The sequence below is a fragment of the Sarcophilus harrisii genome, chromosome 6 (genome assembly GCF_902635505.1).
Source record: "Sarcophilus harrisii chromosome 6, mSarHar1.11, whole genome shotgun sequence".
Lineage (NCBI taxonomy): Eukaryota > Metazoa > Chordata > Mammalia > Dasyuromorphia > Dasyuridae > Sarcophilus > Sarcophilus harrisii.
Window position 1 is genome coordinate 109,107,925 of NC_045431.1, and position 144,179 is coordinate 109,252,103.

General features: G+C 33.3%; 1 pseudogene; it reads right to left on the reverse strand.

The window, feature by feature from the left end:
- Nucleotides 1-18,981: 18,981 nt before the first annotated feature.
- LOC111721321 lies at nucleotides 18,982-99,300 on the reverse strand (annotated as a pseudogene).
- Between the last annotated feature and the right edge of the window lie 44,879 nt (nucleotides 99,301-144,179).

Consider the following 144,179-nt stretch of genomic DNA (forward strand, 5'->3'; position numbering starts at 1 on the left):
CTATCTACTGTGTAAGCTTATATTATGTATGGGCATTTTCATGGTCAATGACCTGCCACTTCATTGGGCCATATATCTTGGTCTTCAAGACCCTTGCACCAATATTTCCAACTTTTTTTGTTGTTTTTTTTTCAATTAAAGCTTTTTATTTTCAAAACATATTCATTGATAATTTTTCAACATTGACCCTTGCAAAACCTTGTGTTCCAAATTTCCCCCTTCTCCCCACCCCCTCCCCTAGATGGCAAAAAATCCAATATATATTAAACATGTGCAATTATTCTATACATATTTCCACAATTCTCATGCTGCACAAGAAAAATCAGATCAAAAAGGAAAAAAATGAGAAGGAAAACAAAATTCAAGCAATTAACAAAAAGAAAATGCTATGTTGTAATCCACACTCAGTTTCCCACAGTGCTCTCTTTGGATATAGATGGCTCTCTTTATCACAAGATCATTGGAACTGGCCTCAATCATCTCATTTTTGAAAAGAGTCAAGTCCATCAGAATTAATCGTTGTATAATCTTGTTATTGAGGTGTACAATGATCTCCTGGTTCTGCTCATTTCACTCAGCATCAGTTCATTTGAGTCTCTCCAGGCCTCTCTTAAATCATCCTGATGATCATTTTTTATGGAACAATAATATTCCATAACATTCATATACTACAATTTATTTAGCCATTGGATGCTCCGCTGATGGGCATCCACTCAGTTTCCAGTTTCTTGCTCTTACCATAAGGGCTGCCACAAACATTTTTGCACACATGGGTCCCTTTACCTTCTTTAATATCTCTTTGGGACATAAGCCTAGTAGAAATACTTCTGGATCAAAAGGTATGCACTGTTTGATAGCCTTTTGGACATGGTTTCAAATTGCTCTTCAAAATGGTTGAATCAGTTTACAAGTCCACCAATAATATATTAGTGTCCCAATTTTCCCACATCCCCTCCAACAGTCATCATTATCTTTTCCTGTCATTTTAGCCAATCTGAGAGGTGTGTAGTGGTACTTCAGAATTGTCTTAATTTGCATTTCTCTGATCAATAATGATTTAGAACATCTTTTCATATGACTAGATATTGCTTCAATTTCTTCATGTGAAAATTGTCTGTTCATATCCTTTGACCATTTATCCTTTGGAGAATGTCTTGAATTCTTAGAAATTTGAGTCAATTCTCTGTATATTTTAGAAATGAGGCCTTTATCAGAACTCTTGAATACAATTTTTTTCTCACTTTATTGCTTCCCTTCTAATTTTGTCTATATTTCTACCTTTATTTCAAACTATTTTCTTTCATACTCTTATTTCTGAGGAAAATGAATTATTGTCTGTTCTTTATTCAGATACTATACTTTGTTATCTATGTGTCTTAAACAATGTCTTGTGATTGGAATGTCTTTAACTCATCCCAATCCCTATATCCATCTTTTGAAAATATTGTCATCTATTTTAAAGCCCAAATGAATTATAGTTTCTTTCATGAATCTTAGTTTTACAAATCAGAAATTCTATTTTCTTCCTGGAATCTCAAATAACACTTGGCTTTTACCCATCTTATTCACTTATCTAACATTTTGCATTATGATCATATGTGTATGTATCATAATCTCTGTTGGACTAGTGATATCTGTGAGGGAGAAATAGTTGTTTCTTCAACCATAAAATCCTGTCTTAGGGTGAGTTTGTGCATTAAGTTCTGCAACAGTTCAAAGTGTCCTGGATGAAACCAATTCAGTCAAACTTTCAGGCTAATTAGCCACTTATCATGTAAATGAAGAATCCCTACTATTTAGATTCAGATATGCACTTGGACTGGCAACCTACAAATGTAGACAAAAAATAAGATAGACAATAGACAAGGCCCAGAAATGAATTGGACAGGGAAAAAAAATGGAAGAAAATGAGTTACTTGGTTAAGAGTTCCAAGCTTCTCTCTGATAGAAAGCCTAATTTTTAAACAGAAACAATATTTCAGTGATGTTACATAGCATAAAGTCATGGTATAAATCAGTCTTCAAGGAACTAAGTTTTCAGGTCACCTAAAGGACAATGGAATAGTATCTTCCCATGATTACCCATCAATATCAATCAGTAAAGCTTTATCAGTTTTTAAAAGAAGGAGTATTTGAGCATAAACAATTCCTCCTAAAGTCTGTGCTATACTCACTAACCAGTTCATAAAGAATGCAGGGGAAAGTGTACTCAATTTTTTTAGCAAACATGGCAAAAGATATAACTCACAGATACCAGATGCCATTGGCTTGAAGCTTAGAGATGTGCTCCTAGGGTATAACTATAGTTTGCTGATACTGCCTTCCCCAATCGCCTAATATGTCCTTTACTCTTGATGTAGACATTGCCATGAGGTATTCTGGAGATGCCAGAATTTCTTCAAATTTCTTCAAAATAGCAATGTTATTGTATAAAGTATTCTTTTGTTAATGTTTGGTTAATTCTTTTTCAGGTGAGTTTCAAAGGTTAAAATAATCTATTTTATAATTTCTGATGGTAAATAACATTCACATAAACTATCTAATTTGTTTAATAATTCCCCAGGAGACAGACATTCTTTTGATTTCTAATTATTTGCTAATATAAAAAAGCTGCTAGAAATCTTTTTTTGCATACATGTCATTTCCTTCTTTTCTTTGGTCTTTTTAGCACATAGAAAAATATGTTTATGGAGTTGGATTAAAGAATATGTATATTTGAGGTATGTTATAAAATGCTTTCTAGAATCATTGTGTAAATCAAAGCTCCAAGAGAATGCATAAATATACCTTTTTCTCCCACAAACCTTCCAGCAATTTCTATTTATCATTTTTAGCATCTTTGCCAATCTGATGGGTGTGGAAACTCAGAATTTTGATTTTCTCTAATTATTAATGATTTAGAACGTTTTAAACTACATTTGTTGATACCTCTCCCTGGGTAAAAAAAATCTGTTCAAGTTTTTTTATCCATTTATCATTAATCTTGATTTTTATAAATTAAAATGAATTCCTTACATATTTTTGATATGAGATTTTTATCAAAGCAACTTGATCCAAAGATCTTTTCACAGGTATTTGCTTTCCTTCTAAATTTAACTATACTGATTTTGTTTGTGTGAATTGTTTTGAAAATTATATAATCAACATTGTCTATTCTCTGTTCATGATCTCTTCTCCCCTTCATATATCTGAAAGGTACTTTTTTTCATGCTCCTCTGATTTGTTTATGATGGCACACTTTGTTTACATTATGTAACTATTTAGTATACCATTTAAGATATTGGTCTCTAGTTAACTTCTGCCAGACTGCTTTCTAGTTTTTGAATCAGCTCTATTGAATCCTTAATCCCAATAGAAAGGTGCTTGGGGTTTATTGGACACTAGGATACACTTTGTTTCTGTACTTGGTTTATTTAATCTAGTCCACAGATCGATCCTTCCTTCCTTCCTTCCTTTCTTCCTTCCTTCCTTCCTTCCTTCCTTCTTTTCTTTTCTTCCTTATATAATTAGATAATTTCTGGTAGTAGCCTTTTTTATTTCTGGTTTTAGCATGTTGATTGTATGTCCAAAAATCTCTGGACTCTGAATTTCAGAGATATTTTTCCCAAAAGAAGAGTGGTAGTTGGGAAACAGCAGCTTGTGGTGCATTCTAAAACCAGCACTCTCCTTCTCACTTCTTCCCATTCAATTCTTTATCAAGAGTTTGATTATATATTTCTACTACTAAGCTAAATTTCCTTGGCTTCCAATCTGACTTGATATTTTTTTTCTCTTTAATCAATCATTTTACTTCAGCCAAGAATGTACAAGGACCTTTTAATTAATCAAAGACTTTTCAAACTTAATCTAAAGCCGGGGTGGGGAACCTTGGATGTTTTTAACATCATTCACAGACTAAACAAAATTATAAGCTTGTAGAACTCAAGCTTTCAGCTGTAGTTGTCTTAGTCAATCCAATGATTTTGGATATATCTCAACCCTGATCTAAAGCCTAAAATGACCTTGTTCATATCTACCTTTGATTGATAAATTATTCACTCTTAAAAAAGGTATAAGAATCTTCACACTTTAATTGTTGTACAATAATTGATTGACAGACTCAATACACCCCCAGTCTTAAAAAATCTGTTTCACCCCTGCCTTCTCCAGAATTGTAATTCAGGATAGACACATTAAAAATATGTTTTTGCTGGGCATAGCTAAAGAGGTATATTGCAGCAATACATGAATATTCAGAATTTAAATGATATAATAATTAAGGAAAAGGACTACAGCTAGGTGACACAGAACTGGAATCAGGAAGACAAGTTCAAATTTGGCCTCAAACTTATTAGCTGTGTGACCTTGCTAGAAACTCAATCCTATTTACCTCAATTTCCTCATTTGTAAAAATAGGTGAAAAAAGAAATGACAAACAATTCCATTATCTTTGCTAAAAAGAAGGGTCACAGAATCAGACATAACTAAAATGACTGAACAATAATAAAGAAAAAGAATTTATAATGCAGTGCATATAATTGTGATGGGACTTTGAGAAGACAGCAGTGGTCATTCCAGGTCTACATACTGTAGATTAATGGCATGAGACAAAAGAAAGCATTAAAACAAATAAGTTTTGGGGTTTGGGTTTTTGTTTATTTGTTTGTTCCCTCCTCTCTCCACCCTGAATCATTCCGGAAGATCCCATGGCAAAAGCAGAATTTCAGGAACAATAATTATCTTGTTGAATAGTGATTCCAGTTCTTCACTTTTCTTTCTTCTATTTTTATATGGCATCTAAATGTTAATTTATTGGCAAGTCACCAACCAGTAGATGGAGGTCAAAGAATACAAGGCATGTGTTTTACAGACAGAATGGATCACCTATTACGATTCTGTCTTAGAGATGAGGTGGTTCATAGATCAGTTGTTGAGTCATGATCTTAACCAAAAAGATTCCATCATTAGAAAGGATTTTAGCCCAGGATCCTTGATGATGCATAAATCCTAATACTGTGACAAATGTTTATCCAGGCTTGATGTTAACATTTCTAATTGTGGGAATTTCACTTATTCATGAGCAACTCTTTTCACTTTCAGGTAGTTATAAGAGTTAAAAAGTTCTTTCTTATATTGATTCAAGTTCCGCCTTTCTATGGCTTCATTCTTTTCATTTAAATTCTGACCTCTGGAACTAAATATGATAGCTCTTTAAATATCTGAAGATCACTATCAAGGTATGTTTTTCTCCTATAATATAATGGGTTCCATTAAAACATATGCTAAATTAGAAAGTAATAAATGAATATTTTATATTATTATTATCAATGTTATTGTTATTTTTATTCTTTTCATTTCTTTTGGAATTTATGTAAAAATAATTCTGGGACAAAGAGCTGTCCTATTGGTGTTTTTTAATTTTTTACCTTTAATGTTAATTAAATAGTAATTATAAATTATCATTAATTGTATATTTATTTATATTTTTACATAAATATATAATCACATTACTAAATAATTTAATTAAATAATGTTAAATAAAATAGAGCAACTATAAAATAGTTGCTCCTGGCAACTAAGAAAAAGCATTGTGATATAAATTCATCTTGTACAGGTCCACTGACATTATTTTCAGAATAACTTTAAATAGTAAAAGTATGAAAGGGACAATATTCCATATTATCTGGTGATATATAGTACATTTTGTCATTGCCTTGAATAATACACATTGATCATTAACTTCAGTGTCCTTAAGAATAGCCTTCTTGCAATCTCTGGTGACAAAGATGTGGTTCTGAATTACCATCATAAACCTTTCCATATGGGCAATCCCATCCACAAAATGCAGTCATTTGCCCTACACACTTTTCTGATATATTTTGGATTTTTTTCAAGTGATTTTCATTAATGGAATAATGATTCTATTAATAATTTTTAGCCATTTCATAGCCATACAATAGTCAAGCCTAGATATAGCAAATGCAACAATGAATATTTGTTGTCAAACAGTAGTTACATATGGGTAGAGTACATTTTCATTGAGTTAACCACTAAGGGATCAGAGACATAAAGAGAGCTAACATAGATGGACAGATAAAGTGAGTTTTCAATATAGATGAATTTTTTGATGAAAATAGGAATGATTTATTGGCACTCCATTTTAAAATTTATAATGGGAAATAGACACAGTAATATTCACCATCAATTTGGAAAGAAGAGATTACATGGGTTTAAGAGGAAAAGAGAGTATTTAAGAACCTAACATATTGAGGAGATTAACCCAGGAAGGATGGGAAATTCTTAAGCCTGAAATTTTTAAGACAAAAAAAAGGTTTTAACAATCTTATGAGAAATAAAAAGTTATTTTGATTAATGAGCATATTATTATACATATGTGCATTTACATATAAATGTACACAAACACAATGTGCATCAGAGTGACAAAACTAACTTTTTCAATAGTTAAATATTACCCTGCAACCCTTCTCTTTAAGTTGTGTGCATATCCTCCCATTCAGTCATTTCAATTATGTCTGACTCTCTGTGACCACATTTTGGGATTTGTGTGTGTGCATATATATTGTAGGAGAGGGAAGGGTATGTTTGATAAAGACACTGGAGTGGTTTGCCATTTTCTTCTCCAGTTCATCTTACAGATTAAGAAACTGAGGTAAACAGGGTTAAGAAACTTCCCCACGGTCACACAAGCTAAAAGTGTCTCAGTTATTTGAACTCAGGAAGACGAGTCTCCCTGATTTCAAGTCCAATTATTTATTTACTGTGCCACCTAATTTTCCTCAGGAAATCCTGATCACAAACAAATGTTTACTATTATTTACCCTCATTTCACATTTCACTATTTTATCTCCTTCTTCACATTGCCAGATTATGATAGAAAATGTATCTTTTATTTATTTGTTTTTGTTGTTGTTTATCCCTCATAAGGCCTAGTTCAATGCTACAAAAGAGATTCAACAATGCTTCATTCACAAAAGAGGAAGTTAATCTCCATGTTTTATCTCCCACCTCTTCTATTTTTCTTCATAGCATCAAATAAGAGTTGAAACTTATTTGAGGTTCAACATGTCACATTGTAGCTCCCAGCTTCTTAAACTGTGAGTTGCAGCTCTATATGGGGTCTTGTAAATAAATGTGAGAGTTGTGAAATTAATTTACTATTTTATTATCAGTAAATATTTGATTTGTATGCATACACACATACACACAAACACACACACACACAAACACACACATACACTAGGGGCCATGTAAAAATTTCTTGGGCAAAAAGGAGTTGCAAGTGGAAAAGGTTTAAGAAGCCGTGTTGTAGCTAACCATGTTTAAGAAACACAACGAAAGCTATTATGATTATTACATCATAGACAAAAAACTGCCAAAGACTGCAAACAACTTGCCAGGTAAATTCTTCTTACAAATAACACATAAACATAAATATAAACAAAAACACATAAAGTATAGCAGCATTTCATTTTCATAATAGTACCACCAACTGTTTATTTGCAAGTCTGATTTACCACTTAAGAGGTTGATATAATGTAGATATTATCTATATATCTGCTCTCCCACAAACCTTTAATAAAATTGCCATCAAACACTGAGGTTAATTTCCTTCATATTAGAGCCTTCATAGGCTACTATGAAGATTCATAAGGATTTTCATTACTATTCTAAATAATGAAAATATTAATAGTGATAAAAATGCTATTTTGGAAGGCATCCAATTTTTACTTAATTATGCAGGAATTTTTAGCAATAAAACTCAAAATTATATTTTTAACAACAGCCACTTATGTCAACAACCATGCCATTTTGGTGTCTAACCTCTTAATATAGTCTAACAATTTTAATAATTCTCCAATGTCCCTTGCAATTATTAGAACATAATATCTTAAAATTATAAATTATAGTAGAAACACTTACTGTGAGTTATGTAGACAGCAGCATGGTCCACGATTTGCACCCAAGAAAAGTCAACATCAATAACAAAAGAAAGAAAGGACTTACAACTTAAGGAAGAGTCCTAAGAAATCATTTAGCACAACTCATTTGTTGTAGCAATAATAAAACAGGCTTAGTAGAGGTCAAGTAAGTTGCCCTAAAGTAACTGGAATTTACAAGGCACTTTACACTTGGAAGAATGCTATAAATATAATATATATTATTTGGTACACAGCCCTGTGAGAAAGGTCACGATAAGTTTGATTATTCTCTTTTTAGGGATGAATAGATGGAAGTTTTGACAAAAGAAATGACTTGTCTATAATTATAAAATTAGAAAGTTTGAAATCCATGATTTGAACCCATCTATTAATTACGTATTGTGCTCTTTATCTTATACCCTATTGACATTTAGAGGAAATGATAGCAGATGAGGCAACTTGAGTACTGTGATTGTATCTATGAAACATTTAAGGCATCTTGAAGAAATTTTTCCAGGATAATATATAGAAGGATATGCATAAGAATTACGGGGAGAAAGGATAGAAAGGAAAGCATTTGTATTCATGATGTGAGGACATATATCAATGAGAACACAGAAGAACTATCAAAACATAATGAACAATTGAAAGATAATAAAAAGGCAGGTATGACACAAAATAATGTTTTTTCTCTACAATAACATGAAGTCAAATGTCCTTATCATCATCTTATTTTTTCTTTTTAAAAACGTCTCTTTCTATGTATTTATCTTAACCTAAATCTATTAATTATCTATATGTACGTGTTTGTATATGATCATTTATAATACAAATTTATGCACTTAAGCATGTTTTTACAAACAGAGACTGGGCAAATAAACAATGTTGACAAATAGAAATAATAGCTCATATTTATATAGTATATTAAAGTTTACAACATATGAACATGTATGTATGCATATATATATGCATAGGTAACAGCTCATTTGACTTGGAACAACTATCTGTAACAGGGGCTATTATTAACTTTGTTTAGAGATCAACCTAGGCTTGGAGAAGTTGTGTCATTTGACATTTGACTGTTAAATGTCTTTTGAATGCCCTGTATCATTTTAGTTTAATAAAAATGGTTTTTCTGACTGTAACTCTAGGACTCTTTCTATTACACCATTATCTTGCTAGCAAATAAAAACTCCCGTAACAATGAAGAAACATTTTCAGGCAAGAAAATTCCTGAAGAATATCCTAGAAGAAAGAGAACAATTATATAACAACTACAGCCAGTACTTCAAAAAACAATAAAATCCCAAAAGAATGTTCAGTGTATAAAAAATGCCTAAGAAAATTGCAGAAGAAAAAAGATTAAAAGTGAAATTAGATCCCTTGATAAAAATCTAAATAGAAGAATCAATGTTTTAGAAAAAAATTGCTAAGTTTTAGGAAAAACAAGACTATCTCAAAAAAGTGGAGCAGATGGAACTAAATATTTCAACAATGAAATAAAAAATATCAGAACAAAGTCAAAATATGTCACCAACCAAGCAGCTATCAGAGAGAACAAGGCATAAGATGAAAATCCAAAAATAATCAGCCTCCTGGGAAAAGAAATATAGTCAAAAATCTGCTAATCACATTGGAAAGAAAAATAAATAGTAAAAACTATAAAAGGTGGGAACTATAATGTATACTTTCTGACTGGCAAATCTACTCAAAAAACAAATAAGAATATGTGAGTGTATTTGTACATATATATGACATAAATATAAAGGTAACAATAAAACATTCAATGAAGGGTTTTTAAAAGAAATAATTTAGAAATAGTGTAATGCTAAAGAACTAATGGCTCAAATAACAAAAAGTTTTAATTTTCACTAAAATGTTATTAATGAAACATTAACATTTATTGGATCCAGCCAAAACAGTTTGGAGGTAAAAATTTACATCACAACAAGTTCATTGAGAAAATAGAGAAAAATATCAAAAATCTGAATATATATACATCATATATGTCATATATGTATGTATATATAGAAGAAAATTGACCATCTAATGAAAAAAACCACTATTACCAAATTATTAAGTAGAAAGACTTAAAATTAAAGAAATGATTAATGAAATATAATAAAATGTTCAATTGGTTAATAAAACTAAGAAATTTATTAGGGGAAAATTAATAAAATAAGTAAACAACATTTTTAAAGAAAGGAAAATTAGGTTGTATAAGAAGGGAAAAAAAGGAAAACACACCAATTTAAGAAAAAATATAAAGAATTATTAGAAACAATTTACTCAACTATATGCTAACAAATCTAACTGAATTAGTAGAAATATAGGAATTCTTACAAAATAATAAATACCAGGGTTAACAACAAAGAAAATAATTTACTCAATATAAAAAAAAAGAAATTAAACAAGTTGTAAGTGCATTCCTAAAGAGAAAGGGGAAACCCCAGTACCAGCTAGGTTCATGAGTGAATTATATCAAGAATACAAAGAACAATTAATTTCAATACTATAGAAACTATTTACAATAAAAGGAAATGAAAGCACACTTCTAATGTCTTTCCAGGATATAAATTTGGTCATGATACATTAAGTAAGAAAAGACAAAGGAAAAGGAAAATTGCAGACCAATCATCCTCATGAACATTGATGCAAAACTTTTAAATAAAATATAAAATAATAGGCTAAAATAACATATTAGGGATATTACACACTACACTAAGATTGGTTTTGTTCCAGAAAAGTAGAGTTGACTCAAAATAAGAAACACTACAAATATCCTAAACCATTTCATAAAAAGAAATAATAAATGATATATTGTATTATATGTGTAATATGTATATAATATTTGCAAAATATAATATTATATTATGTTAATAGCAGTCAAAATAATTTTGAGAAAATTCAGCTTACTTTTCTTCTAGTAACCCTAGAAATAATAGGAATAAATAAGCATTACTTAAATGATAAATTGTAAGAGAAAACTTTTTATGTCTGAGAGATCTTCCAATAAGATCAAGGGTAAAGCAACATTATTCAAAATCATGATCACTATTTAGTATGTTTCTAGATATGATAGATATGGGATTTACAAAAAATTAAATTAAGGGAATAATCATAGGGAAAGAGAAACACAATTTTAAGTTTTTGCAGATAGCCTTATGATATCCTTAGGGAATCCTAGAGAGCCAACTGAAAATTAATTGAAAAAAAAAAAAAACTTACACAAAGTAGTGGGCTACAAGATAAATCATATAAATTATCTGCTTTCTAATATGTAACCAAAAAAAGCCAAAAAAGCTATAAAGAGAAATTCCATTTAAAATAAATAAGCATATGTTTCTTTTCTTCTATATGTTGTCTACATAATCCATTCCACTGATTGTCTTCTCCATTTCTTAATCAGTATTGAATTGTTTCATTGATCACTGCTTTCTAATGTGATTTAAAGATGGACTTGTTTCCAATCTTTTAGATTATTTATCTTTCATTTCTTTAGATAATTTAATTATTAATTTCTAGCTCTGTTGAAGTAATCCTTTGCTAGTTTGATTGGTGTGGCACAAATGAACTTATCCAAACATTCCAGAGAACAGTTTGGAACTATGACCAAAGGGCTATAAAATTAAGCATATCTTTTGAGCCAGTAATACCACATGTAGGTCTGTATCTCAAAGATATCAAAGAAAAAGGTAAATGACTTTTATGTTAAAAAAAAAATTGATAGTAGCTCTTTTTATGGCTTCAAAGAATCAGAAATAGAAACAGTGCCCATCAATTAGGGATATGTTAGGACAAATGATAAACAGGATGATTTCACAAAAACCTGGGAAGACTTATATGAATAAATAGGAAGTGAAGGGAGAAAAACCAAGAGAACTTTATTCACAGTAGTAGCAATGTTGTAATGATGCTCAATTCTGAAGGACTTAGCTACTCTAGTAAAATAATAATGCAAGTCAATTCTAAAAAATCCATAATGAAAAATGATATCTATCTATATCAAGATTGATATACTCTGAGGAGAAATTAACACATAATTTTTCACTTATTTTGCTTTTTATGGTGGTTTTAAAAATATGATTAATATAAAAATGTATTTTCCATAATTTCACATGTATAATTGATGGAATAATGCTTAACTTCCCAATGAGTGGGGAGGGATTAGAGAGAAGGATAGAATCACATTTTTTCAATGAATGTTAAATAAAAGAAAGAAAAAAAATAAAATTAGAAAAAAGTTCAGAACAACAAATAACTTAGTCATGAATAGTTGCTTAATAAACAAACTAGAGAAGTAATGAAAACATCATATTTCAGATCTATGGAGATAATAAGAAAACTGATAAAGAAGATCATGCAAAAAAGGGATTCTTAACCATATAAAATTTTTACATTTTTTGGTACAATTCTAGTAAAAATTAGAAAAGAAATAATAGATAACTGGGAATACCACTCACAATAAATTTCTCTAAGATGTCTCTCTTACAAGATATATGAAGGATTGATGAAAATGTATAAATCTAGGATTCATTCAATAGATAGAGTCATGGAACCAAAATAGCGAAGTTACAGGAGGCATTATAGCACTCTTCTCTACTAAATACCAATTAACAGACCTGTTATTAATTTCATTTTGCAGATTAGGAAACTGAGGTAGAGAGTGGTTAGGTGAATTTTCCAGGAACACAGAACTAGTGGCCAAGACTGAATTTGAACTCTAGTTTTTTCACTCAAAGTCCATTACCACTACTTAACTCCATATCTTTCATATTGCTCCAAATCTCTCTTGTTGGAGAAGATAAAGTAAATCAGTATACATTTTTTAGTTCAAGAAGAAGACTGAAAAGAAGCAATGATATAGTAATATTTAGGTAAGATAAAAAAAAAAAAAAGCTAATGATAGAATGACAGATAAAGTGATATTTAAATGAGACAATGAGAATTATTAGTTAGGAGTGTTCATGTTGCATCATTTAGTTAACTATACTTCTGCATTCACTCAGAGCTATAGAAATTGCTTGAAATCTGGCATCTGCTCTCAAAGCATGAAGAGGCTACCAAAATATCAGCTTCTATAGCATACCTTGACTTTTATAAATCCTGGGGATACAGATCTTGCATATGAAAGATAGTGCTGTTTTTAAATCTCCACCCAGGGTGACCTTGATGCACAAAGTCATTGTCATTGTAGTATCCTAGGGTCTTTAAACTTCTTAGATATTTACACATATCTCTATCAATCTATTGAATGGATTACCATTCAGAGTCCAAGAGAAGATTACCATCTCAGCAAAAACCAAAGTCCATTTGAAAATCATGTAAATGACTATAATGACTTGAATAAGGACACAGAAAAGAGATAATGTTGAAGGTCAGAGATTTGGAGGTAGATAATTTTTCAACATGGTTTAGGGCCAGAACTGTGTCTCCCACCATGGCAAAGGAACCAGGTGGTCATTTTAAGATGCTGGAAGAAGCCAATTGCTAAAAATTACAAGATCATTTAAATGTATAGTCTTGTTCCTGAACACTTCTGTTGATTAGGAAATTCTTTGTATCTGCACTTCACAGTGTTCTAGACATTTAAAATATTCTAAACATTAAAAAACCCACAATTGTATCCTGTGATATTTTTCTAATATGTGTATTTATGGATCCAGCTGCATGAACTGTTCTGCTTTAAGCATTTTTAAGAACACTAACCTGTGACATTTTGCTAATGTGTGTATTTATGTACGTTACAAAGAGCTATTAGCATTAGAAACATTTTTAAAGGAATCTATCCAGAGGTATTTTTAAGTAGTATTTGTAATTACAAATGCTTCATAGGGGTTGGGATCTTTTTGTCTCCTTAATGGTTTGAAACTACCTATTTTTCATTGGCATGTAACACCCTTACTTTTTGTCTATCTGCCATTCTCCCTCCCTTCCTGGAATATATCTCTTTGCCTCTGGGTACACCTGGGTTATGTAGTCATCAAAAACAGTCTTATCATGACACATGACTGAGGACTGATGTTTGACACTGAATAGTTCAGAATATTTTTATATATGATTATTAATGAACATTTTACTAAAGGCCTACAAGCTAATGAACAATTTCCAGCATATTCTTCTTAAGTCAGTTTTATGAAAGGAGTGTACTTATAACTCATTTAAAAATTATTATAAACATTTCATTTAAATTTTCAATTCTTGCATCCACCTTAATTTTGGAGACTGACAATTCCTTTGGGGGAGCAGTAAAATAATAATTACATTGCCAAGGAACCTGAAAGAAAACCAGAGTCAAGGCTGGTCAGTATCATTCTTCTGACTAGTAAGCATCTCCTCATAATAAGACATTTAGGCATACGCAAAACAAGCTCAATTTCTATAAAGCTATGAAGGAGAAAATATACTTACTCATCTTTCATGGGGACTGTAGCCTGGGGATTGAATGAAAAACACTACAAAAAATCTGTGCAAGACAATGCAGCTATACTCTACTGGGTCTCGGCATCAAAAATGATACATGGCAATATGTCTCTTTAAAAAAGCAAGTATTTTATAGATAAACATTTACATTTCTTCATCATTCCTATTTATTATCCCCTAAATTATGAGTCATTTTTGTTTGTATTTTCTTCTGCTCCCCTCCCCCCATTTGTTAAATTCATTTGCGAAAGGATAGACTTCTAAACTTACCCATGAGTGAGGTAGGTAATAACTTAAATTGTGTATTTGGTCATGGTAAAGAAAAGTTTCTCCTTCTTCCTCCTCCAGAAGAAATATTACACTCCCAAAGGTCTGCCATATTGTCTACATTTTTAAATAGCATTTCATCACATATTTAAATCATTTGTGTTTTCTAAATTCAAATACAATGAGAAAAGTAGTCAAGTAGACTGGTCAGTAAACATTTATTAAGAGATTAAAGTCCAGAGAGCACAATGAAAAGGGAGGATAGCTGTATAGTAAAATAAGAGTAGAGAGTGTTAGGGAAAAGGCCCTAAAAGAATGGACAGAGAATAGAGATTATCTGATGACGAATAGAAGAATCAATGGCACTGGGATGAGAAGGGGGAAGTTTATTAATCATCGATGAATGAGTTTAGATAGATTTTCAAAAGTCCACATAGGTCTAGCCTCAAGAAGTTCTCACAGGCTTTTTAAGCAGCTCATGTGAGGAAACAAGTGGGAGGAATGGTGGAATGACATTTTGCTCCTAGTCCTTCAGGCAGGGTAAGCAGACGATAGGGAAAAGGAATAGAAAGGAGGTCACTTCCTGCTCCCTGTAAATGGGAGAAAACCAGTGCAGGAGACCATCTCTATTTTTGTTTGCATCTCTGTGTTTTTGTATTTTTCTTACTCTCTCTCCCCTTTCTCTTTCCTTCTCTCTCTCTTTCTCCCTCTTTTCCTCCCTCTCTCTCAGTCTCTTTGTCTCTGTATTTCTCCCTCTATCTCTTTCTCTTTCTAGTTAAGTTACTTTAATGAGGTTAATAAGGTAATGCATTACACCATTATAACTCATTGACATGATAAAGATATAGCAAAGCATCCAGGCCAGTATAACTGCCATTTTAATTGTTGATTTTACATAATACTTCCAACTACGAACAGGGAGGAGGCCTAGTCATCCTGCATTCTCTGATTCTGGTTGGTAATAAGGCATGTTAAAAGGTCTGAGTTTTTGCTCCTGTCACAATTGAAAGAAACACAGAGGACTCTGACTTCTGAGATGAAGCAATTAATTGATCAAAGGTATAAATCAGGTGCTAAAAAGACCTCATTCATTAAAAAACATTTGAAAGTATAGTCTTCAAGGAGCAAAAATGCTAGAGTAAACAGTGAATTGCTGTAATCCTCCTATGTTCACCTCCTGACAATCATAAAATAGCCCCCCAAGACAGTTCCTTGAGGGGCAGAACCATCAAGGTGACAGATTGAAACAATCTTTTACCCCAGGAAACTTGCGGGATCAGCAGAAAGGGTCCCTCTCACTCCTGTAAGGAAAGGTTGGAGAGGAACAAAATCCAAGGCAGGAAGCTCCCCAGCTGGCCTGCAGGAAGCCCTATCTCAACCAATCAGCAGGAGATTCTGAGTCCTAGAGTGGTGGAACAGACAAATGCCCAAACCAGGGCCCCCATGTTCCTTGGCAAAACCAGGGAAGCCTGGGAATTCCAGTTCTGGGAATCACTAGTGTTCCAGGTATCTCCAGGTAATTAGACATATTTCAGAAGTCAGACTTCCCTCCAACCCCTGGCAATTCAAAATCCTCAGCCAGCCAAACTGGGTCAGTACAGCCCTGGACAACTAGGAATCCTCCAGACCATCCAGACCAATATGTGCTTCAGTGTAGCATGCAGGAAACACAGGAACAATCCACTTGGTCTTAGCACCAGTAAAGTTGCCAGACCCCTCCAGCTCCAGCAGTGGTAGCCACATACCTCACTACCCCTTCAGGCAGCATCAAGTATGAGGATCCCCAGTGGGCCTCAGGGCAACATCATTGCAGAACCCTCTAGTCAAAGAAAACATATTATAAGTGGACAGAAAGAAATAATTTGAATATCAAGGAATCATAATAAGGATTATATAGTACCTGACAGTTACAATATTAAATGGCTATAGGTCATCTGACATGATAATATGTAAGGCAAAGGAGCTAGGACTACAACTAAGGATCATCTACCTGGGAAAATTAACGATAACAAATCAAGGGAAAATGGTTATTCAGTGAAATAGAAGGCCTTCAAGCTTTCATATGGAGATGGCCAGAATTAAATAAAAAATTTGACCTCCAATATCAAGACCCAAGAGCAGCATAAACAGGTAAAAAGGAAAAGGAAAACAAAAGGGATTCAATAGAATTAAACTGTTTACATCCCTATATGGGAAAAAGATATGTGTACTTTTTAGTACTATATCACTAATATCAGTATAGTTAGAATGAATATATATATATATATATATAGAGAGAGAGAGAGAGAGAGATTGAGAGAGAGAGAGAGAGAGACAGAGAGAGAGAGAAAGAGAAAGAGGACATAGATATAAGGTGAATTTGAAACAATGACAAAAATTAAGGAATGAAAAAGAAGAGTACACTGGATGCAGAAAGAAATAAGCAGAATGGTGTAAATAATTTCATATGAAGAAATGTAAAAAATCTATTACAATGGAAGGGAACATAGGAGGATGGGCAGTGAGCATCACTTGAACCTTTCTCTCATCTGTATTGACTCAAAGAGAAAATAATATAAACAGTCAGTTGAAGGAGAATTAAATAAAGTGGGAGTGGGGATAGATAGAAAGGAAATCAGATCAGGCAAGATGGTAGACAGGAACAAAATACTGATGAGAAGGGAAAGAGTGAAAGGAAAAAGAATAAACAAGAGGCAGAATAGGATGGAGGAAAATATACAAGTAATAATTACAATAGTGAATGTGAAAATAGATTCAGAAGGTATATTATCAGAATAATTGAACTACCTGAAAGCCATAATCAAAAAGAGGACCTGGACAATAACTTACAAGATATTATCAAAGAAAACTACCCTGATATTCTGCAACCAGAGGGCAAACTAGGCATTGAAAGAATCTAATGATCACCTCAGAAAAGAGAATCCAAAAGAAAGACTCCACGGAACATAATAGTCATATTTCAATTTTGAAATATGGCTATTATACTCCTAATATAGAATACTTAGGAGTTGATCTGCCCAGATAAACTTAGGAACTCTTTGAACACAACTACAAAACACTTTTCATACAAATAGATGTAAACAACTGGAAAAATATAATATAATAAAAATGACAATTCTGCCTAAATTAATTCACTTATTTAGTGGCACATCAACCATGTTAACAAAAACTATATGATCAGAACTAGGAAGAAAAAAGTGCTAAAATTTTTCTTGTCATGCCTCTGGGGAAAAATAAAACATTAATTTTAAAAATTAACAAAAAGACTTAATTGAGAAGAATGAATTTTTTGATTATTTCATAAAGACAATGCTACTCAGAAAGTAACTAGTTAAAATATTAAGATACACATCTGAGCCTAAATATGTTTTTTGGGGAGTGACTAGCTTTTCATTGAAAGGTAGTGAGATGAAGCTACTTTATGAAAATTACATAGAAGATTAATCCAATGACAAAAACATTTTTGTCATTTCTTTCCTTAAAAAAAAGTTCTCTATTTAGACTATAATTACTGAATATCCTTATTCTCTAACAAAGTTTTTTTAAAGATAAAATGAATAATATGAGTTCATCTAAAAGTACCCACATTACTCATCTGTAGCCTTCATAACTATTTTAATTATTTTTAGTTTAAAATTGTTTTTTCTCTCCTTTTTGCCCTGTCTCGTTTGAAAAAAAAAAAAAGAGAAAATAAGACAAATAACTTAAAATAAAAGTTCATTGTCAAGGAACACAAATTCCCTTATGAACTCTGTACAAGAATATATCTCACTGATAAATATTGGAGGACTTTGGAAAAATTAAAAAAACAAAAACAGGCAAATTGATACAGTTTTGATGACCTGTGACATTGTACAACCATTTTGGAAAGCAATTTGAAATTATCTCCATTTCTTTCCATTGAGACACTAGCAATGCTGCCTAAATCTTTGTGCTTCTTTTTTCTAGTCCTACTTTAGATAGGAGATTCATGTCATGCTTGGTTTACATTTTTTTTTTTGAGTAAAATATGAAGTATCATTGATTACTTTAAACAATCTATATTTCCAAAATTATATTGAAGGAAACAATTTGATAGAATAATATCATATATGGGTATGTCTCTTAAATCATCATGGCACCAAGATAATCCTAGCTTCTTAATGATTATGCCAGCAGTGTGAAAATTCTGACAGATATTTCTTCCTAAAACAAAAAAAAGTCTAACAAAAGTTCAAGTCTAAGTCCAGAAATGGATTGTATACCCTGATCTGGATACTAGCCTCTTGAATTTCATAAAATCTCATTATCAAGTTTACCTAAAAGTGATGAATTTTTCATCTACAGTAACTAAAAAGTCTACCAAGTTACAGGAAAATTGTATATACAAACTTTACTCTGTGGCCTGGTGTGAAGTTAACTCCATGCTGAAGCCCAGGCTAGCCACAAACATTTCTTTATTGGTGGTGATGAGATGGAAGTCAGTATCTTTGAGGTTATCAACTTCTAACTGATCCTCCACCAAATCCTCCTTCTTGAGGGCAGGGGCTAGTACCCCACTTGATCCCTTGCTGCTAAGCTAGCCATGTAGAAAACAAGAAAGGCTCAATGGGAAAGAGGTGGTTGCTCAGGACATTTATACTTCAGAATATATTCTGCATTGATCTTCCACCAAAGATAGTAAATCAAAAATTTACACATTAGATTGAAGCCCTGGCCAGAGAGAACTTCAAATCTTTTAGACAAGTCACTACAGGATATTCTATAAAAAATCATTTTATTTGTTGCTGGAAAGCCATTGTTACCAGGCAAAGTCTTCTCATTTGGAGTTCCAAGGTCCTTAAAAACTTTATTAATCTGGTCAATCTCTGATTTCCCTGGAAATCTGAGTTAGCAGATTTTCAAATATATATTCCAGTGAGCACATCTATTGCAGTGGAGTATTCTTTCACTCCTAGTAACAGCTCTGGATCCTGGTACCACGGGATCACAGAGTTTTTAATTTTTTAGGCAAATGAAGGGCAGTATAGCCTATGTTTATTTAAGAGATCTTTCGAAGATAAAGCCACTGAAAAGGTTTACAAAAATATCAACATCTATTTACAACTTCTGGTGCCGAGTACAGAATCCAGTGGCCCATGGAAATCCTGAGTTAACATGTGAGGGAATAGAATTTCTGGCTACATGATAAATTTCATGTCTTCAGGATACAGGGGAGGTCAGTGACAAGGTGAGGACCAGGAAAGCATTCAGAGCTAGGGCTGGCTGCTGCTCCTGGATCCTGAGAACCATTTTCTCCTTCTCATGCCCAATATCTTGCTGAGCCCTTTGGGCAGATGGAGCAGCAGATGAAGGTCTGTCTATCAAGTACATACTCCAGCTACTCCAGCTGAAAGAAAAGAAAAATTCGCTGAAACAGGATGATTTCAGATTTCTTTGTCAACTGTACATTTCACAGGTATGTCACAAATTTTACCTTCCACATGTTCTAAAGAAAAACAATAAATGGCACTGTGGAAAGTAACCACATTTCACTTCATCGCTCTTGTATCCCATACAACAACACTGACTAAAAGAAGTAAAACTTGTCTTCTAGCTCTGAAGCTTTTGAAAAGGAGCTGTATTCTCTCACCAACTCAAAATCACCAACTTTTAAAATGCTATGGTGATTAAGGGGCTGTTTGAAAATCTTCAGGTCCCATCACTCCATGCCCACCACTTTCTCCCACAGAAACTGGAGCTCTCGTGTCCTCACTTCTCCTGGCAGGAAGGGATACTACATGGTCTTCAGGAGGTTCTTCAGGTCAAGCTCTATATCATTTATTACAGTGTAGATCTTGTTCATGTTGCTGCCCACCACAGATAACTGCACAGTAGTAATGTTTGGGTTCTGAGTTTTCATGAAGACATTGATTTCCTTTTTGATTAATTCGGAAGGTTTCTTTCTCCTTTTCCATTTTCAACCAAATTGGAGCCATACATTCATCAGTCTTTTTGTCCTTTGCTGTGTATCATACCATTTGCATCTTCTTTAATCCTGTTCATTTCCTGGAATCCTTCCATACTCCAGAAACCTTGGAGGACAGGAAGATATTTGAGTAGCTCCAGCTTCAATTCAAAAGGAGATGACTTGAAAATCAGGCAAGTAATCTCCCTCCATTGTGGAGTTGAATTGCAGCTTTCTCCTATTTCCTATTTCACTTCTTCAACTTTGTTCTCTCTCAAACTTCAGTCAAACTTTGCTTCTAACAATTGTTTTCTATTTTTGGCTCTTCCTCTTCAATTATTCATTCACTTTTTCAGCAGTTCAGACACTTCCTACAAATTGTTTCTTGTCTCCTCCTTTTCTTCTTCCTTCTCTTTTAATTCTTCACAATGATTCTTTTCTTCTTCCTCAGAGCCAGATTCTAATTTTGTTTATGAAGACTAAGTCAAACTGTTTTCCACTGTCACTAATATTTTGTAAATCAGAAAAGGTATCTCTCCTTTCCAGTTGCTCTTCTTTGAATGGCTTTCTGAAATCTCCATAAACTTAGAGATATAAAAAGCATCTGAAATTAAGTCCAATGCTTCTGTTTTACACATAAGAAACCCGAGGCCCAACGTCATTAAATGACTTTCTAAGGGACATACTTAATATGAACTAGGTTGTTTTGGATCCAATTCAATCAGTGAATGAGTCAATAAACATTTATTAAGGTCCTTCTATGAGCCAGGCCTTAAGGATAGAAAGAAAGGTAAAAAAGACAATCTCATTTTGAAGGAACTCAGAATCTATGAGGGAGACAAAATAAAAATAACTATGTAAAATTAATTCTATCTTCATCTTTACATTTATCTTAATTTTTATCTAGATCTATTTTTATAGCTACTTAATTCTTACATGGCTGTTTCCTCTATACTTTTAGTTCCCTACTTAAAATGGAGAAATATATTTTTTATTACACGAATGAACAATATTTGACATATGAATGTGTTTTTAGAGTATCTTCCTCTTTATTAAAAATTGAGTGTTTATTTTTAACTTTGTAAAAACATATCCTAAATCATTTGTGTTCAAGATTTGGGGCATAATTAGAAAAAAGTAACCTTAAAATGCTGTGATAAATGTTTTAAAAATCTTTTTTCACATGAGTAAAAGTAACATTTGCAACTCAGTTCACAATCTGAAAATTCCCAAGAAAATCAAATAACATGAGATTTGAGGATAAATTTAAGGACCAAAGATTTTGAATACATTTGTGCAACATTTAGAAAAGCATCAAAATATATTCCAATTGGAATAAGCCACTTAAAGCCTTTAATTTCTTCATCTCTGCTTTTTCTGAAAGTTAGTAATTAGACTTGTTTTGTTGATAATGTATATGTTGCGAAGAAATGACATAATCCCCTTAGAAACATTCCTTAAAGAAACCACACTTATTTAAATCAAGTGGGAAAATGAATTGGTAATAGATTTGTGCTTAACTAATACTTTAATATTTTTTAAAAAGTAGGAAGGAGAGCAATGGGAAGAATATTTTCTTCCTTTAAATAAGATATCATTTCATGAAAAATAAATTATTTCATATAAAAGAAAGTATAAATTAATACATAACAACATATAAAAATATCACACAAAAGTATCAAATACAGTTCTTAGAATCCATAATCCCCTTTATGCTGTAAAATTTTCAACTCCACCATCTTTCTCTAAGCCCATATATATATGTTAGGTAGTATGTGGCATATCCATTGGTAAGTATAACTATTGGAACTACCCTTGAGCCTCAGGGAAAAGGACAATATTCATTCTCTTTAGCCAGTTCAGGTCACTGAAGCATACCAAATCTTGTCTGTTTGTATGCTTATTCCTATTCCATTATGCTAAGATTATTCTGCCTTATTTGTTCCCTTAATCTCAATTGCCATCAGTGTCCAGTACAAAATGATTCCTCTGGAATACTAGGGAACCATTAAAGTAGAGGTAAATCTATTTCCTTCTCATTTATCATTTATAAAATACTCATTTTACATGTATTGAAAGACATGAAGGTTATAGTGAGAATGAATTATAACTAAATGTAGACTATAGGATTGAATATTTTAACCAAGATTTCAAATACCTGTAAGCTACAAAAGCAAATTTTCATCAGTCATTACCTACCTGTCAGGAATGGTCCCAAGATAAAATACTTTGTACAATGTAAAGATTAGGGTGATTCTAATCCTGTTATGCTTGAAATATTATTTTGCAAGGTTCTTAAAATGTTATGAATGCCAATCAGCAATGCTTACCTATTGCTTTAGATAATTTATCATCTTTATTAGCGTATCTGTATTTGATTTATTTCTTATCTAATTCTCTTCACATTATTTTGATACATTAATAAATCTAAGAACTATGGAAGATAGTTAGCTGGGACATAATAATCATCTTTAATATATATATCTGAATCCAATGATTTAATTAAAGCAAAATAAGAGAAAAAAAACATACACCTCTTATGTCTCTCCTTCCTTAAAAAATCAAACAAAAATGGTGTTATATTGGTATTATATTAAAAAAGAATAAGCCAATAGAAAATACAATCATTGAAATAATATTTATTCTTTCTTGTGGTATTTGCTTTTTTTTCCCCAGAAAAATGAGTAGTCTCTTCTATACATATTCTTTCCCAGCCCTGGAGAACACACTTCTGTCTCTGACTGAAGTGACTGATTTTTCCATTTCATTATATTCAAATGATCTCCACCACTTAATCATATTCCTTTATGTCTTAATATGACTCTTACACAATTTTCTGCCTTTTACTCATTCTTAGTTTCATTAAATGTTCAAAAGATTGTTGTAAAAATCCAAATAGTATAGGTGGCCTTTTTTTTTTTTTTTTTTTTTTTTTAAGCTGAAAAGGTCGCAAGACAGATATTAGTTTATGCCTCTTTGGATTACTCACAGTGCCAAGCCAAATGCTTACTAAATAGCTGTTGAATGAATGTTGAATATAACTAGTAAAAATATACTTTTCCCACACATAGTCTAAATAATGGAATATCAATATTTCAAATGATCCATGTTTTCATCAGTGCTGTTACTACTACCCCTAGTACAAATTATAATTTTATCATGTAAATGACAATCTAATCAAGATTCATTTTTGAGAGAAGCATATAAAGCACTCTGCTAGGAACTTAGGATTTAAGGACAAAAACAAAAACTCCCCAGCAATTTCTACCCTCAGGGAGTTTACATGAGTTAAGTTATATTTACAATATATCTACATAAAGAAGTAAATACTACACACATACACACACACACAGAGTTGGGGGAGAAAGTATAATAACTGGATAGTTCAGGAAAAGTCAATTGAAGATGTAGCACTTGAGCTATTCTTTCAAGGAAACTTTGTAAAAGTAGGTGAGATCGAAGTGTATTCCAGACATGGAGTATAAAAAGGCAAGGAAGTGGAAAATTGAAATTTACACATAAAGAACTGTATATAGACACCTTATAACAGAGAGTGTGTGAAAGGAATAGTATGAAGTAATGTTGGGAAAATATGTGGAAGTCAGATTGTGAAGGATCATAGGAAAAGAAATAAAATATTGAGAGCTGAATAGGGACTATTAGTACTTTAAATGACAGGCCAAGGGATTCCAATTTTATTCTGGAAGCATGAGGGAAATGTTGAATACTTTTAAGTAGGGGATATTTTACTGAATTGCCAAAGACAGAATTTGTAAAATCACAAGTAGATTTAAAATAGAAAATCATACTGCTGATGAGTCTCTCTAAGCTTAGCTAGATTAACTATCAAATAACATTCTGTCAACAAATTCTGTCTCCACAGGTTTTTTTTTTTCAATTTTAAAGTAAGAATTCTAAGAGCAGGGTCCTCCAGAATTCAGGGACATTTCTACATCAGGATGAAATATTAGAGCAAAACTGGTGAGAGAAGCATTATATCAGATATGATTGAAAATATTGCCAGAATTACTGATTCATAGATTCATAGTATTTTTGAATAAGAAGGAAACTAATCCAATATTTCATAGAAACAAACCAAGGTACAAAAAGGTACAATGATTTGTACAGGTATAGTGAGTTAGAAATTGGAACACAAAGCCTGCTCTCCTGATAACTCCATATGTTTTTATTTTTCACTTAGAAAACAAGTAGCTTTAAAAGCAGTTTGCATAAAGAAAGAACTTATCCAGAAAAGTCTTTAGTGCTTTAGGTATTATTACACATTGTTTTTTCAGAAACTTTCACATGCCTTCGTTCTCAGACAGATGCTACTTTAGAACTGACACCATCCGAAAAATTCATGAAGCCCCACTGTTGATCATTCATAGCATGGGTCTTCCAAATTGCCTTTGATGATACTCATTTAAAATTTTTCACTCTTCACAGTGAAAATGAAATGCTTACTTTTTAAATAAAATCTTATGAAATATATTTATCTGTCCATTGGGAAATGACCAAAAATGTTATAATTGTTGTTGTTATTGTTGTTGTTGTTATTGTTATTGTTGTTGCTGCTGTTGAGTCATTTAGTCATCTTTAACACATTATGACCCTGTTGAACATAGCACTTCAATACTTTCCATGAGGTTTTCTTGGCAAAGATGTGGGAGAAGTTTGTTTTTTTCTTTCTCCAGTGGCTTAAGGTAAACAGATATTAAATGATTTGCTCATGGTCCATAAGTGCCTTGAGGTTGATTTTGAACTCGGGTCTTCCTAACTGCAGGCTTAGCATTCTATCTAGTGAGTCACCTACCTGCCTCCAAAATAAATTTGTAATGTTTGAATAAAATGGGATACAACTGTGATAATAAATATGAATATGGAGAAGAAAAAGGAAGCACAATCAAAAAGACAGCATACAAAATAAATATAACGTTGTGAAAAGAAAGAACAATGACAATAAAACATTAACCAAGTTGGATGTGAAAAAGAGAGATGAGAAGAAACCTCATTTTCCATTCAGAAGGAGACACTATGAATGGAAAACAATATTGAACTTTTTCAATGCCTTAGTTAGTTTTGCTGATCTAATTTTTCTCCTTTAAAAATATTTTAATAGATTAATAGTATCTGGGAGGGAGAAAAGGTAAAGTTACCTTGGGAAATACAGGTGATACAAAAATAAAAGATTTGAATAACAATTGATTTTAAAATTGATTAAAACTTCTTTTAATGTATTCATGACTTTATTGTTATGGGTACAAATACCAACTCATCTCTAAATGCACTTCAAATTAATTTCTTGTCATTCTTTTCCCCCCTTTATAAGTCCCCCCGCATAGGACCTAAGCCAAATATACTGGAAACTTTCCTCTTGCTCTTTAATATTAATTTATGCCAGTGTAGCATTTAAGCTATCTACCATTTTCCTTTATGTTGTCTACATTGTTTCACTTCCCTTTCTTACTTATACTTAGTGAAGTTTCATGCTACTTTTCTTGCAAAAACACCTTTTAATATGTCTTTGATAATATACCTCAGCCTAATTATTTCATTTTAATACTACTATAACCTTTCTGAATTATAAAGGATTATAGAATTGTGGGTTTAGACCTGAAAAGAACCTCAAAAGTCATCCATTCTAAGATGAAAAACATGAAACTTAAGGAGGTTTGACTGGATCAAGATAGTATATGTAAGGCAGAATTTAAACACAGGTTTTTAACTCCATAGTCATTGTGTTGATATTGTTGTTGTTTTCTGTTGTTTCTTTGTTTCTTTGATTGTTTTTTCCCCTATGTCCCATGCAGACCCCAAAGATCACCTAGGGCATCAATAATCCTTTCTATAATATCCCTAAGAAGTGATTTTCCATTTTCAATTGAAAACATATAGTAAGACATAGTCAACATTTTCTAAGGAAACCCAATGCACATTAGACTAGATGATATGGTAGATAAATTTTCCTTTCCTTTAAAAATGATATTCTTCAACACTATTTCTTTTAATTCTGCCTGCTGAGTTCATGTAGGTAGGACAAGTTGATCCAAGCAGATTAAAAATATATCATCCACATGTCAGCTGTACAAATACTTGAAGATAGCTAAACTATAATAAATGCCTCCCCCAGACTTCTTGTAAAAACAAATCCACATCTCATCTCCTGGTGCATTGCCTTCAACTGATCATTATATTTTCTAAAACATGGCATCCAGATCCTTTCTGATGCATAAAAAAGGAGTTCATTTCCCTTCTTTGTATCCTCTCCCCAATTAAAATATTTAAATGGATTTTTTTGTTGTTATTTTTAAATTTTTTACTTTTCCCAGAATGTACCCATAACATAACATGGTCTAAACAATTCTACCTTGCAAAAGGAATACCCTCTCCTTATTCTAGCACATTATACTTCTCTTTTTTATATTTATATTTTATAATTATAATAACAATCTTTATGTCTAAATCATGAACCCATTTAGATCTTGTCTTGGTATGTGGTATTAGGTGTGGGTCGAGCATTAATTTTTTCTATACTAGTTTCCAATTTTCCCAGCAATTTTTGTCAAATAGTGAATTCTTATTCCCAAAGCTGGGTCTTTTGGTTTGTCAAACACTAGATTGCTATAATTATTATTTTTTCCTGTGATACTAATCTATTCCACTAATTGACTACTCTGTTTCTTAGCCAATACAAAATGGCATTGATGACTGCTACTTTATAATATAGTTTTAGGTCTGGTATAGCTAGACCACTTTCATTAGCATTTTTTTTCATTAATTCCCTTGAAATTCTTGATTTTTTGTTCTTTCAGATGAACTTTTGTTATTATTTTTTCTAGAACTGTAAAATAATTTCTAGGGAGTCTGATTGGCATAACACTAAATAAGTGGTTTAATTTAGGTAGTTTTGTCATTTTTATTATATTTGCTCAGCCTACCTATGAGCACTTGATATTTTTCCAACTGATTAGATCTGACTTTGTGTGGAAAGATTTTGTAGATGTGTTCATATAGTTCCTGACTTTCCCTTGGCAGATAGATTCCCAAATGTTTTATATTATTGACAGTTGTTTTGAATAGGTTGTGAATTGTTTCTAGTAGTTTTTTAGTTGATTCTCTAGGCTTCTGTAAGTATTCCATTATATCATTTGCAAAGAGTGACAATTTTTTTTTCATTACCTATTCTAATTCCTTTCATCTGTTTTTCTTTTCTTATTGCCAAAGCTAACATTTCTAATACAATATTGATTTCATTTCTTCTTGTTCTTGTTCTTGTTGTTGTTCTTCTTCTTTTTCTTCTTCTTCTTCTTCTTCTTCATTGAAGCAATTGGGATTAAGTAACTTGCCCAGGGTGACACAGCTAGTAAGTGTTAAGTGTCTGAGATGAGATTTGAACTCAAATCCTCCTGAATTCAGGGCTGATACTCTATCCACTGTGCCACCTAGCTGCTCCTTTAATACAATATTGAATAGTGATGATGATAGTGGGCAGTCTTGTTTCACTCCTGATTTTACTGGGAATGGTTCTAGCTTGTTCGCATTATGTATGATGCTTGCTGATGGTTTTAAATAGATGCTACTCATTATTTTAAGGAAAAGTCCATTCATTCCTATGCTCTCTAGTATTTTTAATAGGAATGGGTGTTGGATTTTTATCAAATGCTTTTTCTGCATCTATTAAAATAATCATATAATTTTTGTTAGTTTGGTTATTGATAAAATTGATTGTGCTAATAATTTTCCTAATATTGAACCAGCCCTGCATTCCTGGTATAAATCCTACTTGGTCATGCTGTATTATTCTTGGGATGCTTTTTTGTAATCTCTTTGCTAATATTTTATTTAAGATTTTTGCATCAATATTTATTAGGAAGATTGGTCTATAACTTTCTCGGTTTTCGTCCTACCTGATTAGGTATCAGTATCATTTCTGTGTCATAAAAGGATTTTGGTAGGAGTCCTTTATTGCCTTTTTTTTTTCAAATAGTATATATAGCATTGGAATTGTTCTTTAAATGTTTGGTAGAATTCACATGTAAATCCAACTGCCTTGGGTATTTTTTCTTAGAGAGTTGATTAATAGCTTGTTCTATTTCTTTTTCTAAAATAGGACTATTTAATAATTTATTTCCTCTTTTGTTAACCTAGGAAATCTATCTATCTATCTATCTATATATATATTACTCCCTTTCATTTAGATCATCAAATTTATTGACTTATAGTTGGTCAAAATAACTCCTAATTATTGCTCTAATTTCCTCTTCATTGCTGTAAAGTTGTCCATTTTCATTTTTGAGACTAACAATTTGGTTTTCTTATTTCCTTTTTGTAATCAAATTAACTAAAGGTTTTTCTATTTTGTTGTTTTTTCATAAAACCAACTCTTAGTTTTATTTATTAATTCAATAGTTTTCTTATTTTCAATTTCATTGATCTCCCCTTTTATTTTTATAATATCAAATTTGGTATTTAATTGAAGATTTTTAATTTGTTCTTTTTCTAGCTTTTCATTGATCTTCTCTTTCTCTATTTTATGCAGGCAAACATCTAGAGATATAAAATTTCCACTTATAACTGCTTTGGCTGCGTCCCACAAATTTTGTATGTTATCTCATTATTGTCATTCTCTTGGATGAATTTGGTATGATTTGCTGTTTTACCCATTTATTCTTTAGGATTAGATTATATAATTTCCAATTAACTTTTGGTCTATTTTCTTCTGGCCTTATATTGCATTTGATTTTTATTGCATCATGATCTGAAAAAAATGCATTTACTATTCCTGCCTTTCTGCATTTGATTGTGAGGTTTTTATGCCCTAATAGAGAGTCAATTTTTGGATAAGTTCCATTAACTGCTGAGAAAGAAGTAAACTCCTTTCTGTCTCCTTTCAATTTTCTCCAAAAATCTATCATACCTAACTTTTCTAACATTTTGTTTATCTCCTTAAAATCTTTCTTTTTAGTTTGTGGTTTGATCTATCTAGTTCTGAGAGAGGAAGGTATAGTATAGTTTTGCTGTGTATTTCTTCTTGAATCTCTCAGCTTCTCCTCTAGGAATTTGATACCACTTGGTGCATATATGTTTAATATTGATATTGCTTCATTATCTATGGTACCCTTTAGTAAAATATATTTTCCTTCCTTATCTCTTTTAATTAGATCTATCTTTGCTTTTACTTGATCTGAGATCAGGATTGCTACCCCGGATTTTTTTTTTTTTACCTCACCTGAAGCATGTTAGATCCTGCTTTACTCTGAATGTATCACTATGCTTTAAATGTGCTTCTTGTAAACAAGATATTGTAGGATTCTGGCTTTTAATCCAGTCTGCTATCTGCTTTATCCCCATCACATTCACATTCACATTCACATTCACGGTTAAAATAACTAATTCTGTATTCCTGCCATCTTATTTACCCTAAGTTATGCTTTTCTCTTTCCTTTCCCCCCTCTTCTCCTGCTTAGTACTTTGCTTTTGATGACCATCTCCCTCAACCAGCCCTTCCCCTTTAGAGTCTCTATCTTTTTTATACCTTTTCCTTAATACTTCTGTTTTCCTTTCTATTAGTCTTTACCTTTCTTTTCCCCTTTTCCCTCCCACTTCCCTATAAGGTAAAAATAGTTTCTCTGTGAAACCAGATATGTCTAATATTCTCTCTCTGAGTGAAATTTGATGAGAGTATTCACAAAATGCTCATCCTCCCCTCCCTTCTTTCCCTCAATTATAATAGGTATTCTTTGCCTCTTGTAATTTCCCTTATTTTCCCTCATTTTTTCTGTATGATTAAATATGCAAGTTTATTTTCAAAATTCATTTGAAATGCAAATTTTATGAGTAAGTAATCTATGTCTTCATATACATTATTGATAAGTGCTACATATTAAACATCCAAATAGAATCTTGGGGTATTTCACTAGATGTTTTCAAATAAGTTGACATTGATCTCTCTCAGTGATTATTAACATAAGTCATTTAGAATAGTACCAACGCTATGTAATTTTATTACGATCCAACTGTATTCCCTATCAGATTATCAAAACCTTGGCAGAAATTTAGGCAAACTGTTTTTATTTTTCTTGCTATTGTTTAGTCACTTCAATCATTTCCAACTCTTGTTGACCCCATTTGAGGTTTTCTTAGAAGATTCTGTAGCAGCTTGCCATTTCTTTCCCCAGCTCATTTTACAGAGGAGGAAATTGAGACAAATAGGGTTGATTTGCTCAGTGTCACACCGCTATTAAGTGTGTGAGGTCCTTCCTAACTCAAGGAGCAGAACTCTCTGCTCCAATTGTTTTTATAGAAGTCTTCAAATCTATCAATCTAAGAAATTGAAAAAAAAGAAAAAAAAGGAACTAATATGAGTCTGGCATGCTCTATTTCTGATGAAGTTACACAATCTTCTTGTGATCAGACTTTCCTCTTTATCTTGAAACTATTGCTTGATTTCTTAACTGAAGTTCTAGATGATCTCTTCCCCTGATTAAATTTTGAGACCAACGAATTTTCATCTGCAGCACTCTATAGAAAATTATATATTAACAACTCAATGTGCTGATTGTCTAACTGTTCATTGTAATCTTAGAAATAGTTATTTCATCAACAATATATTAAAACTCCATAATAATTCAAGCATAATTCAGTGACTTCCATTTTGAAGAATCACTTTGGTTCTATGAAATTTCATGAAGCAAAGATTAGTCAATCTGTCAACAAGCACTTATTATATATCAATTTGGGGCCAGAGACTATGTTCTCTGATCACAGAACATGAAAAAATAACAATGAAAATTAAACCTTGATCTTGAGAATTTATATTCTATAGAAGGAAATAATATAAGCATAATCAAAATGAAGGCAAAATAAATACATAGCAATTTTCAAAGTGAGGCAATAGTAGATGAGATTAAGAAAGTCCTTATGTATGAAGCAATGCTTATGAGGAGCTTAGATGGCTGCTAAGAATTCTAAAAGTTGAAGTTAAATAGAGAGTAATTTCCATGAATGCATATCTGTACAAAGGTAAAGAGATGGGGGGTGAGTGTCATGTGCAAGGATCAGCAAGTAAATTAGTAAGTTCATAAAGGAAACTAGGATGGCAAGCGAAAAGTCTACATATGATCCAAAAATGTAACAAAAGAGAAGGTTCTCATGGTCAGATTGTGTAGCCATGTGAAGGCTGGATTAGAAGAATCACTTAAAGTTTTTTATTTATTTATTTTTTGAGTAAGTTGTATTGTTCTATTGTTATCATGGACCCTTTTGGCTTCCTAATGAAGTCTATAGAGTCCTTCACAGAAGAATGCTTTTTAATGCATAATATAAAGTATATAAGATTGTTAAGGAAACCAAATTATATTGAAATATTGTTATCAAAATATAGTTTTGAAAAGTTTATAGATCTCAAATTAAGAAGACCTGGATCTAGGAGTAGACATGAGACAATGATCAATTAGTATACTATTGCAATAGAGTATGGGAACTTGTAAAAGAATCAAAATGCCTTTAGCATCTAACACACAATAACTTTTGCCTTTCACAGTCTAGAAATCTAAAGTTATAGAATTTATAAAATGATTAGCAATGAAATACATTTTAAAATATGAACACAGACCTATTACATCACCACTCTTGTAGGTCAGTCTACTTAATAGCTAAAGTGAGAGTTAACCGATTATAATTTGGAGAAGTATTTGCTTGCCCCATTGGCTATTGCTCCAGTGAGGTGGTCATCACTATAATTTATTTTGGTCCACACATGTGATTGTCATATGCATAGGGAGATTCCCAAATGGTATCCTCCCTCCATGAATGAAGATCAGTAACTAAACAACTTAAAGTCTCACTCTCTTAGAACACTGAGAGATGATGAAACAATCACAGACATTATGTCAGAGTAGGTATAGAATAAAATCTTCTTGACTCAAAAATTTCATCATGCTGGATCTGATCTGCATATTTTGTTGGCTGAAAATTTCATTGTATGAAAATTGTTGCTTGACATATTATAAAGTTATGGACATCAGCTTTTGTCTTGTGGTTCTACTTATAGTTTCAAAAAGCCAACTTGTTTGTGAATCAACAACTGAAGAAACATTAATAAACTTAGCATTCACAGCCAAAAAGGATTTTAGAAATTATCTAATCATAATGTGGCAGATGGAAAGTTTTAGTTCTTAAAGGTAAAATAAATTTCAGGCCACCCAATAAGTAAATGGGATAAGCAGGATTTGAATCCATGTTGCATTATTTCATATGCAATGTTTTTTTTTCCACTACACCTCACTCTGGACCAACCAGACCTTATATAAGTCTATTTTTGATGATGATATCAAGCACTTAATGATAGTTTTAATTTCCTCATCTCTAAAATGAGGATAATAATAGTGCCTACCTCACATAGCTGTTGTGAAGATCAAATGGCATAATATATGTAAAGTGCTTCGTTAATCTTTAAGAACTATAAAAAATACCAGCTATCAACATCCTATGATCCCGTGCGTCTGTATCTGATATACAATTTAATTTTAACTCCTCTGATTCTGGAAGTAAATAATGTCTCATTTAACTTTAATATGAGCATAGACAAACTAGGAATCTTTTAATAGTAGAAAAGACTGACTTGAAATCAGACCTATGCATTCTGAAATATGATACTTACTAGCTGTTTAACAAGCAAATTACATAACTACTTTAAGCCTCAGTTTTCCTCATTTGGAGGCTTGGGTTTATAACATTTTTCCCTTCCTAGGATTGTTGTGAATAAAGTATTTCCAAAATACTGGATTGTTAAATAAATATGCACTCTATTATCATAATTAAAATATTATTACATTCAACTTAAAAATGATTCCAAAACTTGAAATTTCAAATCATGTATGAAGGTACTGATGGCCTATTTCTTTTCTGATGAATTCATGGTGATGGCTCAAGTTTTTTTTTTTTAACTTTCCCTGGAGCAATCTCCTTCATGTCCTTTGAAACAGATCAACATTGAATCTAGAGCTAAGGAAAAACTGAGTCTGGAAAAATAATGAAAGGAAATTGATTATACTTGCCTAGAATATATGGGCTCAAAATGTATAATAAGAATAAAAGGAAAAAGTGTTTAGGAAAAAACCCCATGTATTCTAGTTCAACAGTTGGATGGCTTTTCTACTTTTATTGATAAAAGAAGTGAGCATAATAGAAACATGTTTTTGCCTTAATTTTTACATTTTCTTTTATTCCAAACAGGAAATCTTGACTTACTTTTAGGTATCACCAAGTCTTTTAAATTCTAACATTTAATCTTTAATTTTTTTCTTGCTATGAAAAAAATAAAGAAAATAACCAAACACATTGAGGGATATATTTAGTATTTTGTCTTATTCATAAATAGATAAGATATGCATTATAAAATTGTAGAAAGATGTTGTTTCAAATTACGTTTCTGAATTTCAAAAATGCTATAAAATTATCTATAGACATAAAAATTATTTTGTTCTTTTTATCCTAAAATGTTTTCTACTTAAATATAATATTTAGAAAATATTATTCACTTTTATTAATGACAACAAAGACTATTAAAAGAATTGGAATAATTTAAAAATTTGCTTCCTTCTTTCCTGGAAGACAATAAACTATATACTAGATTATTATTAATGTTGTCCTTCATATTCTAATATAATGCTAATAATGGATCCTATATAATAATGACATTAAAAGTACTTTGATCAAAGAATCAAAAAATAAAAATAAGCAACTTTGAATTTAAAAGGCCTGAACTGCCCCACCTTTTATTTTAAAGGAGTATCTAATAACAAGACATCAATGGATGATGTCTTGACTTGGGCATGAATTGATTGGATTTAAGTGAGGCAAAGTTGAATAAAGTCATCAGTCTCATTCTCTCTTTCAGAATTATTGAAGTTTAGTAGCAGGACAAAAGTCAAGATGATTGGTAATGGCCTAAGATTCTATCTGTCTGACCAAGCATAAAGTATTTCTGAGCACCTGCTTCAGCAGCCTTCATAACAGTTGAACCAAATTGCTGTCATTCACCCACTACACCAGGGAAGTCCATATTAATCCTGTTGCAAAGAAGAACACAGACCAACAAACAAAAATTGCCCCTCTACACACAAAAATAATGATGTAAAAATGGTGTGTTTTGATCTGCATTCAGTCTCCATCAGTTCTTTCTCTTGGGGTTTATGGAATTTTTCATCATGAATTCTTTAAAATTATATTTTGATCATTGAATTTCTGAGGATGATAAGTCATTTAAAATTAATTATCCTTGCAATAGTGCTATTACTATGTACAATTTTTTTCGTGTTCTGATCAAGCCACTTTGTATCATATTAGTATTCACATGTTTTTTTTTCCTGAAACCATTCTGCTCATCATTTATTATAACACAATATTATTCCAACCCAATCATATTCAGCCACTCCTCAATTAATGGCCATCCCTCAATTTCCTTTTCTTGCCACCACAAAAAGTATTGCTACAACATTTTTTGTATAAGGAGGAACTTTTCCTTTTTTGTTGATTTATGTGACAACTAGGTTTGCCTAGTTGTCTAGGTTAAAGGGTACGCAGTTTGATTGCCCTTTGGCCATAGTTCCAAATTGTTCTCCATAATGGTTGGGTCAGTTCACAACTCCATCAAGAATGCATTAGTGCCCCAGCTTTTCCACATTCCATCCAACATTTGTCATTTTCATTTTCTGTCATATTAGCTAATCTGGCAAGTATGGTGTGGATGCCTCAGAGTTTTTTAAATTTGCATTTCTCTAATCAACATTGATTTAGAGCATTTTTTATATGACTATAGATAACTTTGATCTCTTCATCTGAAAATGGCTTGTTCATAACCTCTGACTATTTACCACTTGGGGAATTTGTATTCTTATAAATTTGATTTTTTTTCTCTATATACTAGAGATATGTAGACTTTACCAGAGAAATTTGTTTTAAAAATTTTTCCCAGTGTCTTGCTTTCCTTCTCAATTTGATTTATTGGCTTTATTTATACAAAAGCTCATTAACTTCATTCAATAAAAATTATTTATTGTACTTCCCTTATTACCTTCTATCTATTGCTTAGATATAAACTCTTCCCTTTTTTATAGATTTAGAAGGTAAAGTATTATTCCATACTTCTCTAATTTGTGATATGATCCTTCATTTCTGACCTTATCTTGGTGTGCTATTTGAGATACTGACCTGTACTTGGTTTCTGTGAAATTGCATTTGAGTTTTTCCACAAATTTTTGTCAAATAGTGACTTTTTTTTCTCAAAAGCTTGGATCTTTGAGTTTATCAAACACTAGATTACAATGATAATTTATTATTATGTATTGTGTACCCAATTTATTCCACAGATTCCACAGATCCACTACTTTTTCTGTTTTGATTAGATTGGCTTTGTAATACAATTTGAGATCTGGTCCTATTAAACCAGTTTCCTTCACATTTCTTTTTCAATGACTCCCTTGATATTTTTGAGCTTTTATTCTTTCAGAAGAATATTTTTCTATATTTTTAAATATTTTTGTGTTATTGTATTAGTATGCTATTTAATATATAATTTAATTTAGAATAGAATTGTAATTTTTATTATGTTGGCTTGGCCAATCCATGAATAATTTATATTTTCCTAATTGATTATAACTGCCTTTATTTGTGTGAAAAATGTTTTGTAATTGTGTTACTATAATCCCTGAGATTGTATTGGGAGGCATTTTATATTTTCTATAGCTTTATCAAATGGAATTTATCTTTTTATCTCTTTCTGCTTAGTTTTGTGCTGAACAAATACAAATGTTGATGATTTATGTAGTTAATATTTTATACCTTGCAACACTGTTGAATTTGTTAGTTATTTAAATTAGGTTTTAGAGATGATTCTCTAGGATTCTCTAAATATACAGGATAATGTCTTTAATGCCATATCTTACAGGCACATCATCATTGAGATTATGCTATAGCCCATATACATTAAATATAAATTTTGTCATCATATTTTGTGTCATCTCCAAAGCAAATTGTTTCACTGTCATAATGTTTACTAAGTACATATATTAAGAATATCTTTAACTAAGCATGCCACAAATATCTTAATAATTAGGATAATTATGAAAGAGTATTGTTTAATGAAAATGTTCCATTTCTAAAAGGCAACAGGAAGAATAAAAACACATGCATTGGAAATATAAGTAAGCTGTAGCATATTTCCAACAATTACCTCTTACTTGAAAGAAGTGACATAAAATATATAGTTATAGTTGCTGCTTCAAAGTTTATAATTTTTATAATAATCTTGCATGATAGATTATTTCCTTTTTTTCAGATTAAGAATTTGTTCAGTACAGCTGAAGTACTTACAGCTAGTGTCAGTATTTAAACCCCAGTTCTTGTTACTCTAGTTAACAGATATCCAGGGCATAGAAGACTGAAAAAAGAAGTAGGCTGATCACTTAGAGAGAGAGCAAAGAATTATAGATATAATGATATCTACTATAATTGTGGAATAGCTAGGTGGCATAGTGGATAGAGCTCTAGACATGGAGTCAGACACCTGAGTTCAAATGTGGTCTTAGACCCTAGCTGAGTGACCCTGGGCAAGTTATTTAACTCTGCCTTCGTTTTTTATCTGTAAAACAACCTGCAGAAAGAAATGGCAAACCATTTTAATATCTTTGCCAAGAAATATCCAAATGGGATCACAAAGAGTAAGACACAATTGAAAATTGAGTGAATAATAACAATTATAGATATACCTGTTAGATATAGATATCTAATGACTATATATGTGTGTATAATATAATATAATATAATATAATATCCATATAGGGTCCAACCAAAGGAACACGGTGTTAATTAAGTGTTCAAAGGAATAGAGGAAGACATATATTTTGAAAAGTAACCTTCCTAACAGAGGTTACATATAAAAAGACAAACAATGCTAGCTTAGCAAGAGTTGGGTATGCATTTCAATCAACAATAGTGGAGGTTAGCTCCATGGGAGAAGAGTAGTAAATATTTTCATTTTTACCATTTCTATGTTATACATTACCCTGAAGAATAGCTTTTTCATGTAGCATGTCTAGGGATAATAGCAAGTTAGTTAGGGCACATTTGAGTTCCAGTTGGTGTAAGCATTTCATTGAGTGCATATTTCTATTAGCCATTCCAGACAAAAAAAGGGACACATGAGAAACATGTGTTGCCATAAAGTCATTATAGTCTAAAGTTGTGAATGGTTTAGAAGGTGAACTATTGTCCTTGTAGGGATATATTATAAGCCACTTGACCAAAAAAAGAGAGCATCTGGACTATAAAAATGACTGAGTAAATGAAAAAAGTATAAAAAGGCCAGAGTGGAAGTGAGTAATTGGTGATTTTAGTACCAAGACAGAGACTGGAGTACATTAAGAAATTGAAATGAGACTGGTGGTATATTTGTAGAGCTGATACCATAATGTCATTCTAATTTAATTGGGAACTCTATGTGTACAACAGTGGCTAAGCAGAGACCAAGTCTTAAATAGGTTAGAAAGTAGTAAGGCAGAATTATATCTCAGAAACAGAATTCATCTTTAGCAGCTATAAAAAGAAATCAACTATCACTCATCATCTTTTACCTGTGAATTTTCAATGACCAATCTTCAAAGATGTGGATTCACACACTTAATGAAATAAAATGTGTATGCAAAATTAGTTAGTGATAAATAAAAAAGATAATTTTACATGCATAAATGTAAAAACAACACAGAATGTAATTATGGAAAGCATGTACCTTGTTAAACATCGAAGGAACCAGGAAGTAAAGTGAAAAGTGAGGGGACAAAACATAAAAGTTTAAAAAATAATTGTAAAGATTAAAGTGGCTAATAATTCAAAGGCAAAACCATAAGAAAAGAGAGACATTTTAATTACCACCAAACAGCAAAGGGGAAGCAAATCATTCTATTTCAAGGCTCGCTATCAGTCTAGCACTTCATAAATCACCTTGTCTGTTTTGATGCAGTCAAATCTCTGAAAATAAATCAAGCATATTTGCATCTCTCATTCCCTGAGCTGTATGGTAAGAAAAAAATAGAATTGAATTTCAAATTTCAGTCCTTAAATTGTACTTTCATAATTGGCATTGACTTGCTATATGGCTCAGGACAAGATGGTCTCAGCCTCAGTTTCCTCGGATTTAAAATGGAGAAAGTGATGTTTTTAGTATTTAATTTAAAGAACCCTTGAGATACTAATATGTAATGAAGTATATAGTGTGCTTTGCAAAGCTTCAATGCTATATAAATGTGAGTTGTTACTAGCATTAATATTTCCATGAGGAGATAAAGCAGGCCTTTTTAATGCATTTCAAACTGTCAGAGCATAAACTCTAGTGATGCTTAATCTCCCACGAAAGCAAAGTATTAGGATATAGTTATATATAAACGGATGCTATGTGATCTTTAACAAGAGACATGAATTATTGTGTGAGTAACCCTCTAAAATACTTATATACAATGCAAACAGTGAAAAGTATCTAAAGAAGACAGGCAAGTGTACAAAATATTTGTGGCAGCCCTTTTTGTAATGTCAAGGAAATGGAAACTGAGTGGATGCCCATCAATTGGGAATGGTTGAATAAGCTATAGTATATGAATGTTATGGAATATTATTGTTCTGTAAGAAACAACCAACAGGATGATTTCAGAAAGGTCTAGAGAGACTTACATGAACTGATGCTAAGTGAAATGAGCAGAACCAGGAGATCATTATATACTGTAACAAGACTATATGATGATCAATTCTGATGGACTTGGCAACACTGAGTTGATTCAGGATTTAGAAATAAAGAGTGATATTAGAAGCAAATTAGAAGAACATAGGATAGTTTACCTCTCATATCTGTGGAGAAGGAAGGAATTTGTGACCAAAGAAGAACTGGAATTCATTACTGAACACAAAATAGATAATTCTGATTATATTAAATTGAAAATATTTTGCACCACAAAACTAATGCAAAAAAGATTAGAAGGGAAGCAATAAATTGGGAAAACATCTTTATATTTAAGGCTTCTGATAAAAGCCTTATTTTTAAAATATATAGAGAATTGACTCAAATTAATAAGAATTTAAGCCATTCTCCAATTGATAAATGGTCAAAGGATATGAATAGACAATTTTCAGATGAAGAAATTAAAAGCATTTCTAATAATATGAAAAGATGCTCTAAATAACTATTGATCAGAGAAATGCAAATTAAGACATCTCTGAGATACAACTACACACCTCTCAGATTGGCTAAGAAGACAGGAAAAGATAATGATGAATGTTGGAGGGGATGTGGGAAAACTGGGACACTAATACATTGTTGGTGGAATTGTGAACAGATCCAGCCATTCTGGAGAACAATCTGGAATTATGCTCAAAAAGTTATCAAACCATACATACCCTTTGATTCAGCAGTGTTTCTATTAGGCTTGTATCCCAAAGAAATCATAAAGGAAGGAAAGGGACCCACATGTCAAAAATATGTGTGGTAACCCTTTTCATAATGGCAAGAAACAGGACATTGAGCAGATGCCCATCAGTTGGAGAATGACTGAATAAGTTATTATATATGAATGTTATGGAATATTATTGTTGTATAAGAAATGATCATCAGGATGCTTTTAGAGAGACCTGGGGAGACTTATATTAACTGATGCTAAGTGAATGAGCAGAACCAGGAGATCATTGTACATGGCAACAACAAGATTATATGATGATTAATTCTAATAGATGTGGCTCTTTCCAACAATGAGATGATACAGATCAGTATTAATAATATTTTGATGAAGAGAGCCATCTACATCCAGAGAGAGGACTGTGGGAAATGAAGTGTGAACCACAATATAGCATTTTCAATCTTTCTGTTGTTGTTTGCTTCCATTTTTTCTTTCTGTTTCTTTTTTCCTTCTTGATCTGATTTTCTTGTGCTGAAAGATAACTGTATAAATATTTATACAAATATTGGATTTAACATATATTTTTAACATATTTATAATGTATTGGATTACCTACCATCTAATGGAGGGGGTAGGAGAAAGGAGGGGAAAATTCAGAACACAAGGTTTTGCAAGGGTCAATGTTGAGAAATTATCCATGCATACATACATTTTGTAAATAAAAAGCTTTAATAAAAAATAAAGCAAACAAAAAGAAAAATAAATATATAAATAAATAAAAAATACTTAGCACTTGGGAAGGAAAAACAATCTTTTTCCTCAAGGACATCATATTCTAGTGGGGGAGATAGTATGTTCATACAAGATATATATATGGTGTGAATGAGAAGAAAACTCAGAAAGAAGCAAAAACATTGGTTAAGGGTATTGGGAGACCACAAAAGGCCTTTTGAGAAGGTTATATTTGAATTGAGTCTGGAAGGAAGTCAGAAAGGCAAAGAAACTGAGACAAAGAGCAAGAAATGAAGTTACTGGACATCCTGAGACTTTTCTCTAAGCCTTACTTTTCCTTTCTATAAAATGGAAATAATATCCATAGTATTTATCTTATATGGTTAATAGGGAGAATAGTAAGATAATATACATGAGGTGCTTAAAAAATTTTAACAATTTGCAAACTAGGTATACAGAAGATGGAAAAAAACTCATTGTTTGAAGTCCTAAAAGTAAAGAATAGAGAATGAAACAGAAGTCAGAATTAAAACTGAGGATGAGAAACAAAGAATGGGATGACACTGTTTAGAAATGAAGTAAAATAAAATAATAAAACCAGCAAAAAACCCATAGATAAAGCTCGGAATTGGTTTCCCTAAGAGTCTTAACTTACTAATTCATATTAAAATAGCTCTAGCATCTGAGATGTAATCAACATGTGTTCTTTTGTCCTCTTAGCAAGAAAACTCTTTTGGGAGAGGTATGTATAATCAAAGAATTTCAAACAATGCCCATTTCTTGATAAGCTCATCAAACTGATCAGGGCACTCCCTTATTCATCCCTCTCTTACAAACAAATGAATAAATTAACTCACAAGGCTAGCATATACATGTACATATATACCCATACATATGTGTGCACACATACATATGTATACATAGTCACACAGACTTCTTTCAAATCCTTTCCTATTTTGTCTTAATACTAGTGCCTCTCTTCTATTGTTTTTCTTCCGTTTATTACATATATATAGACATTTGCATAATGTCTCCCCATTAAAACATGAGTACCTTGAGAAAAAAAAGTTATTCTTTTATCTTTCTTTCCATTTGCAGTATTAGTATAATGCCTGGCACATAGTTGGAACTTAATAAATATTTATTGACTCATATACACATGAATACATACACACATAAGCATGTGTGTACACACATTTCCCCTTCAGGTAAGGGTCAGAATTTAAATCTACAGCCTTTGGAGTCATACAAGAAGGGAATGTGACCCAACAACTGCAGTAAATAATGAAAATCATAAAAGTTTGCAGTTGGTTGAGTTACTTTCATTGAAATCCTAAATAGGTTTACATCTCTAAATTGAGAAATCTGAAAATGACTAGACCCTAAAATCTCAGCGTCTTCAGGGAATGAAGTGAAAATGTTAAAAGGATTCTTGATTGTGCAGTGAGCAGGCAAATAGGTAATTAGAACTATACAAAGTAGCCAATCACCCCAGGCTCAGTGGAATAACATTTTTGAATTTTAGGAGAAATCACAAAGGAAGCTGGAGGACTCTTGGCAAGAGTGTTCGCAGAGCACTCCAGGCAAAGGGAACAGCAGAGGCCTGGAAGATACTGAGAGCAATATCAATGTTTAAGAATGAAACTAAGTAAGATATAAAACTGTAGACCCACAGGGAACAGAAAGGAGAAATGTAGACATTGCAAAGGGCATAACACCATTATAAAAATGTATAATTTAGGGAGAGAGTGCTTGCTGAGTTCTACACTGTCTAGTGAATTTTGTATCTGAATTCACATGCTGAGAGACTGATTTTAATATATGCATTTCAAGAAAGCATAGTCATAATAATAGCATAATCAAGGAAGAATATAATTATATAATCTACAAAAAAACCTGAATTACTAAGTGAGAAGGGTTGGTTTGGGGAAAGAACTTATGTGGAAACAAAATTGGCATAGGTCCTTAATTAAAGGGGACAGGAGCTAGTGGGGGGAAAATAGGTATAGTAAGTCAGACTTCCTTATTAGAATCATATGGTGTCTGGCCTGAAATCAACCTGAGCTGAGTAAATTGAAATTGTTTGCATTTAAAGGCAACAGAAAATGATGGAAATTAAAAAAAAAAAAAAAACAGAGAAGGACCAATTAATGTGATTATTCATAATGGATTGGCTTTATGAGCTGATAAATTACTCATAGAGTTTAATATGAAGAGTATAAGTAATAAGATTGTGAATAACACTTTTTTGAAAAACTGCTCTGCTAGGATAATTATTATATGGAATTCTGACCAGTTAGAAAATTTAGAGTATTTAATAGCAGAGTTTTGTGGGGGTCTTTTAATCTGTTGATTTTATCAACAGTAAAATATCTGGCTAGGGAAGAGAAATTGTATTATGTTTCATATATGAGCCACTACAATTGTGTAGCTGGATTTTACTAATACTCCCAGAAAAAGACTATAAACTGTTTCTCAGCTATCTGAGTAAGGTAGGTAAAGCAATCAATTGACACAGAGTTTCTATTGTTCATCTGTCACTCTCTCACTTAAGCTGGGATCATGAGTTTGGGGAAGGTAGGAAATGCAATTCTAAGGACTGTGCCTAAAGGAGACAATTCAAAACAAAATCATGAAAATCCCGGTTGTTTGACCACACTCACATGGCCTCCAGGATACCTAAAAGATGGTTTATGAGAGCAGAACCAGCTCTAATAGCTAGCAAATTGTAACTCAGACAAATCTATCTACCATAATAAAAAGAAAAAACCAAAGAAGTGTATAGAAAGTGTCTGCATATGTACGTATACATTAAAATTTCCAAACTTTTAGAGAAACAATTAAAAGGTTTCCAAGGTCTGAATAAAAATTTCATAAAGGGGACATTCCAGTCAAGAGCACTATGAATCAAGGACCATACTCTCTGAGATCCAGATCCAGAATTTCATAGGGTAATAGAAAGAGTTTTGGACTCAGAAGACATGATTGCAAATCCTGACTTTTTAATGTCTAGTGAAATTTAATTTCCCAAATGTTTGTTAAATACTTCTTATATGCTTGTTTGTGCTAGCATTAAATAAATAAAGACGCTAACTATGCCATACATAATCTTTCTGGGTCTCAGTTTCTTCCAATGAATAGTTTATATAACATTATCTCTGGGATCCTTTTCAGATCTGTTATATACTCCTATGATTAGGATAGAAGAGATGTATCTAAGGTTTGTATGGGCCTGAAAGCTAGAAGAAGGATTCTTATAGAGGATCCTGGATTTTTATACTATGGAAAACCAATTTCAGAATAGCTGAAACAACTAACATCCTTGCCAAAACAAAGCTATTATATATTAGGAACTTGTAATTTAATCAAAACTTGAATTGAGATTGAAAATGGTCAGCTTACTCTGAAGACATAGCCCAGAACAAAAAAGGGAACTAAGATAAGCAAAAATATTTAAAAAACAGAATTAAGATTAAGCAAAGCTCAATTCCCTGTAGCTATGTGGACTGCATCAGAGTGAATCCTTAAGACTTCTATAAATTCATAAGTTCATGTTTAGTAATAAAACTCCTTTCAAACACCTAAAAATATGGGTTTGTTTTCAGGCAACAGGATAAGGAAAAAGAGAAAAAACTATTTCTTCCTCTGAAAAACAAAGCTAGGACTGTGGGAAACTGAGATTTAGAACAGAGATATGTTGGCAATATGGAAACAAAAAGGAATAACAGTAATTCAAATTCTAATACTTGATGATGGCACAAAAGTGTATAATTACAGAGTTTAGTAAATTCATAGAATGCCCCCATCATCCATAATTGTTTTTTTATTGGTAATAATGATTGGATGGATGGGTGGATGTTATTTGTTAAGTATTTACTAAAGATCAAGCGTTGCATTAAGCATGATGGATATAAACACAAAAAAATGAGACATTCCCTATCTTCAGGGAACTTATATTTTAATAGGAAGCAAATAGCACTTATAGGGAAATGGTGGCCTATGAAGGCAGTTATGGCCTGGGAAGTCACAAAGATGGTCACAAAGATATTAGCAATATGGCAGCAATTGGAGCCATGGAGCAATATGACAACCAATTAACCTGTCCTTCAAGGGGGTGGTAGTGTTTATTTGATTACACTTCTCAGAGCAAGAGATGGAAAACAAGAGAGAATTGGTGATTGTGAAAGTAAGAAAGAAAATGGCCAGTGAGGAGATGAGGCTGCATAGTTTCAGAGTTCAGTATTTTAGTTCCTACGAGTCTCTGGTTTAGATGATAGAACAATATCAGCTCACCAAGGTAGAAAATGGCTGAGTTGAAGATGAGGCTTCATGGTCACAGAAAATAGAGTCAAATGCCTTAGCTCCTAACATCATCAATCCAATGGGCAACCTTCATGCCTTATTAGTATCTACAACATATGAAATATAATTTAATGTAATATATATGTATGTTCTTTCTCAATGAAAAAAGATTTTTATTGATATCAAATTCCATTAAATTCAATGGGATTCATTACAACATATAATCACTCAAAGCAACCAGACCAAAATTCAATCTAAAAGACTGCCTTTTTATTCAAGCTTCTTGACCCAACAAGTTGGGTGGTTTTCTGATTTGTATTTGGGGGAGGACATTGAGAAGAGTTCCACAGAATAGGCAAATATAGATGTGTTGTGATCTGCATTGCTGGAAAGGATGTCTGCCTTGAGAAGAGCAAAAATCCATTGAAATAATGGGGTATAGATAGATTGGATCTATTCTGACCCATCTTTATGTTCTCTTGAAGGGTTACCATAGTGACTAAGTCATTCATTTAAGAAATCATTGCAGACAAAGATATCTAGCTATAGTACAAAGCCAAGTAAAGGAGGAGTAACAAGGAATATGAACTGTTCATTCAGCACTACACTGAACCTAGTTGACTTAATTAACTGCAGTAGAAGTGTCACAGGGACTTGAAATCTTTGGTTTTAACAATGGATGAATCCCTTGGAAAGCAAGAACAATTACCTGCAAAGAAAGAAGGAAGGAGGAAGGAAAGAAGGAAGGAAGGAAAGAAAGAAGGAAAGAAGGAAGGAAAGAAGAAAGGAAGAAAGGAAGGAAGGAAGGAAAGAAGAAAGGAAGGAAAGAAGGGAGAGAAAGGGAGGAAGGGAGGAAGGAAAAAATAAATGTGACTTGACAGGTCTTATTAATTCACTTCATTCAGTAATTTAGAGGTAGCTTAGTCATATATGAATGAGACTTTCCAAAAGTTTTCCTTTGTGAAAAACAACTTTTAAGACTTTTTCTTTGATGATATACAACTAACTTAGTGGATGGAAAGATCTCTCTAAAGTCACCTATATCTGTAATCTCATCCAATGGCCAGCATTTTATATACATCATGTTTAGATTTCAAATGATTATCATTTTTACACATCTGATTCCCCTACTAAGATGCAAGTTCCTTGTTGCAGATGTTATGTCTAACTTGTCTTTAGGTTCCCCTTCCTCCAGGGTGGGTCACACAGTACTCTGTACGTAGTTGATGGTTGGTGTAGAAAGGAGTCTTTGAATTACTGGCCAATGAATCAGCTCCAAAGGCTAATATATATAATAATATAGCAAATATATATGACAATTTTAATGATAAGCATCCAGGCCTTGAATTTTGTTTTCCTACCATATTTCTGCTTAATAGGAATAAGTTTGTAGCTTTTAGATACTTCTGAACATTCAAAGTTGCCCATAGATGAAGTTCATTACATGTTCAGAATCAGGTGTCTGAATTCCTAGGTCACAAGCAAAATTTTCAGGTCCTGTGCTTTAGCAAAGGATCTAGGAAATCTTACTTTGAAGAAAAGCAATAAAATAAGAATGGAAATAGCAATGGATTTGGAGTCACAGGGCCTGGATTTAAATCCAGTTGAGATTTAAATCTCAACTTTACCATTTTCTACCTCTGTAGAAAATTATACCCCTAAGTGGGTATAATAATGATATAACAATGACAATAATAATGAAACTAATATATATAGTATTTACTTTGTGCCAGCCACTGTGCTTAACACATTGCAATTATTATCCTGATCTTCACCATGACTATGTGAAGCAGGCACTATTATTATTCCCAATTTACAGATGAGGAAACAGGTGAGAGAAGTTAAATGATTTGTCCAGAGTCACAGAGTTATTGAGTGTCTGAAATTTGATTTGAAATTAGATCTTTCTTACTCCACTCTCAGCCCTGAATTTACTCTTCCAGGTAGTTTTGAGCCTCAGTTTCCTCAATGAAAATGAGTTGGATTAGAAGAGCGGTTGTTAACCATGTAGTATTATAAACTACTTTAGCAGTTTACTAAAATCTATGAACCCCTTTTCAAAATAGTGTTTTTGAAATGATAAAATAAAAACACATAGGATTACTAAAGAAACCAATTGTTTAAAAGAGTTTTCAAAAAATATTAAGTTCATGAACTCTAGGTTAATAACCCCTGAACTAGCTCATCTGTTAGGTCCCTGCTAGCTCTGAATCTATGATCTGATGACTTTCTCCTTCATATCCTTGAAATAAATCTCTGTGTAACTGTCTCTCTTCATACTCCTGTTATTTTAATTTGAATTTTCCCATTTGGCTTAAAAAATGCTTGAAATGATTTTTTGGTTGAACTGAATTTCCCCTTCATTAGCAAATGAAGAGGGAATCATATGCAAACTTGTGAGCCCATATTTTCAAAATGCCCTTTACTTTCAAGTCTAAAATGTTTTCTCTAATAATTGTCTTTTATGAAACAGCAAAACCAAGAGTGAAACATTTTAGCCTAAAGAATACAGTGCTGTTCTGAGTGCTCTGGTGAATTACTTTCAAAAAACTATTCCCAGGGCATCCTTGAATAACCTTATAGATTCCCTGTGGACAACATTCCCAAGAGTAATCATGGTTAGAGAAAATGATCTATGGAAAGCCAGCAATTCATTTTCTGATCTACCTAGTAAAAAAACTTTTAAAATCCAGAAAGGCCATTTTTATTTATTTTTAATAATAATAGCTTTTTATTTTTCAAAATACAGGTAAAGATAGTTTTCAACATTCACCCCTGCAAAACCTTGTGTCCCAATTTTTTCTCCCTCTCTCTTTCCCTCCCACCACCCCTAGTCAGCAAACACTCCTTAAACAAATTAAATGTGCAATTCTTCTAAACATATTTCCACATTTATCATGCTGCACAAGGAAAACTATCACAAAAAGAAAAAAATTAGAAAGAAAAAAAATAAGCAAGCAAACAACAACAAAAAAGGTGAAAAAACTATCTTATGATCTACACTTAGTTCTCAGAGCCCTCTTTTTGAATGAAAATGACTCTCTCCATCACAAGTCTATTGAAATTGGCCTGAATCACTTCATTATTGAAAAGAGCCACATCCATCCCAGTTAATCATCCCATAATGTTGTTGTTTCTGTGTACAATGTTCACTTGGTTTAATTCACTTCACTCAGAATCAATTCACATAGGTCTTTCCAAGCTTTCTGAAATCATCTTGATCATTTCTTAAAGAACAGTAATATTCCATTACATTCATATACCATAATTTATTCAGCCATTCCCCAGCTGATGGGCATCCACTCAATTTCCAGTTCCTTGTATCTATAAAAAAGGGCTGCCACAAATATTTTTTGTACATGTGGGTCATTTTCCTTTTTTAATGATCTCTTTGAGGTACAGAAAAGACTGCTAGGTCAAAGGGTACTCAGTTTTATAGCCCTTTGGGGCTATAAAGAACTAAAGGCTATGCCTTTGGGCATAGTTCCAAATTGCTTCCCAAAATGGCTGGATCAGTTCCCAACTCCACCAATAATATCTCCACCAACAATATATTAGTGTCCAAGTTTTACCACATCCCCTCCAATATTTATCATTATCTTTTCCTGTCATCTTAGTCAATCTGGGATGTGTGAAGTAGTAACTTAGAGTTGTATTAATTTGTATTTCTTTAATCAATAATGATTTAGAACATTTTTTCAAATAACTAGAAATGGTTTTAATTTCCTCATCTGAAAGTTGTCTGTTAATATCCAGAAAGACCATTTTAAAGTCCCTTCTTGAAGCATCTATGAACTGAATTACCTCAATAAGGCTGGCTATAGAGAATATTGCGAGGTAGGTAAATTATTTCAGTTTCTTTCTCCTTTCACCTCTTCCTCCCAGGCACTCTTTCTGGGAATGACCTGTATTTGGACAGCATGTCATCTTGACTTGATTAATCCCTTTGGATACCACCTTTTCATGCTCTCTTCTCGTCATGCTATGCTATACTTAAGCCACAGCTCAAGAATGTATTCTAGGTTACTCATCATTTGTATCTTGCATACTTTAACCTTGTGTTGTATGTGATGAGAGGAAAAAGTGAGTGACTTTTAATTCACTCTACAATTGGCTATATCTGATTTTTATCTACAAGTGTGTACATTTATAAGACTCCAAGAATACATAGAAACATTCTACATTATTAAGTAAATGCTTTATTTATATTTTATTATACTTATTTATATTTTCCTATGAATTATTTTTTAAAGTTTTCATGATAAAAAAGATTATGTTACATATAAACTAAGGAGTCCTTTGCAGTTTATGTAAGAGCAGGAAAAAGTGTGCTATAAGTCATAATTTGTAAGACCATCTATGAGCCAGGCTTGCCCTCATTATCACCCTAATAACAAATTTTAAAATAAAGAAAACTGAGTCCTAGAAGAATAAGATGATTTTCTTCAAATCACAAACCAACTAATAAAGGCAGACTTTGAATCCAGTTCCCTTCATTTCCAATCTAGGGCTTCTCCACTACAGTCTTAAATCAGAATTTTTTTCTATTATTCTAATGCTCATATTTCCCATTAAGTGAGGGGAAGGGAGGGAAGGGAATACAGAATGCACCCATAAAATTGGAGACATACTGGAAAGGCCCAAAAAAGAATAGAATAAGAAAAACATGGCCTGGGCCCTCTTCTTAAATAGAGATTTTTGGAATTCATGTCATTACTCTTCATTCTGAGGGATAAAAGGTACTGATGAGGTGTAAGAACTAAGCCTGATTGAATTTATCAGGATGATAATATTTCACAATGACAAAGTTATGTAGCAGTAGACAGAAGGTCCAACATGGCAGATAAGCAAAACTATTTAATGTAGGTGAGTAATGTGCCCATGGAGCAATCTGTCCAGTTCCAGTAGAGATGCTTATTTATGCTCAGGAAGTAGCAGACTTACTGAGTTCTTCCTCCATGCATATACCCCACATGGGAGCCCTTCATATGTAACTTCTATACATGAATACTGTTCCCACTGATGGGATATTTATTGGAGGATATTATACCCACAGATTATGGGGAGTATTCTATGTTATACTATTTCATTATATGTTTTTATTTTGTACTAATTATGTCTCTGGCTCACAAGGAAAAAAGTAAAAACAATAAATGGAGACAAAGAAATTATTGGAAGGGGGGGAGTGGCCGGCAGTATATATTCCCAAAGTAAAGCTTCCTTAGGATCTCTCTATCTTCTAACTTGAATTTATCCAAATCACTTCTTTTGTTATTTGCACTTCATGAAAAACAAAGATGACTTGAAAGTACACTAAAATGATACTTTCCCTGGAAACCAAGAGTGCTGGTTAATGTGTTTTATGGGTGATAGGGTAAGTTTTAAGATAAAACTAAAGGAAATCTTATCAAAGCAATAAATGAATAAATAGTCCATCCTTAGAGCTATTGCCATTCTGTTCATGAGTGGAGGCAGCTTTGGTCTACAATACAAGGGAGCTGCTGAATTACATCTGTGTTTTCTTTATGGTTTCTTTTTCTCCAAAAAGAAACAAAGAAACTAGAATTCTATAGTGCTCTACTCATAGATGGAGGAATGAATAAATATCATTCCTAGCAATATTTGTGAGGATAAATATTAAATCCCTCCCAAATATTGCCAGGACAACTTCTATCCCTCACATATTATAAGGAAAGAGCCCTTACTTAAGAGGCCTCAAAAATGAGTTTCCCCAAAAGTTCTTTCTTTAGATAATTAAGATTGTGTCACTAAGACTTCTTTTTAATGAACAATACTCTAGGTAATATTGATGTTTAATGAACATATATATTATTAATATTTGTGTTAAGCTTGTGTGTGGATAAATGTGCATTATATGCTTATGTGTCTATGTCTAGCAAGGTTATTGCTGAATGATCAATGACTACATTCACAGATGCTGTTAAATTTTATGCTAAAAATATATCTGTACATTAAAGGAGTTATAATATACAATTATCCATCTGCTTAGCTGACATTTTTCAGTCTGACATTTAATATTGTCACAAACAAGCAAACAGTCCTACTGAGCCCTTACCAGGATTACAAAGGAAGAGTCTCCAGGCAGAAACTTTTTAATTAAAGTTTGATTTAATGAAAATTATGAAGCACAGCAACAATGGCTTTGAGCAACATCAGATACACAGGCTAGAGCTCTGTCTGGAAGGGCATCTTTTAAAGACCTTCAATTACCTCCCTGATGTCATGGTCCTCTTGGAGAATGAAGGACAAACTACAACAATTATTTACAAGACTGTGGTTCCAAAGTACCGAGGATTAACATCTCATAGGATTATAAATCTAGAGCTGAAAAAGACTTTAGAAAGGATCCAGCCCAACTGATTTCTTTTTTTCTTTTTACAGATGAATAAGCAAATGGAGCCAGGAGAGATTAAGTGATTTGCTTAGCATTAAACAGGGTATGTATTTAGGATATGCACCCAGTTCCTCTGATTCCAAATCCAGCCCTTTTCTCCCCAAACCACTTCTCTTCCCTTTTGAATTCACTGAAATATTTTTTCTTTATTCAAGCTCATCATTTATAAAACAAAACAAACAAAAACTATAATCTCTTTTATTCATTTCACAATCTTGAGGATTCAAAGTAGATGGAATGCAAATGGGTATAAAAGCCCAGTAACTGAGAAAATGCTGTCCTTGTGGTACAGTTTATTCCCTTTCCTTCAGTCTTGATTCAAAGAAGATTCACAATAGAAATACTGGTAGGCCAACTGAGGAACCACTTGGCAGAAATACATCTCTGGAGAGCAATAGTTCAATGAATTTTAAGAGAAGAAAAGTAAGGATGATATAAAGACATCAGGAAAAGCTCATCCATAAAGAGTCTCTATTTCATCCACATATCCTGACTAAGAGTTCATTAGAAGAATTCTAGATGTTTGGGAATTGGCAGGGAAGAGAAAGAAGAAACTTCTGTATTTTCCCATTTCATTCCATGTATAATCCTGGGTTAGTCCCTTCTTTACCTATAAAGCAAGAATAATAGTCATAAAATAATAGAACTGAAAGGATTATTAGACAACCTTCTGGTCTACCCTTCCTGCTGTCAGAAAAGGAAATAATAAAACTATCTAGAGGAAATTAATTTCTATTCTCTTCTTGAAAATACCACTCAGTATTCGATAGATATTCATTTGCATGTATTTTTTTCTTTTAAATTCCATCTGTATAAGAGAAAAAGGGCAGGGAAAAATGTCCAGAACTGGGAATTAAAAAACAAACAGAGATTCCAGACAAAGGGGTGCTGATAAATATTTAACAACCATATCTCTGAGGGAAAATTTTTTTTTAAGTTTCATCTGCAATATTAACATTTTTTCCATAATTTTTCTTAAGTTTAGAAATCAACAAAACAATAAATAAAATCCTAATTTGCAGTATTTGCCTATTTCTGGGGTATAAATACTCACACTGAAAACTTAAGCAATCAGCTTTCCTGAAAGGAAAACCAGTATATTCCTGGTTCCAGACAAATTTCTTATTAAAGACCTTATGACTTGAGGTAGGTTATATAATATTTCAGAGCATTATTTTCTACACCTATAAAACAAGATGTTTAGACTTGATTCTAAAGTATTTTTGAGTCATAGTTCTGTGATTCTAAGTTCTTCCTTATGTCTAACTGAAATATTCCTTGTTTTTTCTGAAGCTCATTCATTCCCTCTTTTTGTTATGGCTGTTTGTTTAGTTCTCTGTGTAGCATCCCCTCTTCATAAAAAACCTTTCATGTACTTGAAAAAAGCAATTAATTCACCTCTTTTTTTCTCTAGGCAAGGCTACCTCAATTCCATTAACCTTTCCTCATAGGTCTTTTTTTCAATTCACTTAATTATCTCTGTTGCTCTTCTCTGAACCTTTTTTCTATTTCTACATCCTTTTTAAAGGATACAGGTCCAAACTGGATACAATACTCAAATAAGAATTTCAGTTGACTCAAATAATAGGAGAAGAATTACCCTACTTCCCAGCCCTAGCATGCCATAATCCTTTTAATATATTAGTTTTTTCCATGGTGTTACTGTATTACACACTCAATTTTCAGCTTATGATCAATTATATCACTGAGATTTCTTTTCATTTTCCTTGTGCCTATCCAATTTTTCTCTTTCTTTTCTTCTATTTTTTAATCCCTCTCTGTATGAACTTTTCCCCACTGAATTATATCCTATTTCTTTAGTATTATTCTTTGACTTCATTAACTTTGATTTTGATTTTGTTCTATCACCCACAATTTTAGCATTCTCTTTTAAATTCAATACCAACTATATATATATATATATATATATATATATATATATATATATATAAAATGAATACATTCTTGATTTTCATGGCTTTTAAAAAAATATTGACAATAAAAAAATCCACAGAATCAACCTTTAAATCAAGAGTTATTTAACTCTTCAGCTACAACTGGACTACTAGCGACTTCCAGGTATACGATGTTCCAAATACTCCTAAGTGTTGTCTCATATGTGAAATGTATTTTTCATGGAGTTCCTAGATTCCTTAAGAGTAGAGTTCACATATTATCTCCCTTAAAAGTCCTATCTCAATTCCTACTACCACCACCATTCTTTTCACAGTGATTAGTAATCTCTCTCTCTCTCTCTCTCCCTCTCTCTCTCTTTCCCTTTTCAGTACTTTATTTTAGTGAGTACAATTCTGTAAGATTACAGCATAACCATCTACTGGGACATACTAGAATTAATTATTCACCTACGTTGGTCAATACAATATTTTAAAAAATATGTTTTTACTTTCTGTGCCTCAGAGGAAACATAGTAAGAATGGGAGACATTATTTCTTTTTTTGTTGTTGTTTCAAGTTTCTCAGAAGAAAAGTATGTCATATAAACTACAATCAAGTCAATGAATGGGGTAGTTTCCTACATAATTAGTGGAATTATGCTAGTTAAGATTAGACTCCTCTGAAATTGAAACAGACAGATGGAGGTGAAGTAATTCTGTGGAGAGTATAGAAAAAATCACTTAGGAAACTAAGGACCTGATTTATAAGGAAAGACATAAGAAGTTAGATAGCCTGATGTCTGAGGGGAGATAAGATAAAAGTCTTTACTGTTTGAAAGATATAAACACAAGGAAAGTAGAAGAGTTATTTATCATCTTGGATTTTCAGTTTTAACTACAAGTAATGTGATGGCATAGAGCCATGAAATTATTAACTGGCCATTCAAACAACATAGTTGATAGATTAAGGACTGCCAAGTATAGTGAGAGTAAATGTCTAAAATTTGGGAGATTTGTAATGATGCTTGATTAGAATTTTAAACTTTTGATTTTTTTATGATTTAGTTTGTAGTCATTAGTGCCAGTCACTGTGGCCTTGTAATGATTACTTTGCTTCCTCAATCAGAATCTTTTCTCATTGTGGGCTTGGAGTCAGAAAGAACTAAGTTCAAATCGCATCCCTCCCAGGATTATTGTTGTGAGAATCAAGTGAGACATAAATGTAAAGTAATTAGCACAGTAAACAATATATAGATGTGTATATGTGTTTATATGTGTGTGTATGTGTGTTTAGATGTATCAATAGAAAGACTGATGGGATATTGTTAGCTATTATTTTGTGAATGTCAATAGATAATGTATGATAGCTTCCAGTTATCCATTGCTCTCATTACATGGTCAGCTCACTTCCTTTGCTAGTCATATACCTTTCATTACATATTATGCAGCATTTCTTTTGTTTGCTGATTGTAGTTTATTTAGAATGAGCACATCGAATTTAGGAAACATCTTCAGAAATAATTTTGGAGTTCAGATGATCACAACTTCTTCATGCCTGCCTATTCTATGCCACTTTGGTCCATGTCTTCCTATCAGTTCACCTTGAGGTATCAGCCTAGATTGATCTAGATCAGTTAGAGGCTTTCCTTCCTTTTCTCCATTCAGGAGTACCAGTGAAACACCTTAACTAGCACTTTATTACTTGGTGTGTGACCAGCTTTTCTTTTTGTTCCTGCCATTCCATTCCCTGAGAACATCTTGTAACTTTGCTCTGCTTTGGAGCTCCTTATGGATTATCTGTTGAAACCAATTCCAATCAACTATGAATTCTCATTTCTCTGTGTGAGATTCATTTTTAATTTCTCAGAGATAGTTATGTTCCACATCTTGTGGATATTCAGTAGAATGGTAGCATTTTAAAATGGAATATTTTCCTGGGAAGCTTGAGGTAAGTAAAGGCTCTTTATAACATCCCAAAGACACTTTGATGCTTTACACTTCTCAACCTAAATAAACCTAGCCTAAATCCTCAATATAGATTTCCACATATACTATTAGTGCCAGATATAAATGCATGTTGATGCATCCAAATGCCTACTGAATTTTGCGTGGTAGGTCTTCTTCATCTACTTGGTCTTTGCTCATAGATGATTAAGAATTGGGTTCTTTTAAATGATTATAGATTTCTTATAGAGAGCTTTACAATATCACAGGGCTAGCTACAATTAGAAGAGGCATTTGCAAATGACAGGAGTCCCTGTTGTTTGTTCTTTCATTTCAAAGAGAACTGTTGACATTATAAGGTGATATTTTGACTTAAGCAGGAGTCATCAGCCTTGCTTTCTTTTCCGGAGCTATTAAAGTCTGGTGGCAGGGCAAAAGTCAGAAAGGCTAGAAATGACCTACAATGCAGTGGATATCCTTAGAGTCTTTGGTGTCTGACTAAGCAGGTACCCCATAGCACCTGCTTCAATTGCCTTCATGGATACAGGAACAAATTGTTCTCATTCATCCATGAAACATGGATGAAACATATTCACATGTTTCTAGTAGACATTTCCCTAATTTATCAATGGGTTTGTGGCAAGTTAGTTATCTTCAATCTGATTTACTCTGTTTCCTGGGATAATTCACTGGGGGTTGGCCACTGCACATATTACAGCTTCTTGCAACTACAAGTGAGAGTTGAGTGCCGGTAGAAACCAAAGTTGGATAAACAGGTTTGTACAGAGCTCAATAAATGCTTACACCAGAGATTCTGATCTTCCTAGAACACCTATACTCCACTGGAGACACTTATAGTCCACAGGAAATCCCTCTTCAGTCTTGAGTCTACCCTGGATCTTCTCTATCACAATCACTACACAATTGGTGAGCATATATCTTCTTTATATCTTTGCATATATCTATCACCAAAAATATAATAATATTTTAAAAAATACATTAGATTTGTTTAATGGAGAATGTTCAATAAAAAATACTACATAATTTCAAAAGATAGCCTTGCTTTCTTTCCTCCTCCTATTCAGCAATATAGGCCCATATTACTGCTTATCTACCCTATGTGTCCAAAGCATACATATTAATGAACTACTGCATATCATAAAATGTGAAAAAAAAATAATAACTATCCATTCATTTTCCCCTTTGTGGATAGTGAGGCTAAGCTCTTTTGAGTAAATATGCATCTTATTTAGGGTTTTCTGGAATTTAATGCAATTAGAAAAGTACAATTTTCAAATAGGAATATCTGGAGCATATCAGACTGTGCAAGAAATCCCACTTCCATTCCAGTCCTGTTGGGCACCCTCCATGATAATGATAATGACATATTCCTGTTTTGGTCTTTACTTGGTTGAAATAATAAACAAAATCAAAATTTTTCAAAATTTTTGAATGACTAACATTTTATCAGAGATACCTTGTTAAAGAAGGTTCATTAAGTTTATGATTTTGCTTTTTTTAATAAACAATCAGCATTAAACACAGAATCTTATGTCCTTCATATCTTCCACTCATTTGTGTGTTTACAAAGTTGTAGTCTGCTCTAGAATGTTGTTTATAGAAATACTATTTTGTTTTCTTTTTTAAGGATGCCCTTGATGCATGTATAGTAGGTTATTCTCATAAAGATTTTATAGAGCAGGGGAAGTAGGCATTTGGGATAATAATTATTGATATTTTCTTGATTGAGTCTTTGGGAGAAATAATAAAAAGGTGTGCTATTTTTTCAAGTGTTTGGAATACTCTTTGGTTTTGGAAACCTTGAGAACTGATTCTTTCATTTCCTCAAAATTGTGTTGTGTAGAGACTCTAGACTCCTTTTGTGTACATGTAGGCTAAACTACCTGTTCTTGCTCTGTGTTTTTTTTTTTTTGTTGTTGTTGTTTGTTTGTTTGTTTCAACATTTATAATGTGATATATCTTAAGCTCAAAAGTCATTAAAAAAAACAATTAAAAACAATACCTAAAATTTTACATAGGGCAGCTAGGTGGCACAGTACATAGAGTGCTGGGCTTGGAGTGAGGAATCTGATTCTAACTGAACCTGAGTTCAAATCTGACCTCAGATACTTATTAGCTAGGTGACTCCGGACAGATCATTTAACCCCTTTTGCCTCAGCTTTCTCCTCTGTCAAATGAGCTGGAAAATGAAATTTTTGCCAAGAAAATCCCAAATGAGGTCACAAAGAGTCAGAAATAACTGAACAACAACAAAAGGTGGTATAGTAGGTATAGTATTACATTTGGAGGTGAGAAAGATGTGAGTTCAAATTTAACCACAGTTATTTACTGGGCAAATCACTTAATTTCTATCTATTTCAATTTCCTCATCAATAAAATGGGGAGTTTTTTGTAAATATAAAATGAGATCATATTTATAAAGCATTTTGCAAACATTAGAGTACTAGATAAATATGCTTCCATTCTCAACACATCAGCTATAAACTTTTTAACTGTGTAATCTTCCAAGCACTTTTATGTTTTATTTTTAAAAACATGAAAGTATTTTCTAAATCAGGAGTCACTAACAGGCCTGCCAGGCTGCTTGTTTTTCAGATTAGTTTCATTTTAATTTTAAAAAAGAGTGAGAAAGAGAGAGAGCTTCCTATTTGCAACAAACATATCACTGGTAACACACCATTACTCCCAACATATTTTAGATGTCTTTATAAAGTAGAATAGTTCTGATGACAAGGATAGTCAGGTACATTGTTTGAAATTATGACCCAGCAGAGTCACATTGAAGAAAGGTCTCTCAATTATTCAAAACTATTATTTCATCTTGTCACATACATCCTAAACTGTCAAGCCTGATATATGGATAGATCCAATGGGCAGATACTGTTCTTGACATCATCATTATGCTCAGGTTAAGATTTTCAATGAAAATGATACAATCTATAATATGTTTCAGTGTACCAAATCTTTATTTTTCAGCTTTCTTCTCATTCCACATTTTATTTAACCTTACAGATGTAAATGTCAGTTTTCTGGGAGGGAGCTTGTGGCAAGGTCATTAGCTCATTAGACTGTTGCAAGGCACTAATGTGAGCCTCTAGGAAATATGCAAACCTCATATGTATCTAAGCAAGAAAACTTCACCTTGAACAAATTGCTTGCTACATGCAGATCATTCTAAGTCAAATCTCAGGTTGCTAAAGTGTGTATTAGCCTATCCGACTGCTTCATGTGTTATAATTCTCCAAGCTTAATTTTCAGACATTCATTTAAAGTAATTTCAAGCCCTGTTATTTAAATAGATTTTTTTCTAATATGACCTTTGATAAGGTACTTGAGGAATTTTTGCAGAACAGAAAAATTGATGTATTTCAATGGCAAGATTCAAAAGTAAACAATTTTCTTAAAATTAATTATCATTGTAAAACTGTGAGTTCATATAGTACTGATATATAACCAGAAACTTGTTCATTTTATTTTAAAAATGAGCAGAACTAGATTTAGGATAGCTGAATGGACATTGGGTACATGTGTATTACCTAAATAGAGGTATTAATTGAGATTCATTCCCAACACATACATGCAAATGCTTGTCTCAAAAATAATATGTAGCCTCTTCTACCTTGTGTGCTCCAATTATTATATACATCACAGCATAAAAAAGGGGGGAAAAATCTGAAGACAGTTTTATTGGGTCAAATTCTACAAAGCATCTTCTGAATCTCTTCCTATAATTTGCTGTGGGCATTCAATTTTCTGCATGAAAGTTTTTAAGCATCTTAAAAACTTGTATGTAAAAGATTTCAACATTGAAGATGCACCTGCAGACTCACAGGTGCAAATGTAGGGGACAGTTAAGGCTATTTTGAAAATGTCAGCTTTAACTGATGAATCATGCTCATATATGAAGAGCTCTCTCTCTCTCTCTCTCTCTCTCTCTCTCTCTCTCTCTCTTCCTTCCTCCCTCCTTCTCCCTCTCCATCTCCTTCTTCTCTCCCCCTTCCTTTCCCTCTCTCTATCTCTCTGTCTCTCTCGGTCTTTCTGTCTCTCTGTCTCTGTCTATTCTAATCTGAATATACATAAACAAAAGTATATAAATAAGAATCTCAATAGTGGCAATGAATTTCACATGAGTTGTTATGATATAGTAACTTGAGTTTCCTTTGTACATATATGAGTATTGGGGTTCATAAGAGCAATGTTTATCCTTAGATGATCTCCTAAAATTTCATTGTCAAGAAAATTTACAATGAATTACAATGAATGAAACTTTTAGGGGAAGTATTCAATTATTTGGATTAGTTGTCCAAAAGAAATCCAAGGGAACATAGAGGAAGGGAATTCCAAGATCACCTGATCCTAACAACATGCAAAACATTTAATAATATACAAAGGATTAATGCAGTCAGCATTCCCAGAGTAAATTACTTAATTATTTTTCTTTAACTCTATAGTATGACATATCTTTTGGCCCTAAATTGAAAAGCAGCATTACATATTTGAAAAGCTACAATAACTAATTTGAGAAATATTTAGAAAGAATTTGAAATCTTTAAGAAACAACTATTGGAAAGCAGTTGATGCTTTATCTGGTTTTAAATGCCAGATAAATAGACGTTTTAGTGGAAGAGAACATTTTTACTCTTTTGTCTTTGCTTGTTTTTGTATCTATTTTTTAAAGTGGGCATGCTTTCAACTGACCCTGGGACCCTGAACAAGTAACTTAACTCTATTGACTCAATTTCACCATTTGTAAAATAATAGTAATAGACTAAAATTTCTGCTCTCTTCTTAGCAAACAAGGATCTGTTGGGAATCAGATAATATGATATCACTATATAATATCCAAAAGAATAGATTCTTGGAATATAACAATTAAAAAGATAGAAAAACCAATCCAGGAATTAATGATAGTCTCTGTATTTGCTCCTTGAAGGGACTACAAATTACCTTTTGTACAAATTTTCATTTGCATTTTCCCTATTTCTCCAACAAAGTCTATAACCAATCACATGATGGTCAATTTAGGTTCTTGTAGGTTATTCCTTAAGAGATAGCTTCAAGTATAGGCCCAGTAATTATAGGTCAGTTACCTGAAGATGAGTCTATTTAAGATCAGAAAAGTTTAAAACCAGAAGCTTGATAGGTATACATTTTTAGTTACAAGATGTCACAGAGAATTACATGAAGAGTGACAAAATCGTATGAGCAGAACAAGTGTCCAAATAGATATAAAGATATGTATATATGTATGTATGTTTGGATATAAGTATATATGTACTTATGTATGTGTGTGTATATATATATGCATATATATACATATGTGTATATTTACACATACACACACAAATATGTGTACACACACACACACACACACACACACATATATATATATATATATATATATATATATATATAAAATGAATACCCAGACCTAGCAGATGTGCCTGCAGTCCTATTCAACTCTTCTATGTGACTGTCTGGCCTAATAGCCAGGCTATTCCAGTCATCTAGAAATGTTCCTTCATTATAGCATATTCTATTAAATGGGAGGGAGGTTGGGTAAGGGGCAGAGGGAAGGATTGATGAAGCATTTCATCAAGAGAAATAGAAAAAAATGGTAGAGGAGGGCAGAGAATATGGGTTTCACCATTAAAAATATTAACAACCATGTCATTAGGTTTATTCTTTTCTAAAATATGTTCCTGTCATGTGGACAAGGCCATAATTAATGTACATTTCTTACTGAAAGCTCATGATTCTGTTCTCCTTACCTTCAAGGTGACATCTTCCACACCACAGATGGATTTAAGAGGAAGGGTATTTTTAGCTCTCCATCTAGCTGACTTGATTCCATTCTAGCCATTACACAGCACATTAGTTTTTTTGCCAGGGTGTTTTTAGCTATAAAGTAGTCTTGAGGCCTATCACACTCAATGATTTTAATGTTAAATACCTTTGGCTCAATTTTTTTCCCTTTCTGCTTCATTTCTATTTTCTCATCTTCATTTCTTTTTCTTATTTGTCATTGTTCTGTTTCACTTCAATCATTTTTCCATGTTTTCTTTTTCTAGTCTCATCTTGGATTGTAATTATCTTGCCTGACTTTATAAAGCTTATAATGTCCCCTTACACACTTGACTTTTCCTCTGAATTCAATGGAAGTGTTATCTTATTGTAGTAAAGAATTATGTTTTTCTGACTTTACTATTTTCTCTTTATGTAAATCTGTGAATATGGGGAAGAGAATTTTTCTACTAATTCCTTGCCAAGCTGCTTTCTGTGTCTTTTTCTGAGAACAGAGCCTTATTTTTCTTTGAATGCATTTTTTTCTTTTATCTTCCTTTTTAAAGACATGCCTTCCCATTATATCAATCCCATTATTAATAATCACTCAGGCTCATAACCTCAGATCATCCTCAATTTTCCCCCTGTCCTCACCATACTACCCCTCCACCCCCACACAATCAATTAATTGCCCAATTCAATTAAATCTCCCCAGATTCATTTTAATTCGTCCTACTCTTTGCATTTCCATAGCTAACACACTCTCTTTAAGGACTTTTAATTGAACAGTAGAAGCTAGATTTTGCATTAATATAGGATCGGATCTATAACCAGGAAGATGGATTCAAATTCAGCTCAGACACTTCAAGAGAGTGTATCCATAGGTAAGTAACTTAATTTATGTTTGTCTGAATTTCCTCAACTATAAAATGAGGATAATAATACAATCCCTGCAGTACAAATATGAAATGAGGATAATGATACAAACCCAACAAAATTCTCAGTGTTGTTGAGAGTCTCAGTGATTTAATATTTAGATGTTTATAATAATAGATGCTTAATAAAGTTTCCTTCCTTCCTTGATTGTCTTGTATTTGGACAATGGGATTGTCTGCTCAAGAACGTCCTCTCTCCAATCCATCCTCCAATTATCAAACTACATTCTTTGTAAAGCACATTGGAACTTGTTACACATGAAGTTTCAATGGCTTCCTTCTGCCTGCAAAATAAACAAATTCCTCCAGCATTTAAAAACTTCCATGTTCTAGCCAAAATGTACTTTTCTAGATTGCTTTTGCATTACTTGACCTCATACCTTCTATCATCCAGACAAATTGGCCCTATATATGCTCATCTGTGTCCTACCCCTGGGTCTTGGGATGCCTGTCCTCTAACCATGAAATGTTCCTTTCCTTTTGGTTCACTCCTCTTAGAATCTCTTCTAGATTTAGTTCAAGTGTTACTTCTTGCAAGGCTTTTTCTGAGTCTCCTAATTAGTAGTACTCTATTGAAATTATTTGTATTTGATATTGAATTTAACAGATATTTTAACATATTTAACATATATTGGATTGCTTACCATCTAAGGGGGAAAGAAGAGAAAAATCTGAAACAAAAGGCTATGCAAGGGTCATTGTTGTCAAATTATCCATGCATATGTTTTGAAAATAAAAAGCTTAAAAAAAGAAAGAAATTATTTGTATTTATCTCACATTTATATATCTATGTATTTGTTTTTCTGCCACATTAAAAAACAGGCAAACTTCTTGAGGAGATGAATCATTTTTGTCTTCAAAATATAGTAAGAGCTTGATGAATTGCATCTATGCTTATTATTCTTTGTATCTTACATGTAGCATTTAACTGATACATTGGCTCAGAGTCTGGAAAACCTCAGATCAAATCTGCCCTCAGACTCTTGCTAGCTGCATAACCTTAGGCAACTCACTTAACTTGTATAAAATGCATAAAATAGTAACACCTGCATCCCAGGATTGTTGTGAGGTTCAAATAAGAGGATAATTGGAAAGCACTTAACATAGTGTCTGGCACACAGTAAGCACTATAGAAATGGTAACTTATTATTAATTATCTTTTCTAAAAGGATGAGATTTTTTCTTAAGCAATTGCTACAGGGTTATTGATAAAATTTGTACTCAAATAACACATATACAGAACTCTGTACATGGAAAAGTGTCATATACTTATTATATTGTTCATTTCCATTTCTACACTTCGTTGAGGATGTTTAAGGGGAAATGTAAAAATTCTGACAAGTCATGGACAGCATTTGGAAATGGTGGCAGCAAAACTCAGATATGACGTGGCTCAATTAGTCATTTTGATTATAAGAAGAACCTACATGAGCTAACTGGAGGTTACATTATATAACTGAGTTAAAGAAAGGTGACTCTCCAAATTGTTTTTGACATCTGTCTGGCTCAGTTTTTAGCCTTGTTGTGAAAAATCAAAACCACCCATAATTCATTTTGAAATCTATTATGAACTGGAAAAATTATTGCTAACAGACTCTCTGATCTCATGATATGGCTTTGAAACTTGAATCAACTGATAATTGTAGCTTTTCCATTGAAAAGGTCAATTTTGACTAATGGCCTCTTGTACATAGTGAATGTACTCATACACTGTCAGACTGAGTCTTTATTCTGAATTACTGTAGTAAAACAATCAGAAACATTTGCTGAATATCATAGCCTACAGGCAGAGTGCCCTTATTGTCCTCGTCTTTAACTATATTACTTGCTAATGAAGAGAGAGCAAATCCAAATTAATACATTTAAATATTAGTAGCAGAAATATCACATATGTTCACGTATCTACACAATGATATGCATATGAGGCATCTGAGGTTGGTGAGAAGGAGGAGGAACAGAATGAAATAAGTATAAGGTTCACTAAGTTGCTGTAATGTCAGTAGCTTGATGATAATGATTTAGGATCCAGCTTAAATATCCTTTCCTCCTTGAAGCCTTCCTTGATATCACCTCTCTTTCCCCCTTTGTAAAATGATCTCTCCATCCTCCAAAACCAATTTGTTTTCATCGCTTTGTTGCCCCCAACACATTATAATTCATATTTTTTCTATTTCTATTAAATTATAAACTCAATCTTTTATATCTCAAGCATCTAGGGCAGTGATGTTAACGTTATAGGAGTTTCATGAATTTGAATCTATTCGGATTGTTCTCCTATATCCTAACACACCTATACAGTCCTTTGAAGTCAATTATATAAATATTATTATTATTTTACAGGTGAAACTGATATTCTGATAGACTAAATGGCTTGCCTATGCTCACATAGCTAAAAGGTGTTACAGCTTAAATCTTCTGACTTTGGCTTTTTCAAAATGCCTAATGTCAAGAATGCTTTAAGTGAAGAAATAAAAAATCCAAATTAAAGGCCACTCTTACAATCTATCTTAAAAATCCTTGTGTTTCAGCTACCTGTTTTCCCCACTACAATTATAATTGGGGGGAAATGAGATTTAGTTAGTTGGTCTGCTGAATAGTATTTCTTAGAGTTCATTGTAAAATCAGAAACATATTTGTCACTTTACTATCACTAATAATTAAGGTACAATAATACTACACATTGAAATATGTTTTTCATCATTATTTACCTGTTGTCCTGCTAATGAGCAAAAGTGGTTCTAAGGAGATGTATTTTTGCAATCCTTATTATGTATGAGCTGCTTTCTGGGAAATGCTTTTTTTCCTCCTAAGGTTAGAACTCCTTAAAGATAGACTGAGTAAAGTTTATATATGCTTTAAAGTCACAAATCACTATTTATTAAGATTTTGGTATTTTCCAGACAAATGCTGGAGACACAAAGGTAGGCAAAACATCCCTTTCCCTTAACAATTTCATAGCATACCAAAACTAGGTATATACAAGTTATATAGAGTTTAGATCAGAGGCAATCTCAAAGAGACAACTTTGAGGGTAGAGAGGTAAAGAACTTATTATAGAAGATGAGAACTGAGCTTACACTTGAAGGAAGTTAGAAAATAAAGAAAAGAAAGGCAAGCATTCCAATAATGAGGGGTAGCCATTGGAAAAGTATAGGAGATGGAGTATAAGTAAGAAGATCAGAAAAGAGGTCAATGTTGTTGAATCTTTGAATTTGTAGAGGTTAGCAAAATGTGAGAAGACTGGAAATGTAGGAAGGAAAAAGTTGAGGGGCTTTTAAAATCAAACAGATGGTTTTATATTTGATCCTAGAAGTGGTAGGGTGCCACTGGAGTTTATTAAATGGAGGACATAGTCAGATTTGTACTTAAGGAAGATCATTGTAGCAGAAAATTGGAGAATGGAATAGAAAGAAACTTGGAGGAAGGAAACCCATCAGAATACTTTTGAATTAGTGCAAGCAAGAATGAGGTTATAAGGCTTCTTTTCATGGCTCTGGCTGTTGGGAGAAAAGGGAACAAATGTGAGAGATGTTGTGAAGGTAGAATCTATGGGACTTTGCAAAGTGCACAATGGAAGGTATAGGGGGAGTCAGTGAGAGTAAGAAATCAAGGATGACATCCAGACTTTCAACATCCATTACTGGGAGATTGGAGGTGACTGAGAAATTCTGAAGAGGGGACAGTTTGTTAGGGAAAGATAATGAGTTCATATTTTTAATGTTGAATTTGATATGTCTGTGGAAAATCCAGCTTAAAATAAAGCATAAAATTAAATACAATGAAAGTGCCCTGCTAGGCAAATCTTAATGATCAGCTGCTCCAAATTTAATGAAGCTAATAACAGACATATTGACTGGTGACTAAAATAGAAATAAGAGAAATCTTTGGAGGAACTGAGTATTTTGAGAACTTTGAATGTGTGATAGAAGAGAAAAAAAGTTTAGCATAGTACAGAATACATTTTAGATTTTGTGAGGAGGTATTTAAAAAATTATAGCAACGTGGCTTATGTTAATGTTGCATCCAAATCCCTGAAAATTAGTTCAGGTTCATGATCTATTCAATCATTGTCTTTTATCCTTATGTCCCTTCTCAGAATCTACTATTGAGCACTCAGGATAAATTATATGACAACATTTAGTGGTAAAATAAATCATAGAAGTATTTCTTCTAGACCCTAGAAGAGGTCTTGGAGTTAATCTGTATCAGTATTTTCATTTTTAGATAATGAAACCAAAAACTAAAGATGACCAATACTAAGTGCAAAGTTGAACATCAAACTCAATCTGATACATACAATTTGGAACATACCAAATGCAATATTCTTTCCAAGGAACCATGATAACACCTATCTATCTCTATATTTATATCTATCATAGAAATAAATGGTAATATTCTGAAATGTAAAGTAGAAATCTCTCTCCCTACCCATTTCCCAAAAAGCAATTCAACCTTAGAACAAAATCTCCAAGTCTAACCCTAGATTGCTATTGGTTCAGAGCTCATTCTAGGGAGCAGAAGATGATAGATTAACTACCTGACCATCAGTTGATCACTAAAGACTCTATATTTTGATTTCAGCAAATATCCTAGTGTTCTCTAATTCTTGACAGACAGTGAGTCTCACAAGGATGCCAATGTACAATCATATCAAAGTCTAAAGACCAGTTTCAATTCAACAATATCTGGGAATTTTTACCTTTATACAAGGAGAGGTAATATAGGCAGGAGGTGGGGAGAAACTTCAGTGTTCACAATATACAGCAAAGAAATAGGTGGTGAAAGGGAACTTCTGTCCCCTATGGCTATTTTTCTTTCTTCTTCAGTCTTCCATCTCCTATTTTTTAAGTCATCAAACTTTTCATTTCTAGACTCCTATGTGACTTCCCAGATGATTAAATACTTGCATGGAATTCTGGGAAATGTAGTTTCCAAGGGAAGACGTCCTTCCTTAGCAAGAACTCAGCACCTCCTTATGGAAAGAATAGTCGTTTTAAGATGTGACCTAAAATAAAGCCCTTTTCAGCAATCAGGTGATTAGGCCAATTTCAATAGACTTGTGATGAAGAGAACCATCTGGTCCCAGAAAGAGGACTATGGAGATTAACTGGGGATCACAACATAGTATTTTCACCTTTTTTGTTGTTCTTTACTTGCTTTTTGTTTTCTTTCTTATTTTTTTTCATTTTGATTTGATTTTTCTTATGTAGCATGATAATTGTGGAAATATATATAGAAGAATTTCATGTGTTTAACATTAAGTATCTTCACATTTATTTTGAAAATAATAAGTTATTGTTTAAAAAAAAAAAAAAAAGATGTAACCTAAAATTCTATGGAAGAAGTTAATCAAATTTCTAAGATCCTATGAAATATTTTTGCCCGTTGCTGTACATTTTTTTTCCTTTTGGCCAAAAGCAACTATTCCTATGTAGTGTGTATGTATATGGGGAGAAGGGATTCTGTCAGGGCATCCTTAATAAACTGATTCCCATCTCTCCATCAGAGTTATTGCAATCTCAGAAACTAAAGGGCAGGATAATATAAAAAAGAGGTGTTAATGATTTAAAGAAAAGATAAACAAGAGTTTACATGCTTCATTATCCTTTATAAGCTATAATGAAGCTTGAAAAATTGAAAGGTCAGCTTTCCATGATATCATAGCTGAAACCTTAGTGGCTTCTCAAAAGCTAGTTTGTTAGCTTTATATCTATATAGAGGACCTTTCCAGGGCAGCTAATGGCAGAGTGGATAGAGTTCTGGACCTGCAGTCAGAAAAAAAACTTATTGTATTGAGTTCAAATATGACCTAACATTTCTACTATCTATCTGTCTCTACCCAAGACATGTACTCTTGCTTGCCTCAGTTTCCTCATCTTTAAAATGATCTGGGGAAAGACATAATAAACCACTTCAGTATCTTTGCTAAAAGAACCCCAAATATAGTCACAAAGAGTCAGACAAGACTGAAATGTTTGAATAACAGAAGTAGACCTTCATGGAATATGAATTCTGGCAATCTAGAAGGCAGATAGATATGGAAGAAGAACTAACTTTTGAGAGGAGATCAGTCTTTTTTTTTTTACTTTCTCCTATTCTTCTACCAAAGGGCAGCCAATTGGGGAAGAACATTCTCCCATTCCACTACAGGGATAAGACTTTCTGTAGGAGATATAATCCTCAGTAAGAGCAAGATAAAGGAGTTAAGAAGACAGCTGAATAATGAAAGTAACTTTAGAGAAAGAGAACTCTAGTGGAATAGTGAAATGTGAATTCAATAAAGAAATGGCCCTAGATAAAAGAAGCTGAATTGAAGAGTAGACTAGGCCATGGGATCTCAAATAAATCCTCAGCAAAATAATTCCCTGAAGAAAGAAATGAAATCAGGGATTTTCACTACCACAAGCATGAGCTGCTTTGGCCTCATGTATTCCATGGATGTATGCCTTACTGGTGGTATACTCTAGGTAGGTAAATGCCTTCACAGATGACCTGTGTAGTTATTGGAGAGTATATCAAGTTTATAAATATAGTGTTTTACAACCGTTTTCCTAACTATGCCATTTTGTAAATATCTTTATTTTGACATATATTTATTGACTATTAAAATTAAGCACACTGATGTAGAATCATGAGCTACAGTTTTAAGAATTCAGATCAAAATAATAAAATGTAACCTGAGATAGTCACATCCTCAGGAACTCAATCTGCAGCCTGTAAGAACTACGATGAGAAAGTTATTCCATAGAGGATCCTATACTTTTATTTGAAAATGTACTATAGGAATACAATACTCAACCTTAAACACCATTTTCTCAGAGATTAGTTCATTTAAAAAATCTAAATGTTTTCATAACTTCTACCTTTCATAGGTAGCCTTAAATTTATATATACTCTTTCTTTATTTTCTTTCCTAAGACCTCACAATCCCTGGGAGTACATGCTGGATCCTTTTGGCAGTATCAGCCATTCCTTGATTAATCACTAGAGGTAAATAGTGATAATCAGGTTTGAGAGTTCTTAGGAGATTCTCTGTTGTATCCAATACTGGTGCTCTGGGAAGGAAGCAAATATCTGTATTGTTTATGTGAAGTCATGAATTAGCTTCTTTGGCTATCCTCAACAGGACAACTACCACTACCACCCTATTTTTCTCTTCTCCATTGATAAATGACCTCTCTCTTATTGGTACTTGTAAATACATACCATCAATTCTTGGAGCACAAATCTCACTCTTTTTTTCAGATGGTTCAGCTCCTTGCTTTCTAGGAAAAATGCGGATAAGTATTAAGTATGTCCAAAGACTCAGTAACCCTTCTTTTCTACCTTCTTTGTATCACATTCTTATTAGAAAATAAATAACAAACAAAGGCAATAAAGTATATAATAACTAAAAGCTAAGTTCTGTGGCTAAAAAAATATAAATTATATAGCAATTCAAATAAGTATAAGGAGATAAGTTTAGGATGTGATAGCCAAAAAAGTCTTTGGGAACTAGGAATTGATAAAGAATTAGGATAGGAAAAACAAAGAGTATTCCAGGCAAAGAGAATGATATGAATGAAAGCATTAAAATAAATTCACCATGTTGTTGTCACAACCATTAGATTAACAAAGCTGAACAAAAAAAGGAAAATGACAAATATTGGATAGATTATAGGAAAAAATAGACACATTGATGAAAGGTTGGTGGAGTTGTGAATCAGGACAGCCATTTTGGAAAGTAAATTGAAACTGTGACCCCAAATTGTGCACACTCTTTTAACCAATTGTATCGCTATTGGGTTTATATCCTAGAGATCAAAATAAAAAAGGGCTCACCGGTAAACTTCAAGATATTCATAACAATTCTTTTTTATGGTGGCAAATAACTGGAAAGTGAGGAGGCACTCATCAGTTGGGAAATGGATGAATAATTTATGCTATATGCATACAGTTGAATGCCATTATAATATAAGAAATGATGATGTGAATGGTTTCAAAGAAACCTAGGAATAGATGTGTATAAACTGAAGTAGAGTTATATGGCCAGAACGAAGACACACACACACACACACACACACACACACACCCCTAAGCATATAAGTATGTATGTATTTCATAGCATCATTGTAGTTCCAGATTACTAAAGATAAAGCAAGTTACCTCTGAACACAAAGATGTGATGGAACAGACATGTAGAATAAGAATAGCTAAATCATATTATCTCAGGTTGGACCTAAAAGGCTATTTAGTCTAACCCTTCTGTGACCAAGAATTCTCTCTAAAATACTATGAAAGAGTTTCATTCCACTTCTAGATAGCTTCAATTATTAGGAAGTTTGTGTTTTGTTTATGTTTTTTTCTGACATCAAACATTAATTTGCTTCTTAATGCAGATTGCATCCACTATTCCCAATTCTGCTTTCTAGAATCAAGAAAATTATGTCTAATAAACACACATTGTTGGGAACAAAAAAAAATGCCCAAGCAAAGATGGTTCTTGCTCTCAAAGGAGCTTACATTGTAATTGAGGGAGATAACATAAATAAGTGGTTGCAAAAGATGAGTGCCTTGAAGGGATCATAAGAAAGTAGACTGACATACTCCTTTCAAGAAAAATGGAAGAATTGTGATGAGCAACATTATTGAGAAGATAACTAGGAAGTGAAGCATGACTGCCTGAAATATTAGATCAAGGTGGAAGTTCTCAAGATGAAAAAACTGCAACTTCCAAAAAATGATCTCTGGTCTATGAAGCAAGGTGATTGGTGAGATGAGTGGTGAGTAGGAAGTGAAGGGAAGTATGACTGAGATTGCCTGTAATATTCTAATTTATATTTCATGTACCAGAGACTTAAAGATGATTATCATGTTTCACTGTCTTTATCAATAACCTTCCTAAAAAGTGACATCTAGAACTGAAGACAATTCTTCAGATATTGTCATATCAGGGTAATGCATATCTGTACTCCCACCTCTATACTGCTGAAAAAACATTGCCCATGAAATCCAAGATTGCATAAACATTTCTTGTTTGTGATATCATACCTTTTATTCTATCAAAAAAAAAAAAGTTTTGAATCACCCTTATGTATCCTGAATATATCATCATGTCTTGTTTTATAACAAACTTTCAAGACTTTACATTTATTCCAATTAAATTTAATCTCAGTAAATTCAACTCAATGTTTTATCCTATCAAATTTGTGTTTGTTTGTTTTGTTTTGTTTTCTCCTTTCTCAGTCATTTGGGTGGGTTAGCAATCTGTCTAAACTATGTGTCCTCTATAGATACATAAGCATTCTATCTATCCCTTTATCTAATTTGCTGATAAACCTTAAATGACAAGTATGAATTCCTGGAATATGCCAATGCAAACTTCCCTACAAATTTACATCTATACCTCAATGATTGCTAGGAAAAATGGTATTTTCTAGGGGACGAAATAAATGCCTATCAATGCTTTTTTTGTTAGTTGATTTGTTTTTGAGAAAGGAAGAAACTTGAAGAAAATATTATGTCTGGAAAATTTGTATGTCAGTGGATCCAGGAAGGATTAGGAAGAAAATACTTTGGGATGGCAGAAACAATTAAAATACTATTGTTATAAGACAAGTATGCAGTAATGAAAGTTTGAGCTGATAATTAGAGGCAATATAAGTGGAGAAAAGCAAAAATATGTGAAAGATGTTTCAAAGGAAAATGCAACAGAGCTTGATGTCTTTTTTGGTTATGAGTAATAAGATGAGTGATAGGCATACTGATAACTTATCTGATGTGTTAAATGGTCATACTGTTGCCAGGGACATAGAAATTTAGATTAAAAAACAATTTAGAGGACTAGATCTTGATTCAATTGCTGTATCTAATGAGTTGGAGTTGATGGCAAGACATTTCTATATAGAAATATCTAACAATAGGAAAATACCAAGCATTGAGAAAAAGAAGAAAGCTGAAGATAGACATATGGAACTATGGAAATAAAAGGACACTAAAAGGAGGAATATCTTTTTTTCTCTTTTTATTTTTATAATAGCTTTTTATTTTTCAAAACACATATAAAGATAGTTTTCAACATTCACCCTTGCAAAACCTTGTGTTCCATATTTTTCTCTCTTCCTTTCTAACTCCCATCTCCCCTAGACAGCAAATAATTCAAAATAGGTTAAACATGTGCAATTCTTCTAAACATATTTCCACATTTATCATGCAGCACATGAAAAATCAGATCAAAAAAGGAAAAATAAATGAAAGAAAAAAAAACAAGCAAGCAAACAACAACAAAAGGTGAAAGTACTATATTGTGATCTACATTTAGTTCCCATAATCCTCTTTCTGAATGAAGACGTCTCTCTCCTTCACAAGTCTATTAGAATTGGCCTCAATCACCACATTGTTGAAAGGAGCCAAGTCCATCACAACTGATCATCATATAATCTTGCTGTGTATAATGTTTTTTTGGTTCTATTAACTTATTATAGCATCAGTTCATGTAAGTCTCTCCAGGCCTTTCTGAAATCATCCTGCTGATTGTTTCTTATAGAACAATAATATTATAGAAGGAATTTCTTAAGAAAAGACTATATTATTAACATTTTTAAAAGGTCAGAATAAAGTTTTGTATTACTTCCATTAGGAAGTCAAAATAAGAAGCATCAGTTAAAAAGGAAGAAAATGAGAAATCAAAGGGCTAATACAAGAATCAAAAAGCATAAAATATTCAGGGAACCAAAATAACAATTAATTTTGATATTCTTTGTGGTGATTCTCTACTCCTTTTGAGAGAACCACCATCTTCCCAATCATAGTCAAATGTGGAAGAAAGATCCACACAAAAGAGAAAGAAGTTCTCATTGGGTCTTCAAGATCATATTTAGAGACATTTGAGAGTGCAGTTTCATCACAGAAAATTCCAATTGCAGAATGTTATGAAGGAATTAGATCATAAGGAAAGAGACTTCAGTTCAAGTGTTCAAGAGTTAAACTAATAACTAGCATTTATATAGTGCTTTACAGTATATGAATGTGTTCTCATTGAATACTGAAAGGAATTAAAGATATTAGAGGGTGTTTCAGACTAAGGAAAGGGTTATATCTTTTTTTTTTCTTTCTTTGCATATGTGTGTATTTGAAGGGAGAATTAAAGAATTTGAGAGCTAGGAAAGAAAGAAGATTCTAGAAAGGAAGGAAAGAGATGTAAGGAGAATGTAGATATGAATATCAACTTAATGTTTGTGATTGAATTGAATTCTTTTCTTTTTTAAGATAATTCAAATTATATATATATATATATATGTATATATATATATATATATGTAATTCTATTGATCAGTCAATTCTGAATCTAAATTATTCCAAAGATTACATAAAGCTTGATAGGTTAGGGTTTAGAAGAAAAATTCTTATAAATTTTACAAAAAAAAATCATCAAAGCTTATGACCCAAGCATATCTGGAAATTATCAACATAGTGTAAATTGGCATTCTGATACCCTGCTCTTTTATTCCTTACAGTTCATCCTGAGGCTAAAAAACACATTCTCTTAATAGTTATACACTATGGCAAGATTACTCTATGCTATTGCAGGGTAACAACTATACATTCCATTTTTGGACAGAAGATAATCACCATTTGAGTTTGGCCATGGATTCAGGGATATATTATAATTTAATAGAACAGAACCCCTTTTATATAAAACTTCTACAAATCATTTTAGAACTAATCATGCTTCCACCACAGATTGGAAAGTGAAATTAGTCAATCCAATTTACACTAGTTTGTTTCACTTTGTTTTGTTTTGTAGAATGGATCACTTTTAGTTCCAAGATTTGCTAATTTTATAGTTCTGTGATAACACTATTTTATAATATTATTTAGATACTTTACATGTATATATCTTATCTTTCTAAATAGCTTGTAAGAACAATGTATGAAGAAGAAATGAAATTATTAGAGATTATTTGATCCAAATACTTGTAAACTCCATAAGGACGGGAAACAAATCTTCTTAGTTCTATCATAAATGAGTTCATAATTTTTAGTGAAGGGCAAACCTACAATTAACTTGATATAGGTACATGTGTATATATTGTAAATATATGTACATATATTATATGCATGCACATATATGTATATATAATAACAACATTATTAATTTGTTTACTGATTCATTAACTTGCTTGTTCATTTTTGGGGAGGGGTGTATTCAATTCTCTGATTTCATTGAAATAAGGAACTCCCAATGAGAAAACCCCGCTACTAACAGTAAATTAGCACCTCCTCTGCTATTACAGTCAAAAATTATGTAAGAAACTAATAGTTTAAGTGACGTGGGCAGGGTCACACAAAAAGGCTGTGTCAAAGCAGGAAACTGAGGCTACTCTTTCAGAGTCTAAGGTTTATACTGTTCATATACTATGCTGTGCTATTCCTCTCCATGCTACATTACTTATATTTATAAATCTCAAGGATAATCATGCGGGAGACTTGTAATGATACATCACTTGTTTAATTCATACGAGTTGTCTCATTGGATCTTTACCAACATCCTTGTGAGGTAGGAGTATGTGTTATCATTTTGCTATTTTAGAATGGAAGAAATTGAGAATTAATGAGGTCAAGAAGACTTCCCCAAAATCCCATAGCTGGTAATTAAGGAATCTCAAACTCAAACTCAGATTTTGTTACTTTAAGTCAAATCCTATTTCTGCTACTCCTAACATGTTACATAGTAATTCTTTTTTTTTTCCAGAAAAAATCTTTTTGAAGACTGTTTACTGTTAAGCCCTTTCAATTCCCTATTTCTCAAAGAGAAATGACACTAAGCATGTGCTTTTTTCCTCTTTCATTTCATTGAATTTGCATAGATAAACACATGGGATGTCAATATTACATACATCCAGTATGTCATATGTGCACACACATATTATACATAATCATGTGTGGCACTGGTGTGCTTCAATGAAACATAAAGATGACACATCCACTGAAAATAAAAAAAGTGTTAAATGAATCCACACGCAAAATAAATAAACCTAGATAAAATTTCAAAAAGAAAGACAGATAATTGAGAATCTCATGAAAAAATTCAGTGAATAGTTTGTATATTTTCAAGCAGCAGGGCACATATTAAGCTCCCATACTGAATGAAATGGCTATGAGTATAACCAATTGTTAACAATTTATTTTGCAGTATATTTTCATAAACAGATGGAAATGTTGCATATTAAGTGACACATCATGTCATTTACTGTACTTTAAAGTACATGAGATTTATAATCAGCCTACTTCTAATTCAGTGAACACCATCAACAGATTGCACAATGGGTCATTTTCACTGTGTGATATTAAAGTATTGCAAGGAAAGTTGACAAACAGAGCATATTAATAAGAATTTAGTAAATGTGATTAATGTTACTAGGAAAGCAGCACTTATTCAATAAACACTATCATTTTAATGCACACCACGACATGTAGAAGCTTGGGCCACCCCCTGGGAAAACATAATGTAGATAAGTAACTACGAGAAACTGAATTCTAGATTTTGCAGTTTATAAATTCTATTGGCAACTGAGTGATCTGTGGTATCAATGACTTTTAACCTAAAGCCAATATAACTAGCAATTGGCATACACAAAAAATAAAGTAATACAACCCAAGATCAGATAAGTTACCATACAGAGTGGCTTGCAACCCTTGAAATGCTATATAAATGATAGCAATTAATGTTGTTTTTGTTGTTGTCATGAGTAATAGCTGCAGCAGCAGCAGCTGTAGTGGTGATGGTGATGATGTAGGAGACAGAGGAGGAGTGAGGGAAAAAGTCTAGTCTTTCCTATGGCATGTAGTCTTCTATGTTTAAATCATGAAGCATTATCTACAGGTGCAAATAAAATTAAACAGATATCTGTTAATTGCCTATTGTTTATAGGACATCATGGAGAGATTGACCCAAGAACATATAAGTTTGGCTAAAATATAATTCCTGTTTTTATGGAGCAAGAAGCAAGTTGTGACAAGAACACATGTGATAATTGCCTTAGAGAAGTGCAAATTAGAGTGCTAGGGGACTTGTGAGGGAGGAAAGATTATGACTTTCTGGGAACTTCTTGAAAGAGAAATCATTTCAGATGGACTATATGGGATAGGCAGAAATTAAAGGCAAAGATTAAAGACATTGTGGTTATGTTCTCAGCACTCTTCTTATGGCTTTTCTTTTCTTCTCATTCTATATTCTTTTCTTTGGTGGTCTAATTGAGTCATATCAGTTCAGTGGATGACTCCCAAGTCTATAGATACAGTTTACCTTTCTTGTGATCTACAAAATCACATCAACTGCCTGCAGAATAATTCTAGCAGGATGTACAGAAAACAATGAAAACTCCTCATGTCTAAAATAGATTATCATAATCTCTCCTAATCAGATATTCTTAACTTGGGATTCATTAACTTTTTTTTTTTGAGGCAATTGGGGTTAAGTGACTTGCCCAAGGTCATACAACTAGGAAGTGTTAAATGGCTGAGGCCAAATTTGAACTCAGGTCCTCCTGATTTCAGGGCTGATGCTCTATCCACTGTGCCACCTAGCTGCCCCCCATTAACTTTTTAAAAATATTCTGATAATTTCAATATAGACTGTCTCCAAAGTCTTAAGGCAGTTTTAAGATTTAATAGCTTAAATATATGTGTGTGTGTGTGTGTGTGTGTGTGTGTGTGTGTGTGTGTATCCAGCAGTTTTAATTGCTTAAAACTACACTAACACTTTGGGGACATTCAGTAGTATATTCGTAAACTTTAAACAACTGCTTTTCTGGGGTGGGGGAAGTACAAAGAGCAGAAGTTTATGTATAATTTACATTATTAACATTTTCTCTATCATTATATTGAATCTAGCAAAATAAATGAGGCCCAGTTTATAGGGTTTACCAATTTCTGAAGTGTAAATACATTGAAATTTTAATAACCACCTTCCACAAAGATGTGAAAAATGAAAATAACTATGTCCATCAGACATGTCGACCTGACAGGACCTAGGCTTTTAAAAAAAAGTATTAATTTATTTTTTCCCCAATTACATACCGAAACAATTTTAAACTATTTGTTTTGGTTTTTCTTTTTTAAGTTTTGAGTTCCAAATTCTATCCCTTAATCTCTTTCACCCCTTCATTCTTCCTGAGATGGTAAGCAATTTGACATAGGTTATACATGTGTGCGAATTTATATTTACATGTTATTCATTTACATGTCATCAGGAAGATTTGAACAAAAAAAATGAAAGAAAATAAAAAAGAGTATGCTTCAGACAGTATTCAAGATTTGGTATGTCAAATTTCCATGGATCTGTGAAGACCCTTAGTGGGTGCTCAGTTTACTAAAGTTGTTCCACTAATTAACTACAAAATACTTGAGAGACATCCTCTTCAATCACAGTGTAGCTTTTCTGATGAGGTCAGTTGGTAATAGTATTAATAATAATGATAATAATAATAATAATAATAATAATAATAATAATATATGATCAGGTAAAATACACCCTCAGGTTCTGATTTCCTTTCCTTTCTGATAGATTTCAAATCAGGAAATCCTCAAGAATAACTCCTATTATTTTGTTTTTGCAATGAATAGATAATTCAAATGTAATTGTGGACTACCATCTTCTACCTCACTTTTTGGCCAACATGACTGTGGCAAAAGATGTACCATTTTTTATTAAAGCTTTTTAATTTTCAAAACATATGCATGGATAATTTTTCTTTTTGTAATTATAGCTTTTTATTTACAAAATATATGCATAGGTAATTTTTCAGCATTGACAATTGCAAAACCTTTTGTTCCAATTTTTCTCCTCATTCTCCCACCCCCTCCCCCAGATGGCAGGTTGACCAATACATGTTAAATATGTTAAAATATATGTTAAATACAATATATGTATACATGTCCATACAGTTATTTTGCTGTACAAAAATAATCGGACTTTGAAATAGTGTACAATTAACCTGTAAAGGAAATCAAAAATGCAGGTGGACAAAAATAGAGGGATTGGGAAATTCTATGTAGTGGTTCATACTCATTTCCCAGAGTTCTTTCGCTGGGTGTAGCTAGTTCAGTTCATTACTGCTCTATTGGAACTGATTTGGTTCATCTCATTACTAAAGAGGGCCAGGTCCATCAGAATTGATCATCATATAGTATTGTTGTTGAAGTATAAATGATCTCCTGGTCCTGATCATTTCACTCAGCATCATTTCATGTGAGTCTCTCCAGGCCTTTCTGAAATCCTCCTGCTGGTCATTTCTTACAGAGCAATAATATTCCATAATATTCATATACCACAATTTATTCAGCCATTCTCCAATTGATGTGCATCCATTCAGTTTCCAGTTTCTGGCCACTACAAAGAGGGCTGCCACAAACATTCTGGCACATGCAGGTCCCTTTCCCTTCTTTAAGATTTCTTTGGGATATAAGCCCAGTAATAATACTGCTGGATCAAAGGGTATGCACAGTTTAATAACTTTTTGAGCATAGTTCCAAATTGCTCTCCAGAATGGCTGGATCCATTCACAATTCCACCAATAATGTATCAGTGTCCCAGTTTTCCCACATCCCCGCATGGATAATTTTTCAACATTAATCCTTGCAAAACCTTGTCTTCTAATTCCCCCCTTCCCTTATCCCTTCCTCTAGATGGCAAGTAATATAATATATGTTAAACACAGTAGAAATACGTGTTAAATTCAATATATGCATACATATTTATACAATTATCTTGCTGCACAAGAAAAATCAAAGAAAAAAGAAAACAAGATGAGAAAGAAAATAAAATGCAAGCAAACAACAACAAAAAGAGTGAGAATGCTATGTTGTGATTCACTCAGTTCCCACAGTCCTCTCTTTGGATGTAGATGGCTCTTTTCATCATAAGATCATTGGAAGTGGTATGAATCTTCTGATTGTTGAAAAGAGCCATGTCCATCAGAATTGATTATTGTATAATCTTGTTATCCCATGTACAATGATCTCCTAGTTCTGCTCATTTCACTTAGCATCAATCCATGTAAGTCTCTCCAAGCCTCTCTAAAATCATCCTGCTGATCATTTCTTATGGAACAATAATATTTCATAACATTCATATACCATAACTTATTCAGGTATTCTCCAACTGATGGGCATCCATGTTTCTTGCCACTACAAAAAGGGCTGTCAGAAACATTTTTGCACATGTGGGTCCCTTTCCCTCTTTTAAGATCTCTGGGATATAAACCCAGTAGGAAACCTGCTGGGTCAAAGGGTATGCATAGTTTGATAGCCTTTTGGGCATAGTTCCAAATTGGAGAGCTACCGTTCTTACACATTAAGGAAGTGGAAGCTCTTAGAAAGAAAAAAAAAAAGCTCCTTGAGAGCTACAAAAATTATATTGAAGGAGGAAAGCATTTGACAGAGCAAGAAGGAAGAGGATCCCCATAGGTGAATCTGTAAATAATATATTCTCAAACTTAGAAGGTGGAGAAAAATGTAAATGATACTGTTTGAGTGAAAAAAAAAATTAACTCTGGAGGCAGAATACCTGAGTTAGATAATTCTTCTCAAGTTTGCTACCTATGTGACTTTGGCTAAGAAATTTAATTACTCTATGCCTGACTGATCTTATTTGTAAAATGAGGAGTTTGGATTTGATTTCCTTTGGGGTCCTTTCAAGCTCTTGAACTATGATCTTAGGATTCTAAGGTGAATGATTGCCCATGAGAAACATCTCTAAGTTTTCCATGCTAGCTCCTTCAGACCAAACTATTGGGAGACAGAGAATAAGTAACTCCTTTTTTACTTCTCTTTTCCTTTCTCTCACCTCTACACAAGAGGGATAGTTTTTCCTTTTGTACATGAATTGTTAACTTATTTTTCAGTTACTTTATGTTATGGGTTACACCCATTTTGAAATTGTTTTCCTCTTTACCTTGCTCTTTCTGCCATAAATAATTTGATTATCAATTTGCACTTCATTTGTAGTCTACAAAGAAAGAGCACTTCTAGAATAAAAGATTGAACCATAGTTATATAAATAGTTGTATAAAAAATTATATAAAGATCACTAGGCACCCTAGAGTTAAAATTGGTAAGAGAGCTCTGATTAAAATTTGTAGAGTTGTCATTTGGATCACTAAAGAATAGCACTATATTGTCTATGAGCATTGTTGGATCATCAGTTTTGGAGTTTTAGGCCAAACTAAGATCTGAATGAGTGTTTTTCTATCTCACTCTGAGGTGATAAAGTGTCTGTTTACATTGTTTATACTAGAAAATCTGCATTAGTTGGCCAAATTGATGTTTTAAGGTGAATTGATTATACCTATAGTAGTAAATTACACTGTATAAGTTGTTTATGTTAGTAGCATTGAGTTTTGTTTTGTTTTGTTTGCTCAAGGTCTAGACTGTCATTATATAGCAGTTTTCCAATTCTCTCTCTGGTTCAGAGAAGTTGACTTCATGAGATATAATGCAGCGGTGGTGGTAAAGATTGGAAATGTGCTTGACAAATAATTCAAAGGGAAGAAACGAAGCATTTATTAATTGCATACTTTATGCCAAGAACTGTGCAAATTGTTTTACAAATATTATCTCATTTGATCCTCACTAATAGCCTTCTATTATCGTTGGTAAGGAAAGGAAAGGGAATAAGCTTTTATACAGCATTTACTATGTACTAGGCAAGTATTTTTTTAAACAAATATTATCTCATTTAATCCTCAAAACAACTCTGTGAGATAGGTGCTATTATTATTATTATTTTACAGTTGAAAAAAATGAGGCAGATAGAACTTAAATGATTTACCCAGAGTAACACAGCTAGTAAGCTTCTGAGACAGTATTTCAATTCAGGTTTTCATGACTTTTGTAGCAGCTAGATGAATCAGTGTATAGAGCCTGAAGTCAGGAAGACAACACTTCAAATATTGCCCAGACACTTGCTAGCTGCATAACCCTCAGCAAATCCCTTAACCTCTGTCTGAATTAGTGCACTGAAGAAGGAAATGGCAAATTCCCCCGTATCCTTGACAAGAAAACCTCATAGACAGTGGAGTCATGAAGTATTGGACATAGTTGAATGACTGAACAACAAATTCATGACTTCAAGCCTAGCAGTCTATCCATTGCACTAAGCTAAGATGATCTGAATGAATGTTTCTCTAGGTCACTGTGAAATGATAAACTGTCTGCTTAAATTGCTCCCTCCCAAGTAACAAGAACATTCCATTAACTATATACAGGATGCTTGCTATATGTGCTTCTGCAGTCTCAACCATTTAATACTACTTGGAGATCATCAGGATGAGAATTATGAGGTGTAATCTTTAATTAGAGTTTGTATTTAACTTCTCACCACATGTGCCAGTCTTGGCTTTTGCAGATCCAAGCAAGTCACAGTTTCAATGACCTAATGAGTCCAAGAGCAATTCTGTGCTAGGAGAGATATGGTCAGTAGTAACCTGGTATTTTTATATATGAAGAAATCCCTAATGGGGAGATTCATTATCTGATCTTGAAAAGGTCCTTCAAGACATCTGTCAAAGCCTGTTCTAGCACTATATTGGATGATGCTAGCCAGAGATGTTATTGGTTGACTATAAATTCAATACACATTAATAGCCTAAGATGCCCAAAAGAAAGATGGATGTCATAGCCTATGAGTCTTTTAGGTTTGATTCTCTGGAGATGGAAATGATAGCCTCAGCCTTGTATAGACCTAGGATTCAGATTATGGCATTGGATCTGAGGATGCTGAAGATGAAGAATAGAGAGCAGATAATTTTAAAAGTGCAGGACTAACTTGACAATTAACAGGCTGACATGATTCTCCAGGGACAGTGGGAGGAGAAGCGGTATAAGATAATTCTATTTTATAAAATATGTACTTTGTATGAAAATTCAATATACAATGTTATATATTATAGTTTACTTCCATAATTAATCTACTATATGTACCTAAGGCATTTGCATCTTACACATTGGTCATATTTACATAGGACCCATACATATAATATATGCATCCCTAATGTGATAGGATATATTCTGTATTGCCTATAACCCATATATTTGGCCTATTGTAAGCAACTTGATTTTTAATGAGTAGAATGGCACAGAAGGTAAATATTAGGTCTCATGGTCAGGAAAACTTGGGTTCTAATTCCTACATACATCAATTTTGTGATCATGGGAAAGAGTCAATCTGTTGATATCTCTAGATTACTCCCTAAAACCATAAATTTCATGTAAGTTACTGTTATGCATCATTATAAAGAATGTCCATGCTAAGAATTCCATGTGTTGATGAAATCATAGTTTCATGGAATTCAACAACAATACAAACAAATACAACTTTGCTATATGATGTATTGTCAAACCTGATAGTTTAGGAAAAAATCTGATGTAACTGGATCTAGTAAAGTAAATAACTACACTCTAGAGCTGTCCCTATATCGTCATGACCAGGCTGAGAGGAAATGGGGGAAAAACTAATTCTTTCCTCATGCCATCACCAAATCCTCCAGATTCCTACCTCTTGAACCCCAATAGTTTGTCCTAAGAATTGTTATTTTTCAAATAGTCCTTAGAAAGCTAGCACCATTTTTTGGTAGGGTTTTTTTTTTAATGTCTGAAGTATAGGAAGGGAATATTTCTTTTCTGATAGTTTCTCTGTCCAAATTAAATACTTTGCCATTTGATTTGTGAATTTTAGTTTGGACAGAGAGTATGTTCTGGAATGGAGGTGTTATATTTACATAATTTATATTTAAAAAGAAACAAACAAACTTACCCAGGAACCTAAGCTATTTAGGTAAACCAGAGCAAGGCAAGCTAATGATGATTTAAAGTATTTCATGGGAAGAGTACCATCTTGAAAGATCACTTCAGAATACGGAAAGTCTCTTCTCACTTGATATTCTACTTTTATGACATTCCTTTTCTCTGGAAATATCTACAGCTTTCTTTCAATCCAAGTGCCATAGATTAGTAAAAGTTCACCATCCCTTAAAAAATACTACAAAGCCTTACTTCCTCATATTCATACTCAGTCTTCTATTTCCCATATATTTACTAGGTGCGTTTGTAACTCTCATAGACTCAGTACAATATGACTGGAAGAGAGATTCATGTTTGACCTTGCTGTGGTAGAAGAATTTCTTGTTAGAATTAGGATTCCATCCCAGCCTGAAGCAATATTTTTAGTTAAGTATCTTTAACAATATCCTCAGCATTACTATTATCATCACAATCAGTCATCAAAATGATTATCAAAATGATAATAAGTAACATTTGTATAGTACTTTAAGGTCTCAAATGGGATCTCAAAAATTATCAGACATGGCAGAAAGGCAACTAATTAAAAATAACACTATGTGCTGGGCATTGTATTAATTACTTGAAAAATACTAATCTCATTTGATATCATTTGATATATAATCTTCACAACAAGCCTCTGCAACAGGTACTACTAGTACTATTATCCCCACTTAATAAATTAGGAAATTTGAGGTTCAGAGACGGTAAGCACCTTACCAAGGGTCACAAAACTTATAAAAATTAAAGTGAGAATAAAACCTATGTCTTTTCTGGGTTCATGTCCCACTTTTCAGCTAAACCATCCTGACTAATAAGTAGATTTTATAAAGAAGATGATTATTTATTTAATAAAAACAAGTTGGATTCACACTGGTAAAAGAAAGAAAAATCTAAATAAACCATGTTATATTGATCAAGAAAACACAGCAATATTACTGAAAGTTTTCAGGTGCATTTGCCAGCTCAAGGGGCCTGTACAAACATTCATCATGTCTGAACCATTTCCAAATTCCTGTCTTCCACTTATCCTTGGCCCCAATTCTAAAGGGGTTATAGGTCCTTGGCAAATACAGCTTGGTGTAAATCCATGTCCCTGAACATCAGCCAAAATGTCTGAAATCAATGGAAGGGGCTTTCAGTTACAGATGATGATCTCATACAAGCTTTGATAGTTATGTAGAGAACAACTCACCTTCTTTTTTGGAAATAACAAAAAGATGCTTCTGCCAGCAAGTAGGAAGTTCAAACAAATCCTTTTTAAATTCTTCCTGGAATACATTCCCATAAGACCCATATCTCTCTCACATTTAATTAGCAAATTTGGCCTTACATGCTAGGTAAGAGTTCTATAGAGCAATGCTGACCTTGATGTAGAGGCAAATAATCAATCTGTTTTTGACTAAAGCTCCCCAGCAAGTTCTAGTATTTAAAGGAGATCCCTTCCATATTTTTCTCAACTACAAAAATGGGTGAATTGCAATTTTTTAACCTAGAAAGTAGATTTTAGATATGATGTTGATGATAGATATGATGAGCATTTTCATTTGGAAATTCAGTTTTTTCTGTGTTTGTTTTGTTTTATTTTTTCATGATTTCTTAAAAATATGATATCCACATTCATTTTCTTATACATAGCTTATGAATAGTCCAATAATTCTTACATTATGTCTCTGTAATCTGGTCATCAAATTGTTTTCGATATGATACTTTTTATTTCTTTCCAGTTTGTTCTTTGTTTTGTTTTTAATTTTGTTTTGTTTTTAATTTTGAATATTTCTTATTGTCTCATGGAGTCAGAAGCCTCTCTTTGCCTAGAACTAATCTTGCAAAGGTGTAGAAGTAGGAAAGTAGAAGGCTTTTTAGGTAATCAAAATAATTAAGTTTGGCCATTAAGAAAACAGTGGGAAATAAAACAAGAAGAGCAAATTGACACTAGGTAGCAGAGAATATCAAACATGAGCCTAAAAAATTTAGAATGTCAATAAGTCCTGAGAGACTAATGAAGGATTTTTATTAGAAAAATATTACTATGGGTTTATTAGTCTTTCTATCATATTCAGGATAGATTGAGTAGAGACAAGGCTATAAATGGAGAGACCAATTGGCAGAATATTTCAACAACCCAGATATAAAGCAATATGACATAACAGATTTGGCTAAAGCTCATTATACAAATTATGCCCCATTTATTGAATAAGGGGATACTAGAGTGTTGGGTAAAAAGGAAGAATAAAAGATAGAAATGATATTTTGAGTTTGTTCCACAAGGAGATGACTAACAGGAAACAAGTGCTTGAAAGACAAAAGGCAGAAGGAAGAGCGAGTTTAGATAAAGTCTAAGGTTTCTTTCATTTCTGAATATGTGTGTGTGTGTGTGTGTGTGTGTGTGTATGTGTGCTCATGCATGTTGGTTACTTACTCTTTATAAACTTTGGAGTTCAGTTAGTAAAAATACTAGAGTAGTTTCCCTTTGCTTTTTCCAGCTTATTTTACAAATGAGGAAAGTGACAAATAGGGTTAAGTTTTTACACAGAGTCAATCAGCTAATAAGTGTTTGAGACTAATTTGAACTGGAATCTTGATGATTCCAGCCTAGTGCTTTATCCAATGTGCTGCCTAAGGTATATATATGTGTGTGTGTTTGTGTGTGTGTGTGTGTATACACATAATACAAACATATTATGTACACATACACATGCATATGTGTAGATAGACATATATGTATAAAATATTTAGTTTTTTTAAAATGAATTCAATCTTACATCTGGGATTTTAGTGAGAAGATAGCAAATTTTAGAGTCCTATATTTACAACTAAAATTTGAGTGAGAGATCAGAGCTGGAGAATAATTTTGTACTAAAATGAAGCTGAAATTGAAGGAGAAGATTAGATTACTAAGAAAAAACATAGAAAATGGAAAGTAAGTCAAGGAAAGAACCTTAGGAAACACCTACATTTAAGGGGAGGAAGATTTACCTCATGATACAGAAAAGGCAGGATCCAGGAGAAAGACGATCCTGAATAGCATGAGAAGTTAATTTGAAGATGTAATCACCAGTGTCAAAAGCTGCATACAAGTCAAAAAATGACAAAGTATGATATAAAACCACCGCATATGGGAATTAGAAGATTATTAGTGACTCCCAATAAAACAGTATCTTTCTGTTGTTCATCATGACATGTATGGATTTAAGATGGATTCTTAAAATGTCAATTACATTATTTGCTATCTGGCTAGACATATTTTAACTATAGGCCTAGCCTGACAATACAATTTATGCCAAAGGAAAAACCTCACTATCTTTAGCCAAGAACCTTACAAAACCTTGTGTTCCAAATTTTTCTCCTTCCCTTTCCTCGACCACCTCCCCTAGATAGCAATAAACTTGTGCAATTCTTGCATACATATTTCCACATTTATTTGATCAATAAGGAAAAAATAAGAAAAAAAATCAAGCAAATAATATTATGCTGTGATCCACATTCAGTCCCCAGTCCTCTTTCTGGATGTGTAGATGGCTCTCTCCATCATAAATGTATTAGAATTGACCTGAATTCCCTCATTGTTGAAAAGAGCCACGAATGTCAGAGTTGATTATCACATAATCTTGTTGCTGCTGTGTTCAGTGTTCTCTTGGTTCTACTCACTTTACTTAGCATCAATTAATGTAAGTCCCTCCAGGCCTTTCTGAAATCACCCTGCTGATAATTTCTTATAGAACAATAATATTACATAACATTCATATACCATCACTTATTCAGCCATTCCCCAATTGATGGGCATCCATTCAGTTTCCAGTTCCTTGTCACTGCAAAAAGGACTGTTACAAACATTTTTGCACATGTCATCCTTATTGTTTTGAAAAGATAAGTAGTTCTTAGACTTGATGAGAAAATTTATTTTGCTTGACAATGTACATTTTTATAGGGCTACAAGAGTTTGATCTATTTGTTTTGTTTCAATATAAGTGGGGGGAAATGGGGGAAAATAAATGCATTATTTTTGAAAATAAAATAAATCATCCAGAGAACGAACTGATAAGTAGAATTATATAAAGAATAATTTTATTGATATATACTTATTTGTGTTTAATAGTAGTGATCTTTAAGGCAAGGGGCAGGGAGGAAAGAAAAGAAAAAAATATGATAATTTTTATTGTAGTTTTGAAATGAATAAAAGTTGTGCATAGTGGATCTGTAGTTTCATATACAACCATCTTTTTGTTATATTATGTCATAAAAATGCTTGTTTTATTCCATAAATTATAAATAAAAATAAAATTAAATGCTTGTTTTTTTTTTAAATAAATCATAGTGTTTAAATTAGTGTAGTCCATAAAAGCTAAATTACAAGGAATTTCAGTGAGTGATGGAGACAGGAAGAAAACAAAGATTGATTACTCTCTCTAAAACAGGGGTTCTAAGCCTGGGATCCATTGTGAGAATTACAAAATATATATTTTCATAACTGTCCCAGAACAATCAAGCAAAGCTATTCAATGGATTCATTATTACTAATAATTTCTAATTACTACATAATTTCTAATAATATATATCATTTTCCCCCTTTTTAGTTGATTAATTATTAGCAGGAAAGGAACTATAAGTCTTTTAGCTTCATCCCTTTGATGCTGACATTGTCTGTTGCCTTTTAGTGTTGTCTGTATAATATTGTTATTGTTGTGGTCATTATATGTATTATTTCTGGTTCTGCTTTCTTCACTCTGAAGGATTCATACAAACTGTCTCATGCTTCAATGAAATCATCGTATTAGCTTTTCTATTCAGTACAATAAAATCCTTTATATTTGTATAACACTATTTTTCAGCCATGAAAAATATCATTGGGCACATAATTCAGTCATTGGATGCATAATTTGTTTCCAGCTTTTGTTGCCCCTCCCTTCAAGTGCCCACCAAAGCAATATAAATAAACACAATTTTTTCTCCATTCTGCAGCTCCCTTGAATACTATTACAAATAATGGCTCTATGAATATTTTTGTACAAACTCAGGGTTTTTATTTGTTTCATATTGTAACAGTTGTAATTAGTGACAATTTTTAAGGAGAGGCCTGTACTTTGGCCCTTTTTGATGGATCTATGAATAAAGGGCACACAAAACCACAAAATTTTTATTGGTCCTTTTTACTCCCATGTCCCATGATATGTGTGACTGGTTTGAAGGATTAATAACTAAGCAGCAAGTCAGTTACTAAGTTGACATTAAAGGCAAAGTCAGTTTATACTCTCAATTTTTTTTTTCATCTCTCCTGACCATAAGGCTGGCACTCCAAGCTTTCCAGGAACCACTACTTCTTAGAAGAGATGACTGCTGCCAGGAGAATAAAATCAAGCTTGCTATGGTTTATCAGAAGATTCTTGAGCAATGTTCATATGATATAAAGATTAGGTCAAGATAAAATTGCTGTTCAGCAGTCTCACAAACTATTTCATGTTTTGCATATTTGTTAAAAAATTACTTGGGAATCTTTTATGTTTTAAAATATTTCTTTTGTTTTTGCAAGTGTTAATGTTGAAGAATTACTCATGAAAATGTTTTGAAAAATAAAAAGCTTTAATAAAATCAACCAAAAATAAGATAAAAATAATAAAAATATTTCTTTTGTAGAGAAGAAAGCAACAGTCCATTGAGAATCTTTCCATGAGAGAACTTGTTAATCTTTTTAGAGAACCTAAACATGAGCAAAATCAAAACTTAAAAGGACAACACATTTAATTTTATACCATTTCTATTTTTTCAATATTTCATGTACTCATCCCTTTATCAAGAAAGTCAGAATTTTTGGTGTGGTAGAAAAAATATGGAATTTAGAAAAAGGAAGACCTGAACTGCAACATCTACTAGATGTCTAACTGTAGGAAAATGACTAACACTCTTTGAGTCTCAGTTTTCTAGTATGTAAAATATATAGCAATAACAATATTAATACTTAATTAAGAAGTTTGTTGTAAGGATCAAATGAGTTAATATATGTAGAGTGTTTTATTAACCTTAAAAACTATAATGTTCATTATTTTTAGTTTTTTCCTCTGTTAATTTTAATGATGTTTTCTACATGAAATTTTTCTTTAATAATTAGATCGTGTTAAATCTATAGTTTAATTTGGAGAATAAGACCATTTTTACTATGTTGGTGCAAATGAGCCATAAACATTGAATATCTCTTCAAATATTAAAGCCTTCCTACAGTTCCGTGAGAATTATTTTGTAGTTGTGTTTATATATCTTGTGTGATTGTTGGTAGGTTAATTCCTTGGTATATGATGCATTTAGCTGAAAATTTATCCCTCTGACTCAGCCTCTGTGTTATACAGAAATTCCAGGTATTTTGTGAATTTGTTTGCATTATGCAACTTCAGTTAAGAGGCAAGATGATGGACGAGAGTGCAAATCTTAGAATTAACAAAACCAATTCTAGTCCAGCCTCTTGACAATTTGTGGGCCATAACCTAGAGAAATTGACAACTAGCAAGTTCACTTACACTACACTTACAGTGTTCATACTTAACTTTTTAAGGCCATAAATAACAGATGAATTATTAAGCTGTATAAGTGGCAGTTTCCATGTAAGGACTTCATGATAGCCATGAAATTATAAACCCATATTCAAAATGATTTTTCTTTATTCTCTGAGGTTTTGATATGTAAATTCTAGAACTAATTCTCATTCTTTATTTTCTTTGCTTATTTCTCTATTTAGCATATCTAGTAGTATATCAAATAATTGCCTAGAGAGTAGGGTTCTTAGATTTACCATTGCTCATACTGAGAATATTCCTACTATTTATTAATTGTATATAATGTTAGTTTTTAGTTTTAAATATTTTTAATATTAAGGAGAATTACTTTCATTTCAAAGCATTTTGAGCATAAATGAATACTATTTTGCTAGGCTTTTTCTGAATGTATTGATATAACCATATGTTTTTTATTATTTTCATTATTAATCTCATTAATTTTAAAATGATTTCCCATGCTGACCTGTACTTATGTTGCTTAGATGAATCCAACGTGATTATAGTGACACATAGGCGATAGAAAGCTATTTAAGGTTTTGAAAAATGGAATGACGTAACTAGATGTATACATATTGAAAATTATTCTGTCAGTTTTTGTTTTTAAGAGTTTTAAGGAATTTAAAAATAATAATGAAAATTTCAGTTTTTTAAATGGCCTAAAATATATGCAATGTTTGCTAATTTCCCAAGTTGTGATCTTGTATAATTAAGTTTCTTCTCTACCACTGAAAAACAGCACAGTGATTCAGCCATCATGCAACTGTAAGTGACTGGAGTTTGCAAACAGCATTTGAAGGTAGTAGTCATCTTAGACAATTTCCCCATCTCATTTACAATAAATTATAAGATGTTATAACAAGGCACTCACACCTCTCTAAGTGGAACAGGAAAATGACTTTAGGACAAGCTATGGATTTTGACAACCATATAAAACTATCAAGCTAGATGGAATTTGAGATTTAAACATCTGGTGACAGAGTAGCTAAATCTACTCCTAACAAAGAATTGCTTCCATTGAAGGTGGAAGGGTAGCAAGGACAGTGTCTCAACTTTAGTTTCCTCTTTCTTCCCTGAAATAAGAGGAGGACTTCATGGGCTTTGAAGAGTCCAGAGGAGTCTGGATTTCCCATAAGCATCTTAGCATGGCCCACAGAACAACAGACAGAGATAGTAAAACAGATTGAATTGAGATTTTAAAAATCTACAAAGAGCTTAATTGAAACAGTTACATTATACCTAAAAAGGAATTATCTCAGGGACTTCAGCACAATTATTTCCAGCAGCTGTGCTCTGAAACATATGCACTAATCTTGACCCCACTTCATCCTCTGTTCTGCAAGTACTGATGGGAGAGTGTTGAAGACTTTGGAGGGATATTTGTAATAAATGTTCTTTCTATACCATCTTAGAAAATAGCCCTGTCTGCAAGCTAATTAAGTCTGATTAACTCTTAGATATCACTGATAATCATTGGCAAATACCATTAGAAACTTGTGAGTTACAGTATTAGAAAAGATATACCCAGATATACCTCAGAAATGCTGAATCCTACATCCCTGAATGGGTGTAGCCATGTTCTGGGGACAAGACTTATTGCAAGTAGGAGATGGGGATAGTCACCTCAAAGCATGTGATTAAAAATGATTCCCAAACCCTCATTTTTTTTTTTTTTGGAAAAAATCATTATGCAATTTATAAATTCTGCCTTCCACAATTTTCAATAGAGAGCTGAAAACTGAGAAATATTTTAGAGAATCAGAGATGAAAGTGAGAAAAGTTGTTAGGAACTTGTTATAATAGATCATGCACTCTTATTATCAACACTATCAAACACTAGAAATTAAGCTCATTTAGAGAAATAACTGTTATTTTACTTTTGTGTTTTTATTCTCAGCACATACCACAGTGTCTAAGACATCTAGGCACTGAATAAATGCTTGTCAACTAATTGTTACATATATTTATAAATCATATACATATATTAGGTATTGTGAATGTATGTATATGTATATGCCTTAATTTGAGCCTCTCAACAACCCTACAAACATATCCATATTTCCCCCATCCTCAGAAATACCTGTCTTTACTTTTTCATTCCATATCTTTCCTTCCTTTTATAGATAACTGCCTTGAGAAGGTAATATACAAAGGGTTCCTCAACTTCTTTTCCTCTCACTCCCTATTTAATCCTCCATCAAATATAATTGCACTCTCTGTTGTTATTACCTTTTAACTGACAAATCCAATGACCTTTTTTCACTCTTCATCCTTCTTGAGCTCTCTGCAGTTCTTGCCACTGTTGATTATCTTTTTATCCTCCTCAATTCCCTCCTCCTCCTCCTCTTCTTTCTCCTCCTCCTCCTCTTCCTCCTCCTCTTTCTCTTCTTCCTCCTCCTCTTGCTTCTCCTCCTCCTTTTTCTTTTTCCTCTCCTTCTTCTTTTTCCTTTAGGTTTGGGACATTATTCTGCCCTGGTTCTCCTCCTATCTGACCAAGTTTTCTCAGCCTTTTCTGTTGCATTTTCATCCAGATCATGTCCATTATCACAGAAGCACATTATCACAGGCATCCTGGGCCCTCTTCTCTTCTACTAGTTCTCTTAGTGATCTCATCAGTTCCCATGTATTCACTTACCATCTCTATGTTAATAATTTCTCTCATCTCACATGTGGGCTATTGCATTAGCCTACTGGGTTTAGTCTCCTTGCTACAAGTCTGTCCCTATGCTAGTTCATCCTATGTACATCTATCAAATTATTTTCCTAAATGAAGGTCTGATCATGTCACTTCCATAGTCAATAAATTCCAATGGTTCCCCATCACCTCCAAGATAAAATATAAAATCCAGTTTGGCATTTCACAGCCTCTTATAATTTTTCATAAACATGACTTCCAGTTTTCTTATGCCTTACACAATTCCTCCTTTTAACCCCAAATTCTTTGGTCCTATGACATTTATCTTATTGTTATTCCTCAAATAAGATATTTTTTTCCTGAAGTACTCTCCTTCCTCATTTCTAACTCTTGGCTTTCTGAGCTTCATACAAGCCTCAGCTAAAATCTAATCTTCTACATGAAACCTTTTCTGATCTCTTTAGCAACTTCTCTCTATTGATCATTTCCTATTTATTTTATATTTATTTATTTTATATTTAGCTTGTTATTTAGATCGTGAGCTCTTTGAGAGCAGACACTTCTTTTTGTTTGTTGGTTTGTTTTTTTACCATTCTTTGTATTCCTAGTATCTAGTACAATTCCTGGCACATAATAGGTACTTACTAAATATTAAGACTGAATGACAAACTCATTTTGCAAAAGAGATAACAGAGGATCTAAGATGTTACTCAATGTGCTGGTGGCTAACTAATAGAAGGGTATACAGAATAGCAATGAGACCTGAATTCAAATCCTTTTGTCTGCTAGCTGAACAGCCTTGCTACTTAGTAAAAACAATCAATGTAGGAAGTAGTAACAGAATTTATACCTCCCATAAAGGCAGCAATGGTTATAATATCTGTCTATCAGATTGTGAGACTAAGGCATCCCTAGAGAACCAGAATCAGTCTGTTTCTGAGTAAATACTTGACAATTCCAGGTGAATGCCAATCCTACATTGTCATTACAAAGGTAGCATACCTTTCTTGTCAAAACCATAATTACATGAAATTAGTCTCAAAAACTTCACAGCAAGCATCTTAAATGTCTCCCTGTGAAAACGTCTATGACAGGATAGTTATATCAATTGAATTGGACTCCAGGTAATATTTTAACACAAATTCCCCAATATTTTTATGTAACTGAAAGAAAAGCCTGTCATTATTTGTAATAGTGTACATGACTGGTCAGAAGTAGTTATAAAAATCAGTCTGAGCCAATAAACAAATCTGCCAGATGCTTATCTTCACAACATGCAAAACTATTAAATTCGTGTTTCCTATATCTTGGTTTTTTTTGAGGAAATTTTGAAAATCCATCCCCACCAGGCAGTACCAACTGAGTGCAATTCATCAGAACTGCAATAATCAGAGTGAATATTACAGATTTTTCTACTTAAACTAATCTCTCAGCTGGTTCTTAGAGAATAAGTCTATAAACTCATGAGCTACTATGTAGAAAGGGAAAAGATCCCAAGAAAAGAACATAAAATATAAGATACACAATATATAAGCATAACATTTCTCTCATCTCAATGTAATGGTCAATTATTTTTCTTTTTTTACTGTAGATCTATTCTTATGTTCAAAGTCAGCACAATTTTCTCTTTTGTCACAAAATGGGAATATCATATTCATATGACATGTTCCCATAAAAATGATTTACTCTCTATATCAACCATTATACTAATTAAAAAGCATTTATTAACTACTTACTAAGGTGTCAGGCAATATACAAATAGTTGAGGATCCAGATTTTTAAGAATGAGACCATTCTTGTCCTTTAGGATCTTGCTGGGAGACTCCTTCCTTATATCTTTTAAAGAATTATTTGCCTTCTAAAGAAGATTCACTATGCCCATTTGGCAGTTGGTGCTACAGTGAATGGAACTTTGGGCCCAGATCAGGAGACCTTAGTTCAAATAAGGCCTCAGACACTTACAAGTTACATGACCCTGTTTCCTGAATCTGTTTCCTGAACTGTAAAATGGAGTTAATAATAGTACCTACCTTATAGCATTATTATCAGAATCAAATTAGATAATTTTTCTTAAAGCATTTAGCACACTTCCTAGAACATTAAGTGTTATTCAAATGTTTATTTCTTTCCATTCTCCCTTTGGCAAAGAAAAAGAAGTCTCCCTGTTCAGAAACAGAGGATTATTTACTGTTTTTGTGAAATAGCTTTGAACGTTGCTCAGAAGTGTAGAGTCAGCTAGCTACTACTCAATTCTTTTTTGTCCCTAATGCATGAGTTGCATCCTTCTAGATCCTTGTCTATTTTTTTTTTTTTTTTTGGATGAGGACTTAGTGTCTGATATTTTCTTCAGTGACCATTTTCTCCTTCCAAACTTTTCTCTTTGGAGATTCAATTGGCCACACCCTGTTACAAACTCATGTTTAGCTTAAAAATATGACCCAGAAAGTCCGGATAGTTCTTTTCAACTATTGTATGGATTTTACATCAGGAAAGTTAACAATTTAATCACAGTAACTCAGAGTCTATAGCTGGGGAAATTCCCAACATGCAAACAAAAGTTTGACTTGCTGCCTTAGTTTGAATTTGTGGGTATCTCCTCCTAATTCTTGGACTCTCTTTATGTTAGACAAGGTACGAATTTAGAAAGCATTTATATAAAAGAAGCAAGCCAAGCATATGACAACATCTGCAATTAAACAGAAAGAGGCAAGGGAAGTTAGAGAAAGATGAAACCTTCTGGGAGAAACTTTAGAACTTAATTGTTTTAAACAAAAATAACCAGTAGCCTCAACCTGAGTTCTTATCCTTTGTTCTGAGATGACTAGAGCCTAATCACCCACCTCAATCTTTCCTCCAGTGTTGCAATTCTGCCCTCCATTCAATTTTTCCTTTGTTTTTTTCCTATTTGCTGTCAAGCTTGTACCACCAATGCTTTCCAAATTTGGCTTGCTAAGTCCCTGTTGGAGTGGGGGGTGATTTTTTGCCTATTGCTTTTTACTCAATCTGCTATCTTGTATTTTGGTATATTTTTAAAAAATAGCCAGATGTGATTTAAGTTCCCCTTCAAAGACTGAAATAATTCACATCTCTCTCAGTCATGTGGAGGATGCTCTCTCTCCCCCAGTAGGGTTAAGTGGTTTGTCTAGGTGGACCAGAATTAAGTGGCTGTATTGAGGTTTAAAAGGGACTGCCGAAGATTGATGGTTCCAGACTGTTGTCACGAGGTGTCTCAAAAGAATTTGCAGTGTTGAAACTATCTTTAAGTCAAGGGACAAAGTTTATTATAATCATAACACCAATTGAAGCAAGCTAAATGCCAAAAAAGTTTTAGTAAAGAATCAAGAACAAGAAGACAGATTTGAAGGAAAAGACAGAAGATTGTAATGTCAGAGAAACTACGGCAGGATAGAGATTAGAGAGTTATGCTACAGTCTCCTTGAATTGTCCTACCTCAGTTGTTCTACCCCAGTTCCCCTGGTTGCAACACCATCCCTTCCTCCTAATCATCAGGATGTTTGATAAGGAGAAAGATCTTCTGTTTTAGACATCATGACCCCAGACCTTCCCTACTTATCAGAATGTCCAGTGCCTCCCTTATTCTGATATTGTTCTTTGTGATGACCGCATATTTAAAATCAGCCGGAGTCAAGAATTCAGGTTAGGGGAAAATCTTAGATCTTTATTCTTAGTAAAGGTGAAGGGGGAACTGAGGTGAAGGGGGATCGGAGGTGAAGGGGGATTGCTATAGCAATGTGAGCAGCTGTGACAAGAAGCCAGCCAGCAGTCTCTCCCAGCCTCTCTTCCTACCCCTCTGCCTCCACCCACCAAAATCATCATTTCCTATACAGCACATCAGGACTTGCACAAAGAGTGGGCGAGGGCCATTCTTTCTCCAAGCATATATACTAATAGAATGTGGTCCAATTAGTATTTAGCCTCACGTGCTTGGGACCTCAGTGCATCAACTCGAGCTTCAGCCCATTACAATTCTTCTATCATCCCAACTTATCAGAATGTCCAGGTGCCTCCTCCATTTTGTCATTGCTCTACTTAATCATCAAAACCCTATAAAGAATCTCTAGAATCCCACATTCAAGACTGGGTACTTGGAGACGAGAGTCCAATCCAGTCAATTAATTAAGCTCTCCAATAAATAAAAAATTATAACTACCTACTCTCTATTCTACCTCAGTTTCTCCGGCATTACAACATCTGTTCTTCATGCCATTCATGGCCCAGAGATAGAACTGAGAAGTGGTCTGTTCACTATTGTCTCAGGAACTTGGTTATCACTGACCAGCAGATTATCTGACAGTCAGCAATGTTTGTAGGACTATTCTAAGGCCAAAAGACTTTAGAATCATTGACAAACAGATTGTTAAAATAATAGTACTCTAAGGTCAGGGGATTTTAGGATTACTGCTATGTTTCCCTTAGAAGCTATACCCGCTTCAGTTTGACATAGCTAGAAAGTGTCAAATATCTGAGGTTGGATTTAAAACCCAAGTTCCCCTGACTTCAGAGCTGGTGCTTTATCCCCTGTACCACCTAGATCCCCATTCCCTCCCTTAATTTACAAATTCCAAAATGCTAGTTAGTTCACAAACCTCTCTAACATGAGACAGGCTAACAGTGAGTGAGGGGCAGGGCCATTGGAAATTAAGCAATAAAATTTTTCTCAGTAACACTTTTTATACACTTTATATACAATATATTTGTATATACAACTTGTATATACAATATACAATTTATTTGGAATTTCAGAAGAATTCTGAATGGACCAGAAATCAGAGTTCCTACCCGTCATAGGAAGGATGTGCAGAAACGTCTCTTCCTGGCTTAGGTCGGCTAGTCCTTGAGGAATCTTACCTGTCATTGGCTAACCAGATCTTGATGTTTGTCAAAAATTTCTATTGCTTATATGAGCATCAAGGGGGTCATCACCAGTCTCTAAGGCGGTGATAGTGTACATGAATGGGTTTGGCCAGCGCACTATCTACTTGGGACAAAAGCAAAAGAAGCCCTTTGAACTTCTGAAGTACTAATTAATGAATTGTAAAGCTTAAAAAATAATCCCCAAAACTGAGTCTGCCAGGGCAATTTTAACAAAATAAGGGATTCTAAAGCTAAAGCATTCAAATTCAATCTGAACTAATGAGATAGGGGGTGGGGCAGAAGTGCCTAAGGCAAAGTGAATAGGGATTCCCATTATTTCAGGTATTTTGAAAACTACCAGTTTTCCAAATATTCTATCTCTTCCTCCCTTTTTTTCCTCACAGAAAGGAATTATCAAATCACGTTCCCTGAAGACACACAGATAAAGGAGAAAAAAAGAGTCTAGTGAGAAGTTGGGCTTAAAATCACTTAGCCAAATGGAGATAAGTTAAAAAGTCCTTGAAGCTCATTTTTAGTGATTAGAGTCTAATGAATATATATGAGATATATGAGCATGCTCTCTGGAAGGAGTTTGGGGCTTGGTCAAGTTCCCCCTTGCTCCAACATGACATCAACGATGGGAACCCTGGCTATCCCTGCATGTGGCCGGTAGCACCAATGAATTTATTTTTGCTATGGGAGGGGCTTCTCCTTCACTCTAACTCTAGCTCTCTGGTCTCTCTGACCCTTCCCCCCCATAGAGTGGGTATTGCAGGGGAATTTAAGACCTGTCTTGAGAACTCTTCTCTGTCTCTCCAGCTTGGTGACCTGTCATTTAAATGCTCGTTTATTATTCCCTCCTATCCTGTTCCCTTATTGGGGTATGATTTAATGGTAAAATTGGGGACCCAATTCTCTTTTCTCTGATCTCCAGATGGTCTTTTTGTACTATCAAAGCTCTCCCATATTTCCTCTGAAATCTGAGAGAAGATAGATTTCTCTGCTCCAGCCTCAGACAGGATTGAGAGATTTCTTAAACATAGAAGAGATTTGGAGCCGCTTAACAGCAGTCTAATCTTGGTCTGCAGTCCTGACACACAGAGCCATGCCTTGGGCGATCCCAGATTGGTCCTCTTTTTCTTAAGGGAACTGGAGCTGCTTGGAAGCAGTCTTATCCCATATGTGGATGGCATTTTAATCTGCAGTACCACCAGAGAGGAGTCCCTAAGTGCAGCCATGAAAACCCTAAATTTTCTAGTTTCCAGGGGTTTACAGGGTCTCCTTACTCAAAGCCCATATTGCCTGCCAGTCTGGCTAATATTTGGGCCACAATTTCACCCCCCACTTCTGGCTCTCTGAGGATAGAAAACAGACTATTTTAAGCCTTCCAGACCCTGCCTCACAGAAGCAGCTGTGTGCTTCCCTAGGATGGCCCTCCTACCTTAGAGCCCTTTTAATTGAAGAGGCCTCAAAACTAACTTTGGGACAGTCATTAGAGGTTTTAACCCCCAGATTCAGAACATTTTAGAAACCAAAGGGCATCAGTGACTTGGTGGGAGGCTTAATATCTATTAAGGTATATATATATATATATATGGTCTATATCAGGGTCTCCTACCTGACCTGACTCTCCAAGTATCCCACACCCTTAACCCTGCCACCCTGCTCCCTGACACTACCCAGTGGGGAGACATCATTCATAACTTTCTTGAAAATGAGGAAAGGCAGATTATTCTGTTGGGACTCCCAATGGCACCCTAGAAGCTAAGCCCCTGTCCCGTGGGAGTTCTCCCAACAAGGCTGAACTCATTGCCTTAAACAGAGCTTTGGAACTGGGGAAGGGAATGAGAGTGAACATTTATACTGACTCCAAATATAGTTTTCTCTGTAAAGTTCTCCATTCTACTTCAATTCCTGTTAAGAGGAATGCCTCTGATTGGGACCCTCCCCCACTTGTAATTCTCTCCACCCTGTCTAATCCCTTGCAAGCACTATAGGTCTTGTACTCTAGGCTACTTAAGTGCTCCCTTCACTGTATACAAAGCCAGCACCTCAAACACAGCCCCCACCCCTTCAAGGAGACAACAACATGGATTTTGAGGAAATGTTCTTTGGTATTTAAAGAAAAGTATAGCAATACTAGTCCTCTGGGTGGGATACTCAGAACATGAGAACATCCTTTCCAACCTGATTGCCACAATCAATCACCTGGTCAATTAACCTGCTTTCAATTTTGTTAACACTTTTACTAATTGGGTAAAAGTTTTTCCCTACAAGACTGAGAAGGCTCTGAAGGCATCAAGGCACTATCATTATTATTTTTTTAAGACTGAGTCTTCTAGTCTCTTCCTGGTTGGAAGTACAGGGGCTACTCTGGGGCTCAGTGACACACATACCCACATGAGAGTTTTTGGCTTCATTTTCTGACATGGTCCAGTATGGTTCTCCTCAGCCAATCTGGAGGCTCCCATTTCCTGGGACCTCAACTATATTGATATTAATTATTTTTTTGTGGGAGATATTCTTTTCTTTTTATTAAAGCTTTTTTTTATTTTCAAAACATATGCATAGATAATTTTTCAACCCTGACCCTTGCAAAATCTTGTGTTCCAAATTTTTCCCTCCTTCCCCCAACCCTTCCCCTACATGGCAAGTAACCCAATATATGTTAAAACATGTTAAAATATATGTTAAATGCAATATATGTATACATAGTTATACCATTTTCTTGCTGCACAAAAAAAATCATATCAAAAAGGAAAAAACATGAGAAAGAAAGCAAAATGCAAGCAAAAAGATTGTGTTAAAAATGTAATGCAGACATCGCATTGGCTTAACCCAGTGCAAGTCAGAACTCCCAGGGTTAAGATGACAAGGGAGCCTTGAAACTCTAAAATTCCATGAAGGACAGATTCTCCTTAAATCCTGCCTCTGTAAAGACCCCATCCTAGGATAAACAGCTTCATTCTGTTATCTAGGTGGGGCTAGCTGAGTTCAGAGTTGGAGATTCTAACTCCATTGAATTGGAGAAATACCCATTCAATTCTAAGATTTTCTATTCAATTCCAGCTCAAACCCATCAGCCCTCATCAGGAGCAGGCCTCCTTGTAGGCAAGGCTTCTATTATAAAAGAGCCCATTTTAAACTCACACATTTGTAGAGGACCTAACATGCCATGCTATGCCAAGGAAACCTTTGCCTGCTGAAATAATATTCTCTTTCAGCATTACCTTCTCTTTATCTCCCTCACCTATTTCCCTGACGAGACTTTATATCTTTCTCTCTGGACTTCTTTACTAGAAACTTTACTTCTCTATTGGGGCCTTGCCTCTAAGGAATTCAGCTGTTCTATTCATGCACAGCAAAGGGTGACTTCCAAATGCCAATAATTTTTTTTATTATGCCTTTTTATTTACAAGATATGTGCATGGGTAATTTTTCAGCATTGACCCTTGCAAAACCTTCTGTTCCAATTTTTCCCCTCCTTTTCCCCACCCCCTCCCCCAGATGGGAGGTAGACCAATACATATTAAATATGTAAACGCATATGTTAAATAGAATATATGTATACATATCCATATAGTTATTTTGCTGCACAAGAAAAATTGGACTTAGAAATAAGGTTAAAAATAACCTGAGAAGGAAATCAAAAATGCAATCGAACAAATACAGAGGGATTGGAAAGGCTATGTTGTGGTTCACACTCATTTCCCAAAGTTCTTTCACTGGGTGTAGCTGGTTCTCTTCATTATTGAACAAATGGAACTAATTTGGTTCATCTCATTGTTGAAGAAAGCCATATCCATCAGAATTGATCATCATATAGTATTGTTGCTGTGTACAATGATCTCCAGGTCTTGCTCATTTCACTCAGCATCAGTTCGTGTAAATCTCTCCAGGCCTTTCTGAAATCATGCTGCTGGTCATTTCTTACAGAACAATAATATTCTATAACATTTATATACCAAAATTTATTCAGCCATTCTCCAATTGATGGGTATCCATTCATTTCCAATTTCTAGCCACTACAAAAAGGGCTGCCACAAACATTTTGGAACATACAGGTCCCTTTCCCTTCTTTAAGATATCTTTGGATTTGTTCTCCAATTAGAAATAAAATTACTTAATCTTGTATTATGGTTTACATCCTGCTGTATTCTTTTAATGCACAAAAATCTGTCTCCTTGTATTTCGGGTCCACTGTCAAGCTGAGGAGACCTGAGCCTGATTTGTTATGCAATTAGCTTGTATTGCTTAATAAATCTATAAACTCAGAAGCTTGGAAAAAAAAAAAGATCTCTTTGGGATATAAGCCCACTAGTAACACTGTCTGATCAAAGGGTAAGCGCATTTTGATAACTTTTTTTTTTTTATCATAGTTCCAAATCACTATCCAGAATGGCTGGATGTATTCAAAATTCTACCAACAATGTATCAGTGTCCCATTTTTCCCATATCCCCTCCAACATTCAACATTATCTTTTCCTGTCATCCTAGCCAATCTGAGAGATGTGTAATGGTATCTCAAAGTTATCTTAATTTGCATTTCTCTGATCAGTAGTTTTTTGGGACACCCTTTCATATGAGTAGAAATAGTTTCAATTTCATCATCTGAAAATTGTCTGTTCATATCCTTTGACCATTTATCAGTTGGAGACTGGATGTCTTATAAATTAGAGTCAATTCTCTATATATTTTGGAAATGAGGCCTTTATCAGAACGTTTGACTATAAAAAAATGTTTTCCCAATTTATTGTATTCCTTCTAATCTTGTCTGCATTAGTTTTGTTTGTACAAAAGCTTTTTTTCTTATAGCTTTTTATTTACAAAATATATGCATGGGTAATTTTGTACTAAAGCTTTTTAATTTGATATAATCAAAATTTTCTATTTTGTGGTTAATAATGATCTCTAGTTCTTCTTTGGTCACAAATTCTTTCCTCCTCTACAAGTCTGAGAGGTAAACTACACTATGTTCTTCTAATTTATTTATAATATAATTCATTGTGCCTAGATCATGAACTCATTTTGACCTTATCTTGGTATACGGTGTTAAGTGTGGATCAATACCGAGTTTCTGCCATACTAATTTCCAGTTTTCCCAGCAGTTTTTGTCAAACAGTGAATTCTTGTCCCAAAAGCTGGGGTCTTTGGTTTTGTCAAACACTAGATTATTAAAGTTATTGACTATTTTGTCTTGTGAACCTAACCTATTCCACTGATCAACTACTCTATTTATTAGCCAATACCAAATGGTTTTGGCAACCACTGCTTTATAATATAGATTTAGATCTGGTACAGCAAGGCCACCTTCATTTGATTTTTTTTTTTTTCATTAGTTCTCTTGAAAATCTTGACCTTTTGTTCTTCCAGGTGAATTTTATTATTATTTTTTCTAGGTCATTAAAATAGTTTCTTGGGAGTCTGATTGGTATAGCACTAAATAAATAAATTAAATAAATTAATTTAGGTAGTATTGTTATTTTTATTATATTTGCTTGTCCTATCCAAGAGCACTTAATATTTTTCCAAATGGTTAGATCTGACTTTATTTGTGTGGAAAGTGTTTTGTAGTTTTGCTCATACAGTTCCTGACTTTCCCTTGGCAGATAGATTCCCAAATATTTTATACTATCCACAGTTACTTTAAATGGAATTTCTCTTTGTATCTAACTGCTGGATTTTGTTAGTGATATATAAGAATGCTGAAGATTTATGTGGGTTTATTTTGTAACCTGCAGCTTTCTTAAAATTGTGGATTTCTAATAGCTTTTTAGTAAAATCTCTGGAGTTTTCTAAGTATACCATCATATGTGCAAAGAGTGATAATTTGGTTTCCTCATGACTTACTCTAATTCCTTTAATCTTTTTCTCAACTCTTATTGTTAAAGCTAGGATTCCTAATACAATATTGAATAGTAATGGTGATAGTGGGCAACCTTGTTTCCTTCTGATCTTACTGGGAATGATTCCAATTTATCCCCATTACATATGATGCTTACTGATGGTTTTAAATAGATAATTCTGATAATTTTAAGGAAAAGTCCATTTATTTCTATACTCTCTCTCTTTTTTTTTAAATTTAATAGCCTTTTATTTACAGGTTATATGCATGGGTAACTTTACAGCGTTAACAATTGCCAAACCTCTTATCCCAATTTTTCACCTCTTAACCCCACCCTCTCCCCTAGATGGCAGGATGACCAGTAGATGTTAAATACATTAAAATATAAATTAGATACACAATAAGTATACATGACCAAAACATTATTTTGCTGTATAAAAAGAATCAGACTCTGAAATATTGTACAATTAGCTTGTGAAGGAAATCAAAAATGCAGGTGGGCATAAATATAGGGATTGGGAATTCAATGTAATGTTTTTAGTCATCTCCCAGAGTTCTTTCTCTGGGCATAGCTGGTTCAGTTCATTACTGCTCCATTGGAAATGATTTGGTTGATCTTGTTGCTGAGGATGGCCAGGTCCATCAGAACTGGTCATCATATAGTATTGTTGTTGAAGTATATAATTATCTCCTGGTCCTGCTCATTTCACTCAGCATCAGTTCGTGTAAGTCTCTCCAGGCCTTTCTGAAATCATCCTGTTGGTCATTTCTTACAGAAGAGTAATATTCCATAATATTCATATAATACAATTTATTCAGCCATTCTCCAATTGATGGACATCCATTCAGTTTCCAGTTTCTAGCCACTACAAAAGGGCTGCCACAAACATTCGTGCACATACAGGTCCCTTTCCTTCTTTATAATCTCTTTGGGATATAATCCCAGTAGTAACACTGCTGGATCAAAGGGTATGCACAGTTTGATAACTTTTTGAGCATAGTTCCAAACTACTCTCCAAAATGGTTGGATTTGTTCACAACTCCACCAACAATGCATCAATGTCCCAGTTTTCCCACATCCCCTCCAACAATCATCATTATTTTTTCCTGTCATCTTAGCCAATCTGACAGGTGTGTAGTGGTATCTTAGAGTTGTCTTAATTTGCATTTCTCTGATTAATAATGACTTGGACCATCTTTTCATATGACTAGAAATAGTTTCAATTTCTTCATCTGAGAATTGTCTGTTCATATCCTTTGACCATTTTTCAACTGGAGAATGGCTTGATTTTTTTTATAAATTAGAGTTAATTCTCTATATATTTTGGAAATGAGGCCTTTATCAGAACCTTTGACTGTAAAATATTTTCCCAGTTTATTGCTTCCCTTCTAATCTTGTCTGCATTAGTTTTGTTTGTACAAAAACTTTTCAGTTTGGTATAGTTGAAATTTTCTATTTTGTGATCAGTAATAATCTCTAGTTCTGCTTTGGTCATAAAGTCCTTCCCCTTCCACAGGTCAGAGAGGTAAACTATCCTGTGTTCCTCTAATTTATTAATAATTTCGTTCTTTATGCTTAGGTCATGAACCCATTTTGACCTTATCTTGGTGTACGGTGTTAAGTGTGGATCAATGCCTAGTTTCTGCCATATTAGTTTCCAATTTTCCCAGCAATTTTTGTCAAACAGTAAGTTCTTATCCCAAAAGCTGGGGTCTTTGGGTTTGTCAAAGACTAGGTTGCTATATTTGTTGACTGTTTTATCCCTTGAACCTAACCTATTCCACTGATTAACTAATCTATTCCTTAGCCAATACCAAATGGTTTTGGTAACTGCTGCTCTATAATATAATTTTAGTCCTGGTACAGCTAAGCTTATGTGGGTTTATTTTATAACCAGCAACTTTGCTAAAGTTGTGGATTATTTCTAATAACTTTTTAGTAGAATCTCTGGGGTTCTCTACATATACCATCATGTTGTCGGCAAAGAGTGATAATTTGGTTTCCTCATTGTCTATTCTTATTCCTTTAATCTCTTTCTCAGCTCTTATTGCCAAAGCTAGCGTTTCTAATACAATATTAAATAGTAACGGTGATAGTGGGCAACCTTGTTTCACTCCTGATCTTATTGGGAATGGTTGCAGTTTGTTTCCATCACATATGATGCTTACTGATGGTTTTAAATAGATGCTGCTGATTATTTTAAGGAAAAGTCCATTTATTCCTATACTCTCAAGTGTTTTTAATAGGAATGGATGTTGGATTTTGTCAACTGCTTTTTCTGCATCTATTGAGATGATCATATGGTTTTTGTTAATTTGGTTGTTAATATGGCCAATTATATTGATAGTTTTACTAATATTGAACCAGCCCTGCATTCCTGGTAAAAATCCTACTTGGTCATGGTGTATTAATCTGGAGATGATTTTCTAATGTTCTATTTACCTCTTTAACTTCTTTCTTATTTGTTTTGTGGTTTGATTCATCTAATTCTGAGAGTACAAGGTTGAGATCTTCCACTATTATAGTTTTGCTGTCTATTTCTTTTTGCAACTTTTAACTTCTCTTTAGGAAGTTAGATGCTATACCATTTGGTGCATATATGTTTAATATTGATATTGCTTCATTGTCTATGCTACCCTTTAGCAAGATATAATTTCCTTCCTCATCTCTTTTAATTAGATCAATTTTTGCTTTTGCTTGATCTGAGATAAGGATGGGTAGGTACCCCTGCTTTTTTTGACTTCACCTGAAGCATAATAGATTCTGCTCCAGCCTTTTACCTTTACTCTGTATGTATCACCCTGCTCTAAATGTGTTTCCTGGTAACAACATATTGTAGGGTTCTGGCTTTTGATCTAGTCTGCTATCCACCTCCACTTTATGGGAGAGTTCATCCCATTCATATTTATGGTTAAAATACTAATTCTGCATTTCCTGCCATCTTATTATCCCCGGATTATGCTTTTTTTCTTTCCCTCCTTACCTCCCTCCCCAGTGTTAAACTTATGGGCATCACTTGCCTCACGAAGTTCTCCCTCTTTAGAATCCCTCCCACCCCTTTTGAGTCCCTTTTCCTTTTTTATACCTTTCCCTTATTACTCTTTTCCTTTTTCCTTTTCCTCTCCCACTTTTCAATGAGGTGAGAGAAGTTTTTCTGTATACCAAATATGTCTAATATTTTCTCTTTGAGCCAAATCTGATGAGAGTAAGATTCACAAAATGTTCCTCTCCCTCCTTAAATTCCCTCAGATATTATAGATTTCCTTTGCCCCTTTGTGGGATGTAATTTCTCTCTTTTTGTGTCCCCTTTTCCCTTTTTCTGATACTATCCCTTTTCCACTTTTACTTCCTTTTTTTGTATTATAACTGTACTTAAGAGGTTTTTTTTTTTTTTGCTTTTTGTTTTTTGTCTTTTATGCTTCTCTTGAGTCCTATATTTGGAGATCAAATTTTTTTGTTTAGCTCTGTTTTTTTTTTTTTTTTTTTTTTTTTTTTTTTTAAATTAGGAATAAATGGAATTCACCTGTTTCATCGAATGTCCATCTTCTTCCCTGGAAGAAAATGCTCAACTTAGCTGGGAAGTTTGTTCCTGGTTGCATTCTGAGTTCTTTTGCATTGCAGAATATCAGATTCCAGGCTCTTTGATCCTTTAATATGGAGGCAGCTAAATCCTGAGTGATCCTTATGGGGGGGGGGGTCGTCAGTATTTGAATTGTTTTTTTCTGGCTGCTTGTAATATTTTTTCTTTAGTCTGACAGTTCTGAAATTTAACCACAGTATCCCTTGTAGTCTTTATTTTGGGGTCTCTTTCAGAAGGTACATGAATTCTTTCAATGCCTATTTTACTTTCTCATTCTATTATACCTGGACAATTCTTTGATGATTTCCTGTAAAATAGTGTCTAGCCTCCTTTTTCATCATAATGTTCAGGAAGTTCAATAATCCTCAGATTATCTCTCCTAGAACTATTTTCTAGGTCTGTTGTTTTTCCTAAGTATATATTTAACATTTTTTTCTATTTTTTCATTTTTTTTGATTTTGCTTGACTGATTCTTGATGTCTCAATGAATTCATTTCTATTTGTTCAGTTCTGACTTTTAATGAGTTATTTTCTTCATTAGCTTTTTAATTCTTTTTGTATATGGCCAATTAAGTTTTTAAATGAATTGTTTTGCTCTATGGAATTTTTTTTTCCATTTCAGGATTTTTTTTTTTTTTACTGAATTATTTTCTTTTTCCAATTCACAAATCCTCCTTTCCTGGGAGTTCTTTATCTTTTGCAATTCACACATTCTGTTTCCCTGGGAGTTCTTTATCTTTTCCAATTCACATTTCAGGAATTTGTTTTCTTTTTCCACTTTATCAAATTTTTCTTTTAATGAGTTATATGACTTTTCCAAACTCCCTTGCAGAGCTTCTCTCTCCTTTCCCCATTTTTCTTCTAGCTCTCTTTCAAGATCTTTTATAATTTCTTCTAGGAGAGCCTTGTGTGAAGGGGACCAGATTACATCCCCCTTTGGGGTTTTTACTGGAGACTGTCTGCTATTATTCTCCTCAAGATTGGAAATCTGCTCTCTTTCTGTATAGAAGCTATCATTTGGCTTTTTTTTTACTCATTTTTTAAAAGCCCTTAGAGTCTTCCTCTAGGGCAAAGAGGTTACTAGCTTCCTCTGCAGAACAGAGATAGATAGATAGACAGTAGCTGTCCTGCAAACAGGCTGCAAAGTGTGGCTGAGCTGTGGAAGTGTGATTGCCCTGGGCAGAGCTCTACACAGTGGAACTGCCTCTATCCTGGGCAGAGCACCCCCCCCCCCCTTCTCCCCTCCTCTTCTGTCTGCTGTACAGAGAAATGTGGCTGCTGTGGCAGAGCCCCACACTGTGAACTATGGCTAGCTTTGTTCCCAGTGTTGGGTGGGTATGGCCATGTACTGTTAAATACTGGTGTTTAGGGTACACTCTACCTTTGGCATTTGTGTAACTTCTCTACTAATCTACTGCTTTGAAACCAAAGCAGAGAAGCCAACCTGTCTAGAGTCCTCCTACAAATTCTCCACCAGCAGAGACCTCACCACCCTGATCTGGTCTGCTCAGTATGCAAGCCTCTGTGTTTTGCCTTCCTACCTGTGCTGGCCTCCTCCTGTCCTATCAGGAGAAATCTTTTCTGGTGATCTTCCAGATTATCTTCTGTTGGTAATTTGCTGTACTCCCAATATTTGTGTATTCTGCCAGTCAAGCCCTATTTCAGAGACTGAGTTTGGTAATTGGTAGTGAGGGTAGAAGGAGAGTTTAGAATGAAGTGTGTGTGTCCTCCCTGCCATCTTGGCTCCACCCCCTCCAAAAGCCAATAATAAACGTCTCTTTATCAGTCTAGCTTTTCAGGTTCATAAAGTCCTTTACAAAGGACCTCTACACCACCAGAAAGGAGTTCTCACAACTCCCTACCTTATGCTGAATCCTAGGGGGATTTAGGATTCCCTGAACCCCGAACCTGCCACTAATCTCATCATTTAACTCCCTGAGCACCAGGAACTCTAATCTCATCATTTTGGTTCCCTGAATCTAATCTCATCAAAGAGATTGCATGGTTTAGAATTTTTATTCACAATGAATGTCTTTTGCTCTTATATTTGTGAGAAATGGATTGGCATTTGGTTTCCATAGTTAGAAAAATTAAATTGAAGAAATGATACTTATATGAGAAAATTGAAACTCACAAGGACATCAAAGAAATATACACGATGGGGTTTATCTTCCAAAAGAATGTAAGTTCCTTGGGGGCAGGTAATCTTTTGTAATCAGAGATGATGGTCTGAGATTTAAAAAGAATCTTTTGTTCTTTGCCCCTAACCTTTCTCTATTCCTTTCCTCCTTCTACAATGGAAGCTCCTTGGGGACAGGAACTGGCTGAATAATGAGGAGTGGAGATTCATATCTAGTAACTTCTATAGCATCTAATTAATGAAGAATCAGGGGTGGGATTTGTGTTTCCTGACAGGAAACAAAAAGTTGCCTTTGGAGTCCCAACTCACCTAAGAACCCATTCTTTCAAAAATTAATCTTTTCTGCCTTTTATCAGTGAATCAGTGGAGTTCTTAATAAGATGCTTTGTTTCTTTTTGACAACTGAGAAACAACTCCTTCTCTGATTTATATCCTCTTCTGATGCCTCCATATGAAATAGTGACCCTGCATCCTGGAAGCCCATAGCAATAGAGACCAGGATCGGACACCTCACAGAATCTTAAAATAAATGTTTAGAGAGGAAAAGTGTTTAGAGATCACCTAGTCCAACCTGCTTATTTTATAAGTAAAGAAATTAAGAGGAATTTTTTCAAAGTCACATGTAGTAAGTAGTAAGTAGCAGAGGTGTGAGCAAACTGAAAAGGCTCAAATGGATGAGGAGAAATTCACGCTTCTAATTATCTTACATTAAGGGGTGGAAAAAGTATTATATTAGGAAAAAAGGAAAGAGGAGGTAAAATGGGAAAATTGTAATAGATCTTTTGTGCCTCTTCAAAAGGTACATTGTCTTGAAAAGGCAAAAAGGACCTATTACAATAGAAGGAAAGAAGAGAAGGGGATGAGCATTGTCTGAAGCTTAATCTCAACAGTTTTGGCTCAAAGAAGCCAAATTAATTAGTGGAAATAATATTCACTTAGTTAGATATAGAAATTTATCTTACCTTATAAGGAAGTAGTATAAGAAGGGGGAAATAAAGGGGAGGGAGTGGATAGAAAGGAAGGCAGAAACACTGGGAGAAAGGGCTTAAAGAAGGAAGAATGGGTGATAGAAGGCAGGGCAGGTTGAGGGCAGGGTGTATTAGAAACAAAACATTACTAAGGAGAGACAGAGTAGAAAGAAAACAAAAGTATATACAGGGGAGAAAATAGGATGGAGGGAAATACAGAGTTGGTCATTATAGTATGAATGTGAATGAAATGAACTCTCTCATAAAACAGAAGGTGATAGCTGAGTGAATTAAAAACCAGAATCCTACAATATGTTGTTTACAAGAAGCATATTTGAAACACAGAGATACTATACAGAGTAAGAGTAAAAGGCTGGAGTAAAAAAGGATTGTATACAGCAAGAGCAAAATTGTGTGATGATCAACTATGAAAGACTTGATTCTTCTCAGTGGTTCAGTGATCCAAGGAAATTCCAATAAATTTTGAATGGGAAACACCATCTGTGGCCACAGAAAGAATTTTGTACACTGAATATAAATCAACAGATGCTATTTTTATTTTTTCTTCTATTTTTTTCATCTGATGGCTATTCCCTTTTGTTCCGATTTTTCTCTCCCAACATGATTCATAAGGAAATGTGTTTTTTTAAAAAATGAATGTACATGTCCAACCAAGAAAACAGTCAAATTCATATTTTTAAATATTATTTCTGCTGATTAAAATGTAAAGGTTTTGAAGGGAAAACTTTTATTTAAGTAAGTATTTAACAAATGTTTGCTGACTAACTAATTTTATTTCTTGTGTCTAAGGAATAGATGGTTGTCCACAGAATGATACCCCTTCATTTTCATTATAGAAATCATTAATCCTGGATGGAGCATATAAGGATAATATAATGGAGATGATCAATGGACTAATTGGCCTCTAAGCTTCCTTCTAACTTTTTAAGATTATGTGAATTAATAAGCAATCTAGTTGAAGGTGATTGGCACTCACTTTACACAGTAGAATATAGAAGCTCAAGAAACAATTCTATAAAGTCCCCCTTCTCTTACCTTTTGACCTTTTTCTTTAGGAACATCAATCAACTCAATTCTTCCATTATTTCTGGAAAGGGAGTACCAATAGTCTTCTTACTGCTCTACTCACAATCTATTCCCAGTTAAAAGTCATTCCTAAACTGCCACTCCTCTGTACTTGTAATCTTTCTCTATTAGACTTTAAGCTTCTTAGGGACAGGGACTATGCTAGTTTTGTATTTACTTCCAAATCCTTAACATATTGCCTGACATGTTGTTCCTTTATTCTTTTATTTAATTCATTCAACAAGAGTCAGTGATGTTATATTGAAGTCAATAAAGCTAATTTAATCTGAGGCTTCTGAGATCAGAATTCAACAATATATTGTTTACAAGAGGCATACTTAAAATATAAAAACATTCATATACAGAGAATTTTTTGGTTAAAAAAAGGAGATGGAACAGAATGTAATATGCTTCAAGTAAAATAAAAGAAAAATTTAGGATATAGCAATCATAATCTCATACAAAGCAAAAGCAAAAACAGACTTCATTTAAAGATAATAAGGCAAACTACAGCATGCTTAAAAGATACCATAGATATCAATGTAATCTAAAAAATAATATGTTGAGTTCCTCTGATGAGGACTTCATTGACTAAAATATACTGAGTATAAAATTGAGTCAAATATATAAAAAGAGCCATTCCCTAATTAATGTCAAAAAATAAGAGGCAGTTTTAAGAAGAAAAATATCAAAGCTATCATATTGTGTTTAAAATGCCCTAAATCACTGTTGATTATTGTAAATTATAACAAATGCTGGAGGGCATGAGGGAAAAATAGGAAGATTAATATACTGTTGCTGGAATAGTGAACTGGTTCAAACATTCTGAAGAGCAATTTGGATTTTTGTACATATGTAAATATATACACATCATAATAAATATGTGTGTCCATAATTAAAGTAAATATTAGATGTGTGTATAACTTAAATACCAAATACTTATCTTAGAAATTTGATACATTTTTTTTCAATCAACCATATCACTTATTTTTGATGCAATAATTCTGATTGTGAGGAAGCTTTTTTATTTTCATTCAATCAAAATTATAATATTTCTTTTTTAATTATCACTATCCATTGTTAGATTAAGAATATACCTCTGTTTATTGTTATGAAAGTCATATATGACCTACTCTTCAATTTTGTGTATATATATATATTATACTTAATATTAAGATCTTTGTACCATTTTGAATTTATTAAGAAACATTTAGTAAAGCATTGTACTAAGTATAATTATTTCAGAAAGCTTTTCAGTTTTCCCAGCAGATTCTTATCATATACATTTTTTCTTAGTGATTTGTTTTCTGCCTTCTGATTCAATATTTCTTATTCTCCTTTGCATGGTTTTTTCTACTGATCTACATCTGTATTTTAAACTGGTGACAAATGGTTTTATGAAGGCTGATTGATAATATAATCTGATATCTAAAAATGCTTTATCTTTATCATCTTTTTAATTTTAATATTTCTCTTGAAAAATATTTCTTTTGTTTCTCCAAATTTATTTTATTATTATTTTATAGTTTTGTAAAGTAAACCTTTAATTGTGTATTTAGTATCTTAAATTTCTAAATTAACAGTCGTATTGTCACTTCTATTAAAATGACAAAACCTAATCATGTGCACTGAATTATTCTTTAAGTATTTAAGTTTATCTTCATTTTGAAAAGGGACATTTCAATTAAATTAATTAATTAACTAATTAATTAAATAGAACCTATATTGATTTTTGGACTTACTTTGTACCTTGAAACTATGCTGAAACTATTAATTGTATCTTTTGTTTATTCCTTGGAATTTTCTAAATAAATCATGATGTCATTGGCAAGTAAGGAGATTTTTATTTCTTTTTTGCCTTTCATTATACTTCTAATTTCTTGCTAATGTCTTATTGCTATTATTAGCATTTCTAGAATTAAATAAAATAATAGTAAAGAGATAAATGATCCTTGTTTTACTTCTGTATTTATTGGGAAAGGTTCCAACAAATCCCCATTGTATTGATTTTGGCTTTAGACAGATATTTTTGTGATTTAAAAGAGGTGCTTCTAAACCTAAACTTTATGTATTTTTAAGCATAAATAAATGAGATATTTATGAGATTTTTGATGTGTTTGTTTACAATCATGTTGGTAATATTCCTAGTATTATCGGATGCTACTAAGTAAGAGGAAAAAAGAAAGAAAGAATTAAGTAACTAGATAAAGAATAATTAAATTAAGTTAAGTTACAAGACTGGGGAAATTTGAAACAAAGGATTACTCAATAATGAGGAGAAAAGAACTTATGGAAATGAAGTTATCTTAAAGTTGATTAAGTCCAAATAACTTAAGAAAAAATCCTTGAACCATCCTTGCACACTACAAATAAATTGGATTTGGTTATAATAAATAATTTATTAAATGTATTCCTCTCTTTGGGAGGATTTCATTTAAATTTTTTTTTTAACTTGTCTCCTTTTACATTTGGTATTTGATTGATTTTACATTAAAAACAAAAAAAATACATTTGTTCTTAATTTTTTGAGTTTTAGATTCTCCCTCTTATCATCCCCATCCACAATTAAGCAGTCATAGGTGAAGTTATGCAAAACATTTCCATAAAAATCAAGTTGTGAAAGAAAACAAAGATCTCCCACCCTAATGAAAATTAAATTCTCAAGAAAAATTAAGGAGAGAGAGAGAGAGAGAGAGAGAGAGAGAGAGAGAGAGAGAGAGAGAGAGACTGTTTCAATCTGTATTCAGATACAATCATTTTCTAGATATGGATATCTTAAGTCCTTCAAAGTAATCATGAATGATTGTACTCCTTAGTATAGCAAAATCTTTACAGCTGATCATCCCAGAACATTGCTATTACTTTGTATACAGTGCATTTCACTTTCCTGCGATTTATGGGGAACTTTCCAAGGTAAGATAGATTTCTTTATCTATATTGAGTGTGTATGTTATTTTCTCTTTGAGTCAAATCTGATGAGAGTAAGATTCACTCACTTCCCTCTCCTCCCCCTCTTCCCCTCAACTATATATTTTTTTCTTGCCTCTTTTATGGCAGGTGATTTTCACCATTCCACTTCTCCCTTTCCCTTTCTTTCAGTGCCCCTTTCTCACCTCTTAATTTCATTATTTTTTTTAAAGATGTTCTTTCTTCATATTCATTTCAAACCTGCTCTCTCTCTCTCTCTCTCTCTCTCTCTCTCTTCTAACCACCATAATAATGAGAACATTCTGGGTTATAAATATCATCTTCACCATGTAGGAATGTAAACAAAAAAACCTTATTAAGTCTTTTATGATCACTTTCCTGATTATGTCCTTATTCTTCTCCAGAGCCCTGTATTTGCAAATCCAATTTTCCATTTAGCTGTGGTCTTTTCATCAGGAATGCTTAAAAATCCTCTATTTAATTAAATGACCACCTTTTCCTCTGAAGAATTATACTCAGTTTTTCTGGGTAGGTGATTCTTGTTTGTAATCCTAGCTCTATTGTTTTCCAGAATCTCGAATATCTTATTGCAAACTCTCCTGGCCTTTAGTGTAGAAGCTGCTAAATCTTGTGTTATCCTGCCTGTAGCTCCCTTATACTTGATTTGCTTCTTTTTGGCTGCTTGCAATATTTTCTCCTAGAGCTGAGATTTCTGGAATTTGGCTATAATATTCCTGGTAGTTTTCATTTTGGGATCTCTTTCAGGAGGTGATGTGTGGATTCTTTCAACTTCTATTTTACCTCTAATTCTAGAATATCAGGACAGTTTTCCTTGACAATTTCTTGAAAGATGATGTCTAGGCTTATTTTTTTTTTCTGAGTCAATTGGGGTTAGGTGACTTGCCTAGAGTTATACAGTTACAAAGTGCTAAGTGTCTGAGATCAGATTGGAACTCAGATCCTCCTGACTTTAGGGCTGGTACTCTATCCACTTCACCACCTAGCTCTTTTTTTTAAATCATGAATTTCACATAGACCAATACTTTAAAAATTATCTCTCTTGAATCTCTTTCCAGGTCATTTGTTTTTCCAATGAGATATTTAACATTTTTTCTTTCCTTTTTTCTTTTTGGTTTTGTTTTATTATATCTTGATTTCTTATAAAGTCATTAACTTCTGTTTGTCCAGTTCTAATTTTTAAGGAATTATTTTCTTCAGTGAACTTTTGTACCTCCTTTCCCAATTGGCCAGTTTTGCTTTTTGAGGCATTCTTCTCCTCATTAGCTTTTTGTATTCCCTTTTGTACTATTCTCAATTCTTCTCCTGATTTTTCTCTTATTTGATTTTCAAAATTCCTTTGGAGCTCTTCCATAGTCTGATCCCAATTTTTATTTTTCTTGGAGGCTTTGGATGTTGGAGCTTTGTTATCATTTTATGAGTGTATGTTTTAATCTTCCTTGTCACCAATAATAACTTTAAATGGTCAGAAACTTATTCTGTTGTCTGCTCCTTTTCTAATTTCTATTACTTTGCTTTTAATTCTTTGTTAAAGTGGGGCTCTGGTTCCAGGGTGGAGAGTGCACTTTCCTGTGAAGGTTTTCTGGAGGCAGTCTTAGTTTCAGTTACAATTGAATAATTACTCCAAAATGCAGCCAGCTGGTAAAAATGCAAACGTTTATTTCTCCTTCCAAATTAGCCTGGTTAGTTGAGGCCTAACTCTCTGTCTGGCTCCAAGAGATCTTGCAGCTTTGTCCTTGGCTTCTGCCTCTGCTTTCTTCAGCCTCCAGCCAGCACCAAGGTAGAAGAAACAATGAATCTCTCTTGCCTCAAAGATAGGGCTTGTAGGCTTTCTTCCAGAGTGCTCTGTCTCCTAAGTCCTACAAGAAGAACTAAGCTCAAGCTTCAAAAGCTCCCTATATATGTGATCTCCCAAAGGTTAACTATGCCTTCTGGAGGGAGAGGGATTCTGGGTTATCTCCCAGAGTGCTCTCTGGCCCTAAGGGAGGTGTGAATTCGGACTAAGCCCTACTAAGCCCTGCATCCTCCAAACGTGTATACTCCATTGAGTACTTAGATACTTATGAGCTCTCTAGAGGTGTGAACACAAGCATTGTTTCTATCAGTTCCACTTAGTACCTTGTTTCAAGTTCTGGCCCAAAATATCTCTTTCTAAAATCAAATCAACTCCAATGGCTTAACACTTTGTAAAGATTCCAACACTTTCCTAAGCTTCAGGGATTTTGTGCAACAGTTTTCAAAAATCCTTCTAGGAATCTGAACACAAGCACAGTTTTCTGCCCTGGAGTTGTTAGAAGTGTCCTCGTTCCACTGTAGCTGTAAGATCTAGTGTGCCAAAACGACACCACTGGAGTTGGGGCTGGGGCTGGAGCTGTGCAGCAGCATGGTCTGTTCTGGGACTGCACACCAGCCTCCCACACTGTTGCCACAGACCCTCTCCACTGACCTTCTGAGGTCCAGAAGTATCCAGCACTGCTGCCAATTTAAAGGTACAGTGATTCTGGGGCTTGGGCAGAGCCTGAGGTTGAGGCCTGGAGCTACTGTGGTAGGATTGAGTGCTGGGCTCACAACCTGGTTCCACAGACCATTTCTGCTGACTTTCCAACTGTTATTTGGTGTTTCTGGACTGAGAGATCTGGAAGCCACCAGTATTGCTGCTGATTCATAGGTCCTACTTAGCTGTTACTACAGCCAGGGCTGTGCACTAGGACTACTTGCTGGATAGATAAACATTTCTTTAATGTTGCCAGAATCCCATGTTCTTCCAGAAGATGAGAGCCTGATCCAATCATTGGCTACAATTGTTACTCACCTATCCACTTCTTCCTTCATGTAGGTTGTGTAACTACTTCCATCATAGGAAAAAGTAATCCTCCATCACTCAGACAGTGCATATCCACTTCTACACAGGAACCATTCATGATCACCACATAGGAAACCTAAGTTGCTTTCAGCTGGAAAATGTTCTACTTCATCTTTTGGGGCATTATGATGCTCTAAAATTTGTTTAGAGTCATTATGTAAAGGAATTTGAAGCAGTTGGGGGGAGAGGTTGACTTTCTGCTTTTATTCTGACATCCCAACTCTGCCTCCCCATTTGGAACTTCTGAATCATACAATATGCACTGTTTTAAAATGGGCTTATTTTAATTTGGTTATTAAATGTATTTATGTATTATATCAGAACCTGTTTTTACAACTGTTAAGTCTGGCTTGGATGAATTCATTTTTTGTATTAAAAATTATAAAATTATATTATATTTATTATTATATTAATAATTATAAAATTGACTCCTGTTTTGCTTTTAGATATAGATATAGTAACATAGTGATATAAATAATAATATAGTGATGTCTACATATGTTTTGATTGATATAGTGATATGGTGATACATGATATTATCAACATGAAAATAGGTCAACCTAAAATTGTGAATTCCCTGCTGATTCCTAATTTGATTTTGTAAGAAATATGTTTGAGCTAACTTTGATTATTTATGTGGTTATTGGAAAAATTAATTATAGTTTATAAGACTAGTTTTGAAAGAAATTTTATATGTGACTTGGAGTAAAATGGAAAAGAACTGAGACCACACCAGAGCCACAGCACTGATTGGAATGTTTCTAGACAAAAGAAGACATCTACTTTTTCCTCTTTGCATCTTTTATCTGTAATGTCTACTTATCAAAGGGGCCGCCCTCTTTGATTTTATCAGAGCTGTCAAATGGTATTACTCTTTTGATTTTTGTCAAAGTGCTATCCATCTTATCCTTTTCTCTTTCATATTGTTTCCTCTTTTAAGTCCCATAGTTAGAAACTCTGGATGAAATGTTTGATGGGCATGTTTGTCCACTATTATTTTTGGTCTGATTGTCTTTGTTCTAAAATGATGATCTTTTTATTAATAATCTTCTAGCCTTATTAATAAGTGATTAAATTACCCTCAAAAATAAAATTAAACTTTTGAATCAGTGTTAATTAATGAAGTTGGCCTATAGTTCTGTGTTTTATTCTTCTTTGTTTTTGGTATAATGAATATATTTGTTTTATAGAAAAAATTCTGGTGGTGCTAGGACACTTATTCCATCTTCTGGAATTTATTTAGGGTCAGCACTAATTGTTGTCTAAAAATTTGTGGAATTCTAGTAAGAATCCAGCAGAACCAAGATGTTTTTGTTACTGTTATTTGCTTTTGTTTTGTTTATTTTTGTAGTATTTCCTTTATACATTTTTTTTTTCATTTTCTGAAGTTTGATTAATTAGGATCTTTATTTGTTCCTCTATTGATTGCAATATTTTATATTTTTGAAGCTGTTCCTCTGTTAATCAGTTACCAAATTCCATTATTTCTCATTTGATTAAAAACTAAATATGCATAATAAATTTTGATAATTTTGTTGCTATTTCACTTTGTTCATTGATTGTCTTATGGACTTTACTTTCTGATCTTTAATCAAATTGGTTAAAGATTTAATTATGTATATTATATATATTTTTGGTCTTTTTGAAGAATCAGTTTTTACTTTTATCTTCTTTTCTAGCTATATCAATATATCCTTTTTTGTTTATACTGGATTTGTTTCTTTTTTGACTATATAATTTTAAAATGCATACTCACTGAATGGATCATTCCATTTTTTATGTTGTTAATTTGGATTTTTAGAAATATAGTTTTTTATTGAGGACAGTTTTAGCTATATTATAAAAATTTAGGTATATCATTTCTTCATTGGCATTTCTTTTCCCAAAATTTACATTCCCTGATTTTTATTTTGTACATTGTTGCTTTTAAAGTAATCTATTGTGGGTTTTTTTCTTTTAGAATCCATCAATCTTATTTTATTGGATTATTTAATCTATTCATGATTTAAAGATATGAGACATCTAAAGAGATGAGTTCTTCTATCCAACAATGTTTTCTTTCTTTCTTAATTAGTATTTTTGCTTGCTTCTCTTCTTTTGTCTCATCATTTTGGCTTAATCAGTTGTAATGTTTCTCTTTTCCCACAGACTCTCTCTTCTATCACCTATAGCAAACAAGCAAACGATTTCTCAGTCTTTTCCCTAGTTATTGTTTTATTTAACTTAATTGCTTTTAGCTAGTTGCCTAATTCTTCCTTTCTTTATCTTAATTTGTTAGGTAAAATAATTTTCCTCCTTTATCTTTTAATCTTTTTTTTGTTGTTGTTGTTTAGATGTCTACCTCTCTCTTTTTAAAAAGAATTTCTTTATTTTTTTTCCCCCTCTTCATTTATTCTAAACCACTTTTCATGGCCATCAAACTCAGTTAGTGCTTCTTTCATCTTTGTATTTTTCATGGAATTAAACTTTTAAGGTTTTCTGGAATTACCTCTCCTAAAATGTTTTCATGTTTTTGCTTTCTAGATCTTGCTCTCTAGGCACTTGGAAAACTCAATGTACCCTCCATTGGTTATATCTACTGCAAGGTCCATCTATCATTTGAAAATACCTCTCCCTTATTCAGTTAAAGCCCAATTTACCACTAAAATGAAATTCTTCCCTTCCCTCCCATATTTCAAAATCTTTTACCATTTCGCCTGTTCTTTACCCTTCTTCTTCCTGAAAGACTAGAAGGGATATATTTATTTAATCAACATTTAGTTGATTAGGATATATTATGTATCTCCCCTTATCTTTTGAATTCCTTCTTCTCTTTATGAAAATTTCCATTTTGTAGTTTAACTGTTGGAATGGTGCTCTGAAGGGAGGGTATGCTAAATAAGTATTGGGGATTAGGGATTACATTTCTTAACTGCTAATTCATGAAGTTGTTACTTCATTAGACTTTTACTTTCTTTGCCTGTGGAGAGAGCTGCAATTACTTGACCTCTTGTGCATAATGCTTATTTTGGGGAGTATTGAGAGTTCAAGAGGTAGAAGAAAAAGACTAGTCCTTCATCTTTTTGTCACACGACCCATAATCTCCCTATGGCATCTTAATGAGATTATTCTACATATGTCTCAAGGGCATTCTTGATGAATGTGTAAGGGAGCAATAGTTCACTTGTTTGGGGGGGTAGATATCAGAGTTTTAGGAGAAATAGATGCTAAAGTTAAGTTTTATGCAGAGTTTTGAGACAGGAATTTCTCTTTTTCAATGTGATAAACTATTGAATACTAAAGCTAATAGAGGACACAGTGTATTTCAGTGATTTGTATATGAAGAATAGAAGAACCAGAGAGTTTTAAAGACTATGGAAATGCAAACATCAAAGTGATTTTATGATTATTGGACATATTTATTTATTTACCTGATTATAGAAAGCTGAGAATCTGATCATGAATCATAAGTTAAGCAGAAAAGAGCTTGGAAGTAAGAATTCAAAAAAGTCAACCAGCAGGATGACTGGATGAGACTAACAGCCAGTTAGGTGTTAGTCAAGCACAGCATGAATTGACTTAGCTTAGCAGTAGAAGCATCTGTTCAAACAGAAGCTGTCCTCATCAAAGAACTTTAAAAGACAGTTCTTGTGATGTGAAGAGGACACCAAAGTTTAGAGTTACAAAGTTGTGAGTTACTCCAAACCCATTAGTTTTCTTCTCATGTATTTCCCCATCAGATTTAAGAGTATATTCTTTCTCCCTAACAACACGAGCACATTGATGCTGGATTGTGGTTAATGTTTGTGTTTAATTACTCTTAAATTTATTTCAATAGACAATTATTTCAATTATCTGTGCTGGGGTATTTTATTTTGTTTGTTTTTTGTCCTTCATTAAGGCTAAATCAATTTTTATGTTTAAGTGATTGGCACTTTTGTGAATAAGCACATTGGTGAGAGCTAGAAATATAAAGAGGGGTAAAGAAAATGTATTCTCCTTATTGTTAGTTGCTAGTGGGACAAGAAAGATATAATGTTACAGAATAATGGTAATACTTCACTGGTAATGTAAATCTGCCAGCATGAAGTGAGTGAGTGAAAAAGAAAATAGATGTGTAGATATATTATATATATATTTATAAATATGTGTGTGTGCACTTATGGGTATGTGAAGAGTTGTCCATACATTCATATGAAATATGTGATGCACTACAATTTGGGTAAAACAATCCATATATTTGGTAGAAATGTATATTTTCATATGCATTTATAAATTTTATAATCGATTTTTCCAGAACCTCACATTTTAAAAGTAAGACAATTGACTGAAAAAAGAAGAGATTATAAAATCTTACTTATTCAGTGCCATAAAAATCAAACTATCAAAGAATTATTTTATAGAACTAGAAAATGATAGTAAAATTCATCTGGAAATAAAAAAGTTCAAGAATATCAGGGAAATCAATAGAAAATATAAATAAAGATGGTCTAGAAGTACCAGATTTGAACCTATAGTACAAAGCAGTAATCATGAAAAGAATTTGATATTGACTAAGAACCAAAGTGGTGGGTCATTGAATAAATTAGGTATATAATACCTATGTATTGGCCATAGCTATATAATAAGGCTAATATACTTTGGATGTAAGAAATGTTAGTAAGAAGTCTGGCAGAAACTAGATGAAGAACAGCATCTCAAAACATAAAGCAAGAAAAGCCCAAAATGGACGAAGTTATGTAGACATAAAGGGTGATATCATAAGTAAATTAAGGAAGCATGAAAAAATGTACCTGTTAGATCTATAGATAAGGGAAGAACATGTAACAAAATAAGAGATAGAGATCATAGGAAATAAAATAATTTTTTTTGGTTGTATTTGTTGCTGTTTTGTTGTTTTTCTTGTTGATTCTTTGTGACCCAATTTGGGATTTTCTTGGCAAAGGTCCATTGGAATGGTTTGCCATTTCTTTCTCTTATTCATTTTGAATATTGGGAAACTGAGGCAAATAGGGTTAAGTGACTTGCCCAAGGTCACATAGCTAGTAAGTGTCTGAGACCAGATTTGAACTTTGAAAGATGACTCCAGGTCTGGCACTCTATCCACTGCACAAAGATCTTGATTATGTGAAATTAAAAATCCTCAGCACAAATAAAACCAAATTGTAAAACCAAAATTAGAAATAAAGCAGGAAACTGAGGGAAATGTACTGCAAGTTTCTCTGCTAATGTCATAATTTCCAAAATATATAGATAACTGAACCAAATTTATAAAATTAAGGGTCATTCTCCAGTTGATAAATGACAAAGGATATGGACAGATAGTTTTAAGAGGCAGAAATTAAAGATCGAAATAATCTATATATAAAGTACTTTACATCACTATAGATTATAGAAATTCAAGTTAAAATAACTTTTTGATTTTTGTAATCATAAAAGACATCATAAAATTTGATTTCTGAGATCCTTTACAGTTTGGTTGTTTCTAGAATGAATATGTCCATGTGTATTTGCTCAAACCCACTAGTCTTTTTGAAATTTTCTTTTTAAGTATTATTTCTCCTGTTATACATATTATATTATTTATTAGGCAGATCCCAAATTTTAAGGTAACACATTTTTGCTAATAAGAATATGTCACAAACATTGCCTATCAATCTGTCTCATTTTTTTCTACTGGCTATCTTCCAGTTTCTTCTGTGGATGCTCTCATGATGATCTTTAGCTAATAGCTGTCCTACTTCTTTTGTTTTCTCTTGATAACTTTGGGTTACAACAAAAAGGAGGCATCGTTCATATCTTCTGTCTCTGGAGTGAAGAAACAAGTAAGAAATCTCCAGTTTTGTAATTTTGAATTTCTTTTGACTTTATCTTAAATCAACTTGCAGAGACATCTGTAAAGCAAATCTTTAAACTCTTTAACCCTAACATTTTTTCAAAGAACCAAGTCAGATGGAGGTGAGATTTGGAGCAACTTTTTTTTCTAAGATAAAAACAAAAATACTAAAACAGATAAATCTCAAACTGTGACTAGAGATTGAAGACTGGGGTGGAATACAAAGGTTCACAAAAGGCCAGAAAGCAGAGGGAAAAGAGTGAGCAAGATGTGATAAAACTAGATAAAAATCACTAAAAGTCAAAGGTGAGAAAGAAAAAAAAAATTTATTTCCAAAAACATGAATGGAGTTTGAGGGGTTATTCTGTTGAACAAGAAAAGCAAAAGTAGGAGGTATAAGTTAGGTTTATTCTTTTAAAAATTATTTATTTAGCATTTTACTTTTCCTCCAATTACATATAAAAAATAATTTTGAACATTTAGTTCTAAGATTTTGAGTTTCAAATTCTCTCCCTCCCTAGCCCCTTGATGAAAACAAAATTTCATATAGATTATACATGTGTAGTCCTGCAAATTTATTTCCATATTAATCATGTTGTAAAAGAAAATATAAAAATAAAGAAAATAAAAGTTTGCTCAAATTTATTCAGACTCCATCAGTTTTTTTTCCCCCGGGGATGAATAGTATTTTAAATCATAAATACTTCATAATTGTCTTGGATCATTGTATTGCTGAAAATAGCTAAATCATTCACAATTGATCACCTTACAATATTTCTATTATTATGCATAATGTTTTCTGGGTTCTACTCATTTCATTTTCCTTTAGTTCATGTAGATCTTTTCAATTTTTTCTGAGAGCATTATTCTTAATTGGTTTTCTGATTTGTTATGAAGATTATATTTATCTGGTTAATGCTTGTTGGATTTACTAATCTAAGTTTTAATCATTTCATTAATAACACTAGCTTACTTTTAAGTGTCAAGTGCATTTTACCCACATTATCTTGTCTTGTCCTTATCAAAATGGTGTGGGTTAAGCTATATAGGTATCCACATTTTAGAGAGAGAGAGAGAGAGAGAGAGAGAGAAGGCAGGAGATTGGGTCTTTCTGTCTCATTCAAGTTAGAAGTGTAAGGGGGACTGATGAACCTAAAATTTTTGATATGCTCTTTTTCAGACACAGACAGGTTCATCCCTCCTTAGACAGTCTAGTAATCCCCTCTCCCGGAAGCTTTCAGTAATATTGTCAGGTTTGGTATCAAGGGAAGTTTTATGGGAATACTGGATAAAGTCCTTGATCACTTCTGGGATTTACCTGGTAGATTTGCTGTTCATATTGACATTCATTGGCCAGGTCCTGCTTCATGTCTCTGGAGTGTATATCATAGCTGCCTGGTAAGTATAGAGATCATATGCAGTAGCTTTGCTTTTATAATCCAAATCTAGGTGGGACATAGTGGTAGACTGTGGCTCAGAGGAACTCTCATCATCCCTTATGGGAACAGTAATAATCCATTACATTCATATGCCATATCTTATTAAGCCATTCTCCAACTGATGGGCATCAATTCAATTTCCAATTCCTTGCCACTACACAAAGGGCTGCTACAAACATTTTTGCAAACATAAGTAGAAATGCATTCTTAAGGAAAATGTGATTCACTAGATAGGGTGTGTATGTTTGTTTGTAAATTCATGGAAATTTTTTATGTGTTTTCTGCATTTTTTTATTGTTCCCTGTGAGTCCTTCAATTTTTTGTATGCTTTCTCTGTGATAAAATAAAGGCTGTTCTTATCATACATTTGTATTGTTAAGTTGAATGTTTTTATATGCCTTAAGGTACTCCCATAAACAAATCAGTGGAAATAGAGATATGATATTCTGAGATTTTCTCAAACCAAAATTTGGGTGGGGAGATAAAGAATTAATGCTATTTTTGGAGTAGCCCTCCAATGACACTTACTGGCCCAAGGATTAGGGTCAATAGGGTTTACATCATTTGTGAGCTATCATCGTCATGATTAAATATTAAGTAGTACTACAAGATTGTGATTCTATGTAGACTTCAGAAAGATTACAGAATCTCAGTCTTCCATAGATCTCAAAAACTCTTCTGAGGTTAGACCATCATCACATAAAGAAATGTTTCTGTTAAAAACAATTATTCTCTTCCCCTAAAAATACCCACAATGAAGCAATGAAGAAGAAAATCATATAGCAAATATGCATAATCAAGGAAAAATAAATTTTAATATTGTGTCAAAAATATATCTTATTCTACTTCTTGAATTCATCACCTTTATGTCAGGAGTTATCACCAGTCCTCTTCAATTGTGGTTGATCATGTCATTGATCAGAGTTCCTGAAACTTTCCAAGTTGATAAGTGACAAATTACCACTAGCCCTAAAAAGATATGTCTGCCAATATTAATTATTTCTTCAAAACAAGTTTGATAATTTAGCTTTGTATGAAGAATAAGCCATATGCCTAAATAAGTGGCTATTCCATGGTGAGTTGAAGTTAAATCCATACAACATAAGTTTTCTGGATATGCTAAAGCATAACTTCAAAAAATTTAACTTTCTTGATAGACTAAAGAAGCAGATCATCTTTGCATGCATTCACAGAATTTAGCTTGTTTAAACCTTAAAAATAATGCTTGACGCCTTGGATTTAATCTTGTAAAAAAGCTATAATTTTGCAAAGCATTACTGGCTCTGAAACATACAAGTCTAATGTCTAAATGAAATGCTATATTACACTACAGATAAAACTCGCCTTCTAAGACAATATACTTCTTTCTTAAATTGCAGGCTTTACAACATCTCTTGAATATGTTCTCTTTTCTGAGATTGCAACCTCTGTATTATAGGCCCTCATCATCTTGCCCTTTCACTGTTGCAATAGCCTGCTAAGTGTCTTTCCCTACTCCAATTTATGCTCTATTCAGCTTCCAAAGTGATATTTCTAAAGCTCAGGTCAGACCATATAACCTTTCCCCCATTTTATAAAGTCCATAGCCTACCTATAACCTCAGGATCAAATTGAAAATTGTATGTTCAAAGACCTTCATAACCAAGACCCTTTCTACCTTTCCAGTCTTCTGACACTGAATTCCCCATCATGCATTTTTTGATCCAGTGACATTAACTTCCTGGATTTTCTAAGAACAAAACTCTCAGATTTGAGTATTTTCTCTGGCTGTCCCCTATGCCTGCAATGCTTTCTTTCTTAATCTTCATCTATTGGCTCTCTGACTTCCTATAATTCTCAACTGTAGTCTCATCTACAGGAAACCTTTCCAAAGAACTCTTGATTCTAGTGCTATCCATGTATTAATTATATTCCATTTATCCTGTATGTGGCTTCAAAAAAACTATTTATTTGCTTGTTATCTTCTTCATTAAACTGTGAACTCCTTCAGGGTAAGAACTAGCTTTTGTTTCTTTCTATATTCCTGGCACTTAGCACAGAACCTGGACATAGTAGATACATGTTTATTGATTAATTGATTGACTGATTGATTGGATGGTACTCTCATTTTGAATCTATCAAAAACTTCTACTAGATAAACATGAGGACATTCTGCCTGCAACCAGAAAGGCTGGAAAGATGAGAATAAATATTTCAAAATTAATTTCTTTAATACAAAGTGAATGGAGAGTAAATGACTTCTTCCTATCTATAAAATGTATCAGAATAATCTTCTGTAATTTTTCCTTAGTAAACATTTTTTTGATAATTGCCTTGGCAGTTATGAAAATATAGATCAAATCTTAGAAGTTGCCACTCCTGTCATTCAAAAAAAATTTACAAAATAAATTAACTCTTTTAAAGTACTTCTTGAAACACAATTCCTTTTTTTTTTTTTCAAAGACTTCAAATTGTATTTTTATCTTTATTTTTTCAAAGCCATAGACATTTAGGAAGAGTTCGCTTAAAAATACACTTACTTCTTGATAAGCATATCTAGCTTTATATTCACCTTTGGTATATAAAAGCCTTTATAATTCTAACTAAGATCAATCTTTTTTAGTAAGGAGTCTTTTTTTTGTATCCTTTTACTGCTACTGCTTCCTTTAAAGATAATTGGCATTTCAGAGATTATGATGACATCATCCTTTTAACATTATTATATAAGATGGACTACTGTGAACCATCAAATTCCATTAAAAATCCATGGAAGAAATGAGGTGGGAAGGGCAATACTTTTAAATGAGAAATGATTTTTTTTTGCACACAATAAAAGAATAATCTTTAAATAAAGTTCAGATATAAAATCTGCATCTACAACTTACTTGAGTAAAAGCTAAGAATTTTTAAAAATGTGTTATAAATTTGTTTTTACTGAATATAAGTACTCTCACTATATATATATATATATATATATATATATATATATACTTATTAACTTTCTGTATCTCTCTTTTATTTTCTAACTAACCAAAGGAAAAATTGAGAAGTAGTAGTCATGATTGTAGTAATAATAGTAGTAATTTGAATTTTACATTGATTTAAAATTTCCAGAGGATTTTATTTATCTCACTTCTATTAATGTTCTCTTTTTATTTATTGAAATTTTAAACAGAAAACTATACTACCTAAGTAACTTTGGAGGGTAAAGACATATTGACAAAATTTTGTACTGTAGCCGAAGTAAAACTTAGTACCAAATTTGTTTGCCATATATAACCATATTAGGTTTAGTATTAATTACGAATATTGAGCAACTCTTTTAAATTTACAAACAGAAAAGAATAAGGCTTCACCCTCTTAGAAAATACCTAATATATTGTATTTAGTACTGGGTGCATTCATTTAGTCTTGGTACTGATCAAATGGAGTTTGACAAAAAGAGTAGGATGATTATGGGACTCAAAACCATGCTTTTCCAAGATTAGTTGAAAACTATAATGATGGCTCACATTTTATGTAGTGAATATCTCTTTGTAATTTTGTTTCTATTCAGGGAAATAGCCCTTACTTGTTTCCTAATTTCATTTTATATATCCATTAACAATAGTGTAAAATATACAAAATATACAAATGGACAATGCACAAAAAAGACCTACAAAAATTCAATTACAACAATTACCTTAAAATAAAGAATAAATCAATTAGCAAGAGGAATAATCTGTATTCATGACTGGATTGTGCCAATATAATAAAAATATCTACCAAAAGTAATTTACACTTTTAATTCTAGAGCAATCTAATTATTAAAGTGACACTTTATAGAACTTGATAAAATAATAACAATTCATTTGGAGAAACAAAAATAGAATATTAAGAAAAATTATAGAGAGGTAAAACAAAGGGAGAATAATACTTCAAAACTCAAACCATTATAAAGTACTTATCAAAACCTGCTGTTAGCTAAAGAGACAAATCAATGAAGCAAATAACATGACAAAGAATCAGAAACAGTTGGACTAATAACCTAGTATGTGATAAAGTGGAAAGTATAAATTACTTAGGAAAGAACACCCTCTTTGAAAAATTCTTTTGAGAAAATTGGAAAGCATTTTAGCATAAATTAGGCTTAAAATGATATTGTATACCATATTCTACAATGGATATATTATATTAATATTAAAGATCACATTATTATAAAAAGATTATAAAAAGTAGAAGTAGATAATATATTTCTTATAACAATGTATTCTTCTTACCAAGATAGAGGACTACTTAAGATAAAAAAAAGATAAATTCAGTTACATGAAACCAAAAAGTCTCTACAGAGACAAAAGTAATACATTTAGGTTAAGAAAGGAGAGTTCATATGGGAATATTTATACATACATAAATACATATATATATATTAATTACACACCCATATATATATAGTGTATGTGCATATGTATGTGCATATATTTGTATGTATATGTGGGTATTGTCCAATATTTATCAAATGAATTTGATATATTAAGTTTAATATATCAAAATATTAATATAGTAATATATCAAAATCATTTCATGATAGATAAGTGAACAAAGAATACTAACATATGAACAAAAAGTTCTCACAAGAGGAATCCAAACAATTAACAATCAAACAAATGAAGGACCCAAGTCAAAAAGAATAGGTGAAATGGAAACCAAAACAATCTTGAAGTTTCATGTCACATCCCAGAAACTGGCAAAGATGAGAAATGATGGGAATAATCAGTGCTGGAGGGGGTTGTAAGAAGATTGGCAGACAGATTCGTTGATTGTCAGTGGAGCTGGGAATCCATGTGACCATTTTAGAAAGAAATTTGGAATTATGCAAATAAAGTGAATAAAATGTTTGTAAACTTTGACCCAGAGATTTAATTAATAGGTTTATACACTGAGAAGACCATTGATAAGAATAAAGTCCCCACAGGCAACAAAATATTTATGGTAGCAGTTTTTGTGGTAGCAAAGAAATATAAACAAAACAAAGTAGATACCCATTGAAGGAGAAACAGTTAAAGGAATTATGATAACTGAATGCAATGCAATATATTATGAGTATACTGAAGGTGATTATATTAATACAGAGAAGCATAGAAGAATTAGCATGAATTTATGTGGTGAAATAAGCAGATGTAAGAAAATAAAACAATATATACAATAACTATCACAATGTAAATAGAAAGAAAAAGCATGAAAACACATACAACATCAAAAATGAAGGTTACAAAATATAAAGAACAAGTATGACTTGAAAGAAGAGATATGAAAACACTTTGCTGCCTCATACTCTTAAAGAGGCAGTAGAGATACAGAAGTTTTACATATTTAATGTATTTTCAGAATTTTGTTTTGATGAATTGATCATTTATCCTTATTGTTCTCATCTGTTTTTTCCTTTAAAAATACTGTTTTGTATGGTACTCTCCGGGAGGGAAGGGGGAAGAATGTTGGGGTCAGTATGATGGGGTAAACATAAGCGATGTCCAAAAAAATTTATTAAAATAAAAAATATTGTAAGCTACACAAAGGAAAGAAAAACATATTTATTGTCATCTCCATTCAGTACATACTACAGTATCCTTCACATAAAGGCATTGATAGGGACTAGGCGTGTAATTTCACTCCTACAGGAAACTTCCCTTAACACTACTACTTTGCAGATTTCTGAAACTTCTTATCTAAGAGATTTATATAAAATACTTAAAAATTAATCGATTTTCTTAAGATTAGATAACTATTATATAAAGCTCTTTGAGCAAAGGTACCTATCTTGAATAACTTTTATGCCCTTAAGAAATCCGAATCAATGGAAGTTTCTGAATAAAATAGAGGTTTAATAAATGTTATTGAATGTTATATATTTTGGCGTTAAAATAGGCTGAAGGTTGAAAAGATGCATATATTTCCTAAATTATCAGTAAAAATCTTAAACTAAAGAAAAATACTAAAAAAAAAAAAATTAAGAAAAATCTAGTAATGAAGGTGAAGTAGTGATATGAATAATTCTTATTTGTTGGAGGCAGTTCTTCCTAGCATTTTTGCTTCACAGAGAAATTAAGGGAAGAAGAGCCAAGATGCTATGTTTAAATGAGCACTTTTACTCAATGTTTCCAACACAATAAACAATTTTTAAAAGTGCATCAAACCAAATTCTAAATGGAATAACCAAAACAATATCATAGGATTATTTTTTTTTTTCCATTATAGGGTAATTAGATAGAGAGGAAGAGACTGGAATGAGATCTTGATGGGAGTGAAGCTATATCATATATGACTGTTGGAGTTAACTTTACCTGTAGCACTAGTAGTTTAACAAAGGGAAGAATAGCAGCAGAAGCAACATGAAGATGTCTAGGATATAGAAAGAGCAAAAAAAAAAAAAAAAAAAAACCAAAAACTGAATACTTAATCAGAAAGGGATTCAAAGAAACCTCTATGTTAGTACTGGGTACTAACTTTTACCCAGTTTTATTTAATAACTTCATTACCCAATTCTGAGTCACACTTTTAGTGAAGAGAGGAACAGTTGTGGTTGTGTGGAAATAGGGAACATTTGGGTAAGGACTAAAATGCTTACTAGGAATGGAGAGATAAATTTTATTCACAGATTTGGGAACCAAAAACATACAGGTCCAAGACCTATTTACAAAAGTAGTATAAAAGGTAGCTTGGTAGCGCAGTGAATAGAGCACCAGTCCTGAAGTCAGGAGGACCTGAATTCAAGTCTGGTCTCAGACACTTAATACTTCCTATGTCACTGGGCAAGTCACTTAACCCCAATTGCCTCAGGAAAAAAAAAAGTAGCAGAATGACACAAAAGACTAAAATGTAGACCAGTTATTTCCCAAGAAATAAGCATAATCCAATTCTAACACAAAACTCAAAGTCAAAAAATAGACTGAGAAAATGAAATGACAGAAAAAAGAAGACATCATAAAAAAGCTATGATAGTGAAAAGGAAGCTCAAGACACAGACTCAGGAGATAATGACATGAAAATAAATAAAAGTAAACCTCAGAGGGGGAAAATGCTGATTGGCCATAAGCTTAAAAAGCACTACAAAGAGAAAACAATTAAAGATAAAGGCTTAAAAAGAGAAGGAAATGATTATTAAAATTAAATGAGTATAAGAGGGAAAAGTGGAAAAAGAAATGAGAGGCAGAATTTCAAGGTAATTAATGAAAAAAAATCAAATGAAGGTGGCCTAGCTGTATCAGATCTAAAATTATATTATTAAGCAGCAGTTACCAAACCATTTAGTATTGGCTAAGAAATAAATTAGTTATCAGTAGAATAGGTTAGATTCAAAGGACAAAACAGTCAATAACTTTAATATTCTAGTGTTTGACAAACCCAAAAACCCCAGCTTTTGGGATAAGAACTCACTGTTTGACAAATATTGCTGGGAAAATTGGAAACTAGTATGGCAGAAACTAGGCATTGACCTACACTTAACACCGTACATCAAGATGAGGTCAAAATGGGTTCATGACCTAGGCATAAAGAATGAGATTATGAATAAATTTGAGGAATACAGGATAGTTTACCTCTCACACCTGTGGAAGAGGAAGGCCAAAGAAGAACTAGAGATCATCTATCACAAAATAGAAAATTTTGATTCTATCAAATTGAAAAGTTTTTGTACAAACAAAACTAATGCAGACAAGATTAGACAGGAAGCAGTAAACTGGGAAAACATTTTTTTACAGTCAAAGGTTCTGATAAAGGCCTTATTTCCAAAATATATATTTTGGACCAGGGAAAATATATTGAGGAAAGATAATTTGCTGGACTATCTGGAAGCCATGAATTTTCAAAAAATGAGCTTAGATGTAATATTTCAAGAGTTTATAAAGGAAAAGATTATTTTAGAAGCAGAGGATGAAGCAGAACTCGAGAGAATCCACCAATTCCAATGTGAAAAATTCTTGAACTATTTCATTCAAATTTCAGAACTCCCTGTTCAAGGAGAAAATACTGAAATAAATCATTAAAAATACAATGAAGTCATAGTCAGGATCACACAAAATCTAACAGCTACTACAAGGGAGTAGGGAAGTTGGGTTATTATATTCCATAATCCAAGTTTACAGTCCAGAATAAACCACACAGTAAAACTGAATATAATTCTAAAGGGGAAACAACATATAGTTAATGAATTAGAGGACTTTCAAACATTCTTAATGAAAATATCAGAGCTATATAGAAAATTTTACATTCAAACAGAGTATGCAAGAGAAGCATGGAAAGGTAATGAGTGAAAAACCATAAGGGATTTAATAAGGTAAAACTGTTGGTATTCCTATTTGGGAAGATGATACATGCAATCCCTAAGAATTTTAGTATCTTTAGGGAAGTTAGCCTATTGAGGCAGAAGGCAAAGATGTGATGTGGTTTTTGGTATTTAAACAGCAGAAGGGAAAAGTAAGAAAGGGTTGAACTAAGAGAAGGGAGAAGGGAGAGGAAAATTGGAGAAAATTTTCTCATGTAAAGGTGGCACATAAAGAAAAGTTTTTAAAATGGAGAGTTAATGAAAGGGAACAGGCAATGCTTGAAGACCATTCTCATCTCAACTGATTCAAACAGGAAAGCACACACACACACACACACACACACACACACACACACATGTATATAATTAGTTAGGTATGGAAATTCATCTTATCCAAAAGGGAAATAGAAGTGGAAAGGACCAAGGGAAAGTAGATAGTGACAAGAGGAAGGGTAATCTGAGTGAGATAATGGCCAGGAAAAAAACAGATTTTTTAGGGAGGGATAGGATAATAAAAGAGAATGATAAATAGAAGAGAATAGAATGGAGAAAAATACATAGAAATCATAACTGTGGGCATAAATAATTTGAACTCATAAATGAAATGGAAGGGCATAGTAGAAAGGATTAGAAACCAATATCCAATAATATATTGCTTAAAGAGACAAATTTGAAACAAAAGGACATACACAGTTAAAATAAAGGACAAGAAATAGAATCTATTCTGCTTAAGCTGAAGTAAAAAAAGGCAAGTGTAGCAATCATGATCTCCTACAAAGCAAAAACAAAAATAGAGCTAATTTTAAAAGGTAATCACAGGGAAAAATATTTTCTAAAAATACTATAAATAATGTAAATATCAAACATATATGTACTAAATTGCATAGCATCCAAATTTTGGAAGGAGAAGTTTAATGAATAATAGGAGGACATAGATAGTAAAAATATTCTAGTGTGTTGCTTCAACTTAGCTCCTTCAGACCTATATACATCTATCATAAAGTTAAAAAAAAGAAAGACATGAAGGAGATGAATGGAATTTTTGAAAAGTTAGGTACAATAGACCCCTGGATAATTCAGAATGGGAATTGAATGATGTATATCTCAGTTGTGTGTGGCACCTTCACACATAATTTGCCTGCATATTTGTTCATAAAAATGTTACAAACAATGCAGAAAAGAAGAAATATTAACTGCCCTTGTAGACTGTTAAAAAAAAAAAAACAACTACATTCAAGAAAGAGTTCTGAAATAGAGATTAAAATTAATTTGAAACTAAATAATCTTATTTAAATGGATGAGTAGGTCAAAGAATAAATCATAAAAAGAATAAATAGCTTCATCAAAGAGAATGAGATTGAGAAAATATACAAAAATTTGTGGAATGTATTCAAAATGGAGTTTATGGGAAAATTATATCTCTAAGCAACAATAAATGAGAAAGAACAAATATGTGAAATGGAGATGCAACTAAAAATACAATTAAAAAAAGAACAAACTAAATATTGCTAATCACCAAAATAGAAACCCTAAAAAACAAAACAAAACAAGTTTAATAAAATGAAAGTAAAAAGAATTATTGAATAACAAATACAATTATTGATATTAAAAAGCTAGTTTTAAAAACTCATAAAATAAACTATTAGCTAATTTGAATAAAAAAAAACAAGAACGAAAAACAAATAACCAGTATTAAAATGAAAAATAAAATCACCAATGAAAATGAAATTAAAGCAATTATTGGTGTTTTGTCCAACTTTATGTTAACTAAACTGACATTCTGAATGAAATAAATGAATAATTACAAAAATTTAAATTGCTTACAATTACAGAAGAGGAAAAGGAATATTTAGATAACCCTATTAGAAAAAAAATAGAAATTAAACAATTCATAAATTGAGCAGGGGAAAGCAACTAGAATCAGATTGATTAACAAGTGAATTCTACCAAAAATTAAATTTTTTTTTGATATTATACCATCTGGAAAAAAATAAAGGAGACACCTACAAAATTCCTTCTTTGACAAATAGAATTTTGATGCCTACACCACAGAGAGCAAAAAGAAAACAACAGAGCAATTTCCTGAATGAATATTTATGCAAAAATTTAAAAAATACTTGCAAAGAAACTACAGCAATATATATCAAAGATCATATATTATGGTCAGTTAAACCAGAAATATAAAACTACTTCAAGATGAGAAAAACTAAAATCATAATTGAACATATCAATATCAAAACAACAAATTTTCCAAAAACTATATTACCCATTCTTAGTTTAAAGGCTGGAAAGCACAGAAATCAATGAAACATTTCTTAAGATGGTAAGTATTATCTATGTAAAATCAAGAGCAAACATTATCTGTAAACTAAAAGCCTTTCATGTAAAATTAGATTGAAGCAAGGATGTCCATTATCACCATTATTATTCAGTATTATATTGGAAATGTAATAATTGCAATAAGAAAATTAAAGGAGAAAGAATAGGTAATGAGGAATGTTTTTTCCCCCAGCAAAGCAGGAATGGGTCTAGGGACCTCCGAATCAGTTTCCAGACCTCTCAGGTCAGAGGTATTAAAGACAACTTAAAAAATCAGCAGGAAATGTTTGTCAATAGGATGAGAGGACATTCAAAAACCAGCTTAGCAGGTGTGGGTATGGGCAGTGGTGGCGGCAGCTTCCAGAGCCGCTGGAGCTCTTTTTTCTAGCATCGGGGAAGCACTCTGTTGCTTTAGCACATTAGGTCTTACAATTACAGAGAAGTGGGATAATTCTAACAGTTCCAGGGCAGAGAGGAGAGTCCTTAGAAGTGTCTCTGAAAACAGCTGCACAGAACCCATGAAGTTTGGGACAGTGCACACTCCACCTTAGAAACAGAGCCTCACTTTAACAGAGTTAGAAGCATCTGACTTTTCATGACCTTATTTACAGTTTTCCTTCTCCAGCACAATTTTACATATGAGGAAACTGAGGCAAATAAAGTTAAGTAATTTGCCAATATTACATAACTAGTAAGTATAGGAGGTCAAATTTGAACTCATGACTCGATGCGCAACACTCTATCAACACTGCCAACTACCTGCTCCTGTTCACTTATAGTTTGTATTTATTATATTTTTGTATTTATTTTTAATTTTGAAAGGTATTTCAATATTATTGATTTTTTTTAATAATCATAAATATTTGTGCTAGGTTGATGCTTCAGTTACAAAGATACAGCATACAGTCACCAAAATCATTTGTTATTAGGTAAGAAATAGAGTGGTGGATCAGTGAAACAGGTTAGACACACAGGACACAATCAATAGCTATAATAATCTAGTATTTGATAAACCCCCAAACTCCAGCTTCTGGGATATGAACTTACTATTTCATAGAAATTGCTGGAAAACTGGAAAATAATGTCAGAAACTCAGTATAGTCCTACTTCTCTCACCCAACCAAAATAAACTCAAAATGACTACATGATTTGGGCATAAAGGGTGTTACCAGAAGCAAATTAGGAGACCAAGGAATTGTTTGCCAATCAGATCTTTGGAGAAGGGGGGAATTTATGACCAAAGAAGAACTAGAGAACATTATGACAATGTAGATTACATTAAATTAAAAAGATTTTGCACATACAAAACGAACAGAAACAAATTAAAAGGGAAGCAAAAAGGTAGGAAAAATGTTTTACAGACAGTATTTCTGATCTTTAGCAGACCTTTTCTAACATATAAAGAACTGTGTCAAATTTATAACACTACAAGTCATTCCTCAAATGATAAATGATCAAAGGCTATGATGAAATTAAAGCCATTTATAATCATGAAAAATGATCTACATAACTATAGATTAAAGAAATGCAAATTAAAACAAATCTGAGATACCACTTCACACCTCTCAGAATGACTAAAATGACAAGAAAAAGATAATGGTAAATGTTGAAGAGGATATTGGAAAACTGGGACACTGATGCATTGTAGGTGAAATTGTGAAATTATCCAACCATTCTATAGAGCAATTTGGAACTATGCTCAAAATGCTACAAAACTGTGTTTACCATTTTACCCAACAGTGCCACTACTGAATCTGAAACCCAAGGAATTTTTTTCTTTTTAATTTATTTATTTTAATACACAATGCTTTATGACTCATGTTGGGAGAGAAAAATCAGAGCCAATGTGAAAAACCATGGAAGAGATAAAAAATAGAAACAAGAAGTGAACATAGCATAAGTTGATTTACATTCATTCTCCATAGTTCTTTTTCTGGGTGCAGATCACATTTTCTGTCCAAAATCTATTGGAATTGCTTTGGAACACAGAATCACTGAGAAGAACCAAATGTTTCATAGTTAATCATTGCACATTCTTGCTCTTATTTTGTACAATGTATTCCTGGTTCTGCTTGTTTCACTCAGCATCAGTTCATGTTACTCTTTCGAGGCCTTTCTAAAACCATCTTGCTCATCATTTTTATAAAACAATAATATTCCATTATCATCATATACCACAGCTTGTTCAACCATTCCCCAATTGATGGGCATTAACTAATTTTCCAAATCTTTGCTACCCCCAAAAAAGGTTTTTGTACATATGTGTTCTTTTCCCTCCTTTATGATTTCCTCAGGATACAGACCCAGTAATAACACTACTGGGTGGTATATGAAGGTAACGGCATATTATTGTTCCATGAAAAATAATGAACAAGCTGATTTTAGAAAGGGCTGAAAAGATTTATATGAACTGATGCTGAGTGAATAAGAAGAACCAGAAATACATTGTATATGATAAGATCAAGAGTTTATGATGATCAACTATGAAAGACTTGGTTGTTCTCAATGATTTAGTGATCCAAAACAATCCTAATAAACTTGAGACAGAAAATGCCATCTGCATCTAGAAAAAAGAACTATGGAGATTGAATGTAAATCAACACATCTTATGTTCATTTCTTTTTTTTCTCCCCAATGATTTTTCCCTTTTGTTCTGATTTTTCTCCCCCAACATGATTCATAAAGAAATGTGTATTGAAAATTAAATTAAATTTAAAAACCCATAGACATAGACACATAGATATAGATGATATTGTTATTAATATTTATATCAATTATGTGGATAGCCAATTACTGTCCCATTCCAAAACATTACTCTCTACTAATTGTTATTGGAGCAAAGCTACTTCTTATTCCTTAACAGCTAACTTTCCAGACTCTCCATCTAAAAATTTTTCATGAGAGAAAAAGAGATTTGAACTGTGGTCATTGGTAAAGAAGAGATGTGATTCCCTTTTATCACTGCTTGATCTATTGGATTAGTCCAGGAGTGAGGTGATAACGGCCTGCACTGGAATGGGGGTAGAGGAAAAGAGGAGGCATGAGAGTTAGTATAAATCCTAGGTTATGATTCTGAGGAACTGGGAGGATGGTATTTCCTTCTTCAGTAATAAGGAAGATAGGAGTAGGAATGGGTTTAGGGGAAATGATAATGAATTCCATTTGGGATGTAGTGAATTTAAGATGTCTACTGAATATTCAGTTCTACATGCTGAAAGTCAGTTAAGCCTAGCATAGGATAAAGTGACAGGAGAATCATCGGTATAAAGATGGCCCATTAAATCCATGGAAGTTGATAATATCAACAAGTGAATTAATATATAGAAAGGGGGGGGGGGGGGAAAGGGTCCAGGAAAGAACCCTGAGGGAGATTTACAGTTAGAAGGCATAATCTGGAAGAGGATCCAGCAAAGCCTACAGAAAAGGAATGGTTAAATAGATAAGAAAAGAACCAAAAGAGATTGATGATCTATAAAACTCAATCATCAATATCAAGGAGGAGTCTTCAGTAGTTATCAAAGATTTCAGAGAGGTCAAGGAGTGTTAAGATCGTATATTTTAAGATCAGCACGAGACAGGAATTTAGGTTAGGGGAAAATCGTCAGTCTTTATTCTCAGTGAAGAAGGATCGGAGGTGGAAGAGAATCGGCGATAGCAATGTGTGCAGCTGAGTCAAGAAGCTAGCTCGACCAGCAGCCACACAACCAGCAACTAGAGTCTCGAACCCAGCCCAATCTCTCCCACTTGTCTTCTTCGCTCTCTCTCTGCCTCCACCCACCAAAATCGTCATTTCCTATACAACACATCAGGACTTGCACGGAGAGTGGGCAGGGACCATTCTTTATCCAATCATGTATATTAATAGGAAGCCCAATTACTATCTAGCCTCATGTACTTGGGACCCAATTTGTCAGCTCAAACCTCAACCCATTACATTTCCCTTTCTTTTTTTTTAGAACCCGGTGGTTCCATCCCTGACTCCTCAGGAGGTCAGAGCCCCAAGGGGAGGTGATCCGCCTCCCTTTCTCAGGGAAGGAGGTGAAATCACCGAAAGGAGGTGATCACAGCCTCCCTGACTTCTCAGAAAAGGTGGTGAAACACTAAAAAGGAGATGATACGCCCTACCGCATCTCAGGAAGGGAGTAAAAAGCACCAAAGGGAATTGGGGGTTGCTAGGGTTTCTGGCTGAAGGGTCATATGCACAAACCCTCAGCATGGGAGGATTCCAACACAAGCAATAACCCCAGAGGCTTTGGGATGACCTCCCTCAGTCATGCAGGCTCGATGTGGTGTAACAAACTGTTTACACACAAGTGCGGAATAGCAAACAATATAAATCAACATGGTGTTGGAAAGATCACCAAAGTCCTAGAAGGTGGGTATGTAAACAAAGTCCACAACACCTTCTTCCCCAAGAATAGTCCAAAACCAATCTTTGTCCATTGTTTCAATGTCAGGGAATCCAATGTCCCCCTGAGTTTTTGAAGTCCTGAAAAAGTCTTTTTATGTTTAGGGAATCCAATGATTCCACAGATTTTGAAGTGTTGTAACAGTCTTATCATTTCTCAGAGAATCCAATGACCTGAGGGTTTTGTCCTATGTCTCAGAGAATCCAATGATTCCTGAGATTTTCGTCCTATGGCTCAGAGAATCCAATGATTCCTGAGGGTTTTATCCTTGGCTCAGAGAATCCAATGATTCCTGGGGTTTTGAAGTCCAACAATCTTTGATGTTGGTCAAACGCCATAACGAGCTCTTTCAATGGTGAGCACAATCAACAGACCACCCGATATTTCTTGGGTCTTCCCTTTGTTTCAAAAGGTCTGTCTCTCTTGCGATGGACGGGAATGGTTTGGACCCATTTGTTTTTCATGTAGAAACAAGAAATTCCCCGAGTTAGTATTTGGTTTTTTACCCTTTTGGTTTTACATACCTAGCGATTATTAAAGATAGTGGAGTGTCCCGGGAACTGATTTCCAGTGGGTTATAAAATGTAGGGAATTATTTTGCAAAAAATAAAAGTTAATAGTATAAAGAGTTAGATTTGGTTTTAGGGTTTTTTTTTTTTTGTTTTGGGTAGTGTTTAATATTTTGTTTTCCTTCCCTTTGTGTTTGAGGTTAAAAGGTATGCCGTGGTGTTTTTATTGTGGTGTTGTTTTATAAAGGAATTGTTGTTTTTTTGTTGTGGAACCCATAATGGAAATGTTGTTGGTTAGGCCATAGGCTGTTTTTTGTTGGATTGAAAAGTAATGAAAATTTCCAAATGGATGAAAACAGAGACCAAAAGATTTTATGGGTAATCCATTTCAGATTTTTGGTCTCAAAACAGGTTTTCCCCTGGGGGTGTAGGAGGTGAAGGAAGGAAGGTGTAAGGTTTATATGTTAATTTTTTTTTTTCAAATTAAATTTAAAAGCAGTGGATGATATTTAGTGAGATTATTTTTGGAAAAAGTTTTGACCAAATGTTAGAAAGGTATTCCTTTTTGTAAATATGGGACCTGAAGTCCACTATGAGAATGGAATTAATATATAGATTTACCTGGATGTTTTACTTTTTGAAGTTTTTTAAAGAGTGATAAAATTAAGGTGAAATTTTTTTGGGCTTGGGAATTTTTTGTACCACACCCTGAATAGGCGAATGATATTATTTTATGGGATAATGTAAGAGCTAGAATGAAAATTAATTCATTCTTAGTGGACTAAAAGGGTTCGTACTTTTTATAGTTAATGTGAGAACAGCACAAATATTATGTTTGGATGCATCGTGAAGATTGTTGGTCCTTGAAGAGGAATTTAAAACTTTTTTCAAGTCCATCAAATTATGTAATAGTTAGTTATTTTAATGAGAATGTAAAAATTTAGCCATGGCAAAAAATTTGCCACTTGGATGTCTCACAAACAATTAATTTTTATTGGTATTTTATATCTTATCGGTCTTGTCCCAGATAATTGTATCTCCTTGTGGCCTTTAATAAAATTCTAACAAGCACTGGGTAGGGTGTAAGGCTTGATCTGGTTGTTGGGAGGTTCACCCCTATCACACTGTGTCCTTTGATGAAGGACTGCTGTGGTCCTCTTGTGTGGCAAAAACAATCTCCAAGGGTTTTGGGTTTTAACCAATTGGATAAACCAGTTCAACTTCTTCAAAGTCTCTTGAGCTTCTTTTGTAAGCTGGCGTGGTGAATTTGCCTGTCTCCTTAAAATGTCATAAACGTTTAATGATAGGTAGCGCCTAAACCTGGTCCATCCATTGGATATTCCTATCAATTTCTGAAAAACAATGTGTTTATTTTCTGTTCTTAAGGAGAGTTTTTTGAACTTAAGCAAGGTTCTTATATCCCAAATATTGAAAAGGACATGTCTTTGAATTTTTTTGCTATTATAATTTTAATTTTAGTGTTTCATGGTCTTTTGTAGACATGCTTCTAACATTGTTCCTCAGGTGCATCCCAAAATGTCATCCATGTAATGTAATAGCATAACTTTTGGGAATCTTTTCTTACTGGAGCAAAACAGCAGCAAATACATTTGACAATAGTAGGGTTTTTTTCATTCCTGTGGCAAAACTGTCCATTCATATCTTTTATAAGGCTCAGCAAGTTAACCTGGGCACTGAAAAGGAAATCTTTTCTATCCTCCTTATCCAGAGGATAGAATAGAAACAATCCTTAAATTCTATGACCCAAAGGGCCATTCTCAGGGCAACAGTAGGAGATGAAGTCCAGGCTAAGAGTTCCCAATTTCCATCTGTTCATTCCACTTTTCTTAAACCTTTTTAAATCCTCCATTTTTCCAGATTTCTTTTTAAAAAACACTGGGGAATTCCAAGGTTTAGAAAGGTTTAATTTTGTCAAGCTGTTCCTAACTATATCTAATAAGGCCTGAATTTTATCTTTACTTAAGGGCCACTGCTCTACCACACTGGTGTATCATTTTCCATTGGATAGGAAAATTTAAAGGTTGGAGGCCTTCAACCCAGACCCCTGCAAAAACCAAGTACTATTTTAACCCTAATTGCTTAAAACCTTCTTCCCCACAGATTGATGGGTTTTCAACTTTATAAAAAAAAACTCCTGTTTGCCTTCAAAAACCATCTCATAGGGGACTAACTTAGCTCTATTGTCCTCCCAAGACATGGGTTTGCTTTTCTTTGGCCAGTACTGGGCCCTTTATCAATGCCTCAAATCTACCAGTTTACCAATCCTTCCAATGGAAGGCCATTTATATAGATTGGGCTGGTTTGTATTTTACACCTGTCCATAAACTCTGAATTTTGTATCTGGAATCAGAATCTGGGCTATCCCAGGCTGTTATTGGATTCTGTATGAGTAAACCTGATTCTATTTCTCCTGGGTGATAATCACACATTGTTCCTGTATTTAACTGGGATTATCTAACATTCCCCAGTTTCCACATCAGTATGTGGATGGTCCCTACTGTGCCTGGAGGCAAGGGGATAAGGCTGGAAGGAAAGATTTCATCTCTCCAGTTTTCTCAGTTGTCTCAGCTGCATACAACTCTATTATCCCTAATTGTAATCCCTTTCTTCCATCAGAAAGGGATTACATCCTTCCATCAGGTTGCTTCCTGGCTGATTGATTGTGTAATCCCTTTCTGCCATCATATGGCTTCTTGGCTGATTGTTCATATTGGGGTGGCCGTCAGGCACTCTCTGGGTGCCCTTCGCCATATGCCCCTGTTTTCCTGGGGCCCTGGGGGGCCCCTATCCTTCCCTGAACCTGTCTACTTCTGAAATGGAAGCCTCTGTTGCATTTAATGGGATCTGGGTCTTTTCTCCACCCTGCTTTCTCCTTGCCTCTATCCAACATTGGCTTAGATGCCCTACTTTACCACACAAAATTGCCGTTTCTCTAGAAGTCCCTTGCTGGAAGGACCCTGCCCATGTTGGGATCTTGGAAGTCCATCATAGTCGGCTATAAAAGGATTTGTGCCCTGTGGCACGGCTAGCCTCTAAAGGAGCATCCTTGGCAGTCCCTAGTATAATCCTTCTGCACCCCTTAGCATTTCCTTACAAGTTGCCTTATTAAAACATCTTTTTGATTTTCCCCATTAGTTCTTTGATAGCAGTCCAAACGTCCCACAAAGTCACAAAGGGCTATCTGGCCTTGCATTATTTTTGAAGGCCTCACCTTTATCATTTTATTGTGAATCAATCCCCTTTATGCATTAGCAATTTGTCATATGCTGCTACGAATAATTAACCTGTGCGGACGTCGCATTGGACCCATACCTTTAGTAGGTCATAGGTGATCCAAGAGAACACATTTTGACTATTTTGTTGGGCTTGTATCCAAGGTCACTATATTCAAAAGCCACATGTAATTTTGTCCAGGTTCTAGTCTACCCTTCTTAGATTTCCAGTCATCAAGGGTCAAGATTCAAAAGCCAAATTCTGTAACACATCTTCATAAGCTGATGGCCCCAAATTATGGGCTTTTTAAGATCTTTAATGATTTCTACGTTAAAAGGGCGTATCTTGACTTTGTTGACCTGAGGCATTAGATGGGAAATTAAGGAAACATAAGTGGTTGTAGCTCCCGGATGTCCACACCCTTTTCTTTGGCCTTCATTAAGCCCTCTTGAAGCCTGCTCGGTTGGTCCCCTCCCCCCCCCACTGCCCCCCCTCCCTCCATCCCCAGGGTGGAGTTTTGGGAGGAGGTCAATCCTTGCTCCTGGGGTGGGGAAAACCCTCCGGGGGAAAGGTCACCCACCCTTGCTCCCGTCTCCATGCCTTGGGGATATGGTCATTAATCTTTCATTGTCTTCCTCCTTAATATCATGGCTAATTTGAGGAGGAGTGGAAGGCCGGTTTTCTTTCTTCTAGCTTAGTCTAACTAAATACATTGTATAAATAAAATGCCTCCAAAATTGAATAGGAATATTCTCTGAAATGGATGAACATCCTTTGTCCAACCGGACCAGTTATCTCAGAGATCTGCCCTCCTTACGATCAAGGAGATGCAGTTTAATATCCCACAAATCTCGCTATCTTTTCCCAAGTTATAAGTAACCCATGCTTCATTAATCTCTTTCCCTTTGCCCCTTTTTTGGTGGGGTTAGGGGGGGAAGAAGGTCTTTAGCTAGATTTGTATTTAAAAAAAAAAAAAATTACTGGTTTAGTTTTTAAGAAAATAAGTTCCTTATTTGTCTATTAACAATACTACCATTCCTGGTCCGGAGACTTCTTCAGTCCTTGGTTCCACCGTTGCAAATGTTAAGATCGTATATTTAAGATCAGAGAGACAGGAATTTAGGTTAGGGAAAATCGTCAGTCTTTATTCTCAGTGAAGAAGGATCGGAGGTGGAAGAAGAATAGATAGCAATGTGTGCAGCTGGTCAAGAAGCTAGCTCTAGCCACACAACCACAGGTCTCAACCCAGCCCAACTCCCCTTGTCTTCCTCGTTTCTCTCTGCCTACCCACCAAAATCGTCATTTCCCTTACAACACATCAGGACTTGCGGAAGGGGCAGGGAAAATTTTTATCCAATCATGTATATTAATAGAGTATAGCCCAATTACTATCTAGCCTCATGTACTTGGGACCTCAGTGCATCAGCTCAAACCTCAGCCCATTACAAAGGAGAATGAGGATTGAAAAAAGATTGTTAAACTAGTCAATTAAGTGATCAGATATAACTTTAAAAAGAGAAATTTTGGTGGAATGATTCAGTTGGAAACCAGAGTATAAGAGGTAAAGAAAAGATTAAGGGGAGAAAGTATAGGTAATATGTTGTAGCCAATGTTTGCAAGAAATTTAGCTAAAAAGAACAAAAGAGTTATATGAATATAGTTAAATATTGTAATGTCTAGAAAGATACTAGAAAATAGAAACACCTAAGTTCAAATACTGCCTCAGACAATTACAATGCTTTGTCATCCTGATCCTAGTTATTTTATCTCTTAAACTTTCAATTTCCCCTCAACTCTCAAAATAAGGGCAATAAATACATAGCATCTAAATTGCAGGACTGTTGTAAGAATCACTTCATAATAATGATTTTACATAT